Below are 144179 nucleotides of genomic sequence, written 5' to 3' on the forward strand. Positions count from 1 at the left end.
AAACATGCATTGGTCGATAATGAGCTCGAGGGTCGGGACCACGACTTGGAGAGGGACCTTTCAAAGAGGTTGGACTACTAAAGCATGGTAAGTGATACATACAGATAATTTCTTCTAGGAAAGAGCCGATCTCTTATAGCCTTTTGGCTAGGATTGGCTACACTAACATTTTTTTTTTTTTTTTCATATCTTCGATTAGTTGTCTACCCCTCCATGAATGGTCGACATTAAAGTTAGCAGAAGAGTTTTTGAACTCACTCACGATCACACTTGAAACTATGCGTCTTCATATTGTAGTTTTGTTTGCTTCCTTTAATCGCACGATTCTTTTTGGTGCATGAGGAAGTGCTTTGATTCTGTAGTTACTTCGCCCGACAACTATACATGTATATGTTTCTTCAATTTTCGGAGACGACGGTCGACTTGAGTTATTAGATCTGCAATATGAATACTCACTCTCCCAGTCGCAGATGGCTGAGAACCATCAGACTTGGAAAGGGAATTCTCATTCGGCAGAAGTTAAGTGTTGAACTTGAGCGGCAAGAGGAGAGCCTTCACAGTTGTTTGTTCTTTGTGAAGCTATTGACGCAACTTTTTTGTGGTTGAGAGTATCCCCACAGACAGCGCCAAATATGTTTCAGCAAGATTTGCCAAAACACACCAGTTGAGGGTTGTGAGTAATGATTTTTGGAGATGGTGAAGGAGATGGTGATTGGGGAAAGATGAGACTGGACTTCGGTTTTGAAGTTGCCTACGTACCCAAAGATATTGCTTGGGATCAAGTCTTGATTGCGTAGTTCTGGAAAAATGACGAAGGTTGGATTTTATAGGTAGCATTGGTGATAGTTACTTCCTCGTTCTCCAATATTCCAATCGTGGGGACGTTGTTGAAACTAGCGGAGAACCGCCCCAATCATGGGATGAAGTTGGAGAGCTGGTGGGGCAACTGTCAGCTCGTGGGATGAAGTTGGAGAACTGGCGGGACATATGTCAGCTCGTGGAATGAAGTTGGAGAACTGGCGGGAGAACTGTCAGCTCGTGGAATGAAGTTGGAGAACTGGCGAGAGAACTGTCAGCTCGTGGGATGAAGTTGGAGAACCGGCGAGACATCTATCACTTCGTGGGATGAAGTTGAGAACCCCGACAGAGAACTGCCCAATCATGGGATGAAGTTGGAGAGCTGGCGGGCAACCGCCACTCGTGGGATGAAGTTAGATCTTGGCGGAACATATGTCACTTCGTGGAATGAAGTTGAGAACTGGGCGGGAGAACTGTCACCGTGGGATGAAGTTGAGAACTGGCGGAGAATCGGCTTTCGTGGGATGAAGTTGAGAACCGGGACATCCGCCAACTCGTGGAATGTAGGCTTTCAAAGATGGGCTTTTTCATAGATAAGCTCGAGCATGGGCTCGGCGTGGGCTTGTTTATAGTTGGGCTCTGAGCGTGGGCTTGTTTATAGTTAAGCTCTGAGCATGGGCTCTGAGCGTGGGCTTGTTTATAGTTGGGCTCTGAGCATGGGCTCTGAGTGTGGGCTTGTTTATAGTTGGGCTCTGAGCGTGGGCTTGTTTATAGTTGGGCTCTGAGCGTGGGCTTGTTTATAGTTGGGCTCTGAGCATGGGCTTGTATTGAATTGGGCTTTTATTGGGCCACATTTGTAGGGGCCGGAACACTACCGTTAACAAAAGAAGTTTGGAATTGCATCTTAAAACCTTATCAGTTGCAACAGATCAGCTACAAAAGAAAGGATCAAAGGTAAAACAATATAATATAGATTGGTTATGTAAATATCTAAGGCCTAATCACAATATAATAAGCTACCAGTACCAGTATCAAAAGAAGTTTTGAACCCATTCAAATAATTGATATACGCTCTCATAAGATGGAAAAAAGAAAATCAGAAGCTTCTAGCTAGGATGTACTTCTAGAAAATCAAAAGACTTTCTCGAGCAACTAAAATCTCCCAAGATAGAAAATAATAGCAAAATCTTATAGGGGTACTGTTTACATTAGACTTTGACAATCATTTGGGAAAGAAGTCGTGGAATCAATTCAAGTTGATCATACATGTTAACTTCTTAATGTGCATAATGAGAGATTCAATGTAATCTAGTGCATTAGTCCATATTTATTTATTTCATAACCTATTCAAATAACTTAGCAGCTTAACATGTTCCTAATATTACCATACCCTAGCTCAACCTATCAAGTTCTAGAGCTTGAGAAACTGTATCTATAACCTATATATGCACCACCAATTCTTATAAATGTATCCATGTATTGTGATTATTGTACTCTATCGCAGGAATAGATGTACTCAAGCTTCACATTATACTAATAGAAAACACAGTAACCACCTTAACTTTCATTTGTCTATCTCTAATCTATTAAACTATCGTTTCAATCCTTCAAGCTTTCTAGCTTCTGAAATTGTATAAATATAACATAGCACCAATGTAGAGAGTATAGAAAAACATATTGACTCACACGAAAAGTAAAATAGGACCACTGGACATTGTATAATAGCTGAAAATAAAAAAGTGTGCCTTCAAGCCATTGCTCAATTCGTAAACTAATCAAATAATTTCAATAGATAATGACCAAAAATAATAATAATAATAATAATAAAAACTTACTTAAGGTTTCCAAACCTAGAACACTCACTGAATACGACCATTGGCGAAAAATAGCTTCATTGCCAAGATTGATAAATCCCAAAATAACTTACGGTGACATTCGCTAACATTATTGCAAGTTCAGTTCCTGGCAATCATGTTTGTGGAGGAGGTATAGCAGAATCAATTGAAAAACATGGATGATAAACCAAAACCCTCAGATGACTTCATTCCTTACGAAATTCATGAAAAAGACCCTCGCTTGAATCAAAACCCTAACTTCTTAAACCCAAACCTCATTTTTCAATTGGGAACTTGCAAAAAACCAAAACTTCTAAATATTTGTGTGATTGATTGTCCATAATATTTGTGTCGATAGTTTGCTTATCGACAGAGAAGATGAGTGTTGAGACGATAGGGTAGATTAGGTAGTGTTGCAGTTGCGGGTTTTCCAAAATAAGCAAACCACATTTTGGAAGTATGACTGACTTCTTAAGACCCCTCTCCCCACCTTCCTTACGGTTGTACAATAGTCAAGGCAGCACATTCCAAACTTGTTTATTTCTTTTAATAAGTAAGTGTAAATTTTACACATTTGAACATTTGATTTTTATCTTAACCTACTGGTGAAGACACTCCTCTCTCCCAATAAAACAGGTATCGTTTCTCGTCATAAAACAAGTAACAGACAAATAGGGGAAATAAGAATATTGAATGAATAAAAAAATGACAATCACCTAAGTCTCAAGCTTATTTATAAGGATTAGTCATTTGGCTATCCTCCCAATCCTTTCTCTATGGTCGAGAACAACCTGGACGATCAAAAGCAACAACTGAGCACCCAAACTGTCGTGCCAACACTCCCATCACATGCCTCCAAGAGAACACTCAACCTTCAAATCCATGTACCAAAACAATACCGAAATTTCCAGTTCCATTTACATCTCCAATCAAACTTTCTGAATTCATCATATCGATTTTATTATCTCCACCATCTTGACTCAAAATCAGGATCTCATCAGAAATATAGACAGGGGATATTACTGCGGTTGAATTCAAGGGAATCCTAAGTTGATGAAATAATACTGAATATCAAAAGAAACTAAATACTATGGATTTTAGATGAGTACCAAATTAACAATGCAATCAAGAAAAAGAATAAATCAATGATTCAATAAATTGAGAAAAACTAAAGAAAAACTAAAGAAACAAATAATATACAGTGATGGGAGATGAGAGAGAGAGAGAGAGGAGAATTATTACTAAAAAAGAAAAAAAAAATACAACTTTGGTGATTAATAAAAAAACAACTCATTAGTTTCAAAATGCATATACTGAGATTTGAAATCATTCAAATCCAAAATGGGGTAAAGGAATTACATGTTTATCAAGCTTGTATCGTCAGTAGTTAATTAAGAGTTTTTGAAGAAGAAGATGGCGGATTGAACCACGTTCGGCTTCCTTCAAGCATTCATGTCCATGCTCCTCCACTGCTTCGATACCATATTCTCTCTCTTTTCTTTTTTTCTTTTTTTTTTTCGGTGAAGAAAGGATTGCTATGGGTTTCACGGTGAGAAGAGTTTGCTTAGGGTATCACGAATCATAATGTATAATTAGTTTGTGTTTTGAATATTTGAGGAGGTCAAAATAAATATAGAATAAACAACAAAGGAGAAAGTAACAAATCGAGGGAGATCTAACTAATATATGGAATTGGCGTTTTTTTTAAGAGCCACTAACACGGTTTTCACGCAAACACTTATATCAATGTGTATGTCTACTCCAAATAAGTGTAAGAGTGTACAATAATGTCTCTTCAAAAGAGAATGGAACTCAATAGAAATTAACCTAAAAGTTATTCATCTTCATCATATTATCATACAACAATCTCTATTTTATTCGGACTTCTTTTTGTTCTCTAAATCAGGCCGGGGCTGAAGTAAATCCAGACGTGTAGACGTTTACCCTTCTAATATGTATGTAAACATCATTGAATCATTTGACTTCAAAGTACACACCCTTGTATTAAAAACTTGTTTGATTCTATAGTCATCAGCATCCAATTTCTGCCATTTTTCTTCTACAGCATAAGTATAAATTACCCAGAAGTTATCAGGTCAAGTTAAATTCCAAGTTGCGCTACCTACTAAGCAGAGACCATTAGACTCATGCACCGTAAGGTCAAAGGGTCGAAAGTCCCATTTGAACATGTTCTCTTTCAAGTGTTGGTTTGATTAGAGTAAGAGGATGGTTTCAATCACCCAATGTGTGCTTCTGCACTGAAATGGTTGCAACAGGGAGGGGAGAAATGAAACATACGTCAAAATAACATTAATGATTACAATATGTCCACTGCAATGATTTCTTTTTCCTTTCAAGGAGTTGAACAAAGAGTATGTATTGTCGTTTATCCAAAAATTAATAGAACTTACTAATTATACATCCAAAAAAAGTTAAGTTAAACTAAAATTAAATACATATATGCAGAACACTTGATTGCCTGTCAAAAAAACATATTTGGCTTACATCAAGGTTCACTATTCACACAACAATGTACTACTAATTTCTGTTCAACACAAAGGTTTCTTTTGAACCACACGCCCTAGTCTCCTGTATTGAAAGCAACCCTGCAGCCTTTGAGTCTTGTGTTTTTTTTGACAAAGGATTCCTACTGTATAGTGCTCGTCCCAAGAGCAACAAAATTATTGGCCGGTACTTTATAGAGCAGTCACGAAGAGATTGGTGAATTAGAGTTCCTAGCTGGTGAAGGTTTCCAACAATTGGAACCTTGGGTGGAGAAGGGCAGTACGTTCATTGTTTTGGTCCAAACTCCATTGATAAGTCTGAGCAGCATGAAGATAGAGAAGACGAGCAGGTGCCGACTAGCAATGTCACAACCCGAATTTCTAAACAATTACAAAATGAATATTTGAAATATAAATATCTCAAACATCGCTAGGTTCAATTGTCTAAAAACTCAGGCTATGACGGGGTGGATACAACACATGCCAAAACCTAAAACCCACATCATAAAAGAATCAACTTAAATTAAATAAACCCTAGAATTTTCCACCATCACTTTATTAAGCTATCTTCCGCCCAAACAAAACATCAAACAAACTCTAAGAATAACAGTCCTCACTACCATGTTCTCATGTCATGCTGAAAATGTAAACTACGTTATTACATCCTTCCAATAAGAATCAGACCTAATAAAAGAACCAACTGACTGCTCCAGGCAAGAATCCAAATCACACGCCGCGGTTCCACTGCCTTCCACCTATGTTCCCAAGAACACACCCACGGTGCCAAAACAAAGCAAACATGGGTCAGCAAAATGGAATTTGCTGGTATGAGCAGACTAACAACATAAATCATTTCCAGACTTTAATCATCCAACAAACAATTTATATGTACCCATATCTTAATCATTCTCAACTTGGAAGATAGGTAGTTCCGTCATTTCAACCGACATAGTTTCTTCCTAAGCAAGACTTCCATTCAATTAACTCATTATAATAACTCGTTTTAATAACTAAGTAATTAAATTAAAACTTACCGATATCCTCTTCTGTATAAGGGTAGGACCACGTCCCTGCACAAAATATTAGTAAGTCCTACCCTCCTGCAAACGAAAGTTAGAAATTTTATATAACATATGTAGATATCCTATAGGTATTCAAATATAAGCCCAAACACACTTGCATAGTCAAATCAATTTCTCTTATTAATTAATTGATTTCTTTTCTTATACACCCACCCTTTAGTACATACTCCACGATTTGCACTCCACACATTTGCCAAATCACACATATTTGTGTGCCTCTCTCCCACCGAACACCACAATATCATAGTCATCTCTGGGCTTTCATACACATAGTTCACAGCCTCTTTGGGCATAAAAGCTCAAGTCATTCATGGCACATTCAATGAATACCTTAAGTTATTCCCGACACATTCAAGGAATACCTATCATATCACTAACGGGCCATTCATGGCATATTCAATGAATGTCATGGGTCATTCCCGCCACATTCAAGGAATACCCAACCCTATATTCCCGTACACTCAAGGAATACAACTAACCCGCAAGGCGAATACCTTAGTTCTTCTCTAGGGCAGTCCAAACAATCTAGTCATTCATGGCACATTCAATGAATACCCGGGTCATTCATGGCACATTCAATGAATACCCCTTTATAACGCTAACAGGCCATTTATGGCACATTCAATAAATGCCCACCTAGCATATGACATCATCAGTCATAAAACTCATTTCCAAAACTTGAGGCGTGGAGAGTTCTAAAAAGGTGCGGTAAATTTGTTTACGCATTAATGAATTTTATTGCATATATTATTTCAGAAAACGAAGGAGTATCTTATTTCATGTATTATTGTTTACGCGTTATTAATTATATTAATGTCTAAGTGTCATAGCGCCGTACCTCATAAAAGACTGAAATATCAAATAGTAGTTAATACACGTACACACGTATATATATAAAGGTCTTAGCCTAAAGCCAAGCACGCTATTAGCCCTAGACTTATCCTAATAGACCAAATCATAATCCGAGTTAAAAGTCAAACTTGGTCAACTAGTCAAAGTCAACTCTGGTCAACAGTCAACAGTCAACCTGCCACAGGTCAACAGTAGTCAACTATCCAAGGGTCAATCTAACCAAAAACCCAAAGACTAAGACCCCGTGGGTTTAGTCTTTCCTAGGCCCAATCTAAAATAACTTAAGCCCATAAACGAAATAGACCAAAAAACACTCAAGCCCACATACTAAGTTCGGCCCAAGCCCAACAACAAAAACCCTCACTGTTCATCTTCCTCTCTCCAGCGCCTCCACCACCACAGCAGCCCGAGTTCCGGCCACCACTCCTCACCTCCTCATCCCCACGGTTTCATTCCTATTCAAAAACCCTACCTCTTTAATTAACACACCAATCGATATTCATAACTGTCAAGATCTCTCCCAGAACACAGATCTCGACCGCCATTATCACTCCTCCGGACCTTCAACAGCCCCACCCAATCTAGCATTCAACCCTCCCACTACAACCAACATCAAACCAAGAAATACAAAATCATAATACAAGAGTTCAAACACCAATCCGGATAGGCGACGCCATTAACAACCTTCTCCAAAGCTTCGACAACCATTCTTCTATACTCACACACACCTAACTACCTCCAACCATTTGTTCAACCCAAAACAACCTATATTATGACCACCTACAATATCAATTAACAGTCCTAACTATTCTTTGGTTCACGCCGCCATTAACGCACATAACAGAGTTTCCGCAGTAGTCCAGCAAAACAATATACTAACAGTGAACCAATTTTTTTTTACCAATATGACGAGACCACAGATTATTTTAGAATAACTACAGAATGATAAGCAGAAAAATATACTGCGCAGAAAACTTTTTGGATAGTAAAACTATCTCTGTATAGACGTGAAATAGAAAAATAGTATAAACGTTAAATACAAAAACTAAACTACTCACCCGTAGTACGCTCCGACTATCAGGTAGCTATCAGAAAAATCTTCATTTTCTTCTTTTAGTAAAACTCCTTTTTTTCTCTGTATAAAACTCTCTCTGTTTTTCCCTAAAAACTCTACGTGAGAATCTCTTTTTTTTTATTTTTAAAAACCCCCACCGAAAAACAAGGATGAAAGTTATCTATTTACCTACGAGGTTGTTATCCTTAACTAATAGTTATCATATATTTTGTTTTACCTATTATTATTATTATTATTATACTAGGAAAAATAAAAGAAAAAGATGGGGTGTTATAAGCAAAGTCGAAAAAACTTTTGGGTGATGATACTAGAGGTCTAGGGCTCGAACCCCGCTAGCATCAAAGAGTTACTGATCTCATTTAAAACAGGCTTATCCATCAAAAAAAAAAGATAGAGAAGACGACCGATTGTGAAGGGATGGTTTGTTTATTTGGAATTCGGGGAGGTTAAAGTAATATAAGAATAGATGAGGGAGATTTAAACAAATTTGGGGAGGTGTCACTAATTATTATTCCATCCAATTTTTTAGGAGTCAATCATATTGATCGAGGTGCAAAATAGAGCGATATGGTGAGGAGAGAGAATGTGCATGAGCTTTTATATATATATATATGCAAGTGCAGCTGGAATTACGGTTTCAGGACAAAAAAACATAAAAAGACAGGTTTATCCCCTTTAAATAATTTAATGTAAAACAAAAGAAATACACTTGTAGTCAATCAGACACGTGTTTCTCACACACACACACACACTCTCTCCAACTTCTAGAAAAATTTTAAAATTTTGCAAAATAAAAAAAATAATAAAAAACCAAAAAACCAAAAAATACAAAAAATAATTCACAAAATGATTTTTTTTTCAATTTTGATTTAATATTTAACCAAGATATTAAATATCGACACATATTTGAAATTTTTGGAAATTAAACATAATTTTTGAAACAACTAAAATTTCAAAAAAAATAATTTAAAATGCAATTTTACATGTGTATACACATGCATAGTGGTGTTTGCATGTATGTTGTACACATTCATAATGATGTGTGCATGTGTGGTATACACATGCATATATAGTAGTGTTTGCATGTGTGTTATCCACATACATATATCATGATGTTTGCATATGTGTTATACACTGCATGTGTATATTTGGTATATATGTGCAGTGCATGTGTGTTGTACACATGTTTAGTGGTGTTTGCATATTTGTTGCATACATACATAATGATGAATTAGATATGCATAATGATGAAAGAAAAACACTCGCAGACTAGCTAGTGTATGCATACGATCGAATGAATGTTTAGTACATAATATAATTTTGGTCTTTGTCATGTATATATATGCATAGGGCGGTGCGAAGCTTAGAAGCTAATAGGATTTTGGAGTCTTAATTAAGTAGAATAAAAATCAAAGAATTACATATTAGGAATAAGCGGAGTGATGAACTAATGTTATGTAAGTGCAAGATAGAAAGAAAAGCAAATGCATACACCAGTATGTATGTGAAGGTTTGGAACAAAATTAAAATTTGGTATTTGTCGCGTATATTCTTGTGGCGCGATACTTAGAAGTCAAGAAGATTAATTTTCGAGTTCTAATTATTAAAAAAAATCAAAGAATTTCCTATTTTGAATAAAGATAGTAGGGAATTGATATTATGCATGTGAAAATTAAAATAGAAAGAAAAGCACATGCAGACTTGTGTATGCATGTGAAGCCATGAAACTTTAGTACAAAAATTTGGTCTTTGTCGTACCCCATATAGCTGTAAAAACAAACTTCATTCCAACCTCGAAAATTAAGACTGCATATTGGTATGAGAGTGATAATTAACTAAACAACTCCACACAAGAGCTTCTAGTTTAATTGGTTGTATACCCCTCTTCTCATTGGAGAGGTTGCAAGTTTGAATCCCACCAAGTGTTGATTTGGATTTCTTTCTTATGTAATTATGTGACGGGCCTTTGGGCCAGGTGAGCCTTCGAGCTAGTGACAAGGGTGCTCCTATGATAGGTGGACCAAGGAGCGAAAATAAGTCTTCATGGACAAAGTGGAGGCAGTTGGGTCTACTCAAAATGACACATCAGTGAGAGCCTTCAGGCTAGGTTCCCTTCCGAGTTGATGAGCCTTCGGGCAGTGTAAGCCTCCGGGCTAGGGTCCTTCAATGTAACCGGTGTGGGTCTGTCTTAACCCTCTATATATATATAAAACAACTCCAATCTAATATTTATTATACTATTACGATCCATTCATATGAAAAAGGGAATTTCAAATAGGATCTATTTATGAAAAAAAGAATTTCAATAGAAGAATATCTCTACAAAAAATAACACTAAGGAAATATTGATTACATTGAAATATTGAATAACATAATATGTATCACACTGTCTAAAATTGAAGAAAAAAAAATATAACATAGATTTGAAATTTTCAAAATTCAAAGAAAACCTAGTTAGTTGTTTACCGATTGATTTTTTTTTTACAGAGATGTCTTCGAGAGCTTCGAATGAACCATCTATTGGGAGTGGTGCTAATGCTACAACAACAACAACCTCAATGAAGAGGAAGTCAGATGATATAGCATGGGAATAGGGTGAGTGTAAGGACCCAAATAATAGAAATTTTGTTTGGTGTTTGTTGTATAATAAAAGGATGTCTAGAGGGATAAATCGGTTGAAGGAGCATCTATGAAGAATATGACCATAGAGATTTAAAAGAAAATCAAGACAACCTTGCTGCAAGTAAAAATGAAGAAGCTTGAAAAGGCTAGAATTCAAGGTATTCTTGAAACACAAGATGAAGTTGTTGATGAAGTCGAAGAACAAGAAATTTTTAATGGTGGTGGTGATACAAGCAAAGGTATTTCCATTGGTGGTGCTAAGAAAAGAAAAGTCATCGACAATGTTAGAGGTCCTCTTGATCAATTAATGCCAACCGATAAAATGAAGCAAATCACTTAGGATAAAAACAACCCTCACAAGCAAGCTTTGAAGAAAATAGTATGGAACAAGATAGCAAAGTAGGCATACGAAGTGGGATTAGCTTTCAATGCAGTACGCCCACCAAGCTTTACATAAATGATTCATGCTATTGGAGATTACAGCCAAGGTAGCATATTTAGAATTTCCGGTTATTTAGTTATTTTCTTTTTGAAGTAGTTGGTTGTTAAAATATTGTACTTATTATTATTAGTATTTCCTTACAGCTATGCCCCCTCCTAGTTATCATAATATACAGGTGATTTTACTGAAGGAGGTATATGACGAGACAAAATAATTTGTTAATACTTTTAGACCACATTGGGAGCTATATGGATGTTCGATTATGTCTGACTTTTGGACCGATGGAAAAGGTACATGTTTGATAAATTTTATGGTTAGTTGTCCAAAAGGCATAGTTTTCTTGAAGTCAATTGATGCATCGGAATATGTCAAGAAAGAAATCTACATTGTAGAAATGATTAATGAAGTGATTGTCGACGTCAGGGTTAAGAATATTGTTTCGGTAAAATACTTGGACATTTGTGATTTGTGTGTACAAAAGAATAAATACAAGTTACTAATTCATTTATCAACTTACTAATGCATTTCTCTTTTCAATAGTTTGTGCCCGACAACAGATCCAATTATAAATTGGCGGGAACAATGTTGGAAGAAGAACATGATTCAATATTCTGGACTCCTTGTGCAATGCATTGTATTAATTTGATGCTTCATGATTGTGGGAGTACGTGGAGAGAAGACTGCATTGCCTAAAATAAAGTTTGTATTAGCTAAAGCAAAAGTAGTGGTGATTTATCTCTATAACCATGGGAGAGTGTTAGCTTGGTTACGAAAGTTGATCGGAGGTAGAGAGTTACACAAATCTTGTGTAACTAGGTTTCCTACTCAATTTTACACATTGCGGAACATGTCGGAGAATAGGCATCACGTGCAGGTGTTGTTTGTTTATGAATATTGGAGAAAGAGTGATTTTGCAAAAAAAAAACCCCGGCGGAAAGAGAGTTGAGAGAATAGTTGCAAAGGAGTCCTTTGGGGATAATGTTTATTTCTCTTGTCAAGTGATGGCTCCATTGGTGGATGTTTTGAGAATGGTGGATAGAGAAGAGAAGTCGTGTATGGGCTATATATATGAGGCTATGAGGAGGGTTGAGGAGCAAATTGAAAATAACTTGGGGTCAGACACAAGGACATGGACGAAGGTGAAGACTATTATTGACAAGAGGTGGGAATATCAACTCCATCGTCCATTGCATGTAGGTAATAACTTCTAAGTTTTTTTTAAAAAAAATAGCAAACATGGATGTCATTATTTCTGCTTAAGCCTTGAAGTATATATTAAGTACTGACTCCAAACATTTTGGTATGAAGCCGGGTTTTATCTAAATCTGTCAATCTATTTCAAGGAAACTAAAGCTGTGATGGAGACAAACAATGTAGTTAAGGCAGGTCTTTTTAAAAGCTATGGCGGTGCTTATACCTGTGTCTGAGTCGGAGAAAGCAATGGATCAACTGAAACTTTATAGAGATGCAGAGGAAACATTTGGAATAAAGGCTGCCATAAGTCGAAGAGAGACTATGCAACCCCGTAAGCTTTCATTTGATATAATAATTTAATTTAGTAGTATTTGTATTGTATCTTTTCAATTACTAACTTTAACATCATCATAACGTGTTAAATATAGATGAATGGTGGTTGCAATTTGGGAGTGTTGCGCCTATCACAAATTTGCGGTTAAAGTTTTATCACAAACATGTAGTGCATCACCATGTGAACGTGACTGGAGTGCCTTTGATAATGAAAGTAATATACATTAACTAATAGAGTCAAAAACTACATTAGTCATGTAGTGGTTATCTTTACAACTCTATGTAATTATTTTAATATGTTTTCTTTTTTTCGTTCTCTCATTTCAATTTCAGTTACATTCAAAAAAGAGGAATTGCCTTCTTCAATCAAAATTGAATGATCTTGTCTACATTCAGTACAATCAAATGCTAGATAAGCGATTCAAAGAAAGGTTGGCCGACAGTGATAGTGATCCTATTATTTTGAAGGAAGTTGATGAAAATGATGATTGGATCATACCAAGTGAGACGCAGTTTGAAGAATTCATGATGGAAGGTGATGACCTCACTTGGGAGCAAGTTCGAGCAGTGAGAGGAGCTGATATTGATGTGGAGCCAAGTACAAGGAATAGAACTAGAAACTCGGTGACAATTCACGACGAAGCCGACGAAGATGATGAGGTGGACTTGGAGGGTCGTACAGGAGCTGGACAGCATGGTGAAGGAAGTCGAGATGATGATGTTAATGAAAGTGATGCTGACGATATTGATATAGATATTAAAGCTGGAAATGATCAGTAGACATTAGTCTATGCTATTTGGCTTTATGAATTATGATATGTAGTATGCACTTTTGAGTTATTAATTAGCTCTCCATTATTGTTGTATTTTTGCTTTAAGTAAATAGAGTATGGAAAGTATGGAACAACTCAACTCTGGTTTTATAGACCAGTGCCTTATCCATTAGGTCACAGAGTTTTTTATTGGCTTTATTATGTTGGTATATCAATGTTTTTACTTGTTAATTATATTTAAGTAATTTAACAGATATGTATAGAAATATAGTGTTTAGAAAAAATCCCCTGTGTAATCACGATTAATCCCTGACTGAGTAGACCTACTTGCTACTCGCTATTCGATCGAGTAGCATCCAATTTTCGATTTTACTACACAGGATGAGAGATGAGTTGTCGAGAAAACGAAAAGCAATCACAATTCAATGTAACTTGAATAAAAAAAATAGGAAGGTTGTGTATGAAATGTTGGGTTGACAATTCCAAATCTCCTATTTCTTGTATTGCAAAATCTAGGATACGCCTGTTGTACCTGTGCTTCAGCATCTAGGCCCTCTAATAACCAAAGGTGTGAGGGTGTATTGCCCCACAAAGTCTATAACTAAGGGACGAGATGACTGCGCACGCATACACCCCGCGTATTCTAGAACTGTTATTCTTCTATTGGGGTGGAAGAAGGTTATTATTGGAAATAAATATAGAGAAAATATAAAAAATTATCGTGGATCCGTAATTGCTTACACTCACCCAGTTGATTTGTCCGGAACCGTAAATACACCTAACTCGGCACTATAGTTATAATTAATTTCCAATTTGAGTGATTGGGCCTAGCTAAATTTTTGACAAATGAATTGTGGACCTATCAGGAAATGAATTGTGGACCTAGATCGATCAGTATCAAGTAATCAAGTGCAAAGTAATCAAGTAATTTCTGCTACGATTTTGTTTGAATTATCAAAAAGAAAAAGTTTGTACGCATGCAATCTGCTGCATTCCATCTAGAGGCATATAGTTTGTGATTTGGATGGAATTCCATCAAATATTTCATTTTTTTGAGAAATTCGGAATTCCGGATGAAGGGTCGAAAAAATATGAATTTCGGCGATTGATAGTGTTTTGTAGAATAGATGAACACAGCACCACAGCCGCACCCATTTTTCTCTAGCTGGCCAATCTTTTGATTAGAAACCTCTAAAATGATCTTCTCTTTGCTTATTGTAATAGATTGGCCGGGCAAATATAACCTGAAGGCCTGAATATCTAGTTGCTAATTAACTAGAGTCTACATATCAAAGAGACATTTATCAAAAAAAATATATCAAAGATCGAGACAGACTATAAAAATGAAAGCAAAAACAATGGCACGCTAGTATGCTACACACTTACACAGTAACACAAACCTCATATATTTTCACAAAAATACACATGCTGGATGGCTGGATACCCTTTTCAGAAAGAGAAGGGTAGTACACTGCAGAGAAAATCAAACTAGTCTAGACTTTAGATCTCCACAAAATCACAGCGATTTTCAATACCTTAGGATTTGTCCAAAATCCTACCATGAAATATCCATACACTTATATAAGAAAAATAAATCATATAAAATTTCATTTGAACTAATAAGTAATAACAGCAAGACTATATATGGAATTTAGAAAGAAAAATTATGAGAGAAAAAAAATCACCATTTACCACCTACGACTCCTTGAAAAAGGATCTTCCATCCCACCCACAACCCATTTCTCATTTGTAAATTGTAATATCAGACGTTACCTTCAAGAAATCAGGAACATAGTACTTCAAGATCAGGCTTTCCGCTTTCTCTTCTTGCTCTAACACAAACCCTGCTTTAATTTGTTCTACTTCTTCTTCTTGTTCTTTTTCTCCTAACAAACTCTTTGCAGGTGCAGACCTACAACGCATTAACAAGAGAGCATTTGGAGGAGGGGCACTAGATGCACATTCACCATCACAAGATCCATCTTTCTCTACTTTTTCTTCTTTACATTTTGCTTCTTTTTTAGCAACCTCATTGTTATTATTTTGTTGCATTAACACTAACCACTTTGAAAAAGCTGCACCTGAAGCACCACTTACATCACTCTTTTCCACATTCGCCTGTGTTTCTTGCTCTTTTTCATCAATACAAGTGGCATCAGAACTCTTAACAGAACCAAAACAACCTAAATCTAACCGAAACCCTCGTAAACTAGTTAATAACTGCACACAATCTTTTTTGAAACCAATTGTTTCACCACCAATGTATCTCCTGTTATGAAGTTTCTCACTCTCACCCATCACAGATTGCAAGTTCTCGCTGGACTTTTTCTTGGGCCTGACTTTGATCTTACCAGCACACGTTACTTTTGGTGATGTAGGTTCTGTGATCTCTGAGCTGTTCGTCTTGGTTTTGGCCCAGAAAAGAGGGCTAGCTTGACCACCTTTATTGCCACACCTAGTTAGAATGTGGTGGTGATGCTGGTGGTGGCGATGGTGGCACTTGGGCGACTCGCTGGGTCGAGATGGGCTGCAAATGGGCTTAGAAGTAAGTGTTAAATGGGCTCGAGATGGAAAACAGACTCCAAAATCTGTTGAAGTAACTCCTTTGCCTTTGTCATCTTTTGCTTTCATGGAGTTCTTCCTCTCCCTCATTTCTTCTAATGAGATCTTATGTCTTTTCGTGTTTGAGGTTGTGTTTTTGGGTTTTGAATTTTTTGAAATAAAGGAGAAGTTGATGGACTTTCTATCCGTTTTGCTTTCTTCTCCATTCCTGTTCTTTCTTTTATTTTACCCTATTTTCTACTTTGTTTCGGCCTATGGGCTGGTCTCACGTGACAGTAAGCAGAAAGCCTCTTTCCGTCTCTAGCTTTCCTTTTTGTCGCTCACTGAAGAATGAAGATAGAAACAAATCGAAATCGTATCTTTATATATATATTATAGCTCTCCCCTTCTAAATTGAGGAAGCTTAGCTAGAGTGTCCACGTGTCCATACTAGTTACGATAAATTAGGAGGAAAAATTTGCGAAAACTAAAAAGAGTTGCGACATCGCACTCAAGATCCGTACTTCAACTCCTCTCCACGTCCTCACTTTCTCGCTTCCTTCATCTATCTCCTCGGCTTCTTCGGCATCGATTTCGTCCAGTCCTTAATCCCTCTTTGCCCCATCGAATAAGAAGAAGAAGACAGTACTTGCTTGAAGAAGTTGTGACCATTAATGACTACGAAAGTATTGACGATGAAAAGGCATTGCAGGCCGTGGTGGCAAAACAACCTGTTGCTCTTAGTATTTACATCAAACGTGGTGCTCTTACGCTCTATAAATCGTATTTTCAATCGGACCATGTGGATCGGACTCAATCCATTCTATGACTATTGTTGGGTATGGAGTAGATAATGGTATAAAATATTGGATTGTGAAAAATTCATGGGGAGCTGATTGGGGAGAAGATGGATACATCAGGATGGAACGTAATGTGGCTGACACTAAGTATGGTCTATGTGGGATTGCTAAGGCAGCAATATACCCCATCAAGAAGAGTCCGAATCGTATCTATACAAATTCAACAACTAGGCTTGACAAAATTCATATGTTTTTAATCATACTAGGAATACCTCAATACTATTTCTTAGTGGGTAAAATTACAGAGGGAAGGATTCAGGATTTTACTTGAGGTTGTGTCTTCCCTATTATGCTTCTATCTTTTCCCTTCTGCAATAAAAGAACATAGATACTTTGCCTTCATAATCCCTACGGGCGTTGTTTCACTCCTCCTTAGGGCCTTAATTCTTTAGCACCATTCTACAATATAATTACTCCATCTGTAGACTAATGAAACAAAAAGGCGTGAAAATTTGGAGCAATATGACGTCAAGAAGTGTAAAAGGGGAGCAGAGTTCCCTCCCACGTATACAGTATTCTTACTCGAAAAGGTGTCCCAACGAGAAGGTAGAATTCAATACTTAAAATCAAAAAGGATAAATTATTAGGAAACTCAATGGCAAGACACTAAGCATCGCTCATACACACTGCAAAGTGCAAACTCCTGTGAGCCTATACTCTATCTATCGCCCATCGTTGATTCCTCCTCCTCCAAAAACATTCACTCATTCATCCGAAGATGGCTCGCCGTCGAGGGAATTATTGATTCAGTGGTTTCAGGCACTACCCCATCTTACTCACTTGAATCAAAGCTCGGGGACTGCAAGCGAGTAAGACAGGGTAGCTCTGCAGAGAGTTGTGACTGGGAAATCTCTTACTGGATTGCCATTAGATGGGTTCAATTACGAATCCATTTTGGGGCAGTGCTGTGAAAATGCCTGTTGGTTATGTTCAAATTCCAATCTTGGGCCTTTGTTGCTTTCGATGGAACAGAGTATTCTGTCCCAATGGCTACCACAGAAGGATGTTTGGTGGCCAGCACGAACAGGGGGTGTAAAGCGATTCATGTGTCTGGTGGAGCAACGAGCATGTTGTTGAGAGATGCAATGACTAGAGCTCCAATTGTTAGGGTTGGATCCACAAAGAGAGTTGCTAACCTCAAATTGAAACCCCAGTTTGTCTGCCTACATGCCAAAAATAAGTAACTGGCACTGGTTAATGGAGACAGACCAAAGTTTGGGTTTATTAGTAATTAAAGCTTTTTCCATGGACAAATTGGTGAATAGTGGAGATAGAAGACAAATGTGTATGATAGGGACCAGACGAAATATCACCATCTTCTTCTCTTTCTTTTGGTCCTCAGTTCACCATTTGAGAAAACTTAGACAATAAAAGGTGTAGTTTGTTCCTTGGTTACTTTTCACCATTTGATTATTTAATAAGCATCAAGGCATCAAGGCCACCTTTAAGATCAGATTGGGTTGCTTACTTCTTAACAATTTTTCCTTCTTTGCTGCCATTGATAGTGTTTTTCATCAATGTCGAAAAATTCTACTTCAATGTTAGTTCAACTAAACAATTTTTAGTGCTAGAAAATTTAATCCTTAAGACCCAATATCATGAGGAAATTATAGATCCAATTTCTGGCGTAAACCAATTACCAAGTTTCTAAAGTTTTGCTGCTATTGTGTACAGCTACACCACACTTGGAGGCTATTCTTGCAATGTTGTCCATCCTATTGCACTTGCAAAAGTGATGAACATTGCACAAATGATGAAATCTGAATTTGACGACAAGCATTATTATCTTTCTGGTATTGGTGGAGTGGAGTGGAGTGGAGATTGGTAGCGACGCAGCTGAATTTATTCTTCTTGGAGCAAATACTGTTCAGCTTCATTGATATCTGTGATGCCTATTCTTTCTTAATCTTTGAATGTCTACGAAGAGTTTGGAATTGTGAAAGCTACGATTTAGCTCCAATAATTAGAGAATTTTATTTTAGATTGATAGGTGATGTCTTTAGTTCCGTTGATACAGGTGACACAACTTCCATATCTAAACCTCCATCCTTACGATGGTTTATATAAAATGTTAATGATTGAACATGGGGTATCCTTTGCGGCGACTTTTTAATTTATCAAATGGATGTACTTGCTTATTTTGCTCATGTAATTACAATGAGAAATATTCACTGCATGTGTTACAGGGTTGCATTTATTACTTGGGTAGTTAGGTAAACTCATGAAATTTGAAAAGGTTAGCCATGTAAACTGTGATTGCAGCATTGCAATAGGCTTCAATATTTTTTTTATTATTATTGGAAAGCCTGTGTTTATTGCTTAAATTGTTATAATCACTACTGCAGAGAAACAAAATCTAACAGAGAATCCTTTGTTTTTTCCGACAGTAATCTATAAAGAATTCATGGCAAACAAAATATTATCTAAAACTTACCACACCTCTTTCCAAAACCCAAACAACACTTAATCTTCCTCTCCCTTCCAATCCCATTTCATCTCGTGAAGATTAATTCGCCAGATGATGATCAGAAACAGTCCAAAGTAAGCGCCAACTTCCATTGGGGTGCAGGGCGGCCATTATTATAGCCTAATTTAATTTTCCAGTACTCTAATATGTTTCTTTTTGTTGATCAACAAAGCAATACATTCTTATACAAAACAAGTAGTAGAGTTGGATCAAATGTTGAGGAGGATGGTCTTTGAGAGTTTGGGTGTTGAAAAGTACTATGATGGCCACATTGAATCTGGCAACTACCGGTTCCGTGTTCAAAAGTACTTTGTCATCCTAATGAAACTAAGGTTGGCGTGAAGGCTCACACGGACATAAACTTAATGACAATACTGTCTCATAATCAAGTTCAGGGGTTGGAAGTTAAGACTAAAGATGACCATTGGATACAAGTCAAACTCTCTCCAAACTCTTTCATTGTAAAGACTATGCTTTCGTGGTAAGCTTCAATAAGTTTCTTAAATTTATATTCAAACATATTTGTGTATGTATGTACTATGTAAGTATGTATATAAATGCATATAGTAATTAATCAGGAGAAAAAAAAAATGCGCATTTTGACTAATGAGCCGATAAATCAGGCAAAAAAAAAGGAAAAGAAATATTATGAGAAACGCTAAACCCCGAGTCCCCAACAAAAACCCAGTTCTTTCTGCTTTCTCTAAACCGCCAACAAAAAACTCACGGCTGAAAACTGAAAAATCAATTATTCCCACATCTAAAATTTGAACTTTTCTTTAGAATGTTGATCGAAACTTTAACGTATGAGTGATTTCTATATCTCAGACTCTTGCTGACACTATGTGTAGCACATCTTCTGTTCTCTTCTTCCTCAATATCCAATTGGAATAATTAATTCCAGAAAATCCAAGATGAGTTTGATTAATCTCCATATATTTCTTGCTTTGTTGTTTTTTTGCACATCCAGGTGAGTTACCACTACTCTTTAGTGCTTAAAGCTTTATGAGTTAAGACTACTCTAAAGAAGAACAACAGGTTTGTTGTTTTTTGAGTTTTACAAGCGTTGCATTTGCAAGACATGCTATATTTAATTTTCTCATAGAGTTAGTTACTTTGTCTGCTACTGTTTTCAATTGAATGAGATAATATTATTTTAATTATTTTTTATTGGATATCACATAATTTACTCTTTTTTTTTTTTGTACAATATGTAGGTTCATTTATTGTAAATTTCATTATTATTTTACTTAATAAACTGAAATGGGTATCTTAAAGTGTGTATTGTAGATTGAAGACTTTTATCAATTTTAATTATAAGGATCATATACACTGACAAGGGTGTATTAGCTCAATAGTGTGCACAAGAAAATTTTCTACTTTCTCTGGTTACAAGTTTTTCTTATTAAAATTTTTTATTGTTGTTGACCTAGCTTGCTGTTAATGGTTGAGTTGTTAAGACTGAGGAAATTAACCATAACTCTATGAGAAAATGTCATTTTAGTTTTGCATTTTTGATGTTTTGTTCACAAAACAAGAAACGTCCTCCTGACCATTATTTCGAGATGATAAATATTGTTTAGGTTTGTAATAGTTTGGGCAACTTAATTGCGATATCTTTTTTATGTGTAATTCGTTTTCAAATAGGCGCCTATCTCTTGAACCTAAAACATGTAGTCTTTTTAATATATATACATATAATAGCAAGCCCCTTTCGAGCTCTCTCGAGCGTCCACGTCAAATTTTACTCATGACAATGTAGGAGAAAAAAAGATGCCCATTTTGACGAAAAATCATGAGAAAAAAGGAATATTACTAATTTACGCAAACAAAACACTATCTAATAAACCATCGTACCTCTTTCCAAGACCCGTCATTTTCCCTCCCTTCCCCTCCGTGAAGATTAATCTAATTTGATTTGTGGTTCTCTCTCTTTGCTATGTTTTCTCTCTTTGAATTCCAACTATTAAGGTTTTTCTCTATCGCAATTTGGATGAGTAATATATTACTCTCCACCTCCTTATTTTATTTACAGGGAGGATTTAACAGGGCTAGCTACTGCAACTGTTGGTTTAACTATGGAAGCTGCTCAACATCTCGAGGTATTTTTCTATTATTATTAAGTGCTTGACATCAATCTATACACACTCATTTTCTTTGTGATTGCAAAATTAATGGAAGCATCTTTGTCTCTTTAATACTCTATGTGTCTTATCTCATGTAGACGTATGTGTTGTTCTTCAAGTCACTTTAGACTAGGCAAGGCTGCCTCATGCCCTAATAGTTAAAGGCACCCCATGCACAAAAAACGAAAAAAAATATGGCACTATGGCTTTTTTGAGCTGTTCAACTTTTCTTCTTTAGAGGCATAATTGGATTAGTATACACTTGATAGGCTAATATTGGGTTCTTACCTTTGTGCTATATGCTTCTCTAATGGATGGTTCTCTGTCAAAGTTTGGGTTCCACTTGACATACGGGCTTGGCAAATTACAGATAAGCTCTGATAGTCTTTAAGCCAACAACAAATGGCGTTAACTATTCTGCCAACTATGATTGTACTTTAGCGGTTTGAATTACTGTACTATTGCATTGGCCAGAAGGCTTATGATTTGGTTGGTGGGTCTACAATTTTATAACTGTTACGATATTACCGAAAATTAATGTATAATAAAACCTCAATATCAAAATAATTTTGATCTAATGCGGATATTTATAATCATTGTTGTTTATTAATATAATTTTTTGTTTCTTTGGATGATATTTTTTCAGTGGCAGTTTTTTGTAAGGTTCTGCGTTAGAATAATGATTGTGCTTATAAGAAGTCTAAGAGGATGAAGTGGTGAAGAAGTCCTAAACCAAGCACCACAGCAAGTAAGTCTTTGGACATGATAACGTGTATTGTTGGTTCATCACGTGTATATTGTTCCCTGTGAGATACGCTTTAAACTTTAAATCTTATAGAATATTAACCGTTATCACAAAGTTATCTTATCCAAAAAATTTATACAGTGTTAATCTCAAGTACGTTCTTGGTATGGTGTTGCATTTTCAGCTTTTATGATTTTGCATTAATTGTAGATGGTTAGATTATAGGATTATACTTAAAAGATTTCATTTAATTCAATTGGGCCTACCTAACCTAACTTTATTCTTTGGGTAGCTAGCTTTCTCTGCCAAAGAATGATATATATCAATTTTCCATACAATTTATGACTAATGATATGGAATATTCTAACTTCTTAAATTTGGACAGAAAAATATATAAAATATTGAAACTTAAGTAAATACTCTTAGAATGTCTCAAAGCTGCAGATTTTACATAATGAGATTATGTCAATTTTGCATAACACGTTGTACAATAGATAACTTTGAAGTTTTTTATTTTTTTTATTTAAACTATTTGTTGCAATTTTTAACTTCAAGTATTTATAAATCATAGAATTGGTGGCAACGATGAAAAAATGGCTTGGAGTTTCTTGGTAATTCTGAGGAAATGAGGAACTCACAGGTGAAGTGGATGATTGACCGAGGGAAGTAAGTTGCTACAAACCGTTTTTGCTATTTTTTTTATAAAGACAGTGATGGTTTTTTTGAAGCATTGGAGATCAAAAGAGTATTGGAGTGTTTGGGATTAGCTAAAACATTTTCTTTTGCTTGAGGTAAATATAAGTGCACCATTGCTATGATAAATGACATGTTTTCTACATCTATTTTGATTGAGCTTTGCGTGTTATAATATTAGATTAAATTGTCAATTTGACATTATAAGTTTCATTGATTGATTTATCTGTATCATTAGGGGTTTATTAGATAAGAAAGGATATTCAACATGCTGATGGTTATATCCAAAGATCCTGTAAGTTTTTTCAACCACCCATGAATTAAGGCACCGGTCTACTAGCTTCTCTCAAAACACTTTCGATCTCAAATTTAGACACGCACCAGTTTTACAGTGTGGATAAATCTGGAATTGGTGGACTGGTGCGTATTAGTGATAATCAAAGTGGACCAACAACTATTAGGACATCTAGCACAGTTGCCTATCTATAGTTTTATTTTGTTGGTGATTAGAAGTTTTTTTTTGGTTTATGTGATGGTTTTAGTGGATCAGATCAGACTATTAAAATGACTCATCACATGTCATTTCAAGGTATTTTTATAAGTTTTCGATAATCCCAAATAGTTAAAATCATATATAACTACAATATTATAATTTGATAACTAATAGAAGCATTTGTGAATTTGATTTTTATTGCTATTTTTTGCAGAGACACTGCGGGAAGATCTATGTACACAGTTGGCTATTATAGATCACCTTGATTAATCAATGGGAAATTAGGAGCTGGATTAATCAACGGGAAAGTAGAAGCTTGATGTTAAAGAATTGAATCAATTTCAAAACACACACAAGACGGGAAATCAGAAGTTTGATGAAAAAGAATTGGATCAATTTCAAATAACCACGAGACGGGAAATCAGAAGCTTGATGCAAAACACTCACGAGACAGAAAAATTGGATCAATCCCAAAGCACCAACCAGACGATAAATCAGAAGCTTGAATAGTACTTACAATGTCTAAGGTTCGAGCTTATTCTATCCAACCAACCAAGAAGGCCTAATGCAACAAAATATCAAGTCTTTTTCATACACATTGTTCATTTGAAGTTTTGGAGCAAACTAAACCACTAATGCATTTGTTTTCTCATGATTTTACCATGTTTCTTGAAGAACATTATTATTTGAATTGTACACCCATGAGGTGCTAATTATAACTAGCACAAATTTCAATTGTATCATGACTTTCTTCTAATGGCAGATGTCTCTAAAAAAATATGAAGATGGAATTTCAAACGGGATTCATTACCAAAAGTCCAACATAGATAGTCTTACTTACTGTAAGAACCATTTTCATAAGATGGGCCATTGTATGTATTGGGCCCAGAGAATAGGCCCAAGACCATGATATGCTCCATGAGGTAAACTTAAGGAGGAGATATAAAAGTGAAGAGAAGGGAACTTAAGGAGAGAAAAAGAAAGAGAAATAAGAAATGGAAGAAGGAGGCACCAGATAGAGAAAAAGAGAGAGGTTGAGGGGAGGAAGAGGGAGGAGACAACCAGAGTAGGTGGAGACGACGGCCAGAGAGGAGGAGGAAGAGGAGGGGAGATCTAGAGAAGAGGAGTATGGAGACGTCGGCCAGAGAGAGGAAGAAGAGGATGAGAGATCTAGAGAAAAGGATAATGGGGACGACGGCCAGAGAAGAACAGGAGTAGGGAGATGATGTCCCGAAATGAGGAGGAAGAGAGAAAGAGATATCTATAGCAGAGAAGGGAGGAGACGACGGCCAGATGAGATGACAGTCAGAGAGGAGGAGGAATAGGAGGGGAGATCTAGAGAAGAGGAGAAGGGAGACGATAGCCAGAGAGGGGAGGAGGAGGAGTAGGGAGATGATGTCCCGAGATGAGGAAGAAGAGAGGAGGAGATACCTATAGCAGAGAAGGGAGGAGACGACGGCCAGAGAGGAGGAGGAGTAGGGAGATGATGTCCCGAGATGAGGAAGAAAATAGGAGGAGATATCTATAGCAGAGAAGGGAGAAGACGACGGCCAGAGAGGAGGAGGAGTAGGGAGATGATGCCCCAAGATGAGGAGGAAGAGAGGAGGAGATATCTAGAGCAGAGGAGCTAGAATGAGGAGACAACGAGAGGAGAATAGGGAGACAACCAGAGGAGATGACGTCTAGAGAGGTGGAGAATCCAAGAGTGAGATAGAAAAGAGTGGAGAGAGGAGAGAACTACGGTGCAGCTTGATCCCTCGATAAGGGGGTACGTAGGCAACCCAAACGGGTTAAGCTGATGAAGTCAAATTAGGTGTATTGCTTGCCTTCAGCATCTAACCAAGTAGTCGAGAATTATAAAAATATAAAAAATTGTGAAATGGGTTGCAACAAATGGCGCCGTCTGTGGGGACCAAGAGGAAAAATTTATTGTTCTCTACCACATGGTTTTGTTCTCTAAGGCATCTATGGAAGGATTACCTACGGGGTGAAACACAAACAAGTGCAGTAGATCTGTGGCTACGAGCCCAGTGCCGGCATCCTATCATACAATCAACATTCAACCGGAGTACTTTCTAATCGATTTTAGAGCTTGAGCAAGAGTGTTCAACAACATCGACGGCGAGGCAGTTCGAGATAGAGAAAGGATGAGATCAATAGGTTGGGATGGAGATCAATGACTTCGAGTGTCCGAATACGGATGGTAAGATGATTGCAAGGAAGGTAGAGGGGCATACACCGCGGCAGGTTACAGAGAAAGAAAAGGATCAGCGGAACAGAGTTGATATTGACCGGGTTTGTTGCGGGATATAACAGCAAGTAAGACCGGGGTCGAGCCCCGTATTAGCTATACGGGGAACCTTAGAATCTGCTGGTGTCTCTAGGTAGTGAGGATGTTGGGTTTACTTGTATGTGGGAAGAGATAGAGAGGAGCCCTGCCTCCGAGAGCGAGGAGGGTTCGAAGACCCTTCGTGGATATGTCGGGGCTATTCGAATGAGTCGCGGGGATGAGCCTCCGCGGACCCTCGTCCAAACAAAGACGGGGGCAGGCAGAGTTGTCCCGCACCGGTGTGTCCAAGCTCCGGCGAGATAGATAGGATCCGCAGACCCTCGTCCAAACAAATAGTGGGGCGGGGCAAAGTTGTCCCGGACCCTCGCGGTCCAAAGCCTCAAGCGGGATAGGATATGCGACATGAGGTCCGAATCAAACATGGGGGCAAGCCGAAGTTCCCTCATCGACTCCACCCGAGCGCAGACAACAGGGGATGAGCCCCTCCGCAGATGAGATCCGAATCAAACATGGGGCAAGCCGAGTGACCCCTCATCGACTCTACTCCTAAGCAAATGCGAGGGGGATGAGCCCTCCGCAGAGATGAGATCCGAATCAAACATGGGGCAAAGGCGAGTGGCCCCTCATCGACTTTACTCCTAAGCGGCCGGCGGAGGGGGGATGAGCCCTCCGCAGATGAGATCCGAAGTCAAACATGGGGCGGGATGAGTTGCCTCATCGACTCCACCCGCAGCGAGATGGGGGATGAGCCCTCCGCAGATGAGATCCAAATCAAACATGGGGCAATGCCGAGTGGCCCCTCATCAGTTTCCACTCCTGAGCAAAGACAAATGGGTGGAGGAGCCCGCCGCGGACATGAGGTCCGAATCAAACAGGGGGGCAAGCTGAGTTGCCCCTCATTAGACTCCATTCCAGAGCAGAGACGACGGGGGGAATGAGCCCTCCGCGAGCCGGAGTTCCAAATTGCAATTGGGAGCAAGCAACATATCCAGAAGGAATAATACTATTGAGTTCGACAAAAGAGAAATAGAGGGGATGAGGCCCTTTGTGGACGAGATATCGAGTTCCATGAGTAAGGGCAAAGGGGATGAGACCCTTGGCGGATACAATGTTGAGTTCTACGAAAGGGAAATGAAAAGGTGAGACTCTGTGGACATTGTAGTGAGTTCTGTGAAGGAGAGCTTATGGATGGGCTGAGACACTCTGCGGACATAGTGCCGAGTTTTCCGAAGGAGAGATGCATGGCGGCTTCGGTGAGACACTCTGCGGACATAGTAGTGAGTTCGGTGAAGGAGAACTTATGGCTGGGCTGAGACACTCCTCGGACATAGTGGCGAGTTTCCGAAGAAGAAATGCATGGCGGCCGAGGTAAGACACTCCGGGCATAGTAGTGAGTTAATGAATGAGAGCTTATGGTCAAATTTGAGACACTCCGTGGAAATAGTGGCGAGTTTTCTGAAGGAAAGATGGTGGCTGAGGTGAGTCACTCCACGGACATAGTAGTGAATACTGTGAATGAGAGCTTATGGCGAGGGTGAGACACTCTGCGGACATAGTGGCGAGTTTTCCAAAGGAGAGATGCATGGCGGCTGAGGTGAGAAACTCCGCGGACATAGTAGTGAGTACGGTGAATGAGAGCTTATGGCGGGGCTGAGATACTCCGTGGACATAGTGGCGAGTTTTCCGAAGGAGAGATGCATGGCGGCTGAGATGAGATACTCCGCGGACATAGTGGCGAGTTTTCTGAAGGAAAGATGGTGGCTGAGGTGAGTCACTCCGCGGACATAGTAGTGAGTACTGTGAATGAGAGCTTATGGCGGGGGCGAGACACTCCGTGGACATAGTGGCGAGTTTTCCGAAGAGAGATGCATGGCGGCTGAGGTGAGACACTCCGACATAGTAGTGAAGTCACGGTGAATGAGAGCTTATAGATGGGGCTGACACTCCGTGGACATAGTGGCGAAGTTTTCCGGGAGAGATGCATGGCGGTTTTCGAAGGAATGATGGTGAGGTGAGACACTCCGCGGACATAGTGGCGAAGTTTTACGGAAGGAAAGATGATGGCTGAGGTGAGTCACTCCGCGGACATAGTAGTGAGTACTGTGAATGAGAGCTTATGGCATAGGGGTAAGACACTGGCGGGGTGGACATAGTGGCGAAGTTTTCGAGAGATGCATGGCGGTGAGGTGAGACACTCCGGACACATAGTGAATGGTGAATGAGAGCTTATGGCGGGCGGGAGACACTCTGTGGACATAGTGGCGAAGTTTCGGCGAGAGATGCATGGCGGCCGAGGACATAGACAATCCGATGACATAGTAGTGAAGTTCTGTGATTGAGAGCTTATGGTGGAATTTGGAGACACTCCCTTGGGACATAGTGGCGAGTTTTCTGAAGGAGAGATGGTGGCTGAGGTGAGTCACTCTGCGGACATAGTAGTGAGTACTGTAATTGAGAGCTTATGGCGGGGCTGAAACACTCCGCGGACATAGTGGAGAGTTTTCTGAAGGAGAGATGCATGGCGGCTGAGGTGAGACACTCCGCGGACATAGTAGTGAGTTCTGTGAAGGAGAGCTTATGGTAGTGGGGAGATACTCTGAGGTGAGACACTGACGGGGCGAAGTTTTGGAAAGGAGAGATGGTGGCTTTCCGAGGTGAGGTCACCCGCCGAACATAGTAGTGAATCGTGAATGAGAGCTTATGGTCATAGGGATTGAGACATTCCATGGACATAGTGGTGAGTTCTCTGAAGGAGAGATGGCGGCTGAGGTGTGACACTTAGCGAACAGGGTAGTGAATTCCGAGAAGGAGAGCTGGTGGTTGGGGAAGGCGTTCCACTGACATGGTAGTGAGTTCTATGTGAAAGGTGCTGGCTGGGTTAAGACACATCGTGGGCATTGTATTGAGTTGAAGAGTGAAAGCGAAGGGGATGAGACCCTTCGTGGATACATTAATGAGGTATATGAATGAGAACCGATGGATTGAGACACTTCACGGACATGATAATTGATGGTGAAGAGAGTGCCACGGGAAAGAGACAATTCGAGGAATGGTAGTGAATTCAATAAGAAGATCTAATAGCAGAAAGAGGGACTGAGTACCTTATAGACATACGATCCAGTAGTTGAGTACATGGATATGAACATCCTGAGGAGAAGAAGGCTGCAAACAGTCTCAAGATACTGTGGATATCTAGAGTTCAGAGAGAGAGACAATGAAGTTCAGAGACTTCTCGGGTCCGCCGTCGTCATCACCGCCGAACCCGAGAGGGGGCAAATGTAACAACCATTTTCATAAGATGGGCCATTGTATGTATTGGGCCCAGAGAATAGGCCCAAGACCATGCTAGGCTCCATGAGGTAAACTTAAGAAGGAGATATAAAAGTGAAGAGAAGGGAACTTAAGAAGAGAAAAAGAAAGAGAAATAAGAAATGGAGGAAGGAGGCACCAGATAGAGAAAAAGAGAGAGGTTGAGGGGAGGAAGAGGGAGGAGACAACCAGAGTAGGTGGAGATGACGGCCAGAGAGAAGGAGGAAGAGGAGGGGAGATCTAGAGAAGAGGAGTATGGAGACGTCGGCCAGAGAGAGGAAAAAGAGGATGAGAGATCTAGAGAAAAGGATAATGGGGACGACGGCCAGAGAAGAACAGGAGTAGGGAGATGATGTCCCGAAATGAGGAGGAAGAGAGGAGGAGATATCTATAGCAGAGAAGGGAGGAGACGACGGCCATAGGAGACGACGGCTAGATGAGACGACAGTCAGAGAGGTGGAGGAATAGGAGGGGAGATCTAGAGAAGAGGAGAAGGGAGACGATAGCCAGAGAGGGGAGGAGGAGGAGTAGGGAGATGATGTCCCGAGATGAGGAAGAAGAGAGGAGGAGATACCTATAGCAGAGAAGGGAGGAGACGACGGCCAGAGAGGAGGAGGAGTAGGGAGATGATGTCCCGAGATAAGGAAGAAAAGAGGAGGAGATATCTATAGCAGAGAAGGGAGAAGACGACGGTCAGAGAGGAGGAGGAGTAGGGAGATGATGCCCCAAGATGAGGAGGAAGAGAGGAGGAGATATCTAGAGCAGAGGAGCTGGAATGAGGAGACAACGAGAGGAGAATAGGGAGACAACCAGAGGAGATGACGTCTAGAGAGGTGGAGAATCCAAGACTGAGATAGAAAAGAGTGGAGAGAGGAGAGAACTACGGTGCAGCTTGATCCCTCGATAAGGGGGTACGTAGGCAACCCAAACGGGTTCAGCTAATGAAGTCAACTTAGGTGTATTGCTTGCCTTCAGCATCTAACCAAGTAGTCGAGAATTATAAAAATATAAAAAATTGTGAAATTGGTTGCAACACTTACTCAAGAGAACAAATAATCCAAACTCACTCACTCTCTCTCTCTCTCTAAAAAAGTCTGAAAGTACTAATAGATAGACGATTATGACAATAAGCAGGATTAATGCGCCATAAGTATGCAAAAATTGTAAATGTGCATTGTCGTGTGTAGCAGTTCAAATTAATCTTAAAGGATGAAAGACTTCTAATTTATATTCTAAAATAATATTATTAAATGGTACCCGTTCGTAGGACGGGTTCGAAAACTAGTAATATGTAATAGAACCTATATAGGATTATAGGGTACCCGAACATATATACTAATTATGTTTCAAGATTTACTTTTTAAACTAAAGACATAAAACAAATCTAATCTTAGTACCGAATAGTTACCAACCATACACCGCGACCCCATTGATCGGTTGGTAGTGAGGTTGCCTATTGGCTAGTTTGGTCATGGGATCAAGTCGTGGTGCAAAAAAAAAAAAAAAAAAAAAGATCCATTAGGAAAGATCTACCATATTCTCACTATCACTCACAAAATGACTGTAGATTCGTTCTAGAAAATATGATCACGTAGAGTAGTTGAGTGTTCTTTTTTCGAGTTTATAACTATTTAGTACTACGTAGTTTCATTTTTTTTTAAATGGTACTTGTATTATTTTTTTTTGCTTATTAGTACCACGAACTCTTAATTTGTTTCAATTTAGTACCTCAGTCCTTTTCCGTCTCAATCCGTCTAATTTCGCTAACGTCATGTGCTTGGTTTCTCTAATTAGCGAGGCTAAATAACCCAATCAATTAGTTATGTGGACACAAATTAATTGAGTCCATTGCATTTCCACGCGTTTGTAATTTGTGTCTATGTACCTAATTGGGTTATTTAGCCTCGCTAATTAGAGAAACACGTGAGCTTGCCGTTAGCAAAATTAGGCAGATTGAGACGGAAAAGAGGCTGAGATACTAAATTGAAACAAATTGAAAATTCAAAGTACTAATAGGCGAGAAAAAAAGTACAGGTACTATTTAGGGGGGAGGGGAAAGTGAAAGTACTTAGTACTAAATAATCATAAACTCTTTTTTTTTTTTCGGATAATAACATAATAACGATAAAAATATCTACAAACTCTCCAAGGAGCTGAGTGATATTGTCATGTTTTAGATACTATTTCTTCCTTCATGCTAGGCAACTAGTTAGTACTTCGTGCTCAAATCAGGTTAAAGTGTATGTAGATCGACTAGATCATCGCTGCCAGAGTACTCGTTATTGGTTGTCCACACCCACGAGTGTGTTTTCAACTTATAATTCCCAAATTAAAACCACTTGTTCTATGATCAGTTTTTTAGCATTGAAAATACACAGGTTTCCGGGTTGCAACTTGTAATTTCTAAGCAACACTTTTAGCAATTTATAAATGCAAATAATTTACTAGAACAGGCACAAATAATTAGAATGAACATTAAGATTTATATTGATAAAAACGAGATTACACTGAAATTGATAGGACTGAGTTAGGACTGAGTTTGGAGGTTTTGGTAATGATTGCTTTTTGAGGGAGATAAAACCTACGCACTTAGAGCATTTCCAATGCAAGTCATTATGGTGGGTTTGTGACTTTATTCACTTCCAAATGGTTCAAAACCTTTGCCCAATGCAAATGTGACTATTTTCTCAAGTCAAAACGAAGGTGAAACCTTCAACTGAGATAGTGGCTGAGTTGTGAACTTCGGATAGGATGTTGGATTTCGTCTCGTATGTTTTTTTTTTTTAAAATGAGTTTTTTTTTTTCAGACGGCATGTTTCATTCTGTCCGGAGCCTTTTTTCGATTTTTACGTCCAAACGGAATCTAACATCCCGTTCGATATTAATATTCACCTTTGCATTGGGCAATTTCACCTTGCTTTTCACCAAAACGGTGGAAACGAGAGAAAATACTGCCTACGTGGAGGTGAAAAGATGGGAAAAATAATGACTTGCATTGGGAATGCTCTTAGGTGAGTTCAAATAACCAAAGATCAAGCCAATTATGTAGGTGGTATGTTGGTAAGTCGTCATAAACGGGGAAACATTACGAGTGGAGGTCACTAACGAATATATCTGAGCACTGACGACCTGGTTCAATACTCAAGTCACAATTGGTGAGACTTGGTTTGGTGCTCTGAGCAGCTGGTCCAGCCTTGGGTTTGCTCCTCAAAAGTCACTAGTTGGTGCTCTTAGCACGTCAACAGTGTGTGAGGGTATTATGTACATTATATCCCGTTTGCAAAAGACATCGTGGTGTTCCAACGTCAAAATCCTATCCTAAGGGCATCAATCAGTGCATCACCAATGGGACCTGAATACGTGCATGTACCTTCAAATATGACGAACCTTTAAAAAAACACAACCTCCAACGCAGCTCCTAAATGGGCCTCCAATTTTATCATCCTGTATATGTCTTCATTCTTACAGATTTTTTGGATCCCAAGCCCAGAATTTCTGCACATGACTCAACTTAAAAACTCAAGTCGGTTGAATCAAATTTATGTTAGGGTCCGGTTCCTGGGACTCATATTTTTTTTACTCAAGTTTTATTCAATTTCCTAACCATTAGATTGAGTTCATCCAATGGCTTAGATTAGAGATAAAAAAACATTATTGTTTTCTGTAGGATGACGTTATATAGGACCCAGTTTTATTCCTTTTGCTTCTGTTTCATCATGTTTACTTCTATTATTATGTGAAGAGTAAAAACCAACAGTCTCTTATTCTTCTCCACTTCACACTGCTTATATCAGATTACTTAAATTTCTCTTACATTTTCATTTTTGTTCATGTTCCGATGTGCATCACCTAGTACTCAAGGTTCGTACAAAAGAAACATACCTTGGAGTATTTCGGTCAACTAATAAGCCTGTAGAAGTAGAGAATGGGGAAAAGGATAAAACCAATTTATGTTAGTTGCTCTCTCCCTCTCCATCTGTGAAGCTTAGTCACATACAATTAGGGTAGGGAATGGGTCGGGTTTGGATCGGATATGGCTATGTTTGAATCCAAATCCAAATCCGAATAAAACCGAAATTTTCAACCCAAATCCGACCTGAATCCGATCGGATAAAAAAAAAAAAAAAAAACCCCAAAAATTATATCTGAACCCGGCAGACCTAAATTCGAACCCAACCCTAATAAATAAACGAATATAAAAATTGACTCGAACTATTCGGATTCGGGTCAGGTCGAATTCAAGTCAAATCCGACCCAATTCCCTGCCCAACTGCCCTACATACAATGGTCAAATACAAAAACCAATTTTAGCTAGCCAGTTTTACTATTTTCTTCCTTAAGGTAGAAAGATATTGGAGATTGATTTGGTTTGAGCTAGGGGTGTTTAGCAAAAACCGGAAACCGAGAAACCAAACTAGACCGAACCGAATTGGCCAGTTTTGTCGGTTCTTTATAGACCTGATTCGGTTCTCGATTCCTAAAAATAAAAACCGTAGGGGTCGGTGCGGTTTTCGATTTCATCCCTCGGTTAACCGGTGCCAACCGAACCGAACCAAAATTTATGCTTAACCTAAAACATACGGTTGGATCTTAGAATTCTATCTTGGAATTTATTGTGACCATTGATCTTAAAAGATTATAAAATAGCCAAACCTACTCTCACCAACTCCAATCTTATCTCTCCAGCCGCCATCTCTCTCCCACTTTCTCTCATTATCATCTCTTTTCCCTACTCTCTCACAAACAATTAAACCAACTACCTCTAATCTCTCTAGCAATCTTCTTCTCTCTGTTTTTTTTATCTATTTTCTATGGGTCGTCCTCCTCATTCCACGCTTGAGAAAGAAGAATCACAAAATGGTTTAGATGAAAACAAGTAAAAAAAGCTAGATCTACAATTCTAGCTTACAAAATTGGTTATCTTACCTTTGTGTTTTCCTAATCTAATCTCTTATTCTTTTTTTTTTTTTTTTTTTTGTGTGAATTAAATGATAAAATTAGGAGTTTAAATCTATTTAGTTGTAAACAATTGATAAAAATTCAAATTTGGATCTCTTTCCTTCCTGATTTTTGGATCTGTTGGTTTGACAAAGTTAAGTTTCAATACAAAGGTGCAAACCGATAAGGCGAACCGAACCGAACCGTAAAATCGGTTCTGTTTAAATTCGGTTTCTCAACTACCACAGTTCGGTTTCGGTTCTAATTGTTGAAAACCGACCATCTCGATTCGGCTCGTAATTTGACCATGAACCGGACCGAACCAGACCGTGAACACCCCTAGTTTGAGCCATTTTAGCACTCTGAAATAAAAAGACACGTGCAATATTTTCTCTATGGGAGACTAGGAAGGCTCAAGAATTTTCAATACTCTTGCCTCCTAGATTAGATGGGGAGTTATGTTAATTCAGAGCTTATTTCGCCAATTTGAAGTCGTTAAAAAGAATGGAGCTGTTTCTCGCTCCATATACTTATGAAGATTTTATCGCTTTGCAAGAAGCGAGATATCTTTTTTCAATAATGGAGTTTGCCAAGGTGTTGCTTTCAAGGATTTATTTGGTAGATGCTACCATCCAACAGTTTCAATTCCCAATCAACCAAACTGCGTAGTCAAGTTCAACTTCGGCCCTGAATTTGAATTTTTTTCCCGAGAAATTTGGTGGCGTCCGATACCTACACCCATGATTGAAACAGTGTGAAATGGAGACGAATGGTTTACTTTTCACAGAATAATAGAAGTGATGACAATGAAAGAGAAGTTAAAAAAAAAGTCCTACATGACATTATCTCGAAAGCAATAATGGTTTTTCATCTCTAATTTAAACCATTGGATAAACTCAATCTGATGATCAAGAAATTGAATAAAATTTGAGTCTAAAAAATCTGAGTCCCAAAAATCTCAATTGGAACACCAAACTATTTCGAGGTTTAGCTCCTCTTTAATGCTCGTCATTCATCTAAAATGGCACTTCAAAAATATGACGTGGACCGCATGGTAAAAATAAGCACACCCTTAATTCTTGGAGACTTTTAGCATAGACTGATAGACAGGTGGAGTAAAACCAACGAAGTCTTGCTAAACGTTGAAATGCTCCATTCAAATTGTAATACAAAATTACAAATGTTCAAAAAGCATGTCGGCAAACCAAATACATAATTATTGGCCATAGCCGTTGATATATATATATATATATATATTTATTTATTTATTTATTAAAGTGAACATCAACAACGAACCAAGATCCATGGACGAGGACAAAGTGACGAACAGATCGAACACGTTTCATACCATCATTCAATGTGTTTGACCAGTTCAGAAACAACCATTCCACGGCCTTAAAGCTTCCACTTCGGGTGGTGTAATTGCACTTGACCCGTAACCGAAACTGACATTCACTACTTATTAACTACAAAAATAGTTAGTAAACTGGTACCCGTTTCAATAATAATGACAAATAGATTAATTTGTAGTAACAAAACTGCATACTATTGTAGATTATTCACTGAAGAAATAAAACATAACAGCTTCTCGACATAATCTTGCATGTTGGATAATGGAAAAGCTCAACAACCTAAATAAACTCGGGTTTGGGTGGTGCGGGCTCGGGTACGGGGCAGGCATTTCTGATAGCAGTGAGTTCATAAGGCGAAACATCAGTACCAAGCCATTGCTCCACAGTGAATAATTGTTGGGCACATGGTATATGGGCACCCGTTGATGTAACTTCAACATAGTTAACGTACCACCCATGATGAGCACCCGATCCATCAGATGTGAGGTTCAGGGCGCATACTGGTGCATCTAAGCATTTACCACGTCCACTGAATATATCTAAGTTACCTCTTTCGAAGTAGTTGTAATCTGGACCCATTAGTCCACCCCATGTCTCGATATTTGTAATATTAATCGAATTTCCAGATGAATCTGAGAGTGATAAGCTGATTATGGAATCTGTTCCAGCTTTCCAGATTGAACCTGTTCTTATGTATGTTGTGTACACACAATCATCCTGCACAATTAAAGAAAATCAGAGAAATGGAGTTGTGATTTATAATGTGTTTTGATGAAAATAATGATGTTTACTTACAGATGATTGAGCGATCATGGCAAAAGAGATGAGAAGAGAGAGAATGAAGTAAAAGAGATGGTTGACTCTGATGCCCATGTTTGTGGTGACTGGAGAGTGTTGTCTTTGTGTGACTGGGATCTGATATGTTTTTGTATATTTATACTGTGAAACACACTGTGCTGCGTTGCGGTTCTTAAGATTTTATCCATGTGAAATAAATGGGATATGTACGGCGCTAAAGAGTGCATATCCATGTGAATATCCTGAATTCCTGATGGAAGCAGTATTCATGTAGTCCGTCGATAATATTTATTTTGAACAATTTAAGAATGGATCCAATATTCGAGATAGAGACTTAGAGCTCGATATGTTTAGCTTGGACTCCATTTTTAAACGAATTTTACACTCTTACCTAGTAATCACTCTATTTAAGTTTGTTAGAGTTTTTGTAAGCCGTGAGTCCGTAACAGGTTGGACACGTAGCCAGCCGAGACTAACTAAGCCGAACTCTCTTCTCTCTCAACTTTCTTCTCTATTAACAATAATAAAATTTCACTAAGTTAAGGCTATCCATATTACAACATGAAGCCACGAACAAGCTTCAAGTAAAAAGCGAGCCAAACCCTGACTTAAACTAGAAGAGCGTGGTTAGTTTACTGAAATGGTAAGAATGGATAGCTATATCTGTTTTCCGATGCTTCAAAATTCTAGACATTTGAAAAACATGAAGAGTTCATTCCATTTGCGATTGTGATGGTCACTTGAAATCCCTAATCTTCATCAAACTTGATCTTATTTGGAGTACGTTGAATGCTACCAACCTGTAAAACAAGACATTCCAGTTGCTAAGATTAAAATGATACCATCAAGAGAGTCAGATAAAAAGCAAAAATAGAGATTCTGAGTTTGTCTATTTGGATTCTCTCCCCCCCAAATTGGAGAGAAACTCCAAACAATTGCAAGGCAATACATCATCTGAGAGCTTATATATGAACTTAAGCCACATGGTTCGTCTGTCATGAATATATCAGTTATCAGAAACCAAGCCTTCTAATTAGAAGTACAAAAGTTTTTCTTTACTGATCTATTCACTCTTGCTCTAGCATCAAAAAGTACAGACGAGCTCAAAGAGTATCGAGTTGTTGATGATGATACTTGTGTACTTTGCTGGAGTAAAGAGAACTCTTTAGGAGTGAGATCAGTCTTCAGATAAACCCAACGGCTCAGCAGAGGAAGAACTCACATTTCAACGAATTTAAATTTAATACTGTCAAAGTGACAATTAACATAGGAAAATTGCAGTACTTAATAGGGTCTAGACTTGAGATAAAAATTAGCCCCACTGCTGATGCAGCAACTGCCTCTTATGACATAGACGCAGGAACGCCGCCCATGATAGGGTATAAGCTTGACATAAAAAGTATCCACAACCACAATATATCGGGAAATATCAGTAATGTGTATTGGAAAATCAGTGGTCTGATGTATTGACATTTTGGGCCTTGCTATAGTTTATTAGTGTCATGTCAATCTTCTATGCATCTTGCCTCCCGTTCTCTTTTATACAGGTAAAAGACTAAATTTCGGTCTGTAACTCCCTACATTATAGTATTAGACAATACAAAATAGTTCCAGTCTCATTCACCCAACAGTAAGCTGGGGCAAAGTGGATTATACTTCAAAGCTTAAACTATGAACTTGAGCAGCAGACAGGGACTACGATAAACACCAATAAAATAAATGTGCTGACTTAGACTGCAGAACTATTCAAGTAAATCAACGAAAAACAACTCACAGGCTAAGGTCACGAACTCTTAAATACAGAAATGATTATTCAGGTGAAAAAAACAGGGAAGAGTCAAAGAATGAAGTTCAAAGTTTAAACTATTAGGTTCATTATTTTGCTCTCTCATCTGCAAGACATCAACAATGAGACTAGCCAATACTCTACTAATTCTCACCGGCAAGCTTGAGCAAACTAAGTGAAAACGTAAAGATCAAATGAGTCAAAACGTTAGCAAGACTTTTAGATGACGGGGAAATAATGGAAACAGGAAAAGGTTATGCCCTTACAATTTCTGGTGGAACATAATCAAAACCAGCAGCCACAATCTTGTGACGCCGCTTCTTGTCTCGTTTTAAGACTCCCTCCACCAACTTCCTGTGTTCTTCCACGGTTCTTTCCTAATTGTATATGAAGCCAGAGAAATATATCAAAACAATTATAATTGATGTAAATTTCCGTATTGCTTTCTTTGCAGTACTTTGTTTAACTAAATGCCAAAGTAGGTAAATCATTCATGACTGTGATACCTTGTTATGCCTCTTTCTTGCAATTTCAGTCCAGTTTAATGGGGTCTTATACGATTAACACCCTTCCATCTAGAAATATATGTATCATAAGTAGTCTCTTTCAAAGAACATAACTGAATTTGGATTTAACAAGAGAAATTTGTGGAACAATATTAACATGAATGGCTCACAATTTCGGATGAACTCGCTCTGGGGGAATAAGATGAACTTGCACCATGTGCTCAAATAATAAATAGATATGCATACAATCAACAACAATCTTTGCCACCTGCACTTGCCAACCAGTAGTAATCAGATAAAGAATGCCTGGAAATATGATTGAGCATTTTAAAGCAATACTTCAAATAAGCACAAGTACAACCTCAGGAGACATAAACTCGATGAAGCCAAAATGCTTAGACTTTCCTGTCTGAAAAACACCAAATGAAAAATTAGAAGTTAAAAATCAAGAGGAAGAGAAATGTTCGCTTGCAAAGTAATGTTAGCAGTACAATACTACAGTTCCTTAACACAGCTACACCACCATAGACAGAAGAAGTACGACTCAAATACAATGATCTATTAAATATTTCAATCACTGCTATCAAGCCTTTCATATGCCTCACACACAAGATACTGCTGAAGATATATGGAACACTGAAGTACTATTTCTGCATCTCCCTGACCAAATCCATCCACTTTGGGACTGTTCGTTAAAGTTTTACTCAATAAACTATAAAACATGAACTACATATGTACATCGTGTCAAACGAAGTAACCAGTTAACACAAAATTGCTAACACTGAATCACGACACATAATAACCACTAGAAAAAGTTAATATCAATTGAACTATATATCTAAACATAAGCACCAATAAAGTTGTATTACAACATCAATACAATCACATTTGGGAGCTTAAAAAAAAACACTAACCTTCTTACCACGGGCAATTCTCAAGTTCTTAATATCACCAAATTGTTTAAAAAATTCTGCAAGAGATTCACATTTAAAATACAAATCTTTTACATCGGCTTGTAAGCAAGTTTTCCACCACCCCAAATAAAATTAACATAGCTATACCTCGCATCTCGGTCTCATAGAATCCATGAGGTATTCGACCAATATATAAAACAGTTGCAATGTTCTCGGATGGTTCTGTTTGATTTGGAAGCTTTCGTGGTGGTCCACCTGTCAATGTCTTAAGTTCAAAACAGTTAAACAAAAACATAAATTTAGTTCAGAAGAAAATGAGGAAACAAAAGTCTACCAAGAAATCAGCTGATGTTTCGTTTTTACGAGCGGAAATAAATGAGAGAGAAGTTGCTTTCCTTTTGTCTGTCGGCCGAGATTTGCTGAAGTTATTCCGCCGTTGTCGGCCGAGAGGAACTAGAAAGTAACTCGTGTATAGAGTTATCAGGTTTTAGGTGGGGTTTGATCCAGTGGACCAGTTTTTAAAATTGTGAACCAAACAACTAGAAAACACATTCTTCAAAAATGGATTCTGGCAAATTAGGTTCTGGATTTTCTCGAGAATCAAAATTCGTTGAACCAAACACAGCCATTATGTTTACATCGGCGATGATCCTTTCCAGCTCAAAGGTGTATGCCAGCTCATCTCTTAGATGTACGTCTTGCTTATTGGGAAAAATCTTGATTGACTTGCGTCAAATGTATATGCAGCAGTTGTTATTTTTGTTGGACATTCTGGAGTGGAGGAAATTTGTTTCCTTAAAGTATGCAAGGTAAATATGGGACGTATGTTGTTAGAGTAATGCTTTTCTAGTCCCTACTCTCTAGTCATTAGTTCAATGCAATGTCTGATACACAAGAGACTTTTATCAAATTGACAGTAAATTCAACGTGTAGAGCTTGTTTTGGATGTTCATTTTATGTAATGTGGAAATCGGGATTCAGGCTCTCAGTGTGTTGGTTCATTTTCCCATTCATTGTTACCGTTGTTTTTGAGTCTCTTTGTATGTGCAATGTGCTCTTTGCCTTCTTCCACAAACCGTTGCATCTTCATAGGTGTTTTTCAGTTTACCTGCATCTCTTTTTTTGTTCAAGTTATAGCTTGCTTATTAAACAGCATCTCTATAGTTATATTTCTATATGTTGCTGATTGCTGTCCATACTCCTTGGAGGATTTTATCACAGTGACAGTGAATTCTACATGTTGGTTAATTGTCAGATTCTGTTAGAATTTCTGTGAGGAAGAAACTTATAGTGGGATACCGAGGTCAATCTTACTCTGTTACTCATTGAGGAACCAAGACTGGTGATGTCACACAAAAAAAGTCAACTTGAGTTTTTTTATTATGTATGGGGGAGGGGGGGAGACCCTAATTGCGTGTTTTTTTGTGTGTACTTGGAGGGAGACCCTAATTGCCTATCTAGTAGGGGGGAATCCTAATTGCTCATTTAGGAGAGGGGAGGGGGTAACACTAAGGGGGGGGACACTAACTAATCCTTGAAGAAATTCTATTTCTTCAATGATTAGTTAGTGTCCCCCCATATTGATTGTAGGATTGGATGAGAATTTCTTCAAAGATTAGTTAGTGTTACCCCCGGCTAGGAGAGGAGTTCACCACTGTCAGAATTCATTTTTGAATTGAGAATTCATAAACCTAATTTAGGGTAGGGCTTCAAGTTGGTGAGTACACTAAACATGGAAATCCTAAACCCTTAGCCCAACTGATGCTGCTTGAGCTGTTGATGCCAATCTTTCTGGCAAGAAGCAAATTGATTATCTTCAGCTTGGCTTGGTTTCTTAGAGCATCTTTGGGAGTGATACGCAAAAAACACCAAATTTTTTAACCAAACCAAATATCAAACCAAACTTACACCAACAACCTTCAGGAGCGATATCAAAAAATTGACATCAAATGCCGCAGTTTTGGATAAACCACGCCATATAGTCCACGCTGCTTTCGCAAAACCGCGCCATAGACGCCCACCACAGAAGCCCAAGTCCACGCAGTTTTCCAGAAATCGCGGGGTGTGTGTGCAAAACCGCACCATAGACGCCCACCACAGAAGCTCAAGTCCACGCGGTTTTCCAGAAACCGCGCGGTGTGTCGCACACTGCGTGCTATCATCTTTTAACCCCGTGTTTCCTGTGTGGCTCTCTTCATTTAGAGCACGCGGTGTTGTAAAAACCACATGATTTTCGCAAAACCGTGTCATTCAAGCCCACACTCTAGCCCAAGCCCATGCGGTGTTCGAAACACCGCGCGGTTTTTCCAAAACCGCGAGAGAGATTTGATACAGCACCAAAGCAAACACCAAATTTTGGCCGATTTGGTGTTTGCTTTGGTGTGTTTTTGGTGTTTTTATCAAAAAGTGTCTCTCCTAAAGATGAAAAAACACCAAATTATTGAAAATTTAGTATTTTATGCTAGAATAGTGTCTCTCCTAAAGATGCTCTTACTCAGTAGTTAGTCCATCACCATTTGTCAGAGACTCTGCAAATTTATAAATCACAAAGGACCCTCATCCCAACTACTGCTACTTAAGCCTATGAACTTGCTAAAATATTCCACTTTACCCTATATACGTTTTTTTTAGAGCGAAAACCACCTTAAACTTGCAATGAAATTCCACTTTATCTATTCGACCCATTTCAGGCACAGGATTGCTGATCTGTGTTATTTTTTGCCTACGTGTTTTTTTTTCTATTATTCCAAAAATAAGAAAATAAGAAATGCATAAGCAAATAAAACACTTCATCCCTCACGTGCTCTTCACGTGAGATGAGTCCAACAAACTCGATCCACATCCTTCTTATCAAATCGGCTCAACTCTGTTTATCAAAAAACAAAAACAATCTACCCCAACTCTATCTTCTTCTTCAAACTTGTGCCCCAGTTTAAATCTATCATTCGATTGGGTTGATCCACCCAAACCTCCTCTTGCATATAAATTGGAAAATTTGGCGATTAAGAACACATTAGAAGGGTTGAAGAAGAAAATATCCCAATTGAAGAAGGTCGCAATTGTGTCAAAGGTCTTAACTCTTAACTTATTATTTAATATATTAAGTAGGAATGTGATGGGAGAAAGCAGAACCTTCGGTGCTACTGATAAAGCTGGAAAGGAAGAAAAAACGACAAGATATATATTGTTGTAGTAGTTTGTATATTGTAAAGTGCAATGCATGGGGCACATGGAAACATCAGCCTCATTGATGAATGTGCACCTGATAGTGGTTCCAACACTTGTGATCAGTGTTGTGCCTCCAAAACTATGGAGCACACCAACCCAATGTAACGGAAGCGAACAACCTTTATCAAACGCGGTAGAAGCAACAATCCACAACTAGGATGTATCAAATCAACTAAATAATTCCTAAACAATGTAGTAAATAATATAAATTAATCACCAATTCAAACAAATAACCAAGAAAAGAGAGACAAAGATTTACGTGGTTTAGCTTGCCCCTAATCCACAACCAAATAAAGAAATTTCTAATAGAGAGAATATTCAAAAGAGTACAATAAGCTCTCACATTGATTCCAAAGAATCCCCGAAGTTTCCCAAGAAGAAACTTACAAATCTTTATTTTTCTCTCCTCACAACAATGTTGTCTCAACTCTACAACTTTGAATGGTGTAGACAATTACCAAAAAGTTTGGGCATAAACAAATGAAGAGAAGACTCAAGTCTTTCTTCTTCCAAAGCTTTCTTGAGAGGCACCAAATCCCAAACCCTAACCACCAATTTTGTCTCCCTCTTCTCTCTTCTAAACCCTTACTTTGATTTAAAGTGTAGCTTAAATTTCGGTGGGTTCATTTCGGCAAATGGTTGCCAAAATATCAAGGCACATTAGGCCCATCCCAACAATTCTCCACCTCGGCGAAAATTTCTCAAAATCGAACCAACCAATCCATTACACCAAACCAAACCGACCAAAGCACTACACCTAAACAACCAACAAACATCAAAGAGAGAACCAACCAATCCAACCATCAATGTCCCTAAGGACCCAACAATGACTACACCACGAAGTGGTTACCTATGTACCCGGTAAAGGGATCAAGCCTTCGTAGTTCTTCCATACCCCCAAAAAAGGGGTCAATCAACAATCATGCCTATATAAATGCCCTGAAGGGTGTGAGTTCCTCAAGGGATCACCAACAAACTTCAACACAAAGGGGTCAAAAAGTACCAAATATCATCTCCACTTCCATTTCAACTAGAGAAGTTCCAATACCATCTCTCAGATCATAAGATGTTTTAATTCCATCTCTAGGATTTGGATATATTCCAATACCCCGAAATCTCGTATGGTTTCCAACAACAACAAGTGGCTTCACAGCTACAGTATACTCATGGACTTGAGTATTTTTAACGACAACAGTGACTTCTTTTCTTTCACTAGCTGCATACCCAACCAATTTCTCATAACAATGAGTGGTATCAATCTCCACCTCTTTCGATATTTTTTCCACATCCGAATCAAAATGGCTAAATGAAACAATCTTCTATTTCTTCCAAAGCCACGACTTTTCCTCCTAGTGCCATTTCCAACAACCGAACAACAAGGAGAATGATCTCCACCTGCCCCAACTACACTTCTATTTAGGAAGTACAAGCTCTCTCGTCGTGTGCCTCTCATTACTACACGTGCATCGGTAACAACCTTTAGAGTTCCGTTAGATAAAATAATTTTCAACCCACAAGACTCTAAAACACCCAATGAGATGAGATTATTTTTCAAATTAGGAATATACCTGACATCAACCAAATTTCTAATTGTTCCATCTTCTAACTTCAACCGAATTGTTCCAACTCCACCAATTTTGCATACATGGCCATTGCCTAACAAAATATCACCATCTAACTCCTGAAAGTTAGCAAACCAATCCCTATTATGACACATATGGTAGGAGCAACCCAAATCCAAAATCCACTCTGACATGAAGCAACCAATAGAAGATGTAACCGACAACGACAAATTTTCAACCACAATCTCATCTTTACAACAACGTGCACGATTCAACTTTTTCTCTGATATTTTAAGTTGTTCCACCTGTTGCATGACACATGTTCCATTGTTATCAACACGTGGGAATGGCACACGCGCATCTGAACCCGACTTTTTTATTTTTGAGACCTCACGCATCACATTTCCCCTGGTCCCTTTCTTTACAATTCCCTTTTTACCCCTGTCTCTTTAAATCCCGCTCAAACCCTTCACTTTCCCCAAAACCCAAAACCCCTCATTTTTTGTTCACATTTCCATTCTTCACTTTTCATCTTCCTAAACTCCTTCAACTTCTTCTCTACCGTTCCTTAATCTCTTAGATCGTTCTATCACCGCTCGCGTCTCTTTTTCAATCACTCCGTCGCATTGGCTACTGTGCACCTCAGGTTTGTTCTTCGCCTTCTCTCTTCCCCTCATTTATTTGCTATACTCAATTTTCGGTACTGTTCCGCACTCTTTCCTTCTTTCATAGCTTGTATTCTCCCCCATTGCTTCACGTGATCCATCTTAGTGTCAATTGTAGCATGTCGAGATCAGATTCGGTGGATACCTCCGCCACCAGATCCGATGGATCTGGGGCCTCTACTTCTAGATCTAGCCACTCCATCGTGGACAGGTCGAAATCTCCGGCCTCTGGCTCTGCCAACCCGGCCGCAGTACCATCTACCTCCCCCACCATCATATTACCGCCGCCCTAATCTAGAAGCAGTTAAAATTGCCTATGTCATCCCAAATGACGGGTTATTAGAGCACGTGACTGGCATCACCTATTTTCCACACTTGGTAAAACCGCAGCCCGGATGCCTTGTCGCGACTGTTGGCCAGATAGCAGCCGGTTTACGTTTTCCCTTAACTCTTCTCGATATCGAGGTATGCAACCATTTCAATATTCCGCCTTGTCAAGGCATAGGTAACTTCTGGCGGGTTATGTATGCCGCTAACCATTACAACGAATCCCACACTCCTAAAATCCAACTCTGTGACATAATCGCTCATTACTATGTGAAAAATAGCACCAAATTTGGAAGTGTAGGGTATCTATCCTTCTATACACATTTGCAGAAGAAGGATTTTGTTCTCCGCATTATAACTTCTGACAAGGTGTGGCACCACTATCCATTGTATGTGTCTAGAAGTTTTATTTCAGCGGACCTCCCTTCAGAAGTTTCTCTAAGGCACCTCAATTTCCTTACAAGTGGTAAGTAAAACCCTTTGATCCGCAGTGCTTCCGTATAACTTTGATTTTAATATGTCTTCTTTCTGTGACCCAGGCTGGAAACCAGATTCGCGATCTCAATTCTACGCCGGCATCTCCTCTGAAATTTTCCAAGGGCTCCGTGATCTAGGGAGTAACCAGTGTGAGGTTCTCGGCATAGACCCCGAAAAAGGCAACCCTCTTTTGCTTGACCCCTCTCTAAAAGACATAGGTAAGTACCAAGGTCTCATTTACCATTTGCAGCCCCCAAAAGAACGAAAACCCAAATCTTCTCCACTTCCCAAAAGAAAACGTAAAGCTCACCGGTCTTTCGGATATACTACCAAGATCTCCCACTCGCAAGCCGCCACCCAACGAGCTACCGCTCAATCCCACACTCCCCCTACAGATACCGCCCCCTCTTCATATTCTACTTTAGCGGATTGGGAAGACGATTTTGCGCACCCTTCTTCTCTTGTTCCTGCCACTAACATGTCCTCCAGCAAACTCAAACTCTAGGGAAGTGACTCAAAAGATGATGAGCCCACTGATGTTGCGGCCAAGAGCCCCCCAGCAAAAAAGGTCAAGACCGCGCCTCCGACCCCCTCTGAACCACCAACTGACTCGACGCGGCCCTTGGCTCCATCTCGCTGCCCTGGGAAGGATTCCCATTCGTCTGGCCCTCATTCCTCTGGCGCCGTGGAAATATGGCACCCCCAATTTAAGGCCAGAGATCGCGATATAAATATCCGCGATTCGGCCCTTGATAACCCCGCAATCGCGGCGTCTTTGTTCTTCAGCTCTCATATTCCCAGAGACCAAGCATACGGCGACTCAGGCTCATTCGCCTCTCACAGAGCATCCATCTACACCGGCTAGGAAAAGGTGTGTTTTACTTTCCCCTTTTCTGTTCTTTTCCTTATAACCCTTTCTAACAAGTATTTTTCTTAGTTGAGTCTGGATATCGGCTATGTGGTACGCAGACTGACCAACACCCTGGAATCACTAGAGGTCGCGAAATAGGAGATTAACGGCCCTGATGGGTGGAAAACCAAGCATGACAAGCTGGAGAAGGACCAAGATGATCTTCAAATCATTGTTATGAAGGCCCAAAAAGCTCTCCAGCAAGCTGAGGATAAGCACCGTGACTATGTAGTGGGAGCCACCTCCAAAATGGAGAGTCAAAGGGAGATGGATAAACTTCGCTACTTTCGGTATACCGTGGACAAGGCAGGAAGGATCACGCAGCATGATTTCGTAATCCTAGCTGAGAAGAAGATTGCCCACGAACTAAAGAACCAACTTGAAGAGTTTACTGCGGCCGGTCGTCTACTTCCCATTCCGCCTCCAATCCAAGTCCCTGATACTCAAATTTCCTCGCCATCTCTCGTTGTTCCTGAGGCGCTGCTACCCCTAGGTACTTCCAGCGCGGTCACCTCCCCAATTGAGGTGGATGATGATCCTAACACCACGGTGGAAGTGGCTGAAGTTTCTTCCCAGAAGGAGGGGGTTGAAGGGCAGTAGTGAATCATTGAAAAATGTACTTTTGTTCTTCTGAAGTTCACCACTCTAACATTACACTTTTGAATTTGTATATTTATATTCTATGCCTGGTTTTCTGGGTATGCCCAGCAGGTCCTTAACCAAATGTAGTTTGTCTTCCATTTTCACTTCACCTCCTTTAGGCTCATAGTATGAGATCACCCCTTCATTGTTCGTGTAGCGGTCATAACGCTTCTTACTTCCCATTACAGAAGGTTGAACTTATGCCCAGGACATGTTTCACAATTAATGAGGTATTAGCCCTCGATTATTTCATCCCATTGCAATTTATTGTCGCTGTGAAGCCTGACGGGGGCAACACGATTTCCCCCCAAGTTGATTTGGACCCCTATTCCGCGAAGGGCTCTTCCCCCTGTCTTTGGTTGGCTGTGAAGCCTAGTGGGGGCAACTCAATTTACACCCAAGTTGAGTTGGACACATTGTCCGCGATCATATTTCCTTATTCCATACACATGCTACCATTGGAAGAAGTGTGTTCTTTATTTCAAGGATATAATAATCACAGTACAAGATATCATTCCTCGTCTCACATATCTCTATTTAAAAGCAAGTATCTTTTCTCTCAATTGAAAAACTAAACAAGGCTTCCGTTATGAAAAAAATTCAGCATTCTTATGTTCCATGGTTTATCTATCTTTCCCCCTGCTGAAGTCTGTAGCCTGTAAGTCCCAGAAGTACCCTTCTCCATCACTACATATGGTCCCTCCCAGTTGGGACCCAGTTTGCCTTCATTCTCCTTCTTGGTGGCTGGTGTAACCCGTCGCAACACCAAATCCCCCACTTTGAAAGTTCGCGGCTTCACCCGCTTATCATATTGTCTCTGCAACCTCCGATGATACTCCTCCAGTCGTATGCGCGCTATTTCTCTTTTTTCCTCTATGAAATTCAACTCAATGGTCAAGATCCTCTCATTTTTTTCTCGATTCCACAGCTCTGGTTCTTGTCGTTTTCTTTATCATTTCCACTGGTATCAGGGCCTCTACTCCATATGCCATTGAGAATGGTGATTTATTTGTGGAGGTTCGCGGTGTTATGCGATAAGCCCATAGTACGTGATTCAATTAGTCAGCCCATGCTCCCTTCCGCTCCTCCAGCTTTCTCTTGAGATTATCCATTATGATTTTATTTGATGACTCTGCTTGTCCATTTCCTTCCGGATTGTAAGGGGCTGAGAACCCTTGCTTTACTTTGAACGCCTGAAGGAACTTTCGGACCTTCCCCCCAGTAAATTGCGTTCCATTATCCGCGATGATCGTATGTGGCAATCCAAACCTACAAATGATATTCTCCCACATAAGCTTGTTCACATTTTCTTCCTTGAGTTTTTGTAGTGCCACTCCTTCAACCCACTTAGTAAAATAGTCGGTTGCAGCTAACATAAACCTCATTTTACCGCTCGCCATGGGCAGATGTCCAACTATATCCATTGCCCACATGGCGAATGGCCACGGGCTGAACACACTATGTAACGACTCAGTTGGTGAATGTATCAGCGGTGTAAATCTCTGGCATTTTTCACATCTCTTGGCATATTATGTGACATCTCTCTTCATATGTGGCCAAAAATACCCCTGCGATATCAATCTGTGTGTGGTTGTCCGCCCAGCTGAGTGACTTCCACAATCACCTTCGTGTACCTCGGCCAAAACCTCTTGAACCTACTGCGACCCTATGCATTTTAACATTGGTCCGCTGAAACTTCTCCTATACAGATCCCCATCTAGTAAGGTGTATCTTTGACTCACCTGTTCCATTTTATGTCTCTCTTGTTTGTTTTCTATCTCTACTCCCATCAAGAAAGTTTTGATGAGCGTTATCCAACTTGGATCCTTCTTAGTGGTAAGCCAAACACCCTCTTCCTCTGTGGTACTTGGTTTACTCAATACCTTTACTTCAATAAATCGACCCTCCATCCCTGGCAGTACTGCCGCCACATAAGCCAATGCGTCGGCATGTCTATTCTCTCAGCAGTTCAAGTGGGTAAACTTAATCTTATTGAATTTGCTTGCTTTTCTTTGTAGGACCTCTAGGTATCTCACCATCCTTGGGCAGCGGGCCACAAACCCCCATTTACTTGACAAACTACCAAGTTAGAATCAGAGTAAACAGATAGTTCGCTCACCCCCAGATCTTGTGCCAAATCCAATCCTGCTATTACTGCTTTGTACTCATACTCATTATTAGAAGCTGCAAATCCCAGTTTCATCGATAACTCTAGCCTAGTGTTCTCAGGCGTTACCAAGACGACACCTATTCTGTTCCCCGTATCTGTAGCAGAGCCATCCGCGAAAACTCTCCAACCGTTCCGCGTATTCCACGGATCCAAGGGATCGTGGTTAGGTTCCCCCTCTTGTTCCATGACCATTTCCTCTCCCCACGTTAGGTCCTCGGCTGGGAACTCTACCAAAACCTCCGACATTGCTTGTGCTTTCTCTGCTGTTCTGATTTGGTACTGAATTTCATAACAACTAAGCATCACTGCCCATTTTAGCATTCTGCTTGACTTCTCTGCCTTCAACGCTTGCTTGAGAGGCAAATTTGTTATTACCACTACCGAATGAGCCTCGAAATAAGGCTTCAACTTTAGAGCAAAAAATACCAAAGCCAAAGCGTATTTCTCAATTCTGTTGTATCGGGTCTCCACGTCCAGCATGGTTTTACTCTAAAAGTAAGCTGGCTTTTCTACTTTTTCAACGACTCGAACCAAGGCTGAGCTTACCGCGTACTCCGAGACGCCCAAATACAAATACAGTTTCTCCCCCTGTTCTGGTCGCGACAGTAAAAGTGCATTTCCTAAATAAGTCTTCAACTCCTAGAAAGCTCCTTCACACTCCGCAGTCCATTGGAAGTCTAGCGTTTTCCTGAACAACCGATATAGCAGTCGGCATTTGTCCGATGATTTGGAAATAAACCTATTAAGTGCCACAACCCTCCCAGCCAACCTTTGCACTTCTTTACATTTTGAGGGGACGGCATTTCTATCAGTGATCTGATCTGTTCTGGATTCGCCTCTATACCGCGGTGTGTGACTATGTAACCCAAGAACTTTTCAGAAGCTACCCTGAAGGTGCATTTCTCGGGATTGAGTTTTAGCTTATGCGTCCGCAGCATGCGAAAAGTCTCCTGAAGACCTTCCAAGTGTTTCTCTTATGACATGCTCTTTTCCACCATATCGTCAATATATATCTCCATCCCCTTCTGAATCTTGCCTTCAAACATTTTTTCTCCTAACCACTGAAATGTAGCTCCAGCATTTTTTAAACCAAAGGGCATCCTGGTGTAACAGTAGGTGCCCCCCTCCACCACGAATGTGGTCTTTTCTTGATCTGGGCCGTACATGGCGACCTGATTATACCCCATGGACGCGTCCATGAAAGAAAACACTTTGAAACATGCAGTTCTACCTACTAACTCATCCACCCGCGGCATAGGATAACAATCTTTCGAACACTCCTTGTTCACGTCCGTAAAGTCAACACACATTCTAGCCTTGCCGTTCTTTTTTGGAACCGCGACCACATTGGACAGCCATTCCATGAATTCTACCTCCCTTATTATCCCAACCTCCTTCAGTCGTATAACCTCTTCACGAATTCCCTCAGCGTACTTGGGTCGTATGCTTCTCATCATTTGCCTAACAGGTTTAGCATATTCATTCATGTGCAAGTGATGACATGCAAACTCTGGGTCTAAACCCATGATATCCTCAATCACCCATGCAAATACATCTATATTCTCTGCCAAAAACTGCACTAGCTTACTTTTCCATTATTCCAGCAAGTCAGACCCAATTGATGTAAATTTCTCCTCATCTCCCACCCCCAAGTTCACTACCTCAATTTCATCCAAAGTTTTCGGTCCCAACGGTGGCTCGTACACTTTCGTCACCGCCGCCTCCTGTAATTGCTACGCTGATCCTTGTTCATGTGATGACCCTTCCCCTTTCGTTCCTCGGACCATACTCTTCACCGTCACCTGCTGGATGTTCTGCGCTGCCACTTGATCCCCCATTATTTTATATGTTCCCCTATTCGTGGGGAAGCGGATCACCTGGTAATATGTCGATGGAATGACCTTTATTTCATGGATCCATCTTCTCCCTAAAATTGCATTATGTTGGGAAGTAGTGTCCACCACCATAAACCGAGTGAATACAGTCGCCGGACATGCTGTTACTGGTAGTATAAACTCCCCCATGGGCTCTGTCATATTGCCGTTGAACCCATACAAATTGGTTTGAGGAGCTTTTAACTGGTTTCTGTCGATGTCCATCTCCTCCAGGGCCCCTTTAAATAGCAAATCCACTGAACTATCGCAGTCTATCAATACCCTTCTTACCAGATAATTACCTATCGCTATAGTAATTACCAAGGCATCCTCATGTGGTGAAATTACTGACTCTAAGTCTTTTGGAGTGAACATTATGTTTCCATCACCCATCGCGGTTCCACCAACTAACCGTGGTATGCTCACCACCTCATTCACCTACTGTAAACTCGCTGTTTTCCTTATCTTGTCTCGGTGTGCATTCCTTCCCAGCGCCTCTCCACTAAAGATGACATTGATAGTACCTAAAATTCTAGCCAGAGCTGGCACTCTCTCGGCCTAACGAACTTCCGCGACAAACTCTTTGAGCATCCCCTTTTCATCATTCTTTCTACTAACCACTTCAAGGCATAACATTCATTAGTGGCATGATTCCTGATTTGATGATACTCGCAAAACGGTTTCCCTTCTATCTCCCCTAGTGTACTCCGCGGCCTCTCATAATATTGTTGCCCCTTAATTAGAGGCAATATTTATTCTAAGGGTCTGTTAAGAGGAGTCTGTTCTATTTTGCGGTATGGCTTCCTCTCTTAGACATCCCTTCTGCCACGATCTCCCGATCCTCTCTGGACCTCGGTTCTCCCCTCTGTAAGATCCTCTCTCTCTTTCCTCTATTCTGCCTTTACCCTTTCGGTCATCTCTGTCAACTGCCTACACTGCCTTCCCTGACTTCTTATGTTCCTTCGCAGTCATCTGCATTATATCCTCATATCATATGTATTTTTCTACCTTTGGGTACAGAGCATGCAAAGTAGTGATTTTGATTTTAGAAACCGACTCATGAACTCTAGTTCCCGATCTCAGGCCATGCTGGAAGGCTATGACCGCTGTATATTTATCCAGATTTTCCACTCTTAGCGTCTCCTCTTTAAATCTACACAAAAACTCCCTTAATGATTCTGCGGACCTTTGTTTGATGTTGAACAGAGCCACAATATCAACCACCCTTCTCTTCTGGTGAATGAAGTGATCAACAAATGCGCGCTCCAGCTCTTCGAACTTTTTGATGCTCCGCGAAGCCAACCGGTAATATCAATCTGAGGCTCCCCCCTTAAGACTGGCGGGAAACATCATGCATCGAAGCCCATCATACTTACTCTCCTGCCATAACGGCATCTGTTGCCAAAAATGGTGCAAAATGATCAATTGGGTCTCCTTTCCCATCATATCATTCAAACCTGGGCTGGAAGAACCTCTTAGGTACTTCAGAATTCCATATTGAATCTGCCACCGGATTTTTACTAAGGCTTGCAACCTCCTTATGCGCAGCGGTCTGGTTCGCTCTTTCTGCTACGCGATTCATTTCTCTATCTTTCTCAATCATAGCCTATACTACCTCCGAAGTAATCCCAGTCATTTGTTCTGCGTCCGGAGGCGGGTACTCCTCATTCTCCCCCTCCACTTCACTACCCCGAGGATCCCCTTGCTCCGTTTCACCACGTGTAGTCTCCCTCTCCTTTCTCAACTCGTCATTCTCATTTCTTAGCCTAACTATCTCCTCCTGAAGAAGTCTGGTAGCGTCTACCGCCTCGTCTGATATTTCTTCCTCTCCTACCCTTTCCATCTCAATGATCTCAACTTCATCGACTGCTTCTCTAATTGCTCCTTTCTTAGGTCTTCCTACTCCTCTTTTTACTACAATGGCGGCCATTTTCTAACCGGTTTCCCCACAGACGACGCCAAATGTATACTCTCTAAATACAATCTATGAGATTACTAGTATTATCCTCTCTCTCTCTCTCTCTCTCTCTCTCTCTCTCTCTCTCTCTTGGTTTTCCTCTTTTCTTTTTTCTTCTCTTTTTCTTTATATCTTCTCTCCTCTTCTAACCGCTCCCTTTCGTTTGTTCATCTCTCTTCATCCTACGTTTCCTACCCCTCCACCTGTCCCTCAATATACACCGCAGTTCTCGATAGTTAGGTTTCCGCGGCTCCGATCCGGCGAACTGTCTTCTCTTCCCTATTCTGCATATGGCCCACTCGCCACCAATGACATTTTACGTCACCTACATTGACCACTACAGATCTCTCCATCTGTTGCAAACAGAAAGTGATCGTCTGCAAATAGAAGATGTGTAGGTCCAGGAGTATCTCCAATGGTCACCATATGCTTCACGAGTCCAACCTGAAAATAGTGATTAATTCTCCTGCTTAGAACATCTTCTGCCAAGTTGAAAAGGAACGGAGACAGATGGTCTCCCTGCCTCAATCCTCTTCCAGCCACAAAGAACCCACATGGTCCTCCAATTATCATAACCGAAAGCTTTGCACTGCTAAGAATAGTCTCAATCCAATCACACCATTTTTTGGAGAAGCCAAATCTCTGCATAACCTCAGCAAGGAACTCCCAGCTTAGAGTATCGAACGCTTGCGCTATGTCTAACTTCAGCCCAATGTTACCGCCCCTTCTTTTATGGTCAAGCTCATTCATCATTTCAGACGCTAAACAGATGCCCGTGGAGCTATTCCTGCCTTTGATGAAACCTAGTTGTTCACTGCTAATCAACTTGGTTGCCATTAGTTTAACCCTTAAAGACATGCAAGATTTTTGTAATAATTTTAAAAAGAAAATTACTCAGGCATACCAGTCTATAATGATTTACAGATTTGGCATTTGTTACCTTTGGTAGGAGCACTAGGAAATTTGAGTTCATACCCTGCGGCAGTTTGTTGTCTTTGAAGAAAGAGATAATGGCTTTGCTGACATCCAGTCCCACTATTTCCCAAAAAGTTTGATAAAAGGTTCCTTGAAACCCATCCGGTCCTGGTGAGTTATTGGAGTCCATGTTAAACACGGCATGTTTGACCTCTGTGAAGGTAGGTATTGCTGAGATATTTACATTATCTTCATCAGTCACACGCTTCGGTATGAGCTCCATCAGTTCAACATTGGGTATGACTGCTTGTGGCTTGTTCTTGGCTTCAAAAACTGAGACAATGTGTTGTTAGTCTTGTTGCTGCTTAAGGATGGTTCCATCACTTTTCTGAATCTCCAGGATCAAAGCTTTTTTCATTCGCAACTGATGGAGTGCATGGAAATAAGTTGTGTTCCTGTCACCTTCAAAGGCCTCACTAACGCTAGCTTTCTGCCGCCATTGTGTCACTTTTGTATCCAAAATACCATTCAGTTCCTCTTCTTTATCCAGTTCCATCTCTTGTAGCTGAACATTAAAAGGGTCCTCTTCTTGCTCTTTCATTATCCGTTCCAAATCATCTATCACACTCTTTTTCTTTTTCTTTTTCAAATCCCCAAAAGTTTTCCAGCTCCATATTTTAAGAGCTTCCTTCAACCTTTTGAGTTTTTTAATAACTTTTCTGATGGGCACATCCTCAAGGCATTCTTCCCAGCTCTGTTTCACGACCTCTTTGAGACTCTGGTGCTTTATCCATTGCTTCTTGAACCTGAAAGGGATATTGTGGGGCTTAGGAATAGTGGTGAACCATCCTACAATAAGGGAGTGGTCAGAAAATCTCCGTTGTAGGATCTTGCTTCTCCATCTTGTGGCTACATCTATCCATTTCTGATTAACTAAAATGCGATCAATTTTCTGTACCATTCTTCTATCTCCGTGTCTTTTGTTTGACCATGAAAACTTGAAGCCGAGACTTGTAGTATCCATAAGAGCATTCCCATTTATAAAATCAACAAACTCATTTATTGTTGTCTAACAAGGGAGCCTTCCCCCCTTTTCTTTCTACAGTCGAAGTAACAACATTAAAGTCCCCTGCCATTGCCCAAGCTTCAGCATTCAAACCCAGCTGCGACAATTCTTCCATAGTGCTCTTCTTTGCACATAAGGTGATATGGCATGAACCAGTGAGATAAGAAGATCACCAGTTTTAATAGTAATTTGCTGATGTGCAGTGACATATCAATGAGATTTACTACAATTCCCTTCCTCCAAAAAACCCATATATTCCCTATTTTATTGGGAATATTATTATGAACAAAGTCCTCATTGAAACCTAACCTGCAAAGAAACTCAGGAGTTCTAGTAGGCAGAGATATGAGAGGTTCAGCCAAACATATAATGTCTAGTTTATGACTAGCTATGACATCTTTCAGGTAAGTGATTGATTTTTCTTTTTTCACTCCCCTTATGTTCTAATAGCTTATATCCATTGTTGGGTTATGGAGGCGAGTTTGGCCCTTGTGGATAGAGGTGAGAGATCCTGCTCCATCCACTTGGACTTTGTTGCCTTCTTCTTTTGTGTCCTTCATGTTCCTTCTTTTTCAGCTCTCTCGATCTGTTCTACCTCCTCAGCCATGTCTACCCAACATGTAGATGCCAATAATGAGTCCGCTTCATTAAGAACTCTGAAAGTATTTTTGGGTGACTTGAATGACGTGATGGGGTCGTTCACAGCTGCAACTACCAATTGTAAATAGTGGGAATCATCAGTTGACCTTATCCCACAGCCTAGTGTGCTCACCTTCATGAAGAGTGCCACCGTTGCTTTAAAGCACCTTCATGAAGACATCCTTGTTCTCGCCACCAAACTTGGTTCTTTAAGCCCCATTTGCTTGGGTCGGGTTTATCTAATATATCAAATGATGATACAAAAATACCCTCGGATAGTTCAACCAACTACACACTAAATAATTTTGGATGCTTATTAGGCATTTAAAATTTTTTTGACATCCTTTTAAGAATTTGCTTGGGCCCCACAATCTCGGGTACCACAAAGAGTTCTAGGAGTTTGAGTAGGACTATGGACAGTGTCTACTATTTCCCCAACCTCAATATAAGCTGTGTGATGAGTGATCTCTTCCAGTTCCGAAGTTGAGTCATGAAAGATATCTCCCGGTTTTGCTGCGGATGCCTCTATAAAAAAATCTCATGATCATCCTCTGTGCCACTCGCTCCTGCATTCAAGACTTGAGTATTATTGTTCTTATTCCTTCTATTTCTTTTATTATTATTTTTCCTCTGCCTTGCCTGTTGATCAATAATTGCTACTTCTTTGCCTGTGTTACTCTCAGGCAATTGATCATTTGGTTTAGTTGCAGTGTTCCTGACTGTGTTTTCTCCATCTCTTATCCTTCTCATCACCGTACATTCATCCATTATATGACCTCCTACCTTGCAGTGAGGACAAAATTTTGGCAATTTATCCACTTCCACCTCCTGGAAAAAAGATTTGCCTTCCCCCTTCTCCACTAAGATTTTTCCAGGGATAAGCTTAGCAAGATCAATTTCAACCAGGACTAATGCAAAGAAACTGAAGTCTCGGTTTAAAGTATACTTGTCAACACCTACTGGATTCCCAAGACCCCTTGCTATAGACATCAAAATTTCATAGTCCCAGTATTGTTGTCCTAGCTTTGGAAATTTCACCCAAACTGCTGTTGTAGAAGTTCGGTGTACTACTGGATCAAAATTAGGCGTCCATTTCGAAAGTCGAAGAATTTGGTCAAAATAAGGCCTCAAGAAGGTGAAAAGGATGATCTAACATGGTGGCCTAGCTCTAAAGGAAAGTTCTCGATCAAGTCAGCTTTCCATATGCTCAAAGCTGAAGAGTGGAGAGGTTGTGACTCCACTTTCCAGCTTAAAACCATTAAAAGAATTTGGAGAGCAGAGGTGACAGCCAGAGAACTAATCTTCCTGTGGAAAATGTACATGAATATACTACCAACTGGGGAAAGAATCCAAAAGAGGATAAGAAACAAGGAAACTAGCTGTGCTTTCTGCTACCCAAAGTTGGAAGCACAGGAACATGTTTTCTTTGAATGTGAATGGGCAAGATCCATTTGGTTGGCCTCACCACTGGGGTTGAGGACTGAAGTACATGACAAGTAGAATACTAGAAGGTGGTTGGATGAGATTATGAATTGGTGCAACAACACTGACCCTATCATAGCCAGCTTAGGAGTGTATGCATGCACTCTGCTCCAGATTATATGGGATAATAGGAATCTACAGAAATTTGACAAAGTAGCAGCAGCAAAGGAGAGCATTATGACAACCACAAATATACAATGGGAGAGAAGGCTCAAGGCTTTTGACAGGGAGATTCCTAACTCTATTTTTAACTCTGTTAATACTGTTGTAGATCGAAGTAAACATAGAAGTAGTAATAGACAAACATCTAGTTCAAGTCTTAATGTGAATAGCAATGATAATGCAAAATTGCATGCCTCTACTTCAAAAAATGTCTGCCAACATCGATCTCTAGCTGGGAGACAACAACTAACTCAACCTTTGGACTGTGTAAATATTAGGTTTGATGCTGCTTTCAACAAAAGAACTAGGGAAGGAGCTGGAGCTGCTATGGCATGGAAGGAGGATGGACAACTGCTAGCTGCTGCAGTTAGAAGGTTTGCTGCTAAGTCAGCTGAAGAAAGTGAGCTACTGGCGGCAGAAGTTGTAGTTCAACTGGCAAAACACTTGGGAAGTGGAAATTTTGTTTTTGAGAGAGATAACCTCAATGTCATAAACACCTTAAAAGGCCAGGAACCCACTATAAACTGGTCTTTACATAATATTGTTAAATTGCCTCCAGTAAGTTTGTGTTTTCCTGTTTTAATTGGCTACACCGTAGTCTTAATGGGGAGGATCATGACCTTGCAAGATGGGCGGCAAGTAAGACTAATATGAGTTCTCAGCCACAGTGTTGTTCAGAGGTCAACTGTATCCCAATTTTATTATGATATATATAAAGTATGGCTTAGCAAAAAAAAAGGCCAGGTTCATCATTGTAAAACGAGTTAACCTGTTCTGACACAAGACTGGGGGACAAAAGGGTAACACCATAAGAATTAACAACACAAGATAGTTTTACAAGAAACATGCTGGTAATGAATAACAATAAACTTAAACCTGGAATGTAGATCAAATTGCTAAGATAGGAACGATTTTCATGCTCCAGCAAAGTTAGAAAGGTCCCCCAGACAAATCTACATTTATATTGACAGTTTAGATAAATACTACTTTTTACGGCGACAAGCTAAGCTCGTTTGCCTAAGGGACATGACCAGAGTTCCATGTGGTATTATTGGCCCGACTTGTGTTTTGCATCTCCTTCGTGCCTTGCCCATCATTTACCTCTGGAATTGCATGGAAGACGAACAAAAAGTGAAAAGTGAAAACCATATGGAAGAGATAGAAACTCCAGCCTTTTAAATGTGTCAGAGGATGAAATGTGCTTAAAACTGCTTGATCAAATAAAAGTTACAGAGAAAATGTGTAAGTACTAAGTACAAAAAAATATGTTACACACTATTAAACTCAACAAAAAGCACTTGGACTCTACTAGTCAAACTGCTGCCGGAGTTGCATCTCTGTTTCACTCTTCCAAGTAGAGTGCGAAGATTGCCCTTTCATCCGCTTATTCTTCTCCTTGTCTTTGACGGTGGATCCCTTCTTTTTGTCAGATTCTTTATCTGGGTCGATAGGACGATCACCACAAACTGGACAGACCATCCCTCGTGCACTGGAGTAGGTCTTGGGTATTCCACATTGTAGACACATCCTGAAACAAAATCCTTTTCATTTCAGACCATAAAAATCTGGTAGGGATGAAATTGACATTTGGGTTATATACAGGTCTTCTTCTCTAAACCATATTCCTAACATATGTCAAGATTGAAGGGCCCTGTGCCCCTGTATGGAGGCATAGAACTTTTTCACTATACTTTTTTTTTTGCATACGATAAGAAGTTTCAAAACAGTAGAAAATTCTTTGAAGGTTAAATTTTTTCTAAAGAAATAAATAAATTGTCTTAAGATTTTAGTCCCTCCATACAGGAACCTAAAAAAAGTAATACATGGCTAGAAATTCCGCAACTCCTGCCTCTTCCTTTTCCCTCCAAATGAGGTAGTGAAATACATATACAAGATGAACAATGAAAGTAGTTGCCATAGGCTTTGCCTAAAATCAAAAGTCAATGTTAAGTATTATTCAAGAGAACAGACTATAAGTCAAATGCATTTTAAAGGAACAGAACAAGTACCTCAGAAGCTCCGCAGCATCCTTAGCATCAGGATTCGTTGCAGAAACCACACGCTTCCCTTCCCCAGGTACTGTACTTGGTGAGCCTTTTTGAGATGGCACTGATGATGTGGGAGGGTGGTTTCCATCCATGTCACTCCTTACTCGCTCTCGGATTCCAACCAGTTGAGCTTTGGCCTCCAGAACTACACCTGAAACACACACAAATGGAAAACCAACAAACACCAGATTCTGAATTATCTTAATGCAATTTAAATAAATAACGTTGACAGAATCAGAATGAAAACCAAAATATGATATGAATGAACTTCTCACAAAAACACGTGATTCTGAAAAATAACACAAGAAACATCATATCCAAACAACTCAATCCGTGAACGGTGAGTCACATTTGTTGTTTCCACCATAACTTAACTGGTTCATAATCTGGTATCAGATTGTTGCTCGCTTTTCATGGTCCCACTTCTCACATTATTAATGACTTAAAGAAGCGGTCGATATGCGAAATCCTTCACAAGTTGGATTAATGGGTATTAGGGAAGTTAAAGATCCAGATAGAGTTAACTATGGCTTCCTTTGAACTAACAGTAAAAATATACCCCTCACAAAAGATAGCCTCAAATGTGCACACTTCTTAAGGAAAACCTATATCGACTGCTGTTCAAAATAAATAAACCTTTCGAAATCAAACAACTCTTAGATACAGAGTCATCCTGATAAGTAACACTCAGTATCAACTAAATAGAATGGATTAAAGTAATATATACCAGCTGGTAAATCTTGCTTCTCTCTCTGATATTTACGCCCACCACGTCTCCCTCGACTCTGGTCGACAGCATCCTCGGCTAAAACATGTTCAGCAACGCTATTATTGAGGAAGCCCGGAGGTCCTGACACCTACATAAAAAAAACACAAAAGAAACTTAAGCAAACAATTAAATAGAAGGTTACTAAATATTGTTATTTAGATAGGTACCTCAGAGAATGCATCGAAAGCGGATGGAAGAATGGAATTATTTGGCTGATTTGGATCCTCGAATCTCGAACTGTTTCTATCTGATTCTTTTTCTTCTTCTTCTTCTTCTTCGGTGTCGTCGTGGTCATCGTCATCATCTTCTTCACTTAGAAACTTTTGAAGTTTATGTAATTGTTCTTCTTCTTCGTCGGAAGAGTAGCTTTGTATGAGTGATAAGCTCATTATTATTATTTTTATTATTCTGTTTTGTCTGTTGTTTGAAAAAGGGTTTTTGGTGAGAAGAGCAAAATTTTCTGATTTGATATTTGTTTAGAAGACTTCTGGTTTCAATTTGTCAAATGGGCTAGCCCGCAATCAAGCCCTTCAAGCTTTTAAAGGGCCTGTTTCAGTTCTCAAGCCCTTTAAGCACGCCTCAACTTCTCGACCAGTTGCAACGAAATTCCCCTTCGCCAACTATATTGTTTCTTTATTAAAGTAAGTTTTGTATCAAAGTTGCAATTGATTAAAAGATCCTTGGTTAGTTGGGGGTTTTTTTTTTCTCCCTTGGTTAGGTGGTTGCGAAGTGCAAACTCCACTCATTATATATCTTAATAGAATTGTTTCCCTGTTTTTATTTATTCTAATTTGATCAAGAACGGGAATCACTTTGTTTAAGCTTTTTCGGTTTCAGTCAACTTATATATTTGATATGGTGATTTTAGAATCTGTTGTTGAGATTCGGATTGAACAATTAAACGGGAAGATGTTTGGTGGCACATCAATTGCCGTATTTGGTGCAATGTCAGTCTTCTTCACTGTAAGCGTCTACGGTCCACTTCAACATTTGACGCCTTCATCAACTCCTGCCTTTTGGCAGTGTTCATCCACATTTGGGTCCACTTCAACATTTGGCGATTCATCAACTCCTGCCTTTTGGCAGTGTTCATCCACATTTGGTGTTAAGGCCTATCAAGTGCTACTTGTAATCTCACAAGGTGTGCATTCCACATAATAATGCAAAGAGACTCTAATGCAAAACAGACGCAATACTTGCTCCGTAAAGAATATAAAATAGCGTTAGAAACCGATACTAAAATGCTTCAACAAGCTGGAAAAATAACTAAGATAGCTTACAAATATTTTGTTTGAACCAAAGTCCACACTTTCATAAACACATCTTACCAAATCACAATAAACAAAAGCATGATCTTTTAGAATAACTCAAATACAGCAAACTAAAGAAAAACAAATACAGGATCTCTCTCTACTTCTTTACAACAAATCCCACTTGGTTTTCAAGAACAAGAAGAAGAAAAAAAAATAATGCCCCACTTGAACATGAAGAAAGCAAGAAAAGTAGAAAACTATACAATTATACACACGAGACTGGTCGTAGTTTGGAATCTGCCGTATGACTTTACCCCTCTATACACAATGCCGTTTCTAAGTTTCTTACCGACCAAGAGACGAGCACAACTCTTCACCTTGAGAAAGACAATTGGCTAAAATGAATTCATCTCCAATAGATAACTTGGTTTCTTCAAAAGTGCACCCACTACCTCCCCAAAAACTCCTTCAAACACACCCAAAGCCATACCATTATCCTCCACTTGCTCTTCATTGTCATTTTTCATTACCTCATTTCCATTGGTGGGTTTAATTACAACCAACGTCGCACCCGTTACTCGCACCCCACAAGGAAGATCAATTCTAGCCGCGTGTCTCATTCTCATTCGCATAGCTGGCACTGTAGTTCTATTTCTCCACCCCACTGTCCTAACATTTCCCTCTCCCTCACTTTCTCTAAACTCACCCAATCCTTGTTTATTCATAACCACTGTTCCTTCACCTTCTCTATCTCTTAACACCAAATCTTCAATTTGTTTATGTTCTCTAATCACTTCTCTTAACAAATAATGCCTTGTTGATGCCGCAATTAACGCACTAATCGTCCACACAACTCTTAACTTCAATCCACTATTACCTTCCATATCATCTCCATTACTCTGCACACAATCTTCACCTTTCACTTCATCAATAGAACGAATAGCGAGTATAACACAAGTTTCCAAACTCTTTCCAAACTCAGCTTTCCATCTCAATACAATCCCTTTTTCTAACCGTAAATCACCAGACGGTAACTCAATTTCTAAACGTTTTATTTTCTCGAAATCTCTAAGTATTTCAGATGGTGAGCTTTGATTTCTAGGTGGAAATGATGAATTATATCGTTGTTTCGGTGATATAAGATCATGTAAAGATTGTAAAAGTGATTTGAGTACATGAAGTAGAATTGAGTCACCTGTTTCGCTAGAAACCACGCAGTCAACTTTAACGAGTATGTTTTCAGCTTGTAGAACTAATAAGTTGAATCGTTTTGTAACGGATCGGCAACGAGTTAAGGATTTTATATCAGAGAGTTTGTTGAAGATTAAAAGGATTATGTCGTCTGGGATTTGATCAAAGCCGTCGGAGAGGTGATGGGATTCGAAGTCATCGAAGGTGTTATGCATTTTGGGTTTTGGAGTATGAGAAGAAATTAAGGAATGGTTTTCAGCTTTAAGTATGATGGCTTTATAGATGGAGAATACTTTTTCAATTTTGTTGGAGAGAATAGCAGATTAAGTAGGATAAATATTTTGCTAATACAGCTCTGAGCTCCACAGTGCTCACAGGCACGACATCTGTCAAAAAAATCAATAAAATATTAAAATAGGATGATGATATCCACACTCACTATATTCCTTACTAAACGTGCACTAAACCCACCAAGCCAAAGAATTTGCACCCACTTTATCACTATACCCACAATATTTTCAAAAATCAGCCCACAAGTCTTCTCAATTAAGAGTAATAAAACCCCAAATGAAAACCAAGATAGACAAATCAAAGATATTCTTTCTCCAATTTTGTTAAATTAAGGTAATAGTAGAATAATTGGAGTGGCGTTCCATCATTTGCTTTTACTTTTTATTCTTATAGAAAACGGGTTTAATTCTTCAACAACAACAATAACCCATACAATGTTTGGTTGATAAAACATAACTACTAATCTTGATGAAAATCACCAAAGAAGACAATTACTTGCTCAACGACTTCCAAGAACTCAATTTATCAAACAAAACAATAACCCATTTACACAAAATTAACTCATTACATTATTCATTAATTATAAACTTCATATTATGATGAATATTTGATTAGATTGAAAGTTATATCAAATTCTAATCATATATAGTTGTTATCTTTGTTAGCATCAAAAAGACCCCTTGCTTGAAAAATTAAAACGTGAGATGAGGTGATTAGTGAATAGACGCGGGTGTGATCAACAATATACGGGGGCAATCTTCTATTCTTGTCCAAACAAAACAAACAATTTAAGTGGGTTGTACTGTAAGAGGAGGAGAGGCATCAATTTCTCTCTCCTCCTTTTACAGTTTTACCCGTGTACCCTTGAGTAGTGCTACACGGACCTATTTTTTAGACTTACTATTGTGATTCACTATTTGAATTTGCATTACAATACACACGGACACGTATCTCTATGTAAATCAATGGTTATCATTAGTAGGTCGATTAAGTAGGTCAAAATAGTAAGTCAGTGTATCATTATTGTGTTCCCTCCTCTCTCTCTCTCTCTTCCTCTTTCTTTTCACCTAATGTTTCCGATCGATTGAATTTTGACCGACCAATAAATCTTGCTATCTGAAATTTCTTACAAGACCAATGATTCTCATTGGTAAGAAGATAGCTGAGAAACAATTCCTTACTCGACTCCTCACTTAGAGATCCCACTGTCAACACCATTGTGATGACTTGCATTTAGAATTATATGTGGAAAATGGAACAAAAGTCACTTAAGTATTCATGAAAACAATTGAAGCAACTTATGTAGCACGTAACTTCTATTGTTCGGTTAATACCGATAACAATCGATCTCCACTACACAGATAACTTGTATTATAAAATACTACTACTCCAGACAAATTCTATTCAATACAACCTAGCTAGCATGCTCAACTCTTTAAACAACTATCAACAATAAATAATAATGTAAAGAAAAGAACAAGCATACCACAACACAAAGATATACAGTGGTTAGACCAATGGTGCCTACTTCCACAAGAGCTAATCCTTTTATAACGTGGGAAGGAAGATTACAATCACTCCTCTCAAATCTCTCCACTTTACTAGGTCACTCCTCTCTCTTTACAGGCTTTTCTCTCTGCAAATGTTTTCTTTCAATTTTGATAGCTCTCAAAATTGGGTTTCTACGCAAGACTTAGGTTTTCCAAAATAATGTTTATGTTTATATACTGCCCTTTCAAATTTGTGGTTACTGTAGTGAATTAGAATGCAAATATAGGCATGGGCACGGGCGTGCTCTCGGCAAGACCAATTCCGAGTGCGCGCGCCCTCAACAACTTGTTCGTGACTTCCAATACCAAGGGCGCGGGAGTGCCTTAAGTTTAACCCAATCTGAACACGCGCACGGTCAGACCTCTTCACGCAAATATTTACTGATTTTCTCCTTCTTCCTCATGTGAGGGATGATAACTCCAACATCTATCACCTAGAAATGCATAACTTAAAGATGTAATGATATTTTTGCAAAAAAGAAAAGAAAATATGTATTGATACAAAAGGTTGGTTAGTAAATTTTAGAAAACCAACCAATTAAATTCTCTTATAGTTCTTTTGCATACTGAAACTGCATGGTCTAATAATTGGGTGATTGGTGGCGGCTTAGTACAACAGGAAAAGAAGAACAAGGCATTTGAGCATAAAAAACAAATACCTACTTGAATGTCTTATACAAGCAGCAACCAAATCATTCTTAACCACAAATCAAAAGAACTATAATTACAAATAGCATTACGTAACAATTGGTTGAACTCATAGTTCGTGATTCCGAACGAAACTTCAGAATCCCGTCTAAAATTTCAATTTTTCAAAGAACCGGAATTTCAAATATAGAGTCGAAATATTTGAAATTCTGAAATCATTTGAAATTCCAAATCTGATAAGGGTTGAAATTTAATAAATTTCAATTTTTGAATTTATCGGAATTCCCAAAATTCTGAAATTAGTTGAACTATAATTACCAACCATAGACTCCAACTCACTATGGGCACCTTCTATTTTGTGTTCGGCAGAACCCAAAAAATATATAGATATTACAAATTTGTCATTGTCCTAAAAAAATATGTTTATTTGTGTTGGGTACCCCCAACTACATAAAGAATAACTTATTGCAACCTCTTATTGCCATTACCCTCAAAGACTCCACTTCTTTGCCTTCTCAAAAACAACAACAACAACATCTGAATTCTAAATTCTCATCTCTACAAGTGTTTGTGTCCATCATCCATTGTTAATTTGTTATTATAGCTGACTTTGAATTTTACAGTCCTGGTGAAACTACCATTCTTGTCCCCAATGTGACTTTTAACCATGAAGGATGGGAGCCAGTTTTTTGTTTTCCATCCAATAATTGACATATCTGATGCGGTAATGCTTTTCTTCTTTTATATTATGATTTGTTACCCTCAATTTGCAGAGTGGAGCAAAATATTGTATGGCTGTCGTCAATGTTAGGACCTGGGTACACCCGCCAGGCCTGGGCCTCCGCGCCCATGGGATAACTAGTACCGATATTGTCCCCCACTTAACCACCCATTGGGCTTGGGCCACATCTTGGCCATGGGTGTGGGGTTTTATCTTAAAAGGCCTCGGTACTAGTTAGTGATCTTCCCACTTTATCAACCCATGATGAACTCTTTTCTTGTTCAATGTGGGACTATTCCTTTCGGTCCACACACTCTAACAATCTCCACCTTGGACCGAACTCCAAGGGAGTACATTCGTTCATCGTCGATCACGATCCAATGCCAGAGCTCTGTGTCTGGGCCTCTAAGGGAGGGGGCTTTTTCAACCTCAACCCACCTCGGATTCCATGTTGCTACTCCACCTCGAACATCATTCCATGTTGCTAGATCCAACTCGAGTTACACCCTCTCGAATCTCTACAACATCCAGAGGCACCAATCTTCGATGTAATCAGGGCACGCCGTTAAGCAACTCCACTGAGTTCAGTTGCGGCGCTTCGGCTTGAATGATTTTTGTCTCTGATTCTCTGCATGATCAGTGCCTTTTTGTCCCTGCCGAACCATCGGCTCTGATACCAGTTGTTAGGACCTGGGTACACCCGCCAGGCCTGGGCCTCCGCCCATTGGGATAACTAGTACCGATATTGTCCCCCACTTAACCACCCATTGGGCTTGGGCCACATCTTGGCCATGGGTGTGGGGTTTTATCTTAAAAGGCCACGGTACTAGTTAGTGATCTTCCCACTTTATCAACCCATGATGAACTCCTTTCTTGTTCAATGTGGGACTATTCCTTTCGGTCCACACACTCTAACAATCTCCACACTTCCTCTGGAATCTTAATCTAGAAGGTCACACCTCAATCTAGCTACTTTCTATCCCAAATAATTTCAACTTGGAGATCACACCAAGGAAATCACCCACCCAAGACTTTGGTAGTTATCACAACAACCTCAACCAAGCAAAACCACTACTGTATCATCACAATTCATAGCAACAATAATAATGGAAGTAAATATGCAAAGAGACACAAAGATTTAGGTGGTTCGGTAAATGTTACCTACATCCACACACAAGAGCCGAGTTTCCTTTATAACAAAGATTGGAGAGTTTACAAGAGATCAAGAATCAATAAGAAGAGGCCTCACTCAAACCCTAGCTCAATAGAGCTCCCACAATCCCCTAGAAATGAATCTCTCAAAATTCTACTTCAAAACCCTAATCTATTTCCTTTATATATGTGTACATAGACAAAGGGGAAGTAAAATGGGCTTGGGCGCAATTGAGCACGAAAGCGAGCGCTTATGGGTGAGCCTTGCCCTCTTTATTTGATCATGGCGGCCCCTCTTCATCGGATCATGAAGGCCAGCCTACAGGTGGCCTTGATCGCCCTCTTCATCAGGTTCAGGAGTCGAGGGTGGCATACGGACACACCGAGCAAAAGCTTCGGCGGTTCCAACACCCAACAATCTCCCACTTGGAACCTTCGAGATTCTTCATGCACATCACATCTCAATTGTAACAACTCAATCCAAATCCAATATACTAAAGAAACACTTTCGGCTCATCCATCATGGTCTTCAAGCAAAGAAGACCCACCGGGTTGAACACAACTTCAACTTCTCGATGAGGCACGGTCTTGGTCAACATATCCGCCCGGGTTCTCACTCCCTCGGATCTTCTCAAGTGCCAAAACCTCATCCTCCAACAGATCGGATAAAATGATACCGAGGAGACCAATGTGCTTGGTCCGAATGAAAGGCGGAATTCTTGGCAAGATGTATAGCACTCACCGTCACTATGTAACACACTTCTCTCTTTGCTTCATCCCAAGCTCTTCCATCAATCCACAGAACGGATCATCTCTTTGCTTGCCTCCTCGACCACATACTCTGCTTACGTGGTAGACAAAGCAACAATCTTAAATGAATCGAGAAATCCAACTTCATCGCGGTAGCACCCACCGTAAAAGACATAACCGGTAGTGCTTCTTCTGCGATCTACTTCTCCTGCAAAATCGGCATCCACATACCCTTGCAGGTTCACAACACCCCTTCCATAACATAGACATTTCCCTGTAGTACCTCTCAGATATCTCAATATCCACTTCACGACTTCCCAATGTTGCTTGCCAGGATTAGACATAAATCTACTGACAGCTCCTACTGCTTGGGCTATATCCGGACGTGTGCAAACCATGGCATACATAAGACTTCCAATGGCGGTATGGTACCTTAGCCATGAAGTTTCTTTCCTCAACGATCTTGGGAGAGTGTTCCTTGGACAACTTGAAGTGAATCGCCAAAGGTGTGCAAACCGGGTTTCGCGACTACCCATCTTGAACCTCTTCAATACCTTCTCAATATACTTTCGGCTGAGACAACTCGAATACCTTTACGCCTATCTCTTCGATCCTCATCCCTAGAATCTGTTTTTGCACCCAAGTCCTTCATAGAGAACTCACTTGCTAACTTCTCTTTCAATCTCCCAATTTCGACATATCGAACTTCATACTAACATATCATCAACATATAGCAACAGGATGACGTAGGCTGGAGTCGAACCTCTTGAAGTAGCAACAATGGTCAGCGTTGCACTTATAGTAGCCATTTCCTTGCATGAAGTTATCAAACTTCCTGTACCACTGCCTAGGGGCTTGTTTCAAACCATACAAGCTCTTTCTGAGCCTGCATACCATATTCTCTTTACCGCTTCTTGATGAAACCCTCCGGTTCTTTGCATATAAATTTCCTCAACTAGGTCACCATGGAGGAAGGCGGTTTAACATCCAACCGCCAAGATATAAATCTTCCGCTGCAACAATACTTTCAACACCGATCGAATAGTATTCGGTTTCACCACCACGGGAGAATATCTCTGTGAAGTCAATGCCTGCTTTCTGCTGAAAACCCTTGACTACTAGCCTTGCCTTGTATCTCTGGGAACCATCATGTTCCTCTTTGACTCTAAACACCCATTTGTTCTGTAGAGCCTTCTTGCCCATGGGTAGTTTGGCTAACTCCCACGTGCCACAAGAGATGAGGGACTTCATCTCATCTTGCATAGCAAGCTCCCACTTGCTTGCATCACTCACCTCCAATGCTTCATCATAGCATTGAGGCTCGCCACCATCAGTAAGTAGCAAGTAATTCACATAGGTGGAGGGGGATATCTCGAACTTCGGTACATGTGGCTGGATGTCTTCCTTGGGGGCACGAGGTGGAGATGGACTTCGGTGGTGTAGTATCCTCATTATTCTCTGAGTCACTACTACTGTCATCCTCTGACTGTGGGGCTCCCACTATACCACGACTTACATCGAAGTCTTCCAACTCAACATACTCTGTGCCGCTCTCTGTACCCGATTCCTTGGTTTGTGCTTCATCTCTGTCCTTGTACATCACCTTCTCATTAAACACAACATCTCTACTACTAATGATTTTCCGATTTTGATCATCCCAAAAGCGATACCCAAAATCATCACCGCCATAGCCAATGAAGGTGCACTTTAGTGACTTAGCATCAAGCTTGCTTCTAGCTTGGTCACTAATGTGGACATAGGACACACAACCAAACACCTTCAAATGGGAAAGGTTCACATCCTTCCCGCTCCACACACTTCCTCCCGGAATCTTAAAATCCAAAGGCACCGATGGTCCTCTCTTGATCGGGTAAGGCTTGTGCTAACACTTTCTGCCCGAGGCTGCTTGGGCAAGCCTCGCTAGTGTACGATACACCTAGCTCTCTCTCGTTGTTCTATTCATCCGCTCTGCAACCCCATTCTGGCGAGGTGTCCCCGGCAAAGTCTTTTCCATCTTGATGCCAATGTCGAGACAGATCAAGATTCTTAAAACCCGAATCTTCATACTCTCCACCGTTGTCGGATCTCCGGCTTCTTTACTTTCAAGCTTGTCTCATTCTCAACCATGGCCTTCCAAGTCTTGAACACTTCAAATACTTCGACTTGTGTCTCAAGAAATAGACCCACACCTTCCTAGTATGGTCATCAATGAAAGTCACAAAATATGACTTTCCGCCAAGTGAAGAGACATTAGGCGGCCCCGGACATCTGTATGAATCAACTCAAGTCTTCTAGCTTTCTGAGGTCGACCCATTCTCCGAAAACTCACCCTTCGCTTTCCAAATACCACGGTTCTCCACGAAGTCAATTTCAAATCGACCGTAACTTTGGGAGTTTACCGGAAGAGTGAAGGATTTTCATTCCTTTCTCACTCATGTGACCAAGTCTCTGCGTGCCAAACATTCGGATCCTCTTTGCCATGTGCCCGCGGCAAATCGACTCACAACCATGTGCGGTCATGTAGAGAGTACCATCTTTCTTACCATTTGCAACAATCAATGAACCCTTCGAGACCTTCCAAGTATCACCGGTAAAGATCGTAACAAATCCTTCACTTGCCAATTGCCCCACGAAAATCAAATTCTTCCTCCTCAATCCGGGCGTGTCCGGCGTCCCTCAATAACCATGACGAGCCATTCATCTTGATATGCACGCCACCCTTTGCCTACAATGTCACAAGGTTGGTCATCACCGAAAGACCGTTCAAAGGTCACCTTCGTTGTAGTTCTCAAGAACTCTCGATGTGAGGTAGCATGGAAAGATCTTGGCGGAATCAAGTACCCAAGACTCCTTCTTGTGCTCCATCGAACATATCAAAGCGTCATCTACCATCTCAACAACATTAGCTTCTTGATTCTTTTTCTTGTTCTTATTAATGTTGTTGTTGTTTCTTGGTGCGGGCAATTGGGGCTATAGTGGCGGGGCCTACCACAATTATAGCACACCACTTCACTTATGTCTCGAGGTTTGTGTTCAACGCTTTGCAATTGGGAGGCTTGAGATTTCGATCTCCCCTCCACTTTTCTTACTACGACTCTGTTTGACTTTCTTCCCTTCCCTTTCGATTGCTTTCGATGCCGACCACGAAGTTGATCCCAAGATGACGGACAATCCCGTCTCCGGTTTCCTCGGTTAGTACCATACTAACAACGTGCTCAAACTTCAACTTGGTCATTCCAGCGAACACTAATAGCGCCATAGTCGCCTTCCAACTTGGAGGCAATTGTCCAAGTATCGCCAAAGCTAGCACCTCATCACTAAATGTAATCTCAACCGACTCCAATTGGTCCTTAGTTTGGTTGAATTCATTTAGGTGATCATGAAGGAGGTCCCCTCCAACATTTTCATACTAAATAGCTTGGTGATCAAATAGACTTTGTTCAAGCGTCGAGGGTTGTTCATACATCGTAGTAAGTGCCTCCATGAGAGACTTCGCCGTCTTCTCAGTCTTAATATTGAAGGCTACCGACTTCGAAAGACTCAATCGGATTGTGGCCAAGGCCTTTCTATCTTGCAAATCCCATTTATCTTGCGGAATCTCATCGGGCTTCTCACATATCAATGTTTCCATCAAATCCTTTTGATAGAGTACGTCCTCGATTTGCATCTTCCAATAGCCGAAGTTTGTTCTGTCAAACTTCTCTATCTTGTAGCTTTCCTTTTCGGTCGTCATGACTTTACTGAATCAAAAAACTTACGGTGGAGTACCTCTCAGAGAACTTTCCTCAAACACCCTGTAGCTCTGACACAGTCCTGAAGCTCTGATACCACTTGTTGGGAGATTTCACTAGAAGGTCACACCTCAATCTAGCTACTTTCTATCCCAAATGATTTCAACTTGGAGATCACACCAAGGAAATCACCCACCCAAGACTTTGGTAGTTATCACAACAACCTCAACCAAGCAAAACCACTACTGTATCATCACAATTCATAGCAACAATAATAATGGAAGTAAATATGCAAAGAGACACAAAGATTTAGGTGGTTCGGTAAATGTTACCTACATCCACACACAAGAGCCGAGTTTCCTTTATAACAAAGATTGGAGAGTTTACAAGAGATCAAGAATCAATAAGAAGAGGCCTCACTCAAACCCTAGCTCGATAGAGCTCCCACAATCCCTAGAAATGAATCTCTCAAAATTCTACTTCAAAACCCTAATCTATTTCCTTTATATATGTGTACATAGACAAAGGGGAAGTAAAATGGGCTTGGGCGCAATTTGAGCACGAAGCCAGCGCGCGCTATGGGTGGTGGCCTTGGCCCTTTTATTTGATCATGGCGAAGGCTGCGTCTGTAGGTAGGTGGCGGCCCTCTTCATCGGATCATGGCCTAGAAGGCGCTACAGTAGGTGGCCTGCGATCGCCCTCTTCATCAGGTTCAGGAGTCGAGGGTGGCATACGGACACCGGAGCAAAGCTCGACGGTTCCAACAGCCCAACAGTCAAGAGTCCAGATGTGAATATTATTGGACGTAAGTATTTTTGTTTGAATTAACTGTTTTTTTATCATCACAAACTGATGCATTATCGGAAGTCTAGATGCCTTTAGGATATGTTATTCTGGTATTTGTGGTTTATATACATAGTAGCTCACATGACGAATTTTTCATGCAGAGAACTTCATGACTGCCTACAATATAATCTTCGATCGTGAGAAGTTAGTTTTGGGTTGGGAGAAGTCTAGTTGTGAGTATCTTAGCATATTTTTCATTTGTGCTCCGCTATCTTAAATATGCAACGTTTTTGGGAATCATGACATGAGAATTTCTCTACAAATGTCAGGTTATAATATCCAGGACTCCAGTTCTCCACCAATAAAATCTCCAAACTCCACTGTTGTACCCCCAGACTACCGCTGAACCTCGTGATATTGCTCCAGGTCTCACAAAAGGAACTGGGAATGGTTCTCTGAATTTAGGGGCACCACGTTCGGTTGGCTTATGGTCTCACTTCAGTGCTATTGGATGTGTTATGTTTGCTCTGTTTCTTCCCTTCGCAGGCGTTTGAAATTTTTACTCAGGATACTTGTGCAGCGCACCGCGGTATCTTGAAAGATAGAACCATATAGTAATTTGTACTGAAAGAATTTTGGCGAAAAGCTAATTTCAAAATAGATTGTGCGTAGAAAATATTGTTGGTATAAGAGAGCGTGGGAGAATACTTGCTGGTGAAAAAAATTGGGAAAAAGTTCATCCCAAATAGATTGTGCGTAGAAATATTTGGTCGATACAATATTTCATTTCCGTATAAATATTTGGTCGATACAATATACAATATTTCATAAATTCAATTCGATTTGGTCGATACAATATACAATATACACTACTTTCACACTATTTCAATTTTAATAGATTAGGGGTAGTTGGCCGGAATTCAATTCGATTGGTCGGAAATAGTGTGAAAGTAAATCATTAAGGTAAATGGAATAGAGTGAGAAAGGGAAAGGAACGTCCAAACGTGGGTAAAAGAAGGAGAGAGAGAAAGAGAGTGTTTTAATGTTTTGTTGATTTTTCTTGGACAAGTGCCGTGGCTGCTGTGAGCACTGTGAAGCTCAGATATGTGAACAAAATATTTTTCATTAAGTAGGGGATAAAAAAAAAGTTTAAGATATTAAAATTTATGAGAGTTGACTGCTGACCTTGATGATGATGATCCACGCTTTTGCCAAATGTGGACTCCAAAGTTTTACACGTTGGACGGTACAATATTTATCTATGTGGAGTTTTATAATGAGGAAATTATATTATGCAACGCCTTTTGGAACGAGAGTTTGATTGTCGAAAATTAAGGACGCCGGTACTCGCACCTCACTTTATGGGATTGGCACCTCTTTGGCAAAAAGTAAAACAATAATAGTTATTTTTTATATATCTTTTTACACCTCACATGCTCGATAGTTCTACGGTATCGGGTTGCTGCGAGATCGCACAATCCATGGAATCGGGTTGTCACGAGATCCAATATCCCACGGTAGGGAGTTGCTGTGGAACAATTTTTTTGTGTTTTTGTGTGTTTTTTTTTTTTTTTTTTTTTTTTTTTTTTTTTTTTTTTCACTTCAAATTTTGCGTATTTAACACACACGACATATGGATACCTCATTTTATTTTTTAAAGTTTATTTATACACTCCAAGAACAACACCAAAACCATGACAAAAAAATATATGCAATCGAGGCATAATTTTGCTATATCGCAGCAAATATTTTCATATGCTATAAGAAAAACTTGTGATCAAATTAATAAAGAAAAGTTGATAATTAACACAAATAAAAACTCTATTTTAGTGAACACAACAATCTCGCGGCAATTAACTTTTTTTACAGTGGCTATTAAAAAAAAATTAAATAAAAAAAGACCCACAACAATCACCTTCCGTTGAATATGGGATCTCGTGGCAACCTGATGCCGTGGATTGTGTGATATTGCGACAACTTCTTACCGTGATTATTTTTTTATGTGATTAATAGAAGGGTGTCAGTACTTTTGAATTGGTCAAAGGGGTGCCAATTCCATAAAGTGGAGTGTCAATACCGCGACCAAAAATTAATTCTTATGCTGTGCTAAACTAAGAAATGAGGCTATGAAAGGACTAGGGCAATGTTCATTATTCCGAACGGAATATCGGAATTCCGCCTAATATTTTGGTTTTTCAAAAAATCAAAATATTAATAATTTTGAAATTTGTCAAAATTCTAAATATAATATGGATCAAAATATTATGAATTTCGGTTTTTGAATTTGTCGGAATTCCGATAATTCCAAAATCCCAAACTATGGGACTAGGTACATAGTTTACTGAAAAAAAAAATCCTAGAAAGAGGACAATAATTTTTTATGAAAAGAATAAATGGCATTGGCTGCAAAGGTTTCACTGCATATGCATCTTCACTGTTAAGAATTTGGCTGTGGAACTAGCAAACTACATACCAGTCCTGTGAATCAATCTCATTTCACATTTGCTCTATAGCTAAATTCAATTCTAAGATTCGGAAAATTTGTTTTCCTTGGTCTTATTCTTTCCATATGGATGATGCTTTGGAAGTGCTGATTTATTATACCCACACAACCTATTTGTTTTCTTGTCTAGGACCGTTGTTTTCGTGCTCTTAGCGTGCCGTTTAATTTTATGTTTTAAGAGTTAGAAGAATGAGTTAAATATTCAATATATGTCGTGAGCTAACATGTTTCAATATATTATTATTGAGAGCATCCCAAAATGTGCATCTTACTATCTTATCTGTAATCATGTCGTGTAAATTGTGATATGGATAATCTAAATTTTTTTTAGTAGAAAATCGACTTGGTTTTCATCTGCTGTGGGAGGAAAGATAAAAGACCTACGGATAACCTAAGTTCAGTGATTCAGCCACACATTCAACAAATTTTAAATTTCATTTTGCATCGGAAGATTGTGTACCCTTACCCGCGATGGCTCAAAACAAGAATACCACAGAAACAGCTAGTGCATGATTAACAATTATACAGATCGAAAACAGCTATTAAATGTTGCCAAAGCAAATGATTGACGATCAGAGAACAAAATAAGTATGACAGAACTTTTATTGATAAATTTGTTCCCAAGCCGAAGTGGTCTATACTCCTTTGTATCCTGTTATTGAGCACCCCAAAGATTTAATGTCTTTCTCTTTCGTATTTTAACAAAAGATATCACGTACTTGTCCTTCATATAAACGCCAAAAAGAGGTTTATTGTGTTAAGTTTTTTATTTATTATTATTATCATTATTTTCATAAGTAATTGTGTTAAGTAATAGGTTGTATTTTTATTAAAAAAACTAGCTAGTAATGTAGTACTGATTAATATTTATTTTCTTTACCGAAAAAAAAAGATTAATATTCATTTTCATCAAATTGTGCAGCTGTGCAAATCAGAAGATTCTTATTTCTCAAGGAGATCATTCTCTCATTCAATTAGTGCGCAATTTGTAATTCAAATAGAGATTTGTATTATCTTGAGATTCCCATGTGGCTTATAAAACTAAAACGTCTGACGAGGCATCTATAGTAGTAAAAAGAGAAACTTCTCTATTTCTGAAACTCCTACCTCCATCTTTTCTCATTTGCTTTGGCAGCTCCAATCTCCATTTTTCTATCCTATTCTACGCCATTGTCATGACCAATGAAAATCGTTGTGGCAAATAACGAAGAAGACGAAATGAAAAAGACAAAGTCGACTAAATTTGAATGCAACACTATCTATACAACTATTACTTTCATTACACAAAAATGATTACTACAAAAATATTGATATTGATCCTTGTACAAAAATTGAAGACCACCATCTCGATAACCACTTTAATTTCCTTCTTCATAAAACTAAAAGAATTGGATCTATACCACCATTTGTTTCGCATGTAAGGATACTATATGTTATGACCCACAATTTCAATCTCTTTTGGATCCTCACCTTCTTCCTATGTTTCCTTTTCTCCATTCTTTTTATCATGCGCCCTCTCTCTTATTCTTATATGTCCATCCATCCGTCCATCATTCTTATCATTTTACATTTTCGATTTCTTCCATATGGTCTTTTTTCACCTAATATCTTGTTTAGATGAGTCAATTAGGATTTCCCCCACTAGACGGGAAATTAGGGTCTCCTCTTCAAATACACAAAAAAAAAAAAACATTGTAAATCCAAATTAATTTTTTTTTTTTATTTTTTACTTGGGGTAGACCCTAATTTCCCCATCGGGTGAGGTTGGGAGGAGATCCTAATTTCCCCATCTATTGGGGGGGGGGCCTATTTGGCTCATCTAGTAGGAGATAATACTAGTTAATCCTATACTCATTAATTAAAGACCCGGGTTACCTTGGAGGCCCAATGCCCCAGTCATCTATCTCGGATCTATGGGTCTAAATAAGGTCGTAACACTAAATAAACAAAAAGTAATCATTTCGGATGATTGTTGATAAAATATCAGTTTCCAACTTACCATTGTTGCCAAAGATGTGAAAGACCAAAACTAAAACAGTGAACTTGTGGAACAGTTTCAAGTCATTGTTGCCTAGTTTTTTGGGTTGGCCCGCTTTATTTTTTAGGTTTGCTTCGTCAGATTTTCTTTTAGTCTGCATCCATAAGCTGTCCTTTTGAACGGTCATAAGCAAGGTGTGCTCTAATTCAAGGAGAGTGATCTCTCCTTATCTCAATTTTGCTTTTCTCAATTTTGGTCGGTTATTGAGCTTGACATTCATAAAAATATTAAATTATTTGAGGCCACTTGCTAATCAATCCATACAGAGAAGGATAGAATGTTATTGATCCACTAGGAAACATGTTTCTAAAAAAAAAAGTAGGAAAAAACAAGAAGACGAAAGGCGATTGATTGTTGAACTATGAACCCGTTCCATCATTGTGAAAAGTCTAATCAGGTTTAGTGTTCTGTGGACCTGTTCCATGCCTTATTCTGAAAAGTCTAATTAGGTTCTTAGGAGACTATTTGACCAAGTAAAAGGTGTCTAAGAATAGGGACTTTATTGAGCGATTGGTAGACTCCAGGTTGTCTCGACTCCAAACATGAGTTGTTCTCCTAACCCCCTCTGCCAAGGAACCCCATCTCCCCTGTCCATGCAACCTCTTCCCATGCAAGGGACTTCCTATTTTTCTCAATACCAGTGCCATCCTCTTTTCTTTCTTCATCACCCCTCCCCATCTTTCCATGGAGGAGCGGGTCTCCCCTCCCCCGAAAGCAAAATATGAACCCCCATTATTCCCCTCACCTTCAGTCTATGCAACCGATGAACCCCCATTGGCACCATTACCTAGAAGGTATGTGAAAGATGAACCCCAATTAGATGAAGGGAATGAATCACAGTTTCTACCAACACATGACAGTCAAGCAGGAACATATGTCGTTCAAGTACCTAGAGTTCAAATTTATCGTGTTCCACCCCCGGAGAATGCCATACTTGCTGAGCGCTACCGCAAGCCAACTCAAGAAAGACGCCTTTGTTCTTCATGTTTTACGAAGTGCTTCCTTTTAACCTTAATGATCGCCCTTGTACTGATTATTTGTGGAGCTATATTTTACCTCGTACTAAGGCCACAGAATCCGACATTTTCGATTGAGCGTGTCATCGTCAAAAACACGCATTCTAAACGTCAAAATCGCCTTGAGTTCTACATTACCTTGAAAGCGGATAATCCAAATGCTCAAATGAGTATTGACTATCAGATAGGTGGTAGTACCTCACTTTTCTATAAGAAGAAGGAAATTGCAGCAGGAGAGACTGCATCACTGCACCAGGACAGTAAGGAATTGAAAGATTTTGATTTAGTTCTCACTGGACCAAGCACCAAGTTGCCCAGTGAAATCGAAAAGAGCGTGAGCGGTCTAGGGAAGAATCGTAACATCCCGTTGTCTCTAACAGTGAGCATTCCAATGAAGTTGGAGCTTGGATTTATAAAATTGTGGAGCACGAAAATTGCTATTGAGTGTAATATGCAGGTCAATAGATTGTCAAAAGGTACACGTATTTTGGATCAGAAATGTGATGCTAAGGTATAATCTTAGAGGGTGTATTGGTGTTGGTGGTGGTACCCCTTTATTGTGAAGACTTTTTAAATTATTTTGTATTTTTTTTTCGTTTTTAGAAATTTACTTTGCTGTTTTTTGAACAACCGACGGATGAAACAAAAAATTAGATGAATTTACAATCTTTTAAATTTTCTTCGAGCCGGAAATGATATTATCTATGGGTGTCTTTAATAAGACCACCATCATCTTTTTCCTTTTCTATATTTTTTGTGCTACATTTTTCTGTTTCCACAAAATTTGTCATATAACAGAATTTCCTTTCAATAATGGGTAAAGCTGACATGGGGTTTGAGCATAAATTGCGACGGGGTAGAAGAATTTATTAGGCGAACCAGTGAGTCCGTTCCGCTGTACACAGTATATGAAGGGGCTTAAACTTAAGCCCAAGCGGAGCTCAAACTACTATTACAGCGCCAGACGTTTGGACGACCCATCAATGTAATTAAGACTTGAGAACTTATATGCTGCCTTCACCCATTTGGACAGCTATATTCTATATTCCCATAATGGCATAATCCCATGTCAAAGTTCTTTATAACATTCAAACGAATAGATTGATATTTGTAGGAGAAGGTTCATTATTTATGCATTGGTGAAGACTATGCGAATTATGGCTTGTCAGTATACTTCGTGTGATCATGGTAGAATGATCTATTTCCATGATTCCATCCATTCGTTGCACGAGTAATCTTGTATTTTATGTACCAATCGCAGTAAGTAGGGGTGGAATTTGAGCGGAGCCCAAACTGGACCGAGCAGTTCGGGCTTAGCTCAAGTTTGTTTATTTAATAAAATCAGGGGTGAAACAAGGATGTAATATCAAGGGGGCTAGTTTGAAGTTCATTTCTATGATATTTTTTTCTTAAGAGAACCAATCAAATCAAACCATTACATCCACTTCTTATATCAAACGAAACCACACGAATATCTATTTGAAATCATAATTAACTAACATTGTAAGCAAAAGAGTTGTCATTTTCATTATAACACTCAAAATGGACAAAAGAGTGAGTGTCGCTACTACAAACCTAGACAACTATAACAAATACATTTAAACAAAGTACAAAGTATCGCACTAGCGAAATTTTGCCTTACGTGACTTCTTAATAAATTCATCTACTATCTTATCTAAATCGACTTCTTCAGCAAACTCTCGTTCAATATAGATAGTCATACAATCGGCAAAAAATACATCTCCCATCTTGTTACGAAGTCGTGTTTTGACGATTTTCATAGCTGAAAATGCTCGTTCTGTAGTTGCCGTGAAAACAGGAAGTGTCAAGATAAAACGATCAATCTATCAATAAAAAAAATAGTGTTTTGATTTTTTTGTTTCAACTAATCCTTGATATAATTCGGAGATTGTAGATATTTTCTGAAAAAGAACATGATTAACCACATCAATCTTGTAATGTTGCAGTTGGCTTCTCAAAATATATATCTCCTGCTTAGTAAAGTCTTCACAATAAAAACAATCGGCGAGCTTGCAAATATCATAAATATCAAAAGACTTAAAAGCACCACTTGGATCCAAAGCTGAGCTAAGAAAAGGAAGCTTCATTGCTTCATCGGAAAATCTATTCTTTAACTCCAGTAACTGGTAATCTATTACAGCATTAAAAATATCGAAGTGGTAATGATGCTCAACTGTAATATAATCTCTCTGCTGACAAGAACGACCTGTACCGGCCATGTAACGAGCACCCATATTAAGCATATCAATGTTATATCTTTCGCAAAATGAAATCACATCTCTAAGGAAAGTGCCCCAACTTGATTCTCTTAGTTCTTGAAGAAGTGTTTTTGTACTTGAGACTAAACTGATAGTATTTAAGATGTCTTGAGACTTTTCTTGCAAAACTTGACACAATAAATTAGTGATTCCCATTATCTTGTGCAATAAATGCAAGAGAAAGACAAATTCAAAGTTTCTCATTACAATTAAAGCACATTTAACTTCCCCACGCATAGAGTTACTTGACCCATTCTCCATGACACTTTTAAGAACTGTACAAGTTGCACCAAACAACTCTATCAAGTTACTAACCAATTCAGAATGAGAACCCCATCGAGTATCTCCAGCTCGTTGCAAGGTGGACACTTGATTAGCTCCTCTTCCACTAATGATTTCACCACTAGCTACCAACTTATCAATCTCAATTTGTCGAGCCTCCTGTAACTCAATTTTACGCTTTGGCGAAACATGAAGATTAACTATAGAAGCCAACTTTGAGAAAAATAACCAAACATTTGACACATATTTAGAAGCCGCAACTAAGGCAAGTTGTAGACGATGTCCAAAGCAATGCATATAGTATGCATATGGACACTCCTTAAGAAACAATGTTTGCAATCCATTCCATTGACCACGCATATTGCTAGCACCATCATACCCCTGACCTCTCAGATTTGTAACAAACAAATTGTGACGAGCAAGGACATTGGATATAGCTTCTTTTAAAGTCAATGCACAAGTGTTTTTCATGTCGACAATGCCCAAAAACCGCTCTCTAACAAAACCACCACTATCAACAAATCTTATGACAATCGCCATTTGTTCTTTGTTTGAACTATCTTGTGCTTCATCGACAATGATACAAAATTTTGCATTACTAACTTCTTCACGAATCCACTTTCTCACTTTTTCAGCATATATATTCAAAAGTTAATTTTGAATTTTAGGTGAGGTATATTTGGCATTTCTCTGAGCCCCACCTATTAATTTAGCAACTTTTTCATTCAACAGCACTGCAAACTTCAACCGGGTATTCGTAAATTGAAACACGTAAACCCAGATCTTGTTCAAATGAAGAAGTCGCATCAACTTCTTGAAGCACAACACTTTGTACTTGAGGGGAATGCTCAACTTCGTTGATCACGACCGGTTGGACTTGAAGAGAAGGTTCACTTTCTTCTATCACAACCCTTTGGACTTTTGAAGGACGTTGCTCATTGCCATCAACTCTTGAAGTATCAAGATTAGGCATAAGAGTTTCATCACTTTCCGATGTAGCAGCTTTACACTTAAAAAACGATAATAGAGTTTTCTTTGGCGCTTTGTGTTGTGACATGGTAACATAAGATAGTAGATCATTATTAATAAATTGGTTCTATACATTAATATATACATACACTTCAAAGAAAAGAGATTGACTTACATAAAATCATTTGTTTTTTTCAATTTATTCTTCGAGTTCAAGTTCTAATGTAATAAACAAACACGAAATCATACAAGTATAAATAACTAGATGCTTGGTGTAATAGTGTAGACGTGTAGTAGACAGTAGTGTTATGATGTTGTAAGGTTATCCACAGCCCCACAAATCATATTTTTTTTCTATTCAACAAAGTCATACGACTATAAATTTAACCCCTAATAATAATAAAACTCATAATTGAACTAACGTCTAAGTGCTTTCAACAATTCCGCAATTCGACAATCAATGAATCAAGTGATCAACAGTGTGGAGTTGGTGCGCGCAATTCGACAATCAGAAGGTTGGTGCCGGCGTGTTGCGAGCTCAATGCCTTAATGGCTCAATGAGAGAGAGGGAAGGAACAAGCCAGGGTTTTGAAGTCTGAAAAAGTGAAAAGTCTATTTTTGTTTTTTTTTCCGCTATCCTCGTCTGTCTGTTTATGTTTCGGTAAGTCAACTTCTCATTTTTTTTTTTGATTACTAGTATATATACTTTTTTTTTAAAGGAAATTTGGGGGTTAATAGCCCCTGTTAGCCCTCTTGTTGGTCTGCCCCTGAATAAAATGAGCTAAGCTTGAGCCTATATTAAAGCTTAATAAACGAGCACGTGAAGCCCGGCTCGAGAAGCTCAAATACTATTGTCACATTGTAAAATAGCCGAATTACTTGGGCTCGACTCAAACTCGTTCATCTAGACTACGTATATAATTAATGTGACTTGCCCGAGCAAACCGTGGAGCCGTAATGGTGTCCGACATAGTTAAATGACATTTGTATCCTTTGGACAGAAAACAAGGTTTAGGTGTAGGTACGGGTATGTTTGTAAACTAGAAACTATTTATTTTGTTTTTTTCCCTGAGGTACCCACCAACCAGTTTTTGCCTCCCACTTTTTTATTATTATTATTTTTGAGTGATCTTGGACACACCCATAAAAATACTCCCATACCCCATAACTAACATAAATTTTTGCCATACCCAATAACTGCCTAAATCCAATAATATCTCTCATATATTTTTGGGTATTTTCCATAAGAGCAAAAGGATTAAAAAAAACAAAAACAAAATAACGACACGTCTATTTTCCGAGTATTTTGTACCCTTTTTTTTAGTGTAAGTTTCTTTTCGCATTCTTCTTCATCCTTTCGTTTTCGCTATATCTTCTACCCAAAAAAAAAAAAAAAAAACCACCTTTCGAGCCTTGCAAAAAGGAATTGGGTCTGTTGTATGAATTGGGCGTAGTCATTTTGGTGAATGGTGAATGGTTATTTGAAGTGGGCGCTAGTGACACGCTGAAAGTTATTCCTGGTTCAAAGGTTCCAGTTGATGGTGATGTCGTATGGGGTTCAAGTTATGTTGACAAGAGTATGGCGACTGGTAAATCTTCACCTGTTCTGAAGGAGGCTAACACTCATGTTATTGGAGGCACAATCAATATGCATGGCGCTCTTCATATAAAAGCCACAAGAGTGGGATCTAATACTGTCTTGAGTAAGATAATTTGTCTAGTTGAGGCAGCTCAAATGTCCAAAGCTCCCGTTCAGAAGTTTGCTGATTTTGTAAGTATTAATTAGTTAGTAAATTTTATAAGCATTTTGGTTGAATTTTTGGGCTCCATATTGATCCAATTCTATTATATGCTCAGTGGAAGGCTGGAAACTTTTCTCTTTCTAGTACTTGTTTGATTCATATTCTGGGTAGTATATTAGATTACTAGTACATGCTGAACTTGCATGTCACTATTCACCAGTTCCTTTTTGAATGAACGCATGATTAAAAGCGGGCATCATTGACAGTATGATAGTTTCATAGGAAAGTATTGAGAAACTTAACAGATCCGCAGTTTGAATATCCATATTGGTGATTTCATACTTCTTCTGTTAACGTTTTTAGTCTTTGTTCGACTTTGTAGTTTAATTTTCTCGATGTCATCGGTACTTTAATATAAATGTGTCACCTTATCCTTATTGTAGTTATTTTTACTTTAACAGGTCGCAAGCATTTTTGTTCCCACTGTTGTTAAGTTAGCTTTGCTAACTTTTCTGGGGTGGTAAGTTAACTTGATATAGTGTGAAAGTAGTCAACATTCACCAGCAAATAGCTTCTGTTTTGAGATTTTTTAACTTGAAGAGCAATCATGATTTTGCAGGTTGGCATTCAAGATGTGAGAGCTGAAGTGATGCCTGCTGGAAAGGCTGATATTATATGTTCATTTTAGAGGGATGGAAGCATAGTTGCAATGGTTGGTGATGGTATCAATGATTCTCCTGCCCTTGCAGTAGCTGATGTTGGGATTGCAATTGAGGCAGGGACTGATATAGCCATAGAAGCTGCTGATTATGTGTTGATGAGGAGCAACCTAGAAGATGTTATCACCGCCAGTGACCTCTCAAGGAAGACATTCTCCTGTATCCGTTGGAACTATGTTTTTGCCATTGCCATTCCTAGTTGCTGCTGGTATATTCTTTCCATTGCTAAGAATCAAGTTACCGCCTTGGGCGGCGGGGGCATGCATGGCCCTTTCATCTGTTAGTGTTGTATGATCTTCTTTACTTTTGAGAAGATATAAGAAACCCAGGCTTACTACCATACTAGAGATAACTGTAGAGTATAAGATAGTTTCAACCTCAAAAGGAAATGTAATTGAGGTTGTTTGTAGTTTTACATTGTCCATATCTGGGGTTTGCATCTGTGCGTCCCATTAATGTACATGCCTCTTGTAACATGTGTCTGTTTTCATAAAATTTTCCAATTGAGTGAGAAGGAACTAATCAAAGCATTTTTTTTGTTTTCTTCTGACTCCGTTTCTCTTTTAAAGTTCTGAGGCGATGGACAAAAGTTGGGTTGACAAGGGAGAATACAATCGGTCAGATAAAATTTTGAGACTTGAGAGCTATGAAAGAGACATTCCTAAGGTACATTGAGACTTCTCTACACTATATGATAGCCGGGTATTTAGGAATTCTTCTCCACTGTCGAGTAGGCAATTTGTAATCTCTATAGTTGCTCAATTTTGAAACACCTCCCTCATAAAAATTAGAACAAACCCTCTATTTATTAATAATTTAGAAAAGCCTCCATAATATCACTTAAATTATATAATTATTCCCAATTTCCCTCGCTAATATTAGAACAAACCATCTATTTATTAAAAATTTAGAAAAACCTCCCTAATATCACTTAAATTATATAATTATTTCCAATACAATTACCAATTACAATTAGAATCTAAAAAAATCATGTTAACTATCGAACTCAAATGACGGGTTTTAAGACTTTAAGACTTTAGAAAAAAAAAAACCAATGTGCAGCATGGTTTGCATACTTGTGATACTGTGATAGGTCTGAAAGTGATACTAAAAAAACCTTAATAGTTTGGAATTGGTATGATAAGCGCAATGAATTATGACAAACCAAACATTAAAATTTTCAAGAGTAGTGCATTTATTTCACTGGAGAAGCTGAATAGCAGTCTATTATACAAATCGTGAAAAAGGGAAAACAAGATAACAACATAAGCAGAAGTAGCAAAAGTTGGTGTTTTTAGTTTTCCAGCATATGCATTTACTTCAGTGGAGTAGCTGAATTGCAACTTTACACATTCCAGGAAGGAGGGACGCTAAGATAAGAGCCGTAAACAGAACTGACAAACTTGGTGTTCAATAGTTAGATTCCTGGGCTAGCAATCCTAGCATGGAGCAGGTGACCCGGGTAGGAACTTGGTAGTTGGAGACACCACCTAGACTTGACATCTTCACCATTGCACGAGCAAATTCCCTCCTAAAAGCCGAACCATCATCAGACGCAGAGGCCTTCACCAAGCACGGTTTTACGGTCGCCATCAATTGTTGATCGATCAGCAAATAGGAGTCCTCTCCCTCTCATCAAGCTCACATAGTAGTGAGTGTCGAAACCCGACTTTTTGAGGACATGGATGGTAATAGAGTCCGGTAGTACATCATCCCTATGCCAGGTGTCGGTGGAGAGAGACGACTAGTACTATTGCTGCAATATCCTCTCAACTGAACTAGGAAATCAGTAGATTCTCCCAAGTATAATAGTCTTTTGTGTTCTCCCATTCATTAAAATTTGATTTTGAATTTTTTTCTTCATCCTCTTTGGTTGGTATTCATCCTCATTACTTTGGTATGATTGATTTAAATCAAAAGTGAGAATTTGCATATTTATTGATGAGATAAAAGAATAAGAGGTTATTGGAGAAGAAAAAAAAATGCAGTCTTTTTTTTCTACAACTGAATCACGTAAAGTAAATAACTTGTTTTAGTCAATAAATATTTTGGGTATGTCAAATAAAAAAGAAGGGTAATTTAAGAAGCTAAATGCGTCTACAATTATTTTATTTATTTATTTTAAAAGTTGGGGTACGGGAGTGTTTTGTTGGGTATGTCCAAAATCACCCTTTTTTTTTTCTATTAAAATCCCACAATTCATTTATTTTGTGGTTTTGCTCACATGCAAAACACGTGCTTATAATATATGAGCCAAGCTTGAGCCTATATAAAGCTTATATTTAATAAAAGAGCCGAGTTTGAGTCTACAATTATTTTATTTATTTATTTTAAAAGTTGGGGTACGGGAGTGTTTTGTTGGGTATGTCCAAGATCACTCTTTTTTTTTCTATTAAAATCCCACCACTCATTTATTTTGTGGTTTTGCTCACATGCAAAATATGTGCTTATAATATATGAGCTAAGCTTGAGCCTATATAAAGCTTATATTTAATAAAAGAGCCGAGTTTGAGTTTGAGCATAATAAATTCCACCCCTGCCATGACGATCTAGAGTGTGTATAATGCCGTGGAGTTATCATGGTATCCGATACAAGGGCATTTTGGTCATTTTGTATTGGTTGTTTTATTTTTTGCCATTTTGTATGGGTGAAACAGTAATTTCAACGTTATAAAATTGCTTTATTCAACGTCGTGGGCCCTTATGTTTGGAGAAAAGTAGACATGCAGTGGTAAAACAGTAATTTCAACAAAAGGAATGAGATGTTGAATAGGTGTGTCACACTTGATGCTAGTTCTATTAATGCCGGTATGCGGACCTGGAATTCAGATCGCACAGATAACGAGGTCTCCTCACTAGATTTTAGATCCCAAGGCCGTCTTGAGCCTCGACTATGTCATCTTGGGCTCCTATTTTGGACTCGGAACAATGCTGGCAACTGTTTGTAGCAATCCAAGGGTCTTTATTTTCGATAAACACTAGCAACAACGAATTAGAGTTTGAAATCTGAAGGACTTTTCTGATGACAAAGACAAAATAGCCCATTACCGAGGTCTGTCACTGTGATGTGAATGAATAGAAACGATCAACACATCTAATGGCTGCATTTAAAACAATAGTTACCAGTTAATCTCATTTCTCGATTTGTGCGTGTCATCCTTGCGCAGGGACTTGCAAATCTTATTTGTATTATTTCATTTGATCTGATGTTCCAAAAGCAGCATCAGAGTTCTGTGTATGCATATGGAAAATGTTATTACGATATTAATAGATATTGTACCTAAAATAGGAGTTATCTTATTTTAGTAGGAGTTATTTTATTTTAGGTAAGAGGATTTTGAGGAGATCGACAAAGCCTTGGAGAGCAAGGACTCTCAGCAATTCTTTGTATATATATACTTGAGGTTTTGTGAATGAAAGGGAGAGAAATTAGTGAACAATTTAACATGGTATCAAGAGCTTAGAGAGATCCTAGGGCAAATACTTATTTTTTCCTTTTTCAGTCTTTTAGCTTCCAGGAGAGATTATGGCTGACGGAGAGGGAGACCAATCAGGAGATGGCGAAAAGAAGGTAGATAGGACGTATTATCTTGGATCGAGTGATGGTCTGGAAAACATCATTACTCCTACTCAATTACGTGGTGAGAACTACGATGAATGGGCGAGGGCAATTCGCACCTCGCTAAAGGTAAAGAGGAAATTTAGCTTTGTGGAAGGGATGGAGAAACTTGAGGATTAGATCGCTGTGCATTCGATGTTGGTGTCATGGCTGACCAATACCATTGAGCCGTCCGTTCGGTCGACACTCGGAGAATATGATGATGCACAACTCCTGTGGAACAATCTCAAAAGCAAGTTTTGTGTGGTAAGTGGCACTCGTATATGTCAATTAAAGACGTCCTTGGGGGAGTGCAAGCAAGGAAAAACCGAGACTGTGGCAATTTACTTTGGTCGTTTGTCAAGAATCTGGGACGAACTAACCATATATGTGAAGGTGCCGGTTTGTAAGTGTAGAAGTTGCACGTGTAGCATAGTCACGCAGGTAGAAAAGTTGAGAGGAGAAGACTATCTACATCACTTTCTTATTGGCCTCAATGGAGCATATGCTTCAATTCGTACAAATCTGCTGGGACAAGAGCCATTGCTGCCGACGCTTAATAGAGCATATCAACAAGTGATTCAAGCGGAAAGACTGCATGGAGGAGAGTTATCCTCATCCAAGGAAGAACGAGATAGTATCATGGCCTTCTCAATTCAGCCTGATACGCGTGGCAGTGGCAAGTCTCGTTCTATGGATCCTACTGACAAGTTTTGCAATCATTGTAATAGAGAAGGCCACGACAAATCCTCTTGTTTTCAATTACACGACTTCCCCGAATGGTGGGGGGACCGGCCTCGCAGAAGTAAGGGACCAAGTCGTAGTGGAGGACGGACAGGAAGAGGAGGTGGGCGTGCAGAATCTGGTCGTGGTTGAGGATATGGTGCACCGTTTGTCAGCCCAAATAAAACTGGCGGGGCAGGAACTTCATCTGGGCAGCAGGCAACATCCTCGCAGGGGCTGGCGGATGTGATCGAAGATGCGGGTCTTGCGGGTGTTTCAGCAACACAACTGCAGCAAATTCTTGATCTTTTGAGCTTAGCCAAAACAAAAGACCGACTGTATGGTAAGAACAGTAGTTTTAGTTGGATTGTCGATACAGGAGCATCGAACCATGTGTCGTGTGACTTGTCTCTTTTGCAGAATGTGAGAAAGGTGAAACAATGTCCGGTGGGATTACCGGATGGCAACACGGCCGAAGCCGCAATGGGACAATGGAACAAGTGATAAAACGTGTGTGAAGTGACAATGGGACTGAATTTAATTGTTTGCATGATTATTTTCAAAATAATGGAATTCTTTTTAAGACTTCTTGTGTTGGGACTCCACAACAAAATGGGAGGGTTGAGAGAAAACACCAACACATTTTGAACGTGGCTCGAGCATTGCGATTTCAAGGGAACTTACCAATCAAATTTTGGGCAGAATGTGTGTTGGCAGCATGTTACTTGATTAATAGAACGCCCTCTACTTTATTGAAGACTAAATCGCCGTATGAACTGTTGTTTGGGAAAGTGCATTCTTATGAGGTTGTTCGTGTATTTGGTTGTCTTTGCTATGCTCATAATCAATGACACAAAGGTGATACATTTGCAAGTAGGAGTCGTAAGTGTGTCTTTGTTGGCTATCATTTCCGGAAGAAAGGTTGGAAATTGTATGATTTAGAAACACATGAGTATTTTGTATCAAGGGATGTGAAGTTTTTTGAGAAAGAATTTCCTTTTGCGCCACACCAACCACGGAGTGTGGTGACTCCTACGCTGGTGAACAATAAGGATGGGGCATGGAGTGAGGATGAGGGTGCCGATGAGTGTGTTATGTGTATTGAGGGGTTGGAGGCAGTGTCCACCCTCGAGAAGGGGTTTGCGGTGCAGCCCATACAGCAGTCCACACATGAGGATATGCGTGATGAGGGGCTGGAGAATACGGTGGGGGAGCAAGATGCTCTAGTTGACAGTGAGTTGAGACACGGAAAACGAGCCAAAACTCCTTCCACACGATATCGTGATTTTGTTACTCATATTGTATGAAAAATAAGTCCATCTGAGATTTCATCAGCTACTTCATCTTGCTCAGGTACGCCCTATCCTATAACATATTTTGTGAATTGTGAACATTTTTCTGTGAGACATAGGAATTTTCTTGCAGCAGTGACAGTGGGACATGAGCCAAAGCATTTTAAAGAAGCAATGAAAAACTCCGGATGGCGAGATGCGATGGGAAAGGAGATACGAGCCCTTGAAGACAATGAAACTTGGGTAATGGAGACTCTTTCACCCGGAAAGAAAGCATTAGGGAGCTTAAGAATAAATCTGATGGCAGCATAGAGCGACTCAAAGCAAGATTTGTGATCTATGACAATCATAAGGTGGAAGGAATTGACTACAACGAGACATTTGCTCCTGTGGCAAAAATGGTGACAGTTCGCACTTTTCTTGCAATTGCTGCTGTTAAAAGATGGGAGGTACATCAAATGGATGTGCATAATGCTTTCCTTCACGGTGACTTAAATGAGGAGGTTTATATGAAGGTTCCTCCAGGTTTCGAGAATACAAATCCTAACATGGTTTGCCGGTTGAAAAAGTCATTGTATGGTCTAAAACAAGCTCCCAGGTGTTGGTTTGCAAAACTGTCAACAACATTGAAGAATTATGGATTTGTGCAATCCTATTCAGATTATTCATTATTTGGGTTGTGCAGGGGAAGAACTCAGCTCAACGTGTTAGTTTATGTTGATGATTTGATTATTGCAGGGAATGACAAGGTTGCATTGACAGTTTTTAAAGATTACCTTGGCAGGTGTTTTCATATGAAGGATTTGGGAGTTTTGAAATATTTCTTATGGCTAGAGGTAGCCCGTAATCCAGAAGGAATTTTTCTTTGCCAAAGAAAATACACACTCGAGATAATTTCCGAAACGGGTTTATTGGGAGCAAAGCCTACGACATTCCCTATGGAACAAAATCACAATTTGGCACTTGCTAAGGGTGAATTTCTTGTAGATCCGGCTTCGTATAGACGACTTGTAGGGAGATTGATTTACTTGTCTGTGACGAGACCTGATCTTGCATATTCAGTTCATATTCTATCCCAATTTATGCAACAACCTCGTGAGGATCATTGGGAGGCGGCTCTCAGGGTCGTGCGATATCTGAAGAAGAGTCCGGGGCAAGGGATTTTTCTTCGTGCTGATAGTGACCTCAGTCTAGAAGGATGGTGTGACTCAGATTGGGCTAGTTGTCCACTTACGCGGTGTTCCTTGACTGGATGGTTCGTGTTACTTGGCTGTTCTCCGGTGTCGTGGAAGACCAAGAAGCAACAAACAGTGTCTAGATTGTCTGCGGAGGCTGAGTATAGATCAATGGCGGCAACAGTGTGCGAGTTGAAGTGGCTTAAACAACTTTTAGATGATTTGGGTGTGCAACATCCGAAGGGTATGAAGTTATATTGTGATAGTCAATCGGGGTTGTACATTGTTCAAAATCCAGTTTTTCACGAAAGACCTAAGCATATAGAGTCTGACTGTCATTTGGTTCGAGATGCGGTGACTGAAGGGATGATTTATCCGTCATATGTTTCTACTAGTGTTCAATTGGCAGACATCTTTACAAAAGCATTGGGGAAAGCGAAATTTGAGTTTCTACTTGGCAAGTTGGGCGTTTGAGATCTTCACGCTCCAACTTGAGGAGGGGTATTACAATATTAATAGATATTGTACCTAAAATAGGAGTTATCTTATTTTAGTATTTATATTTTAGGTAAGAGGATTTTGAGGAGATCGACAGAGCCTTAGAGAGCAAGGACTCTCGGCAATTCTTTGTATATATATACTTGAGGTTTTGTGAATGAAAGGGAGAGAAATTAGTGAACAATTTAACAAATGTGCTATTCCAAATTTTTTTACTTAACTAGTGATGACTCTACTAAAAGTAATCCCAGTTGATCGAAGTTTTTTTTTTTTTTTTTTTAGATAGTTGATTGATCGAAGTTCTTAACCTTAGATGTCAACATAACTTAGCGTTTCCAAATATGACAAGCCCACCTAAAACACTTAACGGTATTGATTAATTTGTGTCAAGGAAATGTTTTTAAGAAAACATGGTAAATAAGAAATTTCAGTTACCCATCATAACTGCGCGACTGTGTATCCAGGGCCGGCCCTAGCTTCGGTGAGTCCTTAGCGAAACTTAGAACTTGAGGCCTTTTTCCAAACCAAATTTTAAGTTAGTTACTCATTTTTCATTTGCAATTCTACACTACATAACAAGTTTTCTTTGCCTAATAGGATTGAAATTTATGCTTATTTTGATTAATTTGTATCTCATAGGTCTGATTAGACTTATCATTTATGTTTTTTTTTTTTTTTTTTTCCCGATAACCCCATCTTCTATATATAGAGATCAAAGAGCCAAAATGTTTACAGACTCCAGACACAAGGGGGGATGACTGCCCGACACTTGTTTGAGAGCCCAAGAAGCAAGGCCATGAGCCAACCCATTCCTTGCTCGACAGACCCAAGCAAAAAGAAACATCATGAAGTTTTGCCACTAAGGACTTTACAAAACATACAATAGCAGAGATATGCCAGCTTACAGATGAATTACATGCTTTAAAGCTAGCAATAACAGAAGAAGAATCGCCTTCCAAAATGACAGAAGATAGCTTCAGATGTAGGGCCAAAAGGGCTGCCACTTCAGCTCCTATAGCCTTTGCTTGTACCACATCCTTAGCATAAAACCTCCTAAAAGCAGCTCCTATGATCACACCATCTGCATTCCTGCAAATAACTCCTGCTGTTGCCTTACCATTAGTCCTGTCATAACCAGCATCAAAATTTATTTTAGTCCAAGGATCAACAGGAGGACACCAAGAACTAATAGAATCCAGAGGCAGAACATTGGGTAGAATAGGATCATTGCTGGAAAGGAAATCCTCAGAGCATTTCAATCTTGATGCTTCAGTATGCTGCAACATCTTGTTGATCTCTACTACAGACTGTTCCATCCTAGCTTTATTCCTACTAGTCCAAATCTCATAAAGGAGCAAGAGACAATAGTATCCTTTACGATTAAGAACCTCATCTTTCACCCCACACCATCCTATGAACTCATTAAGCCAATCCAAAACATTCCAGTCTAGATGTGTCCCAACATCCAACATAGCATTCGAGACATACCAAAATCTCTTAATCCAATCACATGAGAAGAACAAATGATGAGTAGTTTCCACATACTTCAGACAAAATCCACATGAAATGTCCCCCAAACTTATGCTTATGAATGATACCCCCAGTTGGTAACCCATATAAACAATTGAGAAGCAGCATCTAACTTTAATCTCTAGAGGTTTTTGATGGTAAGGGGATTAAAGGATGAGCTAGATGGGAGTTCAGACTGGTTTGAGAGAAATTTATAAGCCTGCTTAACAGTCCGACTAACCTTGTCAGAAGGCCAAATGATTTGATCAGGAATAGAATATGGTCGGATGATGATTTGATTGATAGATAAGACTATCTGATTAGGAAACAACTCTCCTAATCTATTTTGATTCCAAGAAAAATCCTCTTGGGAGATGAGATGATTGACTTTTAGGTTGATGACTTCTGGACCAGGATCTAACAAATCCTTAAGGATAAGAGGTTTGCCCAGGTGAGAAATCCATGGATCCATGAAAACAGAGATATTACTACCATCTCCCACCTTCCACAAGAACCCCTTCTTAATAAGCATCTCCAGGAAGAGTTTTCATATCTATCATCGATTCCCAAGAAGGATAAGCTGCTTTGAAAATATTAACCCACTTAGAATGTTTATCTTCCATAAGTTTCCATCCATGTTTGCTGATCAGAGCTTGATTCATCTCTCTGGACTTCCTAAACCCCAGACCTCCTTCACCCTTACTCTTACACAGTTTGTCCCAACTGAGAGTATGATAAGATCTAGAATTATCAGACCCATTCTACCAAAAATCTCTGCTAAGCTTATCTAGCTTATTTGTAATGTTGACTGGAAGAATATAGGTGCTCATGGCATATATTGGGACTACCTGCGCCACAGTTTTTATCAGAGTGGTTCTGCCTGAAGCAGAGAGGATTTTGGATTTCCAGCCACTGATTTTTCTATGCACCTTTTCTACCAGATATTCAAAGTCATTTGCTTTCTTTCTTCCCAAGAGAATAGGAGCTCCTAGATATATCTCCTTCTTATCAAACTTTCTAACTTTCCACCTTTTCATAAGCATCCTCTGATGCTTAGAAGCAACATTACCACTGAAGAAAGCTCTGGATTTATCATAGTTTACAGCTTGCCTAGAAGCTTTGCAATACTCCTCCACTACTACTCTCATATTTGCAGATTCTAAAAGATTTGCCTTACAAAAGATTAGAGAATCATCAGCATAGAAAAGATGATTAATGTCAGGGGCTTTTCTTCTAATCTTAAACCCAGAGATAAATCCTTCATCCTCTGCTTGGGCAATAAGCCTAGAGAAAGCCTCAGCAACTAAGATGAAAAGATAGGGAGAGAGAGGATCCCCTTGCCTGATACCTCTTTAAGGAAAAACTTTTTCAAGGGGGGATCCATTTAGTAAAACATTATAGGACATAGTACTGAGGCATTGCTGAATAAGTCTCTCCATTTCTCAGAGAAACCTAACCTTCCCATAATCTGATCCACAAAGCTCCATTCTACCCTATCAAAGGCTTTAGCCATGTCTAGCTTAACAGCCATCCATCCCTGTTTCTACTTCTTTAGTTTCCTCATCCTATGCATAATCTCACTAGCCAACCCAACATTGTCCCCAATAGATCTGCCTTTAACAAAAGCCCCTTGTAGAGGAGAGATAAATTTATGCAAATGAACTTTCAGCCTAGACGTCAGAATCCTAGAAATGATCTTATAAGAAAAATTACACAAACTTATTAGTTTGAATTTTGTTATATGTTCTGGGTTAGGGATTTTAGGAATGAGAGTGATGAAGGATTCATTTAGGCATGGTGAGAGTTTCCCATAGATAAAGAAATCTTTGACAGCTAGAGAGATATCAGGTCCAATAATATCCCAATATTTATGGAAGAAGACACCTTGGAAGCCATCAGGTCCAGGGGCCTTTAAGGCTCCCATATTCTTTGCAGAATTCCAAATATCCAAATCAGAAGGAACTTGTGTAAGAAGAATATTTTCATTGGATGTGATACATGAACTGAACAAATTGAGCACTTTCTCATTGGGGGGAATATTATCTGAGGTGAATATATTCTTGAAATATTGATTGACATTTTCTCCTATCCCATTCCTATCACTGTCCCAGCCTCCTTCCTCATTTCTGAGCTTTTCTATATTATTCTTTCTTCTTCTGTAAATCGTAGATAAGTGAAAAAATCTTGTATTCCTTCCACTTTCAGCCACCCAGTTAAACCCAACCTTCTGTTTCCAACAGCTCTCTTCCTTTTCTAATAAGTCTAAAGGAAACATTCCCAAATACCTCATTATTCCATTTCTTCAGCTTTTTACTAGTGAACTTCATCTTTCTATGAACAGTTAATCCAGACATTCCAACATAATTTCCAGGGGAGGAATCTTCCCAAGCATTTGTAATGGTATCTTTGCAGGAGGGATCATGAGTCCACATCTCAAAGAACCGAAAAGGTTTACTCAGAGGAGCTATAGAACCATCCAGTTTGATAGAAAGAGCTGAGTGATCAGAAGAAGCATTAGGGCAATTATGAATAGCAGCCTGAGGGAACAGCTCAAGCCAATTTGGTGTGGCTAGAGCTCTGTCCAGCCTCTCCAGAATATGATTTCCAAAGAACCGATTATTAGACTAAGTGAATTTAGGTCCTTTAAATCCCAGATCAACCAATCCAATATCATCAATCATCTCATTAAACTCATTCAAACATTTGAAATTAATCCCATTCCCCCCAGTTTTTTCATCCTCAAAGGAGATATCATTAAAGTCACCAAATAAAAGCCAAGGACCTGGAATAAGGGAAGAGAAATCACGAAGCTCATCCCAGATCCTTTTCCTAAAAGCAGCATTAGGTTCACCATAGACAAAAGAAAAAAACCAATCATCACTAGAAAGATAATTAGAAATCTTGTCTGTAATATGATTAGAGGTTGCCCCCATGATGTCAATCTGTATTCCTTCTTTCCAAAAAACAGCAAGACCCCCTTTGAGACCAACCGCAGGAACAAAACAACTACCACTGTACTTTATTCTTTTCTTAACTAATTGCAACTTTTTCTCAGAAACCTTGGTCTCAGCTAGACATATGATATCAGGACTTGAGGCCAAAATTAGGTCCTTTAGTGATCAAATTGTCGTGGAGGAACCAATTCCCCAACAATTCCAGGCTTCAATCGTCATGGAAACAGAGGCGACTGAGAAGGGTCAGTCACCGCGAACCCACCAGAGCTAGAACTGCTAGAGCTATCAGAAGACCCCTCAGATGGATCAGAACCCTTACAAAAACCAGAATAACTTGTGGATGAAGACTCCTTCTCACTGGACATTCCACCCTTACCATATGAACAGAAGCTAGGATTACTAGAATCATACTCATGAACAGAAGCTGGATTAAGGGAGCTTCCAAGAGAGAACACCGAGATTGAGCCTTTAGAAACTTCTTTTAATAAAGGATCTTTATACAGAGAACCCAGAGCATCACTATTCAGACCACCACTATTATCAGGAATGCCAATTCCTATATGACCAACAGAACTAGAAAAACCACCATCAGAACCATGAACATCACCAAGAGAACAAACATGTACAGCATTAGAAACTCCTAAAGATGGTCTAAGCAAAACCTCAGACACCACTGGATTAGCAGCAGACATACCATGTTCCACAACCCTATCACTCTCTTCTAAACATTCTAGAGGCCCTTTGCTCACTATATTCCCCTGCACAAACTGCCTTCTTATCCTTCTCCCATCTTCCTCATGGAACCTATCCATCTTCCTTTTCTCTCTGTTTATTTTAGTTGAACTCTTTGAAGCCTCCATATCCTCTTTTATCCCATCTTCCCAATGCCTATTGTTCCTTCTTTTCCATCTTGCCCTAGCAGAAGGAGGAAGCTCCTTCCCTACTGGGTATGGATTAATGTTACTACTCATCTTCTTCCTTTTTGAAACCCTTTCCTCAACCGTAAGAAATTTTGAAAACTCCAACACTCTTTTGGTTGCCAATCTATGAACCACCAACTTCTCTTCTCTAACCGAGGAGAAGTGTGTAATGAGCACATGCGCCAAATTTCCAGCTTTTTCCTTCTTCCAATGTAGCCTCGTAAGTCTCATACTCTTGTTTCTCGATAAACTCAGAGATAACTGGTTTGAAAACATGCACCTCGTCAGCAAAATTGGTTATAGCCTTAGACACATTTATAGGACCAGATGCCAGAGAATGTTTTTTGTAAAAAGGATGTTTTTGTTTTGGAGAACTAAAAGCTATCTTATGAGATTTTGAGATGGGTATTTGAGAAACAGGACAAAACAAGTGGGCTTTGTATTTCGAATGGGCTTTTGAAGGGCTAGCTTTTTCCCTCCTTGACGGGCTCAATATAGCAGATGGGCTTCTAAAACTATTAAAAGAAAAGCCCAATCCTAGACCCATATTAGAAGAAAACTGGGGATTCAAAGATGCCTTTGGGCCTGGAACCAGACCCACATCCATATGAAGAATATTGTTGCTTATCAACGGACCAGAACCCGAAACCATAGAACCTGCAGACTGCAATTCACTACCATTATTCTCCATAAAGCTAACCATAAGACAGTCAAGAGGGAACCCTTCAAAAGAGACAGAATCATCCGAGAGAACCACATTGCTAGTTGGCAAGCCAACATTTTCCTCCAAAATGCACACCATATCAGAAGAGCCATCCTTTCCAGATGTCACCCCCTCAGAAGTGGAATCATAAATTTCCACAGAATTGCATTCCATATTAGAATGACCATCTTTGCTAGATGTTAAGCCTTCAGAAAAAGAACCAAAATTTTCCACATAATTACATTACATATATGAAGAAACAGCATTGCCAGATGGCAAGCTATCATTGATAGATGCTCCAGAAAGAATAACCGAATTGTCTGCAACAAAACCTGACAACTCAGAAGGACCACCCTTGCCAGATGTCATGCTAGCATCTGTTGAATCCTCAGAAACGGTTACATCCATGTTGTGAGCAAAACCGTTAACCTTAGATGGCACCTCTCCTTCCTCCGTTATCATCAACTTCTCTACATGACTTTCTTCAACAAACCTAGAGACATACTCAGAGGAAAGATCAACAGTGGGTTGCTTTTCTTTCCTATTGTAAACATGCATTTTGAACTCCATAGGGATACATTTCCTCAAGTTTTCAGCCTTGGGATCCCATTCTAGAACTTTCCTAGACTGGATTCCAATACCAAACTTGAAAGAAGCTGCTCGAATCCTATTGGAAAAGGGAAGTACAGAAGCAGCTTTAGATTTAAACTTACCCTCTTTACCCAGTAACGGATGATGAATAAAAGCCTTACACTCCTTATAATCATGACCAATTAATCCACAACAGTAGCAAAAGATAGGAAGCTTCTCATATTTGAAGGAGATTTGAACAAATTTTTTCCCATGAAGATTGACCATAGAAGAAATAATCATCCTCCTTCTTATAGGGTACATGACTTGAACACGAGAAAAGGAGTTCCCAGCATCTGATCCTCCTACTGAATCAATCGCCACAACTAACCCAAAAGCAGAGCCTATTTTATGTATATTCTCCCATGTAGACCTTTCTAGAGGGAGACCGAAAATTTGAATCCATAATCTAAACTCTTGGAAACAATAGTTATTAGTAGGATTATTAGGAATCCATTGTTTTAAAGACATAATATACCCATGAACAGACCACGGACCATTTTCCATAACAAACCTCAACTCCTGTTCATCCTCAAAACTAAATTTGAACAAACCCTTAGATAAGAAAGTAATAGTGATTTTAGAATTAGAATTCCATGATTTAACTAATTCATTACGAATATCCATCTCATCAAATTTTCTTGAAGAGAAAAGTTTACCAATCAGAGATTTCTCCCAAAGCTTACGCTCCTTTTCATTGATAGAATCCAAATTAATCTCGTCTGGAAATCTGTTGATCTTCCACATAGCTTCCATCTGGAGATGAAGACGGTGGAGCTCATCCTCTTCACTCTCATCAGGAATAAATTCTAGATCTGGATAACTCATATTAACAGAGACTTAGAGAAAAAGGAATAGATCTGAAAAAACATGATGAAGAAAGGAAAGGAGGTCGAGAGAAGAGAGGTGATATAAAGAACAGGAATAGAGAAGAGAAAGAAGAGAGTTGCTACGCTTAGTTTTTTCTCTCAGCGTAGAGAGCTTTTTACCAATGTTAAATGTACGGTTGGTCAAACTGCAAAGATATTGCGACTAGTGAACTTCTCTATGACTTATCATTTATGGAGATATAGTATAGAGATGGAAAATTGAAAATTTAACCATTTGAAGAGGCATTTTCGGAAATTTTTTTTAACATAAGAGAAGGAGAGTTACTATCTTTTATTAGAAGACTTGTATGGGATATGTATTATGTTTTGTAGTATCCAAAAATATTTTAGTAAGATTTATTGCCTATTTAGTAGGAAATTTATGTTGGGCATAGTATGATTTTTGTGGAAATTTGAGGCCTTTTTTCACTCGAGGCCTTAGGCAATCGCCTAACCTTACGGACGAGCCGGCACGGGTGGCATCCATTCACACGAGAATCTATTTTCCTTATGCTATTAAGGTTCACTTGCATGAAAGGATGCCCGAAACGTAACTGGCCCTCCCATGGCCGTCTAGTGAGCCTTGTGTCTACCAGCAAGCACGAGAAGTACATAAAGCTAAAAGGCGTTCGTTGGTGGGGGAAATTGTTGAAGTTAGGGCAGAAGGGCGGGGCGAAGAGGACTAGATCAGAAGACAAATCCAATCCGAAGTTTACTCATATTAGTGGATAGGGAATCATTGGAAGTTCCATAATTAATGTTCAAAGGCCACTGATTTTTTTTTTCCTGCTAAAAGCTACGGTGATCGATTTTATAAATGATGAAAATAAAGGTTACAAAAACAAAGGCTACTGATTACTTCAACTAAATTTCTGTTTTTTCACCATTGATTATGTTTTGATTAGTGGCTTTAGTTTCAAATCTTATTTCTTATTTCAAGTTTCAAGATGAACTAAAACTTCTTTTATATATATTAGTAAATGGGCACGCACGTGTGTTATGTTATGAAGATGGATAATTGTTTTTGATTTTAGGGAAGAAGAAACTCTGTTTACAAAAAAACTTTACTAAAATTTTGTAGTAAAATTAATTTACTGATTTTATTTAATTTCCTAGCGAAAAGAATTGGAGGGAAAAAAAAAAGAGTACACACAAAATTGTTCAAAAGTAGATAAAAGTATGGCTTTCTTCATAAACGAACTTCGAGACCCTAAGTCTACATCCCAATGTGAGCTTCATCATCGGCCAACATAATTTTAGCTTCTCAACGCCAATAGTAAATGTATTTGAAAAGGTACTCCACATTCTGTTTTCATTTAATGGAGGATCGCTAGTACATAAGCAAATAAGTGTAACTAATTAAGGAAGACCTAAATAAAGAAGTAGAACAATAAGAGAAATATAATTGAAAACATAGTACAAAATATCAGAATATGCGTATTTATCGATATTCAATTTCTGGATATGTATCGTGGATATATCCTTCTCTTTGGAGATATTTGGCATTGTTTCACATGCAAATATCGTGGATATATCCAAAATATCAATAAATATCGTAGATATTGTAGATGTTTCTTGATATATCATGATACATTATTTATATTTATTTGAAATATAATAGTAAATATTAAATAAAATTGTTATATACATAAAATATCGCCAAATATATCTAAATATCGCAAAATATCTCAAAAATATCACAAATATTGCAAAGCTGTAAACCATTATGAGGCGATAAGAACACCACTGTTATTCAAAGCTGAAAAATATAATAGCAACATTATGCGTTGTAAACGAAAAAGTTGACTTAAACAATTAACAAATTCTATGAAAACTAAAATTACTGCATTAATCTGATTCGCATTACACTTGATACAATCAATGTCGAAAAACAATTGATCATGGTAATTAACTAACACAATTTAGAATCCTTTCAAGCCTTGATACGACTGAGATAGTGTTATCTACATATAAATGAATTACTATAGTATTTGCAGATATTGTTCTAGAGATATAAACTTGTAAACTTGTAGCCATTGTTGAATTATAGTTCGGAAAAATATGAGGTAATATTAACTATTCAACTAGCAATTTAAAGGTTTACTAACTCCATTATACATCCAGTGTTATTGGCGATTGGTATGATGGCCAGGCTCTGATGATGTCATAGGCGATTGAAAGAAAGCTTATTTCCCTCCCATTTTAGGAAACTTTCTAAAGGTATTCTCAGATCTTAAATTTTATCTCCTTTTTCTTTCCTTTTCTAGTCATTCTCTCGTCATCTCCCTTGAAAGCTTTGGATTTGCTTGTATCCAACTGTTAGTCACACTAACACCGATACAAGTTAAAAACCTCTGAATTCTTGTGAGACAACGCCAACTCCCTGGAAGTGAAAGCTTGCACCTTGTTTTTAACTCTCTTTTTCTAGCGAAGAAGAGGTTTCATCCAAGTTCTCTCTTTAACTGCTAGTGAGGGTTGGATATATGACTTTCTGTTGTTAGAGTAAGATTGAGACCATGCCGAATCATATTCAACATAGAAGGGAAACCTCAAACCCTCCCCCAACTATGTCTTGGAGTTTTTTGTTTAGTAACAATAATTCTAGTAACACAGAAGATAGCCATCTGGGATGGTTATTTGAAACAGATTTAGAACAAGAGATAGTAGATGTACCTACTGATAGTCTTGAGGAAGGTTGTGAAGTATGGAAAAACCACTTAGTGGGTTTCTTTCTATACAAAAGATTAGTTTTTCCTATTGTGAAAAGGACTTTAGAAAGAGCATGGAAAACAAAAGCTGACTACGAAATATCAACAGATAAGGATGTTTTCTTCTTCAAATTTAGAGAGGAGGAAGATAGGAAAATGGCGCTCGAAAGTGGACCTCTTTTTATTGCAGGAAGAGTGTTCATGATTAGGCCTTGGACAGGAACTGGAAACGCAGAGGAGGAATATGACTAAACACTCCCGATCTGGGTCAAGTTATGGGATGTGCCAAAACAAATATGGACTAATATAAAAGGGGTATTAGTTAATTGGAAAGCCTTATTGTTGGGATGATGCAACTAAAAAAAACAGAGATTAGATTTGCTAAGGTCTGCATTGAAGTCCCCATTAATGCCAAGTACCCAGATTGTTTGAGGTTTAACCTTGGCAAATGAATTACTGCTGATGTAGGAGTGGATTACATGTGGATCCCCAAAACATGCAACTCATGCAAGAAAATATGACACAAGCAAGGAGACTAGCTGTCTAGGCATTAACCCAACTACCAATCCCACAAGGCAAAATTCAACATGGGTGCCTAGGGTTAATAGGAGTAACAATTGTACTAATTATAATGCAAATGGTACAAATGTTACAAGGGAAACAACAAGAGGAAATACTACTACTAATACTACTGCTGCTATTGGTAGGGTAAGAGAATATGTTGTTAACCAGAATATCCGTGAATTATAGGGATTTGTTGCTGGAGAACCAGTTGTTCTGCGACTGCAAGCTAATGTGGTTCCACCCACCCAAATGGCTATTGAGACAGCGTTGGTAGTTTATAATCCTGCTAATAACCAGCCATTGGTTCAAAATAGGTTGACGGGATCTGTAGGGGAAATTTCGTGTATCCCCTGATCTTCCTTTGTGCCTTGGGATCTTGAAGCCTCTACTGAATAGAGAAGGGATGAGATGATGGTGAGTTCAGGGTTGAACCGTCTGACGGCTGCCTACGTATCTCCTTTGTTCTTAAGGAGAATCAAATCCTATTTTGCGTAGTTCCTAAGAGCGAATCCCTATGGTTTATATAGGAAGGGCTACGAGAGTTCTAGGGTTAGGGCTGTCCTCACCGCTTGTGAGTTCCCTTCCATCTTTGGACTTTGCCTTCCTATTAGGATTCCTCTTCTTATGGAAGTCTAAATCTAGACCATATCTTATGAGAGGTAAGTTTTCTTGTTGATCATAATGTCCCATCGTGTATGAGAAGATAATATCTAAAAGGTAACTCCTAAGATATGTCACCACGATTCCTTCCTTATCACCAAAGATTGCCATCTTTAGTTTTCTTCTGTTTAGGAACTGTCTATATCAGATCCTAACGACTGGGGTAACTGTTATGTTTGAAGGCGGTTAGTCATGTGTCTGGCACATGTCCACTAAATACTTGTGCTAAGCACGAGATCACTTATTCACAGAACTGACCCGATGGTCCTCATCTCATTCTAGATATATATCTATAGTCTTAGGTTATTTCCCATATACGTGTCATCTGTTCAGTGACAGAAAATCTCCCTACAGATGCCCCCTATTGTGCCATCTAGCGCTTGAAGCGACACTGCTTTTGGCGCGAGAATCTTTTTCCAAAACTGTTACTGGAACTGCTGACATATCCAACTAATTAAGGCTCTGAAAAGGCGGCTTGAATAGACACGCCGTTTCCCGAAAAAGATAATGATGGCAGTTCCATCCCGAAAAGACGCACCGCTTGGGCTCATCCTAACCGTCCATCTTATCTGTATATAAAGGATCTGGTGAGAGAACTCTGATTATCTCTTCTGCTACCTTTTTCTGCATACTGAACCTTTTGATCTCCTATTAGGGTTTAACAAAAACTTAAAACTTTTCCTCTTTTTCGATCATGAATCCCAACTGGTCACTTGTAAACTTCAGAGATCTTTCCTCCCTGGAACTGATCCGCGAGAAATTTCACATCCCTGAAGATATTGGCCTGGAGTGGGGGAGGTTATCTGATGAGTTGGCCTATAAGGAGGTGGCGCTCATCACCATTGGTCAGCTTAGGGTCGGACTCACTCTTCCCCTCCACCCATTGCTAAGAATGTCTGATTCACTTCAATCTTGCTCTTGGTTAGGCAACACCCCTGTTTTATAGAACTGTCATGTATTCTGCCCTTCTTGTTAAGAGACATGGATTTGCTCTAAACCGTTGGGTGTTTGGTTACTTTTATGAGGTCCGGCGTATTCGAGACCAATCATACTATTATCTCATGACTAGAGACAAGAACTCTCCGATCGTCTTTTTTGAGGGGAAGCAGAGTGACGAAGGCTGGGTTGATCACCACCTTCGTGTGTTGGGTGATGCGTGGGACGTTCGCCCTTCTAATGTTGATGGTGAGCCAATGGGAATTCCTGTTCCCAGAAAACACACCCATGCTCCAACTAGTAAGTCTTCTTACTCAGGTACTTTATAACTTGATATAAGAGTCTTTCGCCTGAATTTCTTTGCTATTATTCTTTAGATGGCTCTTCCCCCTGGAATCAACTAACTGCAACTGATGCTGCTACGGTGGACATTATCAAGAAGATCCCCAAGGAACAGATGATGCATTGGGTGATAGTTCCTGATCCCACCCGTCTTTTTGAATATTTCAACATGTCTACTGAATAATTGTTGCAACTTGTCCCTGGCTTTTCCCCTTTTGGGATAAATACTGTGAATTCTAGACGCACAACACTTCCTCCTCCTGTGGATCAAGATGCCAGACTTTTTCCTCCTCCAGTTCAGGATGAATCCTCTTTGATTACTAGGAGAAGAGGAAACCACAAAGAGAAGAGTTATGTGGCCGTCTCTAGTGATGCTGCGATGTCGGGTTCAGTTCAAGAGCTTGCTGTTAGTGATGATTGTGTGATCCCTGGCGGGAGGGGCCTTGAACTGCCTCATGAACTGCTGGCGGCCAACAATTTTAAAAGGGAGACGCGCGCGTCCAACCGTTCTAGAATGAAGAGATCTGATACTACTTCTGCTTCTGATGTTGCCCCATCTGGTAAGAAAATGAAATTTCGTCCTCTCACCGTAAATGAAGAAACACTTTTCAAGGTCCCTGCTAGTAGTCCCCCACCTGTTAAGTCTTGTAAGAATGTAGCTGTACCCCTATCAGTTCCAGATCCTCCTGTAGGTTCTGAACAAACTGGTGCCAATGTCCCTTTGACTATTGACCCTTCCCTCCCTAGTAATCGTAAGGGGAAGGATATTGCTAAAACAACTGCCGTAACTATCGCTCTCCCTCCTCCTCAATTTGGTGATAGGAGGAGGGGGAGTGATGACATCCCCTTCTCGCCTCGATCTTTGGATTCCCCTTAAAGGGAGATGATCGTAGAGATGAGGCGTTGAGGACGAACTGATGAACTTTCTGTTACCAACAAGCATTCTGTAAATGATGTTGACATCGCGTTTGGAGTTCGAAGCTGTGCGACTTCCTGTTGACAAGGCTGAGGCCAGTATGTAGGCTGGGAGGCTAGACCTGTCCTTTCATCGATCTGTTGTTCATCTTGCTAAGGTAAAACTTTCCCTCTCTGTTCAATGTTCTGTTTCTCTCATTGTGACGTTTACGCACTCTGCATTCTTTTCCAGTTAGTGAATGAGCTTTTAGCCATGAAAGAGCATATCTTCGCGGCCTCAGCCGGTACATCCACTGATGACATGGCTACTGGCGAGCTGATTTGGGCGAAAGAGGCTAATGAAAAAGAGCTGAGGAGCTGTAGATCGAGGTTGAAGAGCTCTTGGCCATAGAGAGGAAATCTGATACTGGTTTCGAAAACATGAGAGATATGATCTCCAACTTTCGGGGCTCTCTGGAAAAAGCCCAGAAAAGAGCTGCTGATGCTGCTACTTGGAAGGTGAAGTTCTTGGAACTGCACTCCCATTTCACCACCCTGCAAGCAAAGTATGACCAGGTCCAAGGGGAACTTCACCGTAGGAACACCAAGATGAGAACCCTCGGTCAAGCCATTTTCCATGCAAATGAGGTCATGTCAAGTTATAAGAGAGCTCTGAAAGAGAAGCGTCTTCCTTCTGATGAGAAGGCTGATGACCTCATGGCTGAGACCTCCGAGTTCTATTCCAAGGTAGTGCAGGAGGTGAAGAAGAGATCAGCTGAAAATGTCATTCGTTTTGCTCTGAGAGTACTGGATGTTTATGAAGAGTCCTTCAATACGGCCAAACAAGTAAAGTTCGAGGAGGCAAAATGAGGCTACTGGGTACATTTCTAAGTTAGATGATCAAGGGCGGGTAACCAACCCCTTTGTCTTGTTTCCTAACTTTGACACCAGTATATCTGCTATTCAAACTAAACTTATGTCTGATGCCTCCTCATCTTCTGAAGAAGACACCGATGATGACATGCCTCCCGTTCAACTTTCTTTTCTGCCAGTTCCAGTTTCAGGTGAGTGTTCTGTTCAGCCTTCAACTGTTCCAGCTAATCCAACCACATAGTCTGTTCTTGAGAGTGAAACAAGAGTTCCTGAGGATGGTGCAACAGCAAGCACTAATGGTGAACCAAAGTTTGATTCTACCCCTACTTCATAACCCTTTCAGTTGATGATTCACATAAACAATTATTTTTAAATAATTATTTTATGGGTCTGTAATATTGAGCTATGTAGCTCACATATAATTTACTTACTAAGCTCTACACCTCCTCTATTTTATATATGCATGCTATTTAGTTACTGAGCTCTGTAGCTCTTCTAGTTTATGTATACATTAGAAGCATTTTATGTTATATGACATATGTTACTATACATACTCTACCCCTGATGCCCCCAAAGTTCATTTGGAATAACAATAGATGACCCCAGTAGGCTAAACAGATTAAAATGAAGCATGACCAGAATCTGATCAGGATATTATGGAAGCCATTCAAGTTAACTGTAATCAGGAGTTCGATCGCAATAGAGTCATATGTCTTTGAGAAAGTAACTTGGTGCCATGAGCACGACACTGTGTTTAATAACGATAGGTTCTATTAAAATAAATAGGGTATCGCCCAATGAGCGGCAGTAGGAGTCTTCCTCCCTCGCCATCATCATGCCGATCTGAGTTCTGTGCCCATGATTTGCTTGCTAGGATCTAGATCCAACCCAAATTTTCCTAGCAACTTCTATGTTGATGTTTCAAGAGCGCCAAGAACTGGCATACAGTTCAGGCTCTTAAGAACACTATCTCTTGCCCCAAGTCAAATTGGCATACAATTTAGTGAACAGTTAGTGTGGTCTGTTTCCCTAAATGCTTAACCCATCAAGGATAATCACAGTTTGAAAGAACTGGCGTACAGTTAGTTCCAGCTGCGTGGGAATGGGAAAGGATCTGGCATACAGTTCAACTTTCCCATACTCAGTATCACTGGTTCTAAAGCAAATTGGCATACAATATTCTTGAATAGATAGTGAGAAGATAATTCCCTAAAAGCTTAGTCCATTGTGGATCATAAAAAAAGAACTAATGCAAGGAATAAATTCGATGGCAATGTGGAGAACTTTATTGATGGCTTGGAGAGAAGTAAACAATGCGTAGAAAAGCATAGAATAACAATTTACTGATAGTACTTGCGAAGGTGCTACACGTTCTATGGTTTGACAAGAACGTCCCCTTCAACAATACGTAGATAATAAAAACCAGTTTGACCAACCTTGTCGATGATGTATGGTCCTTCCCAGTTGGTCCTAAGCTTGTCGTTGGGCTCTGGGATCTCGTGCCAAACTAGATCTCCAGATTTGAAAGATCGAATCCGGACTCTCTTGTCGTATGATCTCTTCAGAATCTGCTGGTTAGCAGCTAAGCAAAGTGCGGCACCTTCTCGTTTTTCATCTAGGAGATCCATTTCTCTACATAACAACTCCTCATTGTCCATAGTGTGCACAACATCTGACTTCTGAGTGGGAGCTACCAGTTCTGGAGGTATGACAGCTTCAGTTCCGTAGGTCAGTGAAAATGGGGACTCACCAGTTGACCGTCTGGGTGTAGTTCGGTATGCCTATAGGACCTTAGGTAGTTCCTTGACCCATAAACCTTTCGCGTCGTCTAATTTACGCTTCATGTTATCCAAGATGACCCTGTTAGAGGCTTCAGCCTGGCCATTGCCTTGTGGGTACCTTGGAGTTGAGAACAGATGGGTAATGTGAAACTCCTCACAGAGTTCAGCGACCAATCCTCCAGCGAACTGTTGCCCATTATCTGAGATGATAACTTTGGGTATGCCAAACCTGCAAACAATGTTGTTCCAAATGAACTTTCTGACGTCCTGTTCTTGAATGAAGACAAAGGGAACTGCTTCTATCCACTTGGTCAAGTAATCCGTCGCAACCAGTAAGAATCAGACATTGCTAGGAGCAGGTGGTAGAGGTCCTACGATGTCAGTTCTCCACTATGCAAATAGCCATGGGCTGGCCAATGGGTGCAGTTTTGTTGCTGGAGCATGTATTAGCGGAGCATATCATTGACATTTTTCACATTTGTGGGCAAAAACTTGTGCAACCTTTTACATATAAGGCCAAAAGTACCCTTGCCTTAGGATCTTGAGAGCTAGTGTTCTGCCCCCAACATGGTTGCCACAAATTCCTTCATGAACTTATCGCATAACCTGTTCAGCGAGGTGTGGGAAGAGACATCTAATATGAGGTCCTAGAAAAGACTTCTTGTACTGATCGTCTCCAACGAGGGTGAATCTTTGTATCTTTGCAAGAAGACGCCTTGCTACATTCTTATCCTCAGGGAGTGTCCCGTCTTTGAGGTAGGACTTATATGGATCCATCCAACTTGGAGTAATGGCTGGAATAACACAAACTGTTGTAACTGAGATCTGAATGCTAGATTTCTCCTAGAACTCTATAGGGATGGAACGTGACTCACTGTTGCCCAACATCGAGGCAACGTATGCCAAAGCATCTGCGTGTCAATTTTCGGATCAAGGCATGCCAGCTGATAGAACTGAATGTTCTCAAACTTTCCTTGAAGATCCCTCACCATTTCTAGGTATTTGACCATTCATTCGTCCCTGGCTTCATACCCTCCATCAACTTGGAACACAACCACCTGTGAGTCACTAAAAATTGTGAGGTGTGTTAGTCCCAGGTCGAGAGCCATTGTGAGGCCAACAAGTATCGCCTCATACTCTGCCTCATTGTTAGAGGCGTTCTAACCTAATCGGATGGATTTCTTCAGCCGCATATTGTCAGGAGTAACTAACACAACTCCAACTCTTGCGCCTCTGTCATTTGAAGATCCATCCACAAACAGCCGCCATCCGGAGCTCGGCTCCCATGGGTCTGGACTGGTGTTTGGAGATTCAGGCAGGATGCCATCATCGAAACTGGGGGTGGTTGAGTCGCACCCCGTGTAGGTCATTGGGAAATCTTAAGAATTCTGCTAGTGCCTGACCCTTCTCTGAGTTTCTGGGGACGTAAATAATATTATATTCTGACAGTTGCACAGACCATTTAGCTAGCCTTCCCGACCTGTTTGGTCATTGCAGAACTGATTTCAATTGGTACTCTGTGATCACTCTGATGGTGTGGGACTGGAAGTACAGTCGTAATTTCTCTGCGGTAAAAACAAGTGCTAAAGCGACTATTTCGAGTTTAGGGTACCTTGTTTCTGCTAGTAGGAGTGTTCGGCTCAAGAAATAGATAGGTTTTTCAACCTTCTTTTCATCCACGCGTATCAATACATAACTGATGTCGTAGTCAGATGAACAGAGATAAAGACCCAAGACTTCTCCTTCAACAGGCTTTGAAAGGATTGGCAGTGCCCCCAGGTTTGTTTTGAGCTGATCGAACGCCTTTTGGCATTCTTTTGTCCATGCGAAGGAGGTGTTCTTTCGCAGTAACTGAAAGAGGGGTTTGCACTTATCTGAACTCTTAGAGATGAACTTGTTCAGAGCTGTTAACCTGCCTGTAACGCTTTGAACCTCTTTCACGTTTTTAGATGAGGGCATTTCTATGAGCGCTCGGATCTGATTTGGGTTCGCCTTAGATAACAGGCAAGGGGAGAAAAATGCAAGACTCCCTTGTTCAATCCGCCATAATGGGGGCAGGCAGATCTCCTTTTGCATCACGGGTGATGAGGAAGGCATATCCCCGTGGTTACAGACAACGGAAGTTTTGTGTCTTTAGTGGCAAGTCAGATCCGATGGATCACATATTCAGGTATCGTGCCACTATGGGACAATATGAGAGATATGACCATGTCATGTGTCAGGAGTTCAAAGCCTCCCTGTCTGGATCTACGCTCCAATGGTACCACGAGACACGAAAGGTCCGGATCGAGGTCCTCAGAAGAACTATTTAGGACCTTCAAAGATAGGTACTCATGCAACAAGCATCAACCAAAATGGATCGATGCATTATTCAATATCAAGAAAAAGGATGGAGAGGCATTGAGATCCTACATGCAATGGTTCATGGAAATCTAAATCCAAATAGAGTCTTGTGATGAACAGACTACTATAATAGCTTTCAAACAAGGGTTGGATGAAAACAACGCCTTATTCGGATCTCTTTCCAGGAAACCACCCCGCGATTTAGAGGAACTCCTTGACATGGTTGAAACTCATGTGGGGTGGGAAGAGAATGTCCTGAATAGACGTCAGGAAGTGAAAAAGACTAGTCGGACAGTTCCTGGGGTTCCTCGAGAAGGGAATGTAAATTCTTCCCCTCAAAAATCTAAGAGAGACCGTAATCGTGGTTGCCAAAGGGCCGAATCCCCATCAAAGGGATGAATGCCCAGAGGGCAATACCAAAATGTAACCAGTAGTGCAAATGGCCAGCTCCGCTAAAGCTAGGCTCCCTGGGTACCAGAGACCAAAGGGCCTACTGCAAGTTCCATAAGAGTAAGGGTCACAGCACCAGAGCCTGCATGACCCTGAAAAATGAACTACAAGATCTGATTGAAAGGGGGTATTTGAAGCAATTTGTGGCACACAAACAAGCGAATGCAGTACAACCTGAGGAGATCAACAAGTCAGTTCAGGATCCCCTAGGTACTTGGACTACTCAATGGCCGACTCCAAATAAATATGATTTCCGAAAAAGCAAGCAAACGAAGTGGACATATCACTGAAAAGGGTGCGCGATATAAAATGCACATCGCCAAGCAGATGAGGATCATGAACAACGAGCTGACTGCAAGAGCTCAGGTTAACGTGGTACCTCACAAAGATCCACTCATCCTCTTCACTGAAGTTGACTGTTGTAGCATCCAGAGCCCCCATGAGGATGCGCTTGTTCTGACACTTCCTTTTGGATATTATGATTTACATCGCATATTGGTTGGTCCAGGCAGCTCAGCAGATGTGCTATACTACGATGCATTCAAGAGGTTGCAGATTCTTGATTCTGAAATGGTCGCCACCAACTCCAACTTATATGGATTCAGTGGGGACAAAGCTCTAACAGTTGGGGAGATCCAACTACCCGTAGCTATTGGTCCGGTAAATCTCATCATAACCTTTGTTGTGGTAAAAGCTACCACACCCTATCATATGATCTTGGGCAGGACCTAGCTGCACAGACTCCAAGTTGTTCCTAGCACCTATTACCAATGTCTGAAGTTCCCGCATAACGGGACAATTGAGATGATTAGAGCGGATTAGGTGGCTGCCAAAGCATGCTATGTGCTGGCGACAAATTAGTTCCTATTCCCTTTTGAACCAATGGAGGTGGGGCGACCCGCCAAATAGCAATTACGAGAGAGGGAGGATCCCCCCTCACTGGAGCCGTTAGAGGAAGTGGAAATTGTAGGAGGTAACTCGCCAAAAACCACTTTCATAGGCACCTTGTTGAGTTATGAAGAGCGTCAGGCCCTGATACAATTCCTCCAAGAGCACAGAGATGTGTTTGCTTGGTCATTTGAAGAAATGCCAAGAATTAACCCCCACGTGGCATGCCACCATCTCAATGTCCGCAGTGATGTAGTAGTAGTCAAGCAGAAACCGAGAAGGATAGGTACTGACAGATCCAAAGCGGTAAAAGCTGAAGTTGAAAAACTAAAGGCAACTAATTTTGTTAGGGAAATCAATTTCCCCACCTGGATTTCTAATATTGTCCCAGTAAGAAAGAAGAATGGGTCATGGAGAATCTGTATTGACTTCACGGATTTGAACCGTGCATGTCCGAACGACAGCTACCCTCTGCCACGAATTGACAAGTTGGTGGATGCGATGGCTGGACATGAATTGTTTTCTTTCACAGATGGATCATCTGGATACAACCAGATCCCATTGCATGAGAAAGACCACAAGCATGCAAGTTTCACAATCGAGGATGGCCTGTACTGTTATCAGGTCATGCCGTTCAGACTAAAAAAATGCAGGGGCCACGTACCAGCGTTTGGTGAACAAAATGTTTGAAAGATTGATAGGTGATATTGTGGAGGTGTATGTAGACGATCTCTTGATCAAGAGTCTGAAACAGGGAGATCATCTCTCCCACTTGCAACGTGCATTTGACGTTCTTCGAGAATATCAAATGACAACCTTACACCTGCGGAAAATTCCAGACCTTGCCTCACGTTTGGTGCATGTGTTGTTACACCTGAATAGCTAAAGTCATTAAGGACCATCGTGGCCCCTTTGCCTTAGTTTTTTCAATGACAACAATGGGGGCAAGGCTTACACTTTCTTACACTGATTTTATATTGGGGCGTCTGCATTCCCCCATTATATCGCCATCATATTTTGCTATCAATAGTATCTATCAACATGTAGCGAACAACACAAGATTAAAAAGTATCTATCATATTTTACTAACTTAACTCTTTTAATGGAGTCTTATTTGTGGGCGACCAGTAGAGACTTAACTTAGTTTGCTTCATGATCCTGTGGTCCTTGTTAGTTCCTTTTTTAGAAAAAAAAAGTAGGTATCGATAGTTTTATCCTTCTTTTCCTCTGTTCTTTCCTATCTCGGTAAAATCCTGCTCTGGTTACAGAGTTAGTTCGAGTAGGAAAGGTAGTTTCTTCTTGGTTTGCTTGTTTTTTAGGCTTTTCGGGGATTCCTTATGGCTGGTCTCGGGACGGTAGTTGATGGTCCTTCGGACATGGGAGGACAGGGCTCCTGGAGAGCTTTGTTCTCATCTGGTATAAGTTCACGAAATACTTCTCTGAGAAGGTATGAGACTCATCGTGGATGGAATAGCGAAAGTTCCAAAGAAACATAGTAGAGCAAGGTGTCTCTTTGTGGAGTGAATATGTGGTTGGGTTTTTGTAGAAAAACGCTACCTTCCCATTGGTTAAAGGCTCTGGCGCCTCGACAAAGGAAGGTTAAAGGCGCTTACTCAATATCCACAGATCGTGAGCTCTTCTACTTCAAGTTTAATCAGAAGAAGACAAAACAGGTTTTGGAAGCGTAACCCGATATTTATAGCGGGCAAGCTATTTGTTATTCGGCCAATGGTCTCGTGAAGTCGGCTCAAAAGACCAAGATAACGAAAGTATCCCAATTTGGGTAAAACTTATGGATCTGCCTAAAGAATTGTGGACAACCGGGTTGGGATATATAGCTAGCTTAATTGGGGAACCCTTTGCGAACTGATGAGGCCACCATAGAAAGAACTAGGTTGATGTTTGCAAAGATCCGTGTTGTGGTTCCTATAGACTATGAATATAAGAGCTCGATTCAAGTGAAAATGGGAGATGAAGAAGTAGACATAAAACTTGAATATCCTTGGGTACCTCTCACATGCTCTAGGTGTCATATGTTTGGGCATAAGCTTTCAAGTCGTCCCTCTCGCCAAAACAAGTTTGGCGTTAAGCCCGTAAACCGTATTGCAGAAAAATACATGAGGAAGTTCAAGAGCGTGATGATACTACCGATGGGGGCTCTAACTATGCAGAATGTGAGGATGAAGGGCGGGAGAACAAATAGGAAATGGATTGAGCATAGTAAACTATGTCACAATGTCAAAGGAAGGAACAGAAGTTCTATGCAAAGCGACCCGACAAGTAGTCAGGGCCGACGCTTTTAGAAGGGATAGTATGGCTCCAAACCAGAGTGGACTAGAACTAGTGATTCATCAAGAGTCTCCAACCAGTGTCCCGACCAAACCATCGAAAAACCCGGAAATTAGCCAAAAGGAACAGTTTACGAAGGAACAAAATGCGTTCGTATTGGCGACCAAAGGACGAAGAGATTGAGGATGATATTTCAAGGAAATCTGTCAATTCTTCACGATCATGAGCCGGTTAAGGAATATGTGGTGAAAGCTAAAACAAGGGCTCGAAAAAAAGAGCTGAAACAAGGGAGGTAAACAAAGAGGATGGAAGTATAGCTCAGGTAAGTATGATCAAGTAGCCGAGAGGAAAGAAAAAGGGAGACCAAAGGGGTCGCAAAGAATAAACATTAAGTAAAATGATTAAGATCGGTACATGGAATATCGGGTCTAAACGAAATAAAAAAGCTAAGGAAGTTAATAAATTCATTCGAAGAATAATCTTTGCTTGTTGGTGCTTCCGAAACGAAAGTTAAGGAGGGGAAGAGGAAAAATATTAGCGATATATGTGCCCGAATTGGCATTTTGAGAGTAATTATAATAGCAATCCCGGGGTAGAATATGGATTCTTTGGAACCCAAATTTTGTGGACGTGAGTAAGATTCATGAGTCACCGGTTTGTACACTCGCAGGGTGACTATTCGTCCCTACCTCAAAGAAGTTTCATCCCACGCCATCATCTGCCGAGTAATAATAGCCGGAGAGATTAGGTCTCAGTGGCGGGATTTCGCGGCAGCTTCACAATAGCTTTACAGGACCTTGGTGTGTGGTGGAGATTTTAATAATGTGCTCTTTTCTCATGAGAGGATAGGGGAGCAGGTTCATCCGCTGAAACAATTCCTTTAGGGACCGTTTAGTTGATACTGGTTGATGGATTTGAAAGCATCGTGGTGTTATTTTACGTGGACTAACTATGGAGTAGGAGTAAATAGGAAATGGTCTAAGATCGACAGGGTTCTTACCAACATCCTCCGGTCGTCGTTGTTTGTACATGCCTCGGCTGAATTCCTTCCGCAAGGAATTTCGGATCACTATCCCATGATAGTATGTTTGGTCGATGCTGAAAAGGGAGAGTTCCTTTCGGGTTTTGCAACTCATGGGCCCTCCATGACAGTTTCAAAGAGTTGGTGCGCAAGTTTGGGATATAGAGGTGTCGGGCGGAGTTGTCTATATAAACCGGTCAAAAATTGAAGATTCTTAAGTCCAAACTGCGAGGTTGGGCAAGAGTGCATATGTCCGATATTCATATAAAACCGAGGCAGCAAGAGCCGAGCTTCACGGTTCTGACGAATGAGCTACAAAGGTCCCCACGACTTCCGGTTATGCGCGAAAAGGAAAGAAAAGCTAGAACTCTCCTGTGTAAACCGATTGATATGGAGTATATGGAACTTAAGGCTAAAGCTGAAAATGATTGGCTAGATTACGGGGGATAAAGGAAATGCATTTTTCTATCAAGCAATAAAAGAAAGAAGGAACCGTGAACTTTGTGTGGACTGCTTCAGATTTGAGCGGGTTAAACATGAAGGTGTAGCACAAGTGTCTAATGCTTTCATCAGTTTCTTCGGATCTATTGGGAGTTGAGGCTCTCGGGCAACCCGAAGTTCTGGGTTGTTATTGGAGGACATATCTGTTAGGGGGGTGGTGGATTCGGTACAAGCAGAAAAGCTGTCAGAAGAGGTAACAAATGGGGAAATTACTCGAGCTTTATTTGATATGGAGGATTTTAAATCCCCAGGGCCTGATGGCTATACAGCGTTTTTCTTCAAAGAATCATGGGATATAGTGGGAGAAGATTTCCTAAGAGCAGTCAAGGAAGTGTTCAGTCAAAACATTATTCATAAAGGCACTAATGCAACATTTCTATGTCTGGTTCCTAAAAAGCCTATTGTATCACAGGTTGATGAATTTCGCCCGATTGCATGCTGCAATATTACGTATAAATGCATTGCAAAGGTCCTCAGTAATAGGATGAAGCCTTATATGGATCAGTTGATAGCACTTAATCAGTCAGCTTTTGTTCCTGGAAGATGCATACAGGACAATCTGCTATTGGCTCATGAATTGCTCAGAGGATACAACAGAAAGCATGGGCCGCAGAGATGTACTATCAAAGTTGATATCCAAAAAGCTTATGACACAGCTTAGTCGGGAGCGCTTCATGTGGTGCTCAAACGATTCGATTCCCCGAAAAAGTTTATTGGTTGGCTAGTTATGTGCTTCTCCTCTCCAAGTTATTCTGTCCTTGTCAATGGTGCTCCGTATGGATACTTCGAAGGGAAACGAGGGTTAAGGCAAGGTGATCCTCTGTCTCCGTATTTGTTTGTTCTGGTAATGGAACTATTAGGAGGTTTGCTGGAAAAAGGGCTTCGATTGAAAAGCATCAAACCTCATTCCAGATGTAAGAGAATTGCAATAACTCATTTGAGTTTTGCTGATGATGTGCTACTTTTCTGTAAAGGGGAAGCCGGATCTATATTGGCTGTCAAGTCGGCAATCAATGAGTTCTCTTCTCTTACAGGACTACAGATAAATACTCTGAAGACGTCCATACTCACTGGTAGTATGACATATGATGATGGGCTTGCTCTTGGCTTGTTTGTTGGTACACCGGGTCACTCCTCCCATAAAATATCCGGGGCTGCCACTTCGCAAGAATCGACACCAAGGATTGCTTGCCACCGATCAAAAAATCACTATGAGAATGTCCAACCGAAGAACAGTCTTTATCCTACGCTGAAGATTACAGCGATACAAATTTCTACCCCGGCCCTCGCTTCATATATATTGGGCTAAGACTTTTATTATTCCCGCTGGTGTCTTGGACAAGGTAGCAAAACTATGTAACAGATTTCGTGGTCCGAGGTTTGGTGCGTGCCAGAAGATGCAAAAGCAAGTCATGCAACTTTGAGGTTGCGCAGAAAGAGGAAGGTGGGCTGAAGTATTATTGATCCTAGGGTATGGAACAAAGCAAAGATAATCGTGGGTTGGTCTTCAAGGTTGCTACTAAGGATGATACTCGGGACTAAGTGGACTTGGGCATACCACATTCGGATGTAAAACATTTCTCGACTATGAAGATTCCGCCGGATTGCTCATGGGTGTGGAGAAGATAATCAAACACGTAAAGATTGCTCGGAAATACATTAGATGCTTGATTGCCGACGGAGAAGGTACAAGTTTATGGCACGATCCTTGGATTGCCTCGACGCTAATCCACAATGCACAAGCTAGGAATACCATCCATGAACCGGATGATGCAAAAGTCGGTGAAATGATTACTTAACGGCACTTGAATGAAAAGGTTCTCAACTTGCCCGACGGTGAGCTGAAATCAAAAATCTTATTGACTCCCATCAATGTCAATATGGCACAAGATTTGGTCGTGGATCGCTACAAGTTCGGTAGGTTCTCCACTAAGTCAGCTTACATGTCAATCAAGAAGATGAGAGATAAGGTGGGTTGGTATAAACCGGTGTGGGGCAAATATAATGTGCGAAACATTCTTTCATTACCCGGCAACTATTTGCGGATGTCCGCTACTCAAGATCGGTTGATTCATAGAAAAATCCTATCTCACTCGTGAGTGTTGCTTGTGTGACGACAAACTTCCGTAAAATTCAAGCATCTCTACTTCAATCAGGCGCTCACAAAAAGATTTGGGCTGTGGTAAAAGAGAAACCGGGCCGAGAGGGCGAGAATCTACCGCAGAGTGGCAGTTCGCTTGCGCTCGACAAGAGCTTAACTTGATATCAAGTGAGATAATAAGGGTGATGGTTTGTGCAACGGTGTAATGGATTTGGAATGAGAGGAATAGCAGGAGGTTCGGGATAGAGCACACTCTGCAGAGTCGATAAGCTTGACTACATTATGGAGAGGATGAAAACCTACTTGCAAAATTAATAATCAAGTTCATCAATGACTTTTCTCCAAACAAAGGAATCTGATTCGCGAGACTTGGGATTGATCACTACTATAAGGCGCCGAGTGATCGAGAAAGTTCATGGACCAAACCACCACTGGGTTTGTCAAGGTGAATTCGGATGGTTCGGTGACCGAGGAAAGAGTCGATATGGTGGTATAATTGAGGAACCATGAGGGGACTCCTATTCTCTTATACATGGGCCAAGTGAACTTAAGATCGGTGATAACCCAAGAGCTAAAAGGAATTGAGGCGGGTCTTCGGCAGCTCTAGGTGTTAATTGTAAAAAGATTCGTGTAGAATCGATTCACTAAGGGGCACCCAAGTTATAAAAAAAGGAGATAAGCCCTTGGTAATTTGTCTAGATACTGATGGAAGGCATCCGGAGGCTAATGAACCAAAGTGAGTCGGTTAGTGTGTCTCATGTGTATAGGGAACGAAATGTAGCAGATTTGATGGCTAAGTCTAGTACAACTTGGGATGGAACTATAAATCCCGGAGTAACGGTTGTAAGTATTCCTCCTCTTATGTATGAGCTTAATGTTATAGTTGAGGAAGATGCTATAGGTAAGTTGTACCAAAGAGTTTGATCAATACAGTGTTGAGGTCGTGAAAACCTCATAAATGTTTCAAAAAAAAAAAAAAAACAAGAAGTGATGTTGCATTTCTATTAAAGGTTGGTATTATTTTTCCTACTTTTATTACACAATCAACATTCTATTACTTTCCCTCTGGAAAAGGCACACCTTTCGGAGCAACTTTTAACAGTATCTATATACAAACTTTCGCTAAATATTTCCGCCAATAACTTCTGCAAATTATTTTCGCTAATTATTTCCACCAATTATTTCCGCCAATAACTCCCGCCAATCATTTTAGTTAATTATTTCTGCCAATAATTTTTGCCAATTATTTTCGCCTCCTTTCGCTAATAACTTCTGCCAATAATTTTTGCTAATTATTTTCGCCAACTATTTTCACTAATTATTTCCGCCAATAATTTTCGCTAATTATTTATACCAATTATTTTCGCCTCCTTTCGCCAATAACTTCCGCCAATAATTTTCACTAATTATTTTCGCCAACTATTTTTGCTAATTATTTCCGCCAATAACTTTCGCCAATTATTTTCGCCAATAATTTCCACCAATAACTTCCGCCAATAAACTTTTGCCAATAATTTCCATAAATTATTTCCAACTCCGGTCGCCAATATTCCCGTCTCCTTTCGCCACTAATTTTCAATAATTTTCGCCAATTATTTTCGCCAATAAACTTCCGCCAATAATTTTTGGTAATGATTTTCGCCAATTATTTCTGCCCATAATTTTCGCCAATTATTTCCGCGAATAACTTCTGCCAATAACTTTCGCCAATTATTTCTGCCCATAATTTTCGCCAATTATTTCCGTCATAAACTTCCCCCAATTATTTCCGCCAATAATTTTCGTCAATAACTTCCGCCAATAATTTTTGCTAAAAATTATCGCCATAAACTTCCCCCAATTATTTCTGCCATAAACTTCTCCCAATTATTTCTGCTAATAACTTTCACCAAAAAATTTCGCCAATTATTTCCGCCCTTTCTGGTAATAATTTTCGCCAAAATTTTTGCCAATTGTTTCTGCCAATAACTTCCGCCAAAAATTTTGCCAATTATTTCCGCCCATAATTTTCGCTAATTATTTCCGACAATAACTTCCGCCAATTATTTCCGTCACAAAATTTCGCCAATTATTTCTGCTCATAATTTTCGTTAATTATTTCCGCCTCCTTTCGCAAATAACTTTCGCCAATAATTTCCGCTAATAATTTCCGCTAATTATTTCCGTCTTGTCATCGCCAATAATTTTCGTCTCTTGTCATCGCCTACTGTCGCCTTTAATAATGAGATTACGCACGCCAATACTTGGTAACATTTATTCTATTTTATTTTTTTTCTTTTAAATCAATGTTCTTCTATTCTTTTTCTATGTTAACTTCTTTGCCACATGGCCGGGCTTTGCCCATCCACCAAAGATAGGGCGATGTATAGACCCCCACTTTGTGGCTCATTAAGCCCACGGATCCAGCCCAAGGGCTTAATTCTAGCTACACCCAATAACTGGTTTATTTAAAAATATGTCAAGATTCATTATTGTAGAAATATAAGGATAAAAACTCAAAGAGATAACAATTCTTTTGACAAACAAACACAATCCTCTTAGGACTCAATCTTTACCAATTCATAAAAAACATTCTCTCTCATAACAAGGAACTACGTTGAAATTTGATCCCTAGAGAGTAGATCTTGGGTACTGATAAGAGCCCAAAACTGTAGTTTTAACCCCTTAATAATCATACTGTTAGACCAATTATGTGAATAATAAGTAAGAGTTAACACTGATTACGCTGTTTTTATGCATTTCCAGGGCTTCAAAGTCCATTATGTGCGAAAATGTACCACTTTAGCGAGATACTGAGGAGCAAAAGTCGCAGAACTTCCGAAGCCGTATCTTTGGACTCGGACCACCGAATTGGGCATACCTTATGTCAAAACGACCGGCTCGGAAAGAGCTTTGCAATGGTCCAAGCCTTGACCCAATCAGAGGAGCAGAAGTGGACGAAAAGTCTGTGGAAGCAAACTGCAGCTGAAGAGGCCTTTTGATTTGAAAGACTTGGGTTTGGGCCCGATTCTTCGCCCAAACCCCCCTCGCTCCAAGCCCATGCACGATTTTTTAGATCCGGATGTATAAAACAAAAGCTTCATTCTTGGTTAAGGGTAGATAGTTAGGTTAGAAAATAAATTAGATTAGTTAGCCTCCATTAAACCTTAATTCTAGATCTAGTTTTCATTAGATTAATTAAGTGCCATTTCATTTCAATTCTTGTTTTAGATTAAACTCTCAAATTATTGTTCTTGATTGATTAGATAATAAAAATAGTTATTTTATCAATTTCGATTTATAGATCTAAATTCCATTATTGTTTGTTATCATTTTCATAGTTATTAATTAGATTTCGATTATTGTTTAGTGAAAAATCGCATAAAGTTAGAATCTTTTCATTATGTTTAGTTTAGATTTAATGGGAATTGTTAGTTTGATGAATCAAGGCTAAATCCTCCATTAGAGGGTTTGATGAAGCCTTGATGAAAACTTAGTGGTTAGTATAGAATTGGTTGTAGAATCTATTCCACTCTAGAAAGTCGTGTTTAAGCCATGAGAATGGGTGGACGACTTCACATGCTAGTTAGTACTTTCGGTAGAAATGCCATGAACACTAGGGATTAGAACTCGAATTTCTTGCCGTAAGAACGTGAGAATCGAGATACAAGAATCTATACTAGGTTATTAAGTTGGATTCGAGGTGGATTCAATTCCCCTAATCCTTTATCTAGATTAAAAACAAGCATATTTCCATAGTATTCGTAGTTAAATTCAACGTAGACTCATTTTAGTTTCATCGTGAGTATAACACCCCTTCAGAAAGCTCTCATTGACTTAAGAGCTTAACTAGTTAGACTAGAAAACAATCCATGCTAGGGAACTAGGAGTGGAACGAACTTCGTACTCCATTTAGTGCAATTCGCATTGAGAGTAGAAACTTTGATAATTGAGACTCGTAAAAGTATCAAGTTTAGTTTACTTACGTTTTGGATTCGTAGTTCATTTCGTAGGTAAACTATTCATTTTTCTATTATCAAATGGCGCCACCGCCATCTTAGTTGCACTTTAGCATTGTTTTCTTTGTAGAAATAGTTATTTTTAAGTCCCATTTCACCCACCCACCCTTGTTTGATCCATACCGTGGTTGCCGCTTTCAGTTTTGGAAAAATTCCGCGAAAAACGACGAAGCGCCAGCTTCAAAGAGAGAGCTATCGCTTATCTTAATACTGACTTCGCTTTATACACTGAAGGCCAGCTTCAAAGAGAGCGACCCCGCGCTATCTTACTGAGCTCGACTTTGCCTGGAAGCGCTTCAAGATAAAGATGCTAATTCCACTTCTCGAAATTCCGTGATTTCCACGGTTTGATTTGAACTTCGAAGTTGTCAAGTTTTTCGTTGTTCTATTCTCTTATATACAATGAACACGCCAGTAAACAAGACGCTATTCATAAAAGCGAAAGCAAGGACGCAATCGCATTCCTTTCTTCCACACCTCCTCGCATCTCCTGTTAGAGGTTTATACTAGTATATCGATCGAATTGTTTGGAGTGTTGCATGTGTAGTTAAGCTCGACTTAGTCTTGCATGAGATTAAGGTCCGGTCGCATAAAAACACCGAACGTAAATACACAACAACATCAACAATCAAGTCTATCTAGTATACCACACACTACACCTCTAACTACTATCACACACACCATACCCGACATAATGGTGAAGAAAGAGAGACTCCTCTCTCCGACTTCTACAAAGCTTTGAAGCGATAGCCCTAAGTCTTGCATCGTTTCTAGCAGCACTCTAACGGGGATTTTCGAATTCCCCAAACATATTTAATCTGTTACCCGCTTTCCATGGTCTAGACCATGAAAACCTTACCAACACACGCGTGGGATTGAACAAGTCCTTACAACATTCCATCATCCTACCGCTTGGTACCGGAAATGCATTAAACCGAGGGTATTTCCCTTCACCTTAAATGATAAGGCGCCTTGCCTTGGTTAACGCCCAGCGCCTAATTTCGTGGACTCGTGGGCCAAACTTGTTCAGCTATTTATGGAACATTTTTACCCACCCCTAAAGACGGATGAGATGCTTTCCAAGATTCATTTTTTCCGACAAAATCCTCATGAATCATTTTCTGAGGCTTGGAATCGTTTCACCGATCTGCTTATAGAGTGTCCACACCATAACTTAGCTAAAGACACGTTAGTTCGTGCCTTTTTCAAAGGACTTCTACACCACCATAAAGAAGTCCTTGACATAATGAATGGGGGTAGTTTCCTAAGTAAAGGAGCTAATGAGGCTTACAAATTTTTAGAGGATCAAACTAAGCGAAATAACAACTGGGGGGGTAGTGACGATATCCCCCGCTCTGTTAGTTCTTCTTCAACAGTTAAGGCCGCCGGTATGTTTGAGATAAAACCCGACCTAGAACTTAAAAATTTAATCGAATCTCTAACTAAAAAGGTTGAGGCCATTTCTGTACAACAAAAGCCTATCCCCACATGAATGTAAATTCAAATCCATGTAGTTTCTCGTTGAGTCCCGAAGCATCCCGAATTCCCACCGTCCCTATAGCCTATGAACATTCTTGTTCTATTAATAGTGAACCTAACGCCTTTGAGACAAAATCCCAACTTCGGTTGAGAAATAACCAACAAGTCACACCTCCGGTGGTACAATAATCAATATGTTAGGCCAACACACAGTTATAACCAAGCTCCTCCAGGACAAGGACAGGGTCAGGGTAATTATAATAATTATAACAACCAAGCACAACCTCGACAAGGTCAAGCACAAGGTCAATATAGTTATAATAATTATAATGCTAATAGAGGTATCGTTCCGGTAAATAAAACTATCACAATCCGCCTATAAATAATCAACGCGACATAGTTCCAAGTCACACCACCCGTGACTATTACACCCACACAACCGGATCGTCTTGACACCTTCATACAAGTGAGCCAACAACTTTTCCAAACCATGGCTCAATCTAACCAACACATTCTACAATCTGTTAATAATTTAAACCAACAGTTAGCCCAAGAGAAAGCCCAACCAAAAGGCGTGTTTCCAGGCCAAGCGATACCCAACCCTAGAACAGCAAACACAGCCTTTGAGGTAAACGGTAATACTAGTACGGAAACTACAAACGTAGGTGAGCTAAATGCCATCACCACTCTCCGTTCTGGAAGAGTGGTTGATAACAAAGTAACTATGCCTATAGTTACCCCATCAGTATTCCTACAACGGATATCGAACTAGATACCGAAATAGAAACTGAAGAGCCTACAACTGTAGAGGTTACCGGTTAAACCACAACCTAAGAAACAAAAGCCAAGGTTAAACATCCTGTTGATCCATATGCTAATTATAGAGAGAAAACACCGCTTTCCCCAAAAATTAGCCATGTTAACTAGGGATACAAATTATGAGGAGATTAGGAACGTTTTCAAAAAATCTAACTATAAACCTTCCCTTTCGAAGCTATTAAAAAGCTACCACACCATGCTAAGTTTCTTAAGGAGTTGTGGTACTACTAGGCGTAAGACCAATATACCAAAAGACGCTTTTAAATGTAACAATTCCCAACGCTTATCCGAAAATAATGGAATTGTTAAGTACAAGGACCCCGGGTCGCCCCATCAGATAATGCACCTTAGAGATTCTCACACGACGACCGCGCTTATTAGACACGGGGCTAGTGTTAACTTACTCCCCATTTTATTTGTATAAACAAATAGGTCTAGAGGAGATGCAACCTACTAAAATGACGTTGCAATTAGTCGACCGGGTCTATTAAGTATCCTAAGGGGGGTGGTTGAAAACGTGCTAGTTAAAGTCCAAATTTTTTCTACCCAAATTTACTTTCGTTGTCCTAGACCACGTAAGTCACTAACGACTCTGTACCTATCATTTTAGGGCCCCCTTCTTGGCATCGCCAACGCGCCATAACCGCCGCGATGGTTCGATGTCCTTGTCCTTTTGGCCATCTTTCTCATTGAGGTAAATGTTTTTAAAACTAGGACACAAGATTCCGATTCATCTACACATGGAGAGGTTAGCATGATCGAGAGCTTAGCTCAAGATTACTTCAAAAACATGTTTCCGGAGAAACAAATTTTAACAAATTCCTTTCCTTCGAAATCCGACTTTAACAATGACTCCCCGGTAGTAGACTAAATCGAAGAAGAATTCCTCGCAACTCTTTTGCACCACTTCTTTACCACTTCATGAGTCCCCTTGCCAACAACCATTCATCCCTTGATGCTATGACGGAAGATGAATTTTTCAATCTTTATCCCAGTGATCCTTTTGACCCACCTATTGAGGAATGTCTTGCATATATCAAGATTTCGATGATATGGACTTGAGCTTAGCTGAGAATCATTCACCTTCCATCACCAATATTCCCCACCCTCCACCTTTTCAAAGGAACCTCGAGTTTGCACTCGATCCTTTAGTTTCTCTCCTGTGCTTCATGATTTTTAAATCCACCTAGTAAACAAATACTTCCCAAGGATAAACCACTTGACACTTTCATTTTCAGACTTGAGACAAATTCCCTAACTACACCATGAATGAAGTTTTGTGCTAAACCCACATCCTCATTTTTCCATGCTTTTTCTCTAAAACTTATCCCAATCCACCATATCTTCCACAACCATTCACTTTTCCACATTTATTCACTAGACACCCTCTCGCTCAAAGATGAAACCTAAGGTGTATGCTTTCGGTTATGTTATAGGTCTATCCGCTTCGCTTTCATTCCACTAGGCTGTGTCCTAGGAAATCTTGGTGCTTGATTGTGTTTGGATATGTTTGCTGTGATATTTATTTATGGAATGATCCACAACTATTTCGGTTGTTGATATATGATAAACCGTGCATGTTCATACATATGTTTAGATAAAGTCTCGAGTATCCCACTATAAAACGACTCAATTTCTGTGTTTGGTGCACTTCCTTTCATTTCAATATATTATTGAGTGCACCATTCAGGTAACCGGCCCTCCCTATGGAGTGTGTGGCTGTAAGTACCGGATCCTAAGTCCACGCTTCACATAATTCACGCTTTCCACTCTTGCATGTTTTCTCGGTTTTGAGTCATGTTTCTCATGGTGTGAATTATGTCTTTACTCGCTTATTGTTTTCCTTTATATTAAACCTAATTCATAAAAAGTAAAAAAAGTGTAAAGATATATAAAAATAGTAATCTAGCAAGTCTCGAATCTGACTTTAAAAGACCCGACGTTTTAAAACAAATTTTTACAAACCCTGCTTTCAAAAAAATTTGTTTGGGGTGTTTGGTTTTTCCCATTCTTGATCACTCAAATTCCTATTCTTACCCCCACCTCGCCCCTTGAAGAGTAGCTAGATTTCTACTTGTTTGTTGTTTTGATGTTGTCTTTTATTATTTTTAGTAGATAGGATGTTACGTTGTTAAATTCGGTAGTTAATTTTGACTTTTTTGTAGTGAAATGTTGTTTGAATGACAATATGAATATAATGTCGTTATTTTCATTGTGCGGATTAGTTAATGTTGATCCCACCTTCCCAAACTGTTTGGGGGTGGTGTTATCTATTCCAAAGATGATTTTATATAAACTTCATTCATTCTACACTCACAACCCACACTACACCTAACTTCCATCACTCACCTTTCACTCCCACGCTTCGCCTCATTTTTCAATTTTCAGCAACTCCGAAGATTCTCAAGGCTTCTACAGAGCGCACTCGCTTCAGTATATTTTGTTCTGAATTTTGCTCGAGGCCAGCCCAGCTTCAAGCCGAAAGCCATCATCTCGGACCTAGAAGCCCAGCGCTTCAAGCCGAGCGACCTCATCTCATCTACGGACCTAGAAGCCCCAGCTTCAAGTTGAGCGACCCGCTTAAAACACTGAATTTAAAATTTCAGAGCGACTTCACGCCCTATATGAAGCGCCAGCGCCTTCGACTTCCGTGGACCAGAAAAATTCCAGTTTTCTACGGATAGTTTCCGGGATCATTCATAGCTATTCCAGCGTAATTTTGAGATGACATCTCCTATAATAATACCAGAACAGTCTTTCAAAGATTTGTTCCAAAGCACTACTTATGGTGCTTGGGTTCGCGAGGTGATCACACACGTAGTCTAGGAACCGCTTATGGGTCTTGCTAGCAATTGTTCTTGGACTTGCCATGCCCGCTGAAATACAAGACCCATGATGCTATTGGGTAGATAATATGCATGTCCGGGAGTGGAGGTAAGTTTTAGTTTCTGTTAGTGTCTGCTTATGTCCCAAGCAATTTCATTCTGTTAACCCCATAATGGGTGGAACTCTTATAGAGTTGCGTCAATTTTTTATTTCCTATATTAGTACGTTCTAACATTGTTTTGCAGATGTTTCTGAATTTCACGCGCTTCAATGGTATTTTTCCTACCCTCTTTATTTACAATGCTTTGAGGACAAAGCATGCTTCTTGTTTGGGGGCATAGAATCACGTGTAATTAAGACATCTGTTAGGATATAGATATATATAATATGCATTTGTTTTCTAGTTAAAATTTCAAAAATTTAAAAAATATAAATAAATAAGTTTATGCTATACACTTAGGAATATTGGTATTGTTTTCTTTCTCCATGCTCTTAACAATCTAGAAGTCTCACATAGTCAAGGCATCGTAATAATTGTTAGAAACGTAGGTTAATAATGTAGGTAATAATCTTTGCATCTATCTATAAATATATTACATGAGTATCTATGATTGTTAGCAAGTAAGTTTCAAATCTAGGCTAGAGTACTTATTCTACAAATCCTGTGAGAATATATAGCCTAAAGCCTTATATGAGCTGAGAAACATTTGAGAAATGACACAAGGGAGAAGTAAAATCCGGATAGAGAAATCACACGCCCACTTGCTTGATCACTAAACCATATCCTAAGTGAGAATTTAGGCCGCTCTTTGGATCGATATAGCCAAAATTCAAACCTATGAATTATTTTCCTCGCTAGTAACCACTCGAGCCTTTTCTTTAGCCTTCCATAAACCACAATTCCTTTACCCCAAGTTACAAAACAAAAACAAAATAAAAAAAAAAAAAAATCAACAACTACCCAATTTAGAATAAGTCCGAGAATAGAATGAGTGAAGAAAGAAGAAGAGAAAACCCGTGTAAACAAAAATTGTTACTTGCTTCAGAAAAATAAAGAAAAGAAGTTTCCATCCAAAGAAAAGAAAAATAGAAATAAAATAAAACTCCAAAAAAAAATAGAATAAAAAGGAGTCAAAAGCCAAGGAAAAGAAAAAAAAAAAAATACTGGGATGGAAACAAAGTGTAGAAGCAAAAGAAAATAACAAGGTTTTCTCTAAGTTACATAATACTGAAGACTCTATTATCTCAGACTTGTCCTTTTGAATATCCATTTCCTTCCTTCTTAAACCATCTCCTAATCCCGTAACACCTAATAAAGACCTCTAGCTCAATTAGGAATAGGTTAGTGTGATAGTAAGTGGCGATGTGTTTGATCGACCCTCCTTTTGTTGTCATTGAGATTGTAAGGTAAAGTGTGCCCAATCGTATTAATCGGAGTAGCTAAACTTGAGTGGAAAAATCAGAGTGTTGATTCTTGACTATTATTGTGAGAACTCCTACTTAAGGACGCTATTCCGAAGTTTTCGAAACGGACCTCGCTAAACATTTGATAGTACTACTCATCAGATATATGTTTATTGTAGATGATTGATTATTATGCATATATTAACTTAGGGTTTTGACTGGTTATTCTTATTCAATTGCTAGAGAGATGTATAGATAGTTGAGCATGAATAAGGAAACAATAGTTTTATTTTCTTAGTCGTTGTAGTATAGATGAAGTTTGTGAGTACCTTCATCGAAAACTCTCACGAGGCTATAACTCGTCCACTAGGGAATTCCTAGTGGTTTAAGGCCTTGTTGCATATGGTCAATGCAATCGCGACTCAAAAACGAGTAGTTAGAACTCCATTTTTGGTCACTTATTCTAATTTCTCATATTTGCTTGAGGACAAGCAAAAATGTTTGTTTGGGGTGGTTTGATAAGAGCCCAAAACTGTAGTTTTAACCCCTTAATAATCATATCATTGTTAGACCAATTATGTGAATAATAAGTAAGAGTTAACACCGATTATGCGTTTTATGCATTTCAGGCTTCAAAGTCCATTATGTGCGAAATGTACCACTTTAGCGAGATACAGGAGCAAAGTCAGAGAACTTCCTCCGGAAGCCGTATCTTTGGACTCGGACCCTGAATTGGGCATACCTTATGTCAAAACGACCGGCTCGGAAAGAGCTTTGCAATGGTCTAAGCCTTGACCCAATCAGAGGAGCAGAAGTGGACGAAAAGTCTGTGGAAGCAAACTGCAGCTGAAGAGGCCTTTTTGGACTGAAAGAATTGGGTTTTGGGCCTGATTCTCTGGCCCAAACCCTGGCTCCAAGCCCATGCACGATTTTTTAGATCTGGATGTATAAAAACAAAAGCTTCATTCTTGGTTAAGGGTAGATAGTTAGGTTAGAAAATAAATTAGATTAGTTAGCCTCCATTAAACCTTAATTCTAGATCTAGTTTTCATTAGATTAATTAAGTGCCATTTCATTTCAATTCTTGTTTTAGATTAAACTCTCAAATTATTGTTCTTGATTGATTAGATAATAAAAATAGTTATTTTATCAATTTCGATTTATAGATCTAAATTCCATTATTGTTTGTTATCATTTCATAGTTATTAATTAGATTTCGATTATTGTTTAGTGAAATCGCATAAAGTTAGAATCTTTTCATTATGTTTAGTTTAGATTTAATGGGAATTGTTAGTTTGATGAATCAAGGCTAAATCCTCCATTAGAGGGTTTGATGAAGCCTTGATGAAAACTTAGTGGTTAGTATAGAATTGGTTGTAGAATCTATTCCACTCTAGAAAGTCGTGTTTCGCCATGAGAATGGGTGGACGACTTCACATGCTAGTTAGTACTCGGTAGAAATGCCATGAACACTAGGGATTAGAACTCGAATTTCTTGCCGTAAGAACGTGAGAATCGAGATACAAGAATCTATACTAGGTTATTAAGTTGGATTCGAGGTGGATTCAATTCCCCTCTAATCCTTTATCTAGATTCAAAAACAAGCATATTTCCATAGTATTCGTAGTTAAATTCAACGTAGACTCATTTTAGTTTCATCGTAGTATAACACCCTTCGTAAAGCTCTCATTGACTTAAGAGCGACTAGTTAGACTAGAAAACAATCCATGCTAGGGAACTAGGAGTGGAACGAACTTCGTACTCCATTTAGTGCAATTCGCATTGAGAGTAGAAACTTTGATAATTGAGACTCGTAAAAGTATCAAGTTTAGTTTACTTACGTTTTGGATTCGTAGTTCATTTCGTAGGTAAACTATTCATTTTACAGTTATCAGGTACATAGGCAGCCATTATCTTGGTTCATTTGCATCTCCCCCAACATCAATTTCCTCTGTTTATTAGTGCATTCTTTATCATTTGCTCTCGTTGTGTTGAAGCAGGTTACTGCTGAAACAGATTCCATTGAAGGTATAATGAAAAGAATGTTTTCCCACCTAGACTATGTCAACGGATCAAGAGTTGTTACTCAACTACTCATTACTCTATTATCATCAATGGTTCACCTGAAGGATTTTTCAAAGGTTTGAAGGGATTGAGACAAGGTGATCCTCTATCTCCCTACATTTTTGTTTTGATTATGGAAATATTGAGTTGCTTACTCAATAAGGATATGGCAGAAGGCTTGATCAAACCTCACCCTAAATGCAAGAGATTAAATATTATCAATATATGCTTTGTAGATGACCTCCTGTTATTTATTAAAGGAGATTTACACTCTCTTGAAGTTATTAAGAGCACTCTTCATACTTTCTCAGCTTACTATACACAGGGCTTAATATTAATTCAGCCAAGACAACTTTATTGATAGGAGGTCTGAATTAAGGAGAGAGCAAGTTGTTGGTTGATACAATGGGAGTTAAGTTGGTGGAACCTCCAATCACCTACTTGGGACTGCCACTAGTCTTTACAAGACTAGGGATAAATGATTGCATGCCTCTCATAGAAAAGATCACAACAAGGATAACCAATTGGAAGACAAGATGTTTATCCCATACAGGGAGATTGGAACTTATACACTCTGTGTTAGCTTCATTCCATGTATACTGGGCTCGAACTTTTGTCTTACATAATGAGATTCTGGAACAAGTTACAACTATTTGTAATAGATTCTTATGGAGTAGACCAGAAATGTCAAAGAAGATACAACATACCAGTAAGAAAAACTCAACCAAAACAAAGCAGAAAGGAGGATTGAACATCCTTGATCTTAAAATCTGGAATCAGGCAACATATTGTGGTTTGGTGTTTAAGATTACAAAGAAAGAAGAGAGTATATGGGCAAAGTGGATGTGGAGCCAAAATATAAGACAAAAAAGTTTTTGGTATATGAGGATTCCTTGTGATTGTTCCTCGGCATGGAGGAATATTCTTGCAACAAGGAAGACTGCTATAAGGTTTGTCAAGTACAATATAGCATCAGGTGAAACAATATCATTATGGCATGACCCTTGGATATATTGATGGAATATTATTGGATGCAGTTCAAGAAGCCAAAAATCATCTTCAATTACCAAATGATGCACGAGTAAGAGCAACCAAGTCTGCATATGATGCTATCAGAACACCAAGAGCAAACGTTAAGTAGTATAACATGGTTTGGGAAAAGGTGGTGATTCCTAAGCACTCATTTACCTTATGGCAATTGTTTTCAAGGAGCTTACCAATTCAAGACAGGCTAATATAAAGGAAAATCTTGCAACATTATTCTTATTGTCTTTGTGGAGTGATAAATCTAAAAACAATATTTTACTACTATTAATGCTAAAAACACTAATAATATGTAATCCTATCGTTCTAAGTTTATATCAATTTTCTCTTACTCTCTAAGCATATACATGCAATATACGAGTAATGATTCGTTCCACTCTTAATTATTGATACCTAGGTTTTGATAGTGTAAAAACAGTAGTTAAACAATACTAAAATCATGCTATCAATCAATATATTATACTTTCAAATTCATAGAATATAGGGAGTAATCGTGTTCTCCACTCTTGCTTGCACGTACTTGACACGGATTTAGACTAAACAACTATTTAATAATGAGAGAGCAATTTATAATATGAAAACAGTAGATAATTATGCTAAAACAGTACATTTAATGATGAGAAGAGATTAGAGAGAAGTTAATCCACCATGCGACTCGATTGGTTATTAGTTTAGTCATCGATTCGCCTTTCTTGATCTTTAGCAAACAACCTACATCTCTATAGTAATTGTTTGACTAACATGAGAGATTAGCACCCCCCACAAATCTCTTTGATGGGGTTTCTAATCTCTAGCCCTTTGTTATGAGTTCTATCTCTAGAAACTCACAACAAAGGACTTGAAACTCTATTGCAAAAATAATGAAGAACTAAAAACTAATCATCCTCATATGGCTTCATAAACCCCCTCTAATTAAGGTTTAGCCTTGTTTCATTGGAATCATACTGACTAAATAATAAACTTAAGACATAATATAAAAGACAAGAATTGAATTAATAACTAAAGATTTTATTGAAAGGTTCTAATGGAGGTTACACTACAAACTAATTAATTAACCCTAAACTAAACTAAAGAAGGAGAGAGAGAGATAACCCTAATTACAACTAAACTAATACTAATGAGGGAGTATCCAAGTTTTGTTTAGCCTTAACCCTTATTATATAGGAGAGGGTTAGGGTTACATTTTCGTGCATGGGTCAAAAAGGAAGACTTTGGGACTCTAATGTGAGCCCAAAGTCCATTAGGTTAAGTCTAAAGAGACCACAACTACTGAAAATTACTTTAGTACCATTTTCGTCTACCTTTACAGTTCTAGTTGGGGCAAGATCAGATCCATTGGAAAGCTTATTCCGAGCTGGTCGTTTTGACATAAAATATGCTCAATTCCAAAGCTCGAGTCCAAAGATACGCCCATTTGAAGTTTTATTGACTTCTCTGTTCTTTTTCTAATACCCGAATTGACTTTGACTGGGCTTGAAAAAATGCTTTTCTTCATGATTCTTGGGCTTTAAACGTAGAACTTTCTCAGCAATCATCTTGACTCATTTTCCATGCAAAATGGCGTCTTTAAACACATAAACAACTTCAAGACCTGTAATACACAAAAACAAGTAAATATTACTAACTCTTATTTATTATAAACATAATTGACCTTAATATAATACTATTAAGGGATTTAAACTACACTTTTGGGTGTTTATCAAGGAGCAAGACAAGAAAATTTAATGGGAAGCAAGCTAGAGAAGGAAAGCTTTCTGACGTTGGGATGGAGAGCAAAGGAAGTGAACAAACATCATTTAATACTTAATACATGACAAAGGTTACTAAATAAGGGCTAAAGTGATGAATAATTTGGAGATAGGTAGTTTCTCTCACCTGTCAGGTTATAGGCATGAAAATGGAAATGGTGGCCTTCCTGAAATGTTTTTTTTCCTAATACTAATACTTGATAAGGATTAAATATCTTTAATAGAATAAGGCCAAAAGATACAAAGTAGATCAACCAATCCAATTGATGCAAAACATATCAATTTGAAAACCTTGGCAAGGGGAGCAAGACAGTTGGTAGTGCAGCTAGCATTTGAGACAATGTAGATGTCAGATTTGTATTCGCTCTCATTGACACCCATTACAAACATGCATAGGCGCATCTTTGCTTGGGGCAGAAATGATAACCTTTTTTGCACCGCCCAGATCACCAAGACATCCAAAACAAAGACAATATAATTTTAAAAAGGGAAAAATATATATAGACACTCAATCACACATGTAGGTATGAAAGTTATATTCTCAACTCCTTATCTTAAAATGAACCAGTAAAATGCCAATCATTTCTGACCATCAAGTGGGTAGCTGCCTTGTCCTTATCAGTGAACACACCATTCGACTCAACAACAAATTCAGCTCTAGTCTTGCCCTAAGGGATCTCCTCAGGGTTCTTTATAAACCAGAACAAAATTAGAAGGAAAAAAGGTAAATTAGTACAATAGTGATAATAACAAACCTAATAAATTTTGCTGGTCAAATCAAAGCAAATAAATGCATTTTGAAGGGTTTTGTTCTGTCTTAGAAAATTATCCCTCACAAACGTGCAAGTTCAATCAAAGCAATGATGCCACAACCCAAGCTACAGAAATTTCATCGAATTTACATTGTACACTAATAAGTTTTTCTTGAACTCCATGCATTTTCTTAGTATATGTAGCATCAGATCTAATATTGTGTAGCAAAATTTTCAAATTGGACTTCTTACATCTACTTATGATTTTGATATACATTAATATCACGAAGGATTATTTCAAGAATAAGCACATCCATTCAGGATAAGTACAAGAACACCATTAAAACTAGAAAATCAAACACTAAAAAATATAATAACAATTATATACTGAACTACTTCAAAGTTAACACAATCTCAACTGATAATCAATAACAAACAACTATTTAAAATGAAATAGATCACACACATTTATGCTTAGCCAAAACCTCATTTAAAAAAAAAATGAAACCTTAAATATTTATTACCTTGGTTAAAGCAAGCTTTTTTCCATAGATTGAGCAATTTTGTGTTGAAATTATGAATAAAGGTTTGTCCTTTTGGGTGCCCAAGAAACTAACTTGAAAAACCATAGTAGATCGACCAAAAAATAAATCTCATTAGTCATGAATTGAGAAAGATAGAGGAGAAAAGAGAGGGAAAAGGAAGAAAAAAGACCTCAGTTGGCTCTTGGTGGCGGCAGCTGCAGTGAGAACCACCAAACACTTCGCCCATTTTCGAGTGTAGTTGACCACTTGACCTAATGAGCACGAGGTGAAAAAATCCTGCTAAACTTTTCGCCTTCTTTCTTTTGTTTTCTTATAATTCGGTATCAATTTTTCCAATTCCCTATTAAAACGTTTGTCACACTTGTCTATCCGTTAGCTAATATCTTGATAAACGTCACAAAATAATTTGGATAATTCACTAATGGTTAAGTAACATTGTAATGAAAGGCTAACTGTTATTAATTTACAAACGGATGAATATGTGTTACAAACGTGAAATTGCAATTGTTAGTAAATCCTTGTTATGGTGTAGTAGGCAAAACGGAGCAATTCGTAGCATTAATGATCACATGGGAGCTCATTGATAATTATGAAGAAGGCCTAAGGTTTTGAAGCTATGAGAAGATAGGACATGGATCTATTTCAGAGCTCACTTGGAAGCCCAAGGCAATAGGACCCGTTACCTGGACCAATGCCCACAAAAGAGAAACGAATGATGGAACAAAAGAGGAAAACATACTCATGTGTCTGGGACGCATGGATTCATACTGTCTCGTGTGTCCAGACCCATGGACCTGATATAGCAGAGTTATGGGAATAGACTCATGCGTCTAGGACATATGGATTCGTTCTATCCCATGCGTCCAGACGTATGGAACCGACTCAGTAGTTCCACCTCTTTGTGCATATGGAAACGAAGATGGAAGTGGAAGGAGATCTAGATGTAATAGGAAACTAGGTCCAAAAGCCCATGCTTTGAGATGTTTATAGAATTCATTGTAACCCCTATAAATAGAGCACTTCAGTGCCAGTTGTAATTGCCAATTCACATTTATTCATTCTTGTCTCTGGAACTTGAGGCAGAGAGAGGTTAATAATAAGAGATTCAGTTTTTACTAGCTAAGTCTCAATAAATTAATCTCCCTAGTCTTATGTTCTTCTTCTCTTCTTCTTCGTGTTCTTCTTTCTTGATGGAAGGCTAATCTTCTCCTTCAAGGGAGGAGATGAAGCCGGTGTTTAGGGTATGGTGATTCTTCTGGTTCATGGTGTTCTTCAATCAGGTTAGGTTTTTTTTTTTTTTTTTTAATTTATTAGTTTTATTGCCACAAGCGATGGAAGTATAGAATAAGGTTTATGTTTTACAAGATTAATATCATGTTAGTGTTCATCTTTACTTTTCTTCTAGCAGTGTAGTTCTTTAGAGTTAGGGAAGTATTTTTTGTGTTGCCCTAGAAGGGGTAGCTCAGGGATTGGCTGTCTAGGGGAAGTATTCTTTGTGTTTGCTTTAAGTGGTACGATGATTCATTGAATGACTGCCTAATTAGGAAGTACTCCTTGATGTTGCTCTCGATAATACATTGAATGGGTGTCTTTGCTTACATAAAAGGAAATAAGACATTAATAGCATAAACATAGAAACAACCTTAAGTAAAAATAAGTGTTAACGAGGTTTCGTCCAAGAAGGCATCAACACTTGCTTGATGGCCTAATTGTAGTCTACTTGTGAGAACAACCATGAAATAGAAGGTCGTGAATCAAAGGTATCAGTGGATTCAAATATTTTGAATTCCTTCTCATAGAATAAATCATTGGTTTAGTTTAGTTTAGCTTAGCATTAGTAATTCACAATCTCTACAACCATTGTTTTTAATCCCTCAACCCCCCTTTCCAATCCTGTCCTTATTCACAATACAACTTAAAAGTTAAACGATATCCTACTCATCATTTACTCATAGAGGGATAATTAGGTTTTGATCTCTATAGTTTTGGTCATCGACATCTATCATCCATCATATTCTCTACCCATTTCCATAACAACCCCCAAAATTAAGGCTGTCAGGGTCCATAGTTGTCAAAGAATTGATGCAGATCGATATTGGGCTTGAGAGTTGAATTCCAAGCTCTTAGTTACAAGAAGTGCATATGGACAAAACCTAAAGGTGATGTGAGCAAACTAAATGTTGATGGATCACTTACGATGCCAGAGCAAGCTATGGAGGTATTATAATTAATAAGGGATGTCGAGGGTCATACACTTCTCTGTTACAATGGAGGCAGTAAAATAAGATCAGTTTTGTTTCTAGAACTTCATGCAATTTATAAAGGATTACGAGGGCGTTTACAACCTTAGCAAAGGAAGGTTATGGTGGCTTCTAACTCCTTGAGAGCAGTCCAAATATTGAACAGAAAGAATAAACCCCCATGGTCATGCCTTAACATATATCTCCAATCACTACTAAGTGAAGTGCTTTTCGTGTCACTTTTAATTTGAAGCCCTGTGTCACTTATTGAATAAAGTGACACCCGAAAATCTTGTGTGTCACTTTTGTTGAAAATGACAAATGGTTGTGTCGTTTCTCGTGAAAGTGACACAATAAAATTGTGTTTAAGTATCACTTTGATTAGAAGCGAGAGAAATAGTGAAATTTTATGTGTCACTTTAGGGTAAGGGGACACGTCAATTTTTACATGTATTTCGTATTTGTAAAAAAAAAGGGGTTAATTTGAGATACCCTCATGTTTGATAAGTTTAATTTTTTTTTTAAGATACCCCCCTGTTTTGAAAATCATTTGAGATAACCCCCCAACTAACGTTTTCTGTCAGTGACACTAACCAAAACACCCCTCTAAAAACTATTTGAGATACCCTCTTAGTGATTGAAAAATATATTTTTACATAGTATTTTACATATGAAAATATATATTTACATATGAAAATTTATATTTACACATGAAAATGATTAATTTACTTACGAAAATGTATTTTTACATACACTAGTACATAAAAGGGCTTTTGCACCAGAATGGTCAATTCCTAACATACCACTTTTTTCATTTCTAACGGATATATCTGTTACCAACTTTCTTACGAATATATCCGTTACTTATCAAGTTTTTCGTTAGTATATATCCCAAATAAGATATTTTAATTATTTTTTAATATATGTTTTAGCGAGAAAAAGAAAATAAAACAAAAGCATCTAAATGGTAAAGTTTCTGCCCACAAACAAAAAAGAAAGAAAGTAAAGTTTAACGAGGAAGACAATGTTTTCCTTCCTGATCTATCACTTGAAGAGGAAAGGCTTGTCATATGTTCAGAAGAACAGAGGTACTCTACCCTCTAATTTCCTTATTGTTCTTAGATTTAATCCCATGCGGTTTTCTTAAAATAGTGTTCATAGATTTTAGGGATTTTTCAGGTAAAAGGCATTTCTTTTATGTAGCTTTAATGGTGGAGACAAGGTAAGCTCTCGTTTGATCTATTTTCTCTCATTTGTTTAAATCTATTTTTTTTTTTAATTTCACTTCTATTTAGTTCCAGCTATTCAACCTACCGCCATGTGCTTGGAGCACCAATCTGTTCAATGGGGTTTCCTCAAAAACCTCAATTTGAATTCCTTTTCAATCTCCAAGAGTATTACAACAAAGAATTAAGTATTACAACATTGTGGTCATTGACACTACTTTAAGGGCATAATGGGGAGGACTTCGGTCTTGCTCTTTCAATTGGTAGGATATCGACTCTAATAATTGTGTATAATTTCCCTCTAGTTTCTTTTTGATTACCAGGCACTGTAATTTGTTGCTTTAGTTTTATAAAGTAATCAAGTCTTTTAAATTTTTATCCTATTTCTGAAAATGATGAATAGTTAGGGATGTGATTACTGTGCTTGCTTGAATATATATAACCTGACTTTGAGTTTTCCTTTTGCTCATCAAAGTTACCGTAGATTTTGTGAACAAAGGATGTGGTGGTGTTGGTCGTTTAACTCTTTTTTTTACAACAGACTGTGAGAGGCGCCATGGGATTGATCTGGGTGATTATAAGGATAACAATTTGTAGACAAAATGAATATTGTGTTGAAGGTGTTGATTTTTTTTTCCTTTTCACTTTTCAGGGGTATGTATGTATGGTGTACACTAAGCTATAAGGGTATTGAGTTTAAAGTTATTGAAGCCCCAATAGAGGGAGAAATTCTAGTATGACAATCTCCCTTGTTTCTTTGACACATGCACACAGGCAAAGTGTAAACAATGCTTCTCATATGTAATTATTAGATACTATGCTTGTTATTTTGATTATTATAGATTGTCGTCCTATTACTCGTTATTGTCTGCCTGAAATGGGATTGTGATGTATTGTGAGACATCTCTATCTATATCCATTATTAGTTGAGTTGTTGAGATTTACTTTCAGTTGTTTGACACATTGTTTTAGAGAAGGCTCTTTTGAAACTGTTATAACAGCTACAGCTAAGGGGATAATAGCGGTTGCATTATGTCATCCCCCTAACTCCCTAAGGCCTAAAATGTCTATTTCTTTTGTACTACTCGTAGCTTCTCTTTTGAAACACAAAGAGGGCTTTAACACACTATGGCGGGTGGTGTCTAAAGACCATCCATTATAAAGGTTAGTTCTACCTGTATCACCCAATGGGCATTGCCTGGGTACGCTAGAATTTCCCTTGTGTCCCGACACTGACCCCGACTCCAGTACGACACAGATTTGGGGTGAGAAAGTTGGAGCTCTAGCAGGGTATGTATGCATTGTTACGTGTACATGTGTTTTATCAGAATCCTTCCATTGACAAGACTTTGACTAACATGTTGTTTTAGTCTTCCTTGAACCTGTGGATAACAGTTGTATTTTCCTCTGTCATGTATATAATAATTTTGTGCCCCTCAATGCAGGATCTATGTGGCTTCAACCAAGCTTCTAGTCACCGTACAAGTTTCAGCTCGAGTTTAAGTGATTTTGATCGTCTACTTCGGAAGGTTGAACCAGCTTATTCCTTTGTGGGAATGCACTGTATTTTTGACACCTGTAAATCTTCAGGTGCTTTTTTTTATTGATTTGGAAACTGTTAATTCTTTCATTGTCAATTTGTCTTAAGGCTGGATCATATGTGATGGGCAAGTTATTGTTTCAAACAATGCAAACTAATATGGTGTTATTTTCAATAATGGTCTTGAAGTTTGGGGGTATGAGTTCGGATTTACTTGCATATGGTGCATCTGACGGAACCTTGACAGTTTGCAGCGTCTCCCAGCCACCTTCAATTGTCAAGGAGTTGAGAGGCCATTCTAAAGATGTCACAGGTTGTACTAAGTAGTATTTTACTGATTTGGGAATCCTTTCTTTAATTTTATTTGAATATTTTAGAGGATCGGTTTGTTTGTTTATATGTTCTGTTTTGTTTTCAAAAAGTGATCTGGGTTAGGAACTAATCAGAGGAAATTACAATCCAATATAGACCGTCCCTAAGCCGCGCCATTTTCTACTATTAACAGTATGTTAGCTAAGTTTATATCTAGAGACGAACAAAGTCCCACACTCCCTACATTGTCCTCTGAATCATCTTTGCATCAACCTATTTTAAATGGTTGTAGGGACTTTGTGTTACCCGGCTTCTTTTGGTTTCCATATTAGGTTTTGTTTATTATATTGTTTTTCTACAGTTGATGAATTGTTTGTTTCCTTGATGAAATATGTTAACATTTCAGGTTCAAACCATCTGAGGGATGTCTTCGTTAAACAAATGGGTCTTAGTGATCAAGATATTGTTACTCTCTCTAGTGGCCACACCTTGGTTCGTCGATAATATACTCTTTTTATCTCCATTTCTTATTTTCTAGCTTGTTTAGTTCTACTGTGGTGATTGAAGCAATTGTGATTCCTGTGCTGCAACAATTAGTTTGTTACTTCCTGAATTTTGTTTACATATGTTATGTATCCAATAGGGAAGGTGCCACAAGGAGCGCTCTAGTTTTGAAGGGCCCTGGACTGTCAACCCCCTAATCTTTGATAATTCTTATTTCAAGTAAAATTTTTTCGGCTTCGAGATAATTTTTTCTTTGATTGAGTTTTGCTTATTTCTTTTCCATCTATTGTGTGCTCCATTGTTTTGAATGATCTATGCTGATCAATATTTTGTGTGTTTTTATTCTCTAGGTGGGTTTATAATGGATTTTTGTTGACTTTCAGGATGAGGATGCCTTCTTTGTAGATATGCTGAAGCCCATTTGAAGCTCTCTGAGCTGGGGTCAGTGGAAATTATTGCTTTGTGGTTCTGTTTATCGCTAATTCGCTATGCGAAGTTCACTTTTACTTTTATCTTGTTTTCAAGCTGCTAACGAGATACTATATTTTCAGGTTTGCTGATGCTTGAGGATGAGGTTTCCCTCATTGTTTTAGGAACAAAATGAAAAACTGATAATACAGATTGTAATTGGGGTTTTTGCTTCTAGTGATTTTTGGTATGAGATATTAAGGATGAATATGGTAGAACAAACACCGTCATGATACATTTTAGTCTGGTTAGTGTTTAAGTGTTAAGCATTTCCGAGAATAAATCAAAGACACCCGTATGTTCTTATTTGGTCTTATGAATTCACTACAAGAAAAAAGGCTTTATATCACTGTTAAAAACAGTCACAAAAAGTCTTTTGTCACTGTTTTTTTTTTTTCAAAACCGTGACGGAGTGAGAGTCATTTATTTTTTTCCCAAAACCATCACAAATATTTGTTCCAGACTAGCCTCTCTCTACCATAAAAAAGGGTAACAATTGCTCAAAAACCGTCACAACAAATAATATTATTTGTGACGGTTTTAAATAAACTGTTATGCATTCATCCTTTTTAACGGTCACAAAACCATAAAAAACGGTAACAACTGCTCAAAAACCGTCACAACAAATCATATCATTTGTGACGGTTTTAAATAAATTGTTATGCATTCATCCTTGTTAACGGTCATAAAAAATACCATTAGTCATGACGGTTTAGGTAAAACAGTGATATATATATATATATATATATATATATATATATATATATATATATATATATATATATATATATATAAAAAAAAAATAAAATAAAAAGTGAATATATATATATAAACCCCCCAAAATTAGGGACCTGCAATAAACTACAGACCTGAATAAACTATATATCTGAATATGATCCATTAAATTTCAAGTATAACACTTATATATATTGCTAATTTCATTGAAACATTCCAATCCCATTGGATAACCACTATATATTTGTACTCAATCATAAAACGTAATAAAATAAATAACACATTTCCAATCTAATTCATATAAATATAATCAACCTAATCCAAATCCAAATAAAAAATAACCTAATCTTGTCAAATTCGATCACCCACATATATGTCTTCAGCCTTATGGTTCATCTTCATCTTGAGGATAGTTTATAATGCATTTTTGGATGAACATAACAAAATTCATTCGAACTTCATTTATCTCCTTGTCGGTGAAGGCCTTTTTATGGCTAAGATTTTTTAGCTGAAATATAAGAAACAACAAGTTTAATATTTTGCAAAATAGAGAGAAAAAAAAGTTAAAAACACAGTTGCTAAAGATATCAAACATAAATTAAGTTATAATATGAGAGGTATTTTATTTACTTTCAATGGCAAAAGAGAAGGATCGCTCATTATGTCTCGCATAAAGCGCATTGCATGAATACCACATTGTTTACCATCTGATTGCAAAGGGCCCTGCAAAAATATATGTATTGATACATATTGATAATTATTGATACATATTGATAATTTTACCACAAAATATACATAATTGTTTACCACATTCGTATTGATAATTGTAGACACTCATTAACATATGGACCTTAATGCTATAATAACTTCTCTTGATCAGGCTGACGAACAGTTTTGACAGTTCCCATTTGAACTTTGAACAAAATTGATGTGATCAGGTAACCGAGTTGAATCAACTCACATGCAGTTTGCATCAGTTATAAATTTTTCAAAAAGTATTGGGTTTGCTAGTTTTTTTAGAAGAAAAAGCTAATTTCTTACAAATACTCAAAGGTATAGTAATATATATAAATGGCGCTCAAGTAGTAACGAGGTACAAGGATAAATCCAAGCTTCAGTTTGAGCAGAGTATATATGGGCTTGCAGTATTGTTATGCACTTGCTTGACTCAGCTATGAAATGCTTCGTCTTACTATAATCAGCGTCTAAATAAATTAGAAATAAATAACAATAGAAGTAATAAACCAACCTTCTCATCTCATCCACTAGCAGGTAATACAAGTAAATAATGATTCTACCTAGCGAGAGCAGCCAGTGCCAATAATAGACAAATAAGAACCCCCCATCTTACTTGGACCAGCACCTTGGAAATTATTCTATACCTAGGTGTGACCCCGAGGAGGCTCTCAAAGACGGAAAGACCACATTCATATATAAAATGAGGTGTTCGGTGTAGAGAACACATCTTTTGGACCAATAGAAACCACAGTTTGGGCCTTGTGAAGAGCCATTGTAAAGCCACTAATCAGCACACCTATCCCTCAGTTTTCTTGCATCTTCAAGTTAATGGCTAAATTTTTGTGGATATAATCATCAAATTATAGAGATCAACCTTAAGAAAAAGAATCAGTGGGTTGAATGTGTCTAAGCTAGCTGATCTGTGCGAGGATGGTCTTCATAAGGAGGATATCATCCTCATAGAACCTCAACCATTAACTCCATGTTTTCCTTTTTTAAGAGGTGAATGTTCCTCATTTTATATTTTATAATTTTGATTAGTAAAGTAAATGTTCATCATATACATAGCAATATAGTGGATAATTACAATGTAGGATGAGATATCCTACTACAAGGAAAAAACTAAGAGCCAAAACAACAACCAAGTACAAGAAACAACAAAAAAAACAACTAGATAAGCTTCTCAAGCGATAGCTTTCGAAGAAAACCCAAAAAACCTAAAAGCTGTATCGGTGCTTGGAATATGCGGGGGGGGGGGGGTTCAATAAGAGGTTTAAACAGGGTAGGGGATGTAAAGAAAATAGTCTATGATGATGCTATGGGGAAAGTGTATGCCAGGATGTAACACAATTTTTACAATTATTAATGAAAAGGGGTAGGGGCCCTCTCAAACAACCTCGCTTGCTTATCAAAAAAAAAAAATAGTAACTGTAATAGTTTACCTTGATGTGGTGCCAACACGGTTTTTGATAACTTCTATTCACTTGGATCCCTTTTAAAGTTATCAACGCACTTCAAGTTAAAAATTTAAACAATTAATGTCAATATAAGAAATAAAAAAGTGTACATAAATAATAAAAAAAGTATACCAATAAATGCGCATGGAAATAGTTACGTACGTGTTGATAATGATTTCTATGTCATCGGTGCATTTACCATGTAACGAACCCAACCAATAAACATCCATACTAGACAAGTCGATGACAATCACAATCCAATGGAAGCTAAAACAAAACAAGTTATTAACTAGCATTTCATATGTACTTGTAACCAAATATGAGTTCAACAAAACCAATATAATATATGTCCATACCATGGGTTGTAAGGAATGAAAACAATTTCATTCATGTTTGCTTCCCTCAATCTATCAAGAACAAGTTTAGTTTTTTCTTTTGAATCCGCAACACTAAAGACAGCCGGGTTGACAAACAAATATCCATCTCTAGAACAAACAAATTTCTCATACAAGCATCTGAAATGTGAAAACACAACTCATTTTATAAGCGCAGTAAACATTCAATAAAATAGTTAGTAACAACGTAAGTTTTATCACCTCATATATGCAACCATACAAAGAGACTTGACAAATTCAAGATTACAAACATCCTTCATGCCATTTGTCTCTATGTATGAAAACTCTATGTTGGCTCTGAATAATTCTTGTCCATATGGAAACTTAAGTTGACCACTTTGAATAATTGTACCAATCATGACAAAAAAGGAAGTGCATAGATCGCTTCCTTTGTTGTGGCCAACTGACTTAGTTTTTTTGCCTTTACTTTTACTCGGTTGCCCTATTTTTTCCTGATTCAGAAACCGAAGAATAAAATATAAGCATAAAAAATTATAATGTCATGTCTAGCAAGGGTGGTCGCAACATGGCCTATCCAGACGCGGGACCGAAGTGGTGCGTAAGTGGCCGGCGATGGCTTGAAGTGTCCTGCAGTCGGCTGTGTTATGGCCTGTAGTGGGCTGTGTTATGGCCTATGTGTACGTGGAGCGGAAGTGCCAGATGCACATCTACATAAATTGGAGGTGGAATGTTGAGCTGTGTATGTACGTGGAGCGGAAGTGCCAGATGCACATCTACATAAATTGGAGGTGGAATGTTGAGCTGTGTAAGGATCATGAGGTGGATTAGAAGGAAGAAATGTATAAATAGAGGGAGCTAGA

The 144179-nt window shown here is 39.0% G+C and overlaps 10 protein-coding genes, 2 long non-coding RNA genes, 1 other non-coding gene and 1 pseudogene across 14 annotated transcripts; 5 read left to right on the forward strand and 9 right to left on the reverse strand.

The window, feature by feature from the left end:
- Positions 1–14900: 14900 nt before the first annotated feature.
- LOC147502198 (uncharacterized) lies at positions 14901–16290 on the reverse strand. Its single transcript, XM_086603859.1, has one exon. The coding sequence runs from the start codon at positions 16160–16162 to the stop codon at positions 15254–15256; it is 909 nt and encodes a 302-aa protein (XP_086459985.1). The 5' UTR covers positions 16163–16290; the 3' UTR covers positions 14901–15253.
- Positions 16291–21184: 4894 nt separating this feature from the next.
- LOC147502199 (uncharacterized) lies at positions 21185–22897 on the forward strand. Its single transcript, XR_015221186.1, has 3 exons — positions 21185–21480; positions 22151–22252; positions 22821–22897. It is a non-coding gene; the product is annotated as an uncharacterized LOC147502199 (long non-coding RNA).
- A 12571-nt stretch (positions 22898–35468) lies between these two features.
- On the reverse strand, positions 35469–36280 carry LOC147502200 (PLAT domain-containing protein 1-like). Its single transcript, XM_086607129.1, has 2 exons — positions 36120–36280; positions 35469–36041 (listed from the first exon to the last, which is right to left on the reverse strand). The coding sequence occupies exons 1-2, from the start codon at positions 36195–36197 to the stop codon at positions 35604–35606; spliced, it is 516 nt and encodes a 171-aa protein (XP_086463255.1). The 5' UTR covers positions 36198–36280; the 3' UTR covers positions 35469–35603.
- Positions 36281–49171: 12891 nt separating this feature from the next.
- Positions 49172–49789, reverse strand: LOC147502201 (uncharacterized). Its single transcript, XM_086604475.1, has one exon. The coding sequence runs from the start codon at positions 49787–49789 to the stop codon at positions 49172–49174; it is 618 nt and encodes a 205-aa protein (XP_086460601.1).
- Positions 49790–51042: 1253 nt separating this feature from the next.
- Positions 51043–51576, reverse strand: LOC147502202 (uncharacterized). The gene has a single exon (XM_086604476.1). The coding sequence runs from the start codon at positions 51574–51576 to the stop codon at positions 51043–51045; it is 534 nt and encodes a 177-aa protein (XP_086460602.1).
- Positions 51577–54404: 2828 nt separating this feature from the next.
- On the reverse strand, positions 54405–55016 carry LOC147502203 (uncharacterized). The gene has a single exon (XM_086604478.1). It carries the CDS (start codon positions 55014–55016, stop codon positions 54405–54407), a length of 612 nt encoding a protein of 203 aa, XP_086460604.1.
- Positions 55017–58556: 3540 nt separating this feature from the next.
- Positions 58557–60686, reverse strand: LOC147502204 (plant/protein). Its single transcript, XM_086607131.1, has 4 exons — positions 60389–60686; positions 60180–60309; positions 59414–59603; positions 58557–58932 (listed from the first exon to the last, which is right to left on the reverse strand). The coding sequence occupies exons 1-4, from the start codon at positions 60608–60610 to the stop codon at positions 58713–58715; spliced, it is 762 nt and encodes a 253-aa protein (XP_086463257.1). The 5' UTR covers positions 60611–60686; the 3' UTR covers positions 58557–58712.
- Positions 60687–61506: 820 nt separating this feature from the next.
- LOC147502205 (F-box protein AUF2-like) lies at positions 61507–62980 on the reverse strand. Its single transcript, XM_086607130.1, has one exon. It carries the CDS (start codon positions 62878–62880, stop codon positions 61870–61872), a length of 1011 nt encoding a protein of 336 aa, XP_086463256.1. The 5' UTR covers positions 62881–62980; the 3' UTR covers positions 61507–61869.
- A 2618-nt stretch (positions 62981–65598) lies between these two features.
- On the forward strand, positions 65599–73131 carry LOC147502206 (uncharacterized). The gene is made up of 4 exons (XR_015219947.1): positions 65599–65960; positions 72289–72313; positions 72456–72527; positions 72624–73131. It is a non-coding gene; the product is annotated as an uncharacterized LOC147502206 (long non-coding RNA).
- Positions 73132–77367: 4236 nt separating this feature from the next.
- On the forward strand, positions 77368–78536 carry LOC147502207 (NDR1/HIN1-like protein 13). The gene has a single exon (XM_086603860.1). It carries the CDS (start codon positions 77520–77522, stop codon positions 78366–78368), a length of 849 nt encoding a protein of 282 aa, XP_086459986.1. The 5' UTR covers positions 77368–77519; the 3' UTR covers positions 78369–78536.
- Positions 78537–79473: 937 nt separating this feature from the next.
- On the reverse strand, positions 79474–80952 carry LOC147502208 (uncharacterized). The gene is made up of 2 exons (XM_086604479.1): positions 79795–80952; positions 79474–79695 (listed from the first exon to the last, which is right to left on the reverse strand). Exons 1-2 carry the CDS (start codon positions 80950–80952, stop codon positions 79474–79476), a joined length of 1380 nt encoding a protein of 459 aa, XP_086460605.1.
- Positions 80953–82652: 1700 nt separating this feature from the next.
- LOC147502209 (copper-transporting ATPase RAN1-like) lies at positions 82653–84392 on the forward strand. 2 transcript variants are annotated; one of them, XM_086603861.1, is made up of 3 exons: positions 82653–83152; positions 83585–83643; positions 83743–84392. In XM_086603861.1, the coding sequence occupies exons 1-3, from the start codon at positions 82961–82963 to the stop codon at positions 83759–83761; spliced, it is 270 nt and encodes an 89-aa protein (XP_086459987.1). In that variant the 5' UTR covers positions 82653–82960; the 3' UTR covers positions 83762–84392. The 2 variants fall into 2 exon arrangements, with proteins under 2 accessions (XP_086459987.1, XP_086459988.1); XM_086603862.1 differs by lacking the exon at positions 83585–83643 and having other exon boundaries at positions 82659–83152.
- LOC147502210 (uncharacterized) lies at positions 83833–88316 on the forward strand (annotated as a pseudogene).
- Positions 86964–87067, reverse strand: LOC147502211 (U6 spliceosomal RNA). The gene has a single exon (XR_015194109.1). It is a non-coding gene; the product is annotated as a U6 spliceosomal RNA (small nuclear RNA).
- Positions 88317–144179: the final 55863 nt, after the last annotated feature.

The sequence above is a fragment of the Coptis chinensis genome, chromosome 4 (genome assembly GCF_015680905.1).
Source record: "Coptis chinensis isolate HL-2020 chromosome 4, ASM1568090v1, whole genome shotgun sequence".
In the NCBI taxonomy this organism is placed as follows: domain Eukaryota; kingdom Viridiplantae; phylum Streptophyta; class Magnoliopsida; order Ranunculales; family Ranunculaceae; genus Coptis; species Coptis chinensis.

Coding starts and splice junctions, on each gene's coding strand:
- LOC147502198 (XM_086603859.1), bottom strand. CDS start 16,162: ATGAGGGAGAGGAAGAACTCCATGAAAGCAAAAGATGACAAAGGCAAA.
- LOC147502200 (XM_086607129.1), bottom strand. CDS start 36,197: ATGGGCATCAGAGTCAACCATCTCTTTTACTTCATTCTCTCTCTTCTC. Junction 36,042..36,119: donor CCATGATCGCTCAATCATCT/GTAAGTAAACAT, acceptor TTAATTGTGCAG/GATGATTGTGTGTACACAAC.
- LOC147502201 (XM_086604475.1), bottom strand. CDS start 49,789: ATGCTGGACGTGGAGACCCGATACAACAGAATTGAGAAATACGCTTTG.
- LOC147502202 (XM_086604476.1), bottom strand. CDS start 51,576: ATGGGTGATGGAAACATAATGTTCACTCCAAAAGACTTAGAGTCAGTA.
- LOC147502203 (XM_086604478.1), bottom strand. CDS start 55,016: ATGGTACAGAAAATTGATCGCATTTTAGTTAATCAGAAATGGATAGAT.
- LOC147502204 (XM_086607131.1), bottom strand. CDS start 60,610: ATGAGCTTATCACTCATACAAAGCTACTCTTCCGACGAAGAAGAAGAA. Junction 59,604..60,179: donor GAAGCAAGATTTACCAGCTG/GTATATATTACT, acceptor TGTGTGTTTCAG/GTGTAGTTCTGGAGGCCAAA. Junction 58,933..59,413: donor GATGCTGCGGAGCTTCTGAG/GTACTTGTTCTG, acceptor ATTTTGTTTCAG/GATGTGTCTACAATGTGGAA.
- LOC147502205 (XM_086607130.1), bottom strand. CDS start 62,880: ATGCATAACACCTTCGATGACTTCGAATCCCATCACCTCTCCGACGGC.
- LOC147502207 (XM_086603860.1), top strand. CDS start 77,520: ATGGAGGAGCGGGTCTCCCCTCCCCCGAAAGCAAAATATGAACCCCCA.
- LOC147502208 (XM_086604479.1), bottom strand. CDS start 80,952: ATGGCGATTGTCATAAGATTTGTTGATAGTGGTGGTTTTGTTAGAGAG. Junction 79,696..79,794: donor AACATTACAAGATTGATGTG/GTTAATCATGTT, acceptor TTTTATTGATAG/ATTGATCGTTTTATCTTGAC.
- LOC147502209 (XM_086603861.1), top strand. CDS start 82,961: ATGGCGACTGGTAAATCTTCACCTGTTCTGAAGGAGGCTAACACTCAT. Junction 83,153..83,584: donor TTCAGAAGTTTGCTGATTTT/GTAAGTATTAAT, acceptor TTACTTTAACAG/GTCGCAAGCATTTTTGTTCC.